We start from the raw sequence: 144,179 nt of genomic DNA, 5'->3' as shown, positions 1-144,179 counted from the left end.
AAGCCTGCTTGGCCTAGGCCCAGACTTTGGGAGACTCTCAAGGGCCAATAGGCAGCACAGGCTGCCAGCAAGTCTGGGGGCCGACAAGCCAGAGAGATTTACAGATGGTGTCCAGTAGCCTCACTGGAGAATCCTCTTTATATTCCTCCTCACTGAGTCCATCCTCTTCTCTATATGAGAGATACTGCACTGCCTGGCAGCGGCTAGGTCCTCAGCTCCCACCATCACCCCATATAGAGGATCTGACTCTGGGAAGTACCTGAGTACAGCCCAGCCTCCTCAAGTCTCTTCCAGGTCTAGCCCATTGGTCAGTGGATGTTATGCATCCTTCCTTCCCACCCCCTGTGCCCTGTCCACCAAGGATCTGAGGGTTACAGCCTCTACTGTGGTGCCTGGCTCTTCAGTTCAAGTCTTTAGGACTCACATTCCCAGCTCTGGAGGGCCCCACTTCAACCCCCGTGTCATTTATGATGGAAGCCCTACTGCTGCCAACTCAGGCTGTTTAGGGCTTCCTGTGTTTCCACAGACTGCACTTGCCTCCTGCTTCTCCAGCCACCGGCTGAAGCCCCCAGAGAAGAGGAGGAAGAAAGGGAATACATGAAAACGCCAGGCATCATTTCCACGGGAATCTGCAATGCAGATGGGCTTGGGGAAGCTGGTTCTGTAGGAATATCCCCTGCTCTAGGCTCTGAGGCTGCAGATCCAGATGGTGACATCTCTATTCCCACCAGGGCAGCTGGGGAGGAGCTTCTGAGGCTGGGAAGAAAGAGGATAGAAGGATGCCAGAGGCACAGGCTGGTGCACGGCTTTCCTCCTGCACTGGAACAAAGGGAGAGTGGTTTCTCTGGGCCAAGGAAGAGGGAGGACTCAGGTCCTCCGAACTCACCCTTGGCCCACCTCTCTGCAGGGACTTCTCTGCCATGATCAGCATGATGTCTTCACTGGCGGTCAGCAAAAGAGATGAGACTTGGCTGTAATGAACATAAAGGGCCCTATTCCCGTTTCATCTAGGGTCCTTTACGCTGCCAGAGCAATATAAAGGGGGCCTGGGAACAAAGGAATATAAGGCCCAGAGGGGTTCCTTGGCTGAGGTTGCTGGACTTGGGACAGACCCTATGGTTCGCTAGCATGCCAACTCCTGCACTGGGGGTGTCTCTCCACTGCAAAGCCACACCAGAGTTATAGGGTGCTCGCTGATGCTGCGCTCGCCCATACATGTCTCTAGCGCACTTGGAGCACGTCCCATCCTTCCTTACACTGCAGTGAGCTTAGACGCTCTAGGACTTGTCCCTAGCGAGTTCAGAGAGAACTCATCTGTCCTTCTGAGCACCCGGGACTGTGGGGCACTGTGGGAAGGTAATGGAGGATTGGCAGCTGTCGGGTGGGTGCGCCTGCATCCTCACTGCCAGGTGGGCGGGTTCCAAGCAGTGTGAAAGCAGCACCCCCGTTCTAAGCCACAACCCCAGCCGGGCCAGCTAGGATGGGTTTAAAGCACCAACCTCAGTGGAGAGGCGTGGGAATGGAAAGGATAGCTGGGGTACCACCAAGATCAGAGCCCGAGTTAATTCTACAGTGAAGACATTCCCTGACCGATCACATTAGGGGAGATCTACAAGATCTGCACTATGCCCTCACAATGGGGGTTACTGTTGGCACTGCTGACAGGACTACTCTTTGTGGTGCACGGGATTTGAAGAAATATACAAGAAGAGGTGTTGTTACCATGTCATCAAGCCACAGGGGTGTAGTACAACTTGGCCTCAGTTCACAAGCTAGAGCCCATGAGCAATTTACAGATTTCTTGACTATTTATGTGCTGAATTTTTACAAATAATTGTTGTCCATAGCTAGTGAGTTCACAACCTATCCTGAAGGATGATCCCTCACTCTCACAGACCTTGGGAGACAGGCCAGTCCTCTCTTACAGACAGCCCCGGATTCTGAAGCAAATACTCAAACCACACAACAAAAACACTAACCCAGGAACCAAACCCTGCAACAAACCCCAGTGCCAACTCTGTCCACATATCTATTCAAGGGACACAATCACAGGACCTAACCGCATCAGCCACGCCATTAGGGGTCATTCACCAGCGCATCTACCAATGTGATATATGCCAGCAATGCCCCTCTGCCAGGTACATTGGCCAAATGGGACAGTATCTAAGCAAAAAAATAAATGGTCATAAATCTGACATCAAGAATTATAACATTAAAAAAACAGTAAGAGAACACTTCAATCTCCCTGGACACTCAATAACAGACTTAAAAGTGACAATTCTTCAACAACAGAAAAACTTCAAAAACAGACTCCAATGAGAAACTGCAGAACTGGAATTAATTTGCAAACTGGACATCATCAAATTAGGCCTGAATAAAGACTGGGAGTGGATGGGTCACTACAAAAACTAATTCCCTCTGCTGATACTCACACCTTCTTGTTAAGTGTTTGAAATGGGCCACCTTGTTTACATTGGCCTCATTAGCACTACAAAAGTGATTTCTATTGCTTCTTGTCAACGGTCGAGACTAGCCCACTTCCATCTTAATTGAATTGGCTAGTTAGCACTGATCTCCCAACTTGGTAAGGCAAATCCCATCTTTTCATATGCTGCATATTTATACCTCTCTACTGTATTTTCCACTTCATGCATCTGATGAAGTGGATTTTAGCCCGTGAAAGCTTAAGCCCAAATGCATTTGTTAGTCTCTAAGGTGCTACAAGGACGCCTCATTGTTTTTACTGCTTGGGGTGTTTTTATCAGATGCATTGATTACATGGCATCATACCTGCTCTTCGATTGGATGGGAATAAAAAGCAAGTTTCCTCCATGATCATTCTGTTCAAAGTTCACTGTTCAGCAAATAGGGCACTGAATTGGGAGTCAGGACTCTCAGGTTCCATTTCCAGCTCTGCCACTGACTCAGCTGCATAAGATTGGGCAAGTCACTTCACCTCTATGCCTGTTTCCCCATTGGCAATGTGGGGATAACAACATCCACCCCTGCAAAGCACCTGGATTTTTTCTGGCTTGAGAGCACTGTACAAAAGCATTACAGCTGTAATGCTCAGTGGGATTGGCTGAGATTTTCAGTGCTCTCCTTGGGATATTTAACCACACAGCTCCCATTAATTTCAGTGGGAACAGGGGGTTTAAATCCCCCAATTGACTTTGAAAAAATGTCAATCATTATTTTGATGCAATTGAATTTGGCTGTTTCTGTGAGTCTTCCTTAAAGTGACCTGGCTTGCTAGAATTACAGGTAAGGGCACCAGTTCAACTACAGCTAGTTAGCTTCAGCATTTCAGATAGCAGGAAATGTTTGGCTGAATTCCTCTAGCTCTAACATTAAACCTACCTACTGCTCATTGGGCCATTCAGGCCCAGAAAATGCTCCATTGCGGATGTGAGGCTGAGGGGCGTGGAGATGCAGCATTAAGCCACTTATCAGAACATTAAAGTTCCCCCAAGCTCCTGAGTTAATCCCTCAAACGCCCTTTCAAAGCGCAAGATAAACACAATCGAGGGCATCTCTGCTCCCCTGACTCCCACGTCTTTAGCCAGGCAAAGAGATAACATTTAATACAGATGGAGACAGTTTAAGCAAAGGTTGCAGACTAACCGTTCAGCAAGGGCTGTTCTTCGGCAGCACAGCATCATGCTCCCACTTCATTCCCTGTGCCTGTTGGAAGGAAACAGGATGATAACCACGAGGATACCTGATAGGCAAACACACTGCCAACCCAGGAAATGCACATAGGCTCCCTGAAGATTGTTACATGAAGATACACTACAAAACCTGTGCGCAGGGAGGTGAAAGACATCTGTTGTCATTTGCCCACCACTGTCAGCTGAAGCTGTTGGTCTGGGTCCAGAGCAAAAATATTGTTTGTGTATTTACAGTACTGAGGGCTCCCAGCCGGGAGGATGTTTATCGGCACCAAGAAAGAGGCAGAGGAAAACTAGTCCTGACACTTGGAGATGTTCTTATTATCACTGTATGATCCCTACAAGGCTCATATGACGACAGGATCTTAGTGTGCTACCTCGACTTAGTCAGAGCGCCACTGTTCTGAATGGACAAGAAGGACGGAGAGTGGGAGGCTGGCAGTATTGCTACCCCCGTTTTACAGCGGGGAACCAACGCATAGAGAGATGAAGGGAGTTGCCCAAGGTCAGGAGGTCAGGACTTGCCGAAGGTCAGGATCCACTCTCAGCTCATTCAGCACCTCCGGGGCCAACACTTCCCCTCCCAACCTTAGTCTGGGTTGTCTGCTAAGAAGAGGGGCTGTGTCTTGCTCTCTGTATGTACAGCACCAAGCACTGATCTCCGTGGAGCCCTCTAGGCACTGCTGTAATATAAGTGACAGAGAAGCTGTGGCTCAGCCAAAGTTGAATCCAGCTCTCTCGAATCACAGCCCACTGCCATAACCACAAGACCAATCCCCCCTTGTGGTTTGTAGGCCAGTCCCATAGCTGGGCCCACCCATGGTGCGTCTCTCTCAAGGAGACTTGACTTTTGTTTTTTCCCTTAATCTAGGCTGAGTGCTCGGATGCCTTTTGAACCAAAGTGTTATAGCTGCCCTGTATCAGGGACCCATCCTGGCTGCCTTCAGGCCCATCTGCTGCCTCAGTGACCTCTCTCTCAGAAGGGTCCGCAACTCCAGTGCTGTCAGGTTACTGTGGGGACTCAGCTCTCCAGCCAAGTCAAAGAAATCCACCTCTTTGAGAATCCAAAGGAAAACACCAACCCCTTGTTGGTTCCAGACCTTCCCCCATGTGCCTATCCTGGTTCCCAGTAGCCTTTAGCTTGTCTGTTAGGTCCAACTTCCAGCTCTTCTAGGCTCCAATCAGTTCCTTCCTCACTACCACCCTCAGGCTAGCCAGAAACTCACACCCACCGTCTGCTATGGGTTCCAGCCCTGGGAGCCTATCAGTTGGCACCCACACCTTTTTAACAGGGCACTGGCTCCACATCCGGTCTCCCTGGAGACTTGCCCCGAACTGATCACACCTGCCCTTTATCTCTCCTCACTCCAGCACTCATTGCCTCTACCTGAGGAGGTGAGCCAGACCTGGCTTCCACCCACCCCTTGGAACCAGCTTCGATGAACCAGCTCCACCCTTTACCCCAGGGCACAAGACTCCTGTTCCACTGACAGGGACCCACTGCTGTCCTCACCCCATCAGGAGTCTGAGGCTCATGAGGACAATGTCCAAGCTGCTTCCCATGCCCTGAACTTCCCTAGATGTTCTTGGTGCCCTGAACATATCTGCCGTCAGTCTCGGCCCAACCTGCTGCTGGGAAATTTGCAAACCCCTCCAGTCGAGCAGCCCAGTGTGTGGTGTCTCATGTCACGGTGCATGCATGGCAGGATCACTGTAGAGAGGCGGCCTGGTTCTTAGCCGCCCCAGAGTGGGATGAGCTGCTCCGAACGCCAAAGTGGGCAGAGACAGTGGAGCTTGCACTCGCCCCCAGAGGTCAGGATGCAGAACAAGAAGTATAAAAGCTCAACCTCAGAGCTCACTAGAGCCCTGGCCACCGGAGAAGCCAGACGCCTGTGGCCTAGTTCCCAATGGAGAAACCCCTGCAGTCTGCAATCGACCTGAGGACTGGCTAGACCAGCCGAGGCCTGATGCTGACCAGACCCCGAAGGAGCGGTTAAGCCTGCTGGCGGCAAGCTACTCAGAGGAGCTGCCAAGCCTGCCGCTCACCAGGTACCCCAAGGAGCCCACGGTGCTTGATTCCATGGAGGACACCATCACAACGCAGGTACCTCTAGAGGGGGAGGTAGGAAGTAGCCCGGGGGCAGCCAGCCCAAGTCTGGCAGCAGCACACCCCGAGCCCATGTCAGTGTGTTGCGGTCAGGGGAAATCCCCACTGACACAGCAGCAGGTTGTCTACCGCTGCTAGGGCCCCGGGCTGGGACGCAGTGAAGTGGGAGGGCCTGCGTCCCTCCTGCCACCCACCCCGAGGGTGTCCATCTCCCCCTGTCCCAGGTCCTTCGGAGCCAGGACCTGGGCCTCCTAAACCTATTTGTTTGCTCAGCCCTTGCTTGAGGGCCTGAGCCCTTGACTGCTGCCCTGCCCTGACGCAGGGCCTGGGCTTGTTACTGAACTGTTTGCTCTGCCCCTGCTTGGGGGGTTGAGCTCCTGACTCTTTGCTGCCCTGCCAGGCTAATTCCCTAATTCACCAGACTTAAGCAGTGAGGTGGCCTGGATCCCAGCCACCCCGGAGGGGGATGAGCCCCAGCCAAGACTTCTACAATCTCCCATACGGCAGAACAGCACCTTTGAGAGGAAATATTGTTCATATGTTAAAGTCTAGGCCGGAAGGCCTGGACGCTAGGCTCCATCTCCAGCTCTGCTGCTGATTCGCTGTCTGACCCTGAGCAAGTCACTTTGCCTCAACTGACAATAATACCCATCCACCTTCCAGGAGGTCATGTCGGGAGGTTTTCAGGATAGGAAGGATGGAATTTTTTCAAAAGAGCATGAGAGAACCAGGCATTCAGCTCCTACTGGAAATTGATGGGAGTTGAGTGCTGAGCTCCCTTCAGCCTTGTCTTCACCAGGAGAAAAGGGCATCTGCTCAACCGTCTCCACACAGGTTAGCTAACTTGGGGTGAGAAGTGAATGACGACAAGACAGCTTGTAATTTTAACATGAGTGTGTGTAGTGGGAGCAGGGGATGCTCAGGCAACATTCCGTATAACAATCCACTCCCCTTCCTCCTGCACCTCAGCTTAACCCCTTGCTGAAGCCAGAGTTCAGTCTTTTCAGGACTGTTCAGAAAACATTACACAGAGTTAAACCTTAGGGCTCTTGTACGTAAACCCCTGACAAACAGATGTTAAGAGCCTCCAGACAATTTCAAAGAGAGACGCCAAGCACTTCCTCAGTAAAACAAACATGTTGTGCACCCAAAAGACACTGTAAATAGGATAAAATATTGTAAACAGCATTTGGAATACTATGAATAACTTTTCAACAAAAGCAGCAAAACCAGTAAATCTCTGATGTTCCTCATGCAGATGTTCCCCTTTTTGTTTCTGTTACAAACATTCAAATAGAAGGTTTCAGCACACACATCCAAACATGTCCCCTCTGATCTTTTCTCAGAAGTGACTGCTCAGTCTTTATGGCCAGACCATAGTACCTAGGGTGTGTCACGTGGACCCTGCAGTGCTTGAAGCAGCGTCTCAGTCCTTTCATACCCCCGAAAATCCCATCAGCAAACAAACAGGCTGGGGATCCCCTCAGCTAGCAGCATTCCAGCTTGTGGTTTAACAGTGCACCGTCCGTTGATAGTGAAACAAAAATCTGCAGCCTGTATCCAAAGTGGTACAGAGATTGGGACCCAGCTCTCACAGCAGGCACCATGTGGATCAGCTGCCGAGTCCTCGGGGCTGCCTATCTTTAGCTCCTGTGTTTAGAACCTTTCCCCTGCTAGTGCTCAGTTCGGCTCAGTTCTCAGAGCGTGACAAGAGTATCTCCTGCCAGATGGGTTGCCCACAGTGAAAACTTCCCATAGGGCCTCAGAGCAGATCAGATAATGGGCACCCCCTGTTCTGGAAGCTTCTGGGTCTTTCAAAGGTACCCTGCCCTGCTCTTTGCAGATCTTTGCAAGCTAACCAAACCCGACAAGACCCAACTACAAGTGTTGGGTCCAGGTCAGGTGTAATTTGCCCCATGTTCCCTGCTCTTCCCTGTGCAGCTGGAGCTGGCCGTGGATAGGTCTACTGGTGCTGCAGGAGCATGCTGCTTCTCTGTACACTGAGTGGCTGGTTCTAGCAGGGAGGGGGCCTGGGAGTAGAGTGGCCATGGCACAAGGCTGGGGCAGAGTGGACGGATCGGAGAAAGCACTAGGGAACAGGGGCTCCCAGCACCCAGGCCATGAGAACAGGCTGAGCCCTAGGCAGGGCCAGTAGCGGGTAGCAAATCGCATGGGCACAAGCTCTGTGCACTGGGGAGAGGTGGCTCGCAACCCAACCCAAACCTGACAGGACACACTACAAGCGGCGGGTTTTGATTGTCTGTGGTGGAGTCAGGTTCACGTCAGGCTTTACAATTAGGCCTGAGCAGACCTCTAGCTTTCTGCACGTGGGCAGAGTATCCAGCTAAGCTCCAAGTCTCCTCCCTTCTGCTTCCCTCTGGCTGGAGAAAAAGTCAATTGCTGCACGATAAAACATGGAGTTACATTAGCAGGGCGAGGTCCATCCTAGGCTCCCCCATAGACTTTACCTGAACCTGCTAAGACTTAGGAAAACAACAAACTGATCCTCTTCACTAGGGCTTTCCTCCCTCCCCGCCCCCCCCCCATGTTAGTTGCTGTGTGTTAGCTAGTATGAGGAAGGACACATCTGTTTGCCCATAGTGAAGACAAAGTCCAAGGCTCTTCTGAACTCCCCAGCTTGCTCTCCGGCCTCGTTGGAAGTGATCAATAAAGATGGCTGCTCATTCTTCACCTCAGGACCAGAAATGGGCCCCAGTTGCAAATTGTCAAACCTAGATCAATCAATCCCCAGTGGATCTGTATGCTGGGATTTGGTCTGGTCCAATATGGGAAAAAGGGCCCACTGGAGCGAGGCACCTAAATACTTTGAGGATCTGGGCTTAGCAGCCAACAGTGACGTTTGGATCCTTATCTGACCCTGGAGGGTTTGTCTGTGGAGGATTGTCTCAGGCCTCTCTCTACTTCAGTGGTTCCCAACCTATTTACCATTACAGGTCACATCCAATACTACCTGTATGGCCCTGAGGATGTCACATGGGCCACAGCTGTCTGCTGACTGGGCCACAAGCAGCCCACGGGCGCAGGCTGAAAACCATTGCTCTACTTAATAGTGAACTTCTACAATAGAATCCAACGCTGTCCAGCATAGGAGAAGGCTCATGTTGCATCAATATCAGAACTAGATCGAGCCCTGATCTGCACAGTTCAGATCCAGATTTCAAGCCTTCCAAAGCTCAGAGCAGTTTAGGACAATGGCTGACAGGTCCCCTCCATTGACTGGTGAAAGAGCAATCTGCAGCTCATATCCAAAGTGGTGCAGGGATTGGGACCCCACAGTGGACATATCTCTTGGTCCTGTGTAGATCAGCTGCTGAGTCCACAATCCCATTAGAGATGTCACTGAGCCCCCTCTCTAATGTTCACCTTTCGTTTTCGTCTGAGGATAGCAGAAAGTGCAAGGCACCAATTTCCTACAGTGCCGACCCCACAAACACCCTTCTTTCCTTGGCCTCTCAATCCTCAAAGGCAGCGTCAGCTCATCAATGAAGTGAGGAATGGCTCAGAACCCATAGTTGCCAAAGGGATGTGTGTTGGGGGAATGCTGGCAAATGACAAGGCCCTTATCTTAATTACAGGCTTATTTGCATTTAAATGAAGGCTATTCTTTAATTACCATCAAATGTTTTGTGCTGGAGTTGAAATACCTCTCCATGGGCTGTCAGTTTCTTTCCATTTTCATTTTCTCTCACCATTCTTCTGCTTTGTAATCGGCAGGCACACACAGAGAAAGGCATTCACACTCCATTCCTCCACCGCAGACAGAGCCAACTAATGGCTTTTCTTTATGGATGGAGGGCCCCATGGTGCCGGCATGGCTGTAGCGTCTCTCCTGGTGAAGAAGAGAAAGGACTTGGCTGTGACCAATATCAGTAAGATTCTTTCTCGAGGCTGCTGGGCATGGACGGAGGACCCAAAAGGGCCCTCTCTGGCTCTCCAGCTACTGGACTAACACAGTCTTGGCTGCCTTGCATTTCATTAAGTCCTGTTTGTACTCTGGATGTGAACGCAGCTGATCAAAAGAGGATTGGGCTAAAGCCAGGACAACCATGGTACTTGCACTGAATGAAGCAGAGGTCCCATGGCGAAAAATAGTATGTGATCATAGAATCATAGAATATCAGGGTTGCAAGGGACCTCAGGAGGTCATCTAGTCCAACGCCGTGCTCAAAGCAGGAAAAGCAGTGATTGCATAATTCATTAAAGACAGTCATAAAGCAAACGCACCAGGGGGATGAACTGCTGTGATTCTTCATCCCTGCCCTGCCCCAGAATCTATAATAGCTATCAGTTTGCAATGCACTTCGAGCCCCATGTCCAGACAGACATTTAGCAAGGTGCTATTCATGCCTCCTGATTGGCCAAGTAGCTTTGGAACATGCCCAGAACTTAGGGACCCGTTTTCCCTTCATACAACAGAGTAAAAATAAAACATCTGCTAAACACTGGTAGCATGAGACTGGACTGGTGAGACTGTGCCATTTAAAGTCCTTCTGCTCTTACAACCCACGTGGACAATCCAGCAATTTGTGCAAGGCTCAGCCAAGGTAGTTTAGAGATAGCAGAAGAGATCCAGCCAGTGACAATCCCCAAGACAGCGTAGTGGCAAATCCAGACCCAGGCAGGGAATAAGCAGCAGGCAGGCCAGCCTCAAAAGACTCAGATTCAGATGCTTCTCCTAGCCAACCCAGAATGCTTTGGCCTGCACAGATTCTTCAATAGCCTTAAGTCTATGCTACCCGCATCGCTGCACAAAGCCAAGTTATTCCGGGGGCCTCACAGCTGCACACCACACTCACCAGCCACGGGCCAAGTTGTAGGTGGAGAAGCCACACGGAGCCTGCATTGTCTCAGGCCCTGAACAGCTAGCAGGAGCAGGCTTCCTGGCATGGATCCCATGCTCCCACTCCTGGTGGGGAATCCAGAAGACCAGCCTTCTTGTGTAGTATTTGGGCATCTCAGCTGGGACTCAGAGCCCAGGGGCACTTGCTCCCTCAGCCTCTTACTCTCTCCTCCTTAGAGTTGCCATTTTCCCAGGATTGTGCCATTATTAAGGACAACTGTAAGCCTTCCTGGGAGATTAAAAGTCCTGGGTTTTGTCAGTCACATCCATGCTGGCCCCCCAGCTCCTAATGTCTGCAGTGGGTGGAGCCGTGGGGCACTACTGTCTCCACAGAGGGAACAGGTCACAGGAGCACCACTATACAGATCCTAGCTGCGGAGGTCATTGCCAGGTGGGAGCTGGATGGATGTGGCCAGTGCCGCGTCCTGGTTTGGTAAGGTTGGTGGCTGGAACAACCCTGGGAGCCCACCGGGCTGGTGTCTTCTCCCACAGTCGGATGGGGAGACAGTGTCCTGGGGGCAGGTCATACCCAGGGGTGCATGTGGTAGGGTCTGGGGGGCAAGCAGATGTCCCACTATTTTGTACTTCAGAAGTAGCAACCCTAACTTTCCTCCTTCCTTCCTGCTCTCCCTCACTGTTCTCCAGTACTCTCCTCTGCCTATCTGTGTGTCTCTGTCTCGCTCTCGCTGCATCTCCAGTTCTGTCATTCTCTCTCATTATAGTCCTCCTTTGGGATGGCGTGTTGAGCAAGAATGAGTCAGTATCACTGGGCTGGGGGAAGCAGGGCCATGCAAAACTGCAGAGATGTTTGTGTGAACTTGCGGCCGTTCTATCCCCATGAGATGCTGCAGCGTTTGTTATTTATTTATTATTATTATTTATTTATTGCAAAATCTGCAAATGGAAACAAGCAAAAACAGAGAATCTGAGGGAGTCTGGAGAAGGTAAACACTGAAAGAGATCCATCACCCCACCTCCAGCAGCAAGCTGCATGTTATTAACTTGCACTGATTTCCTTGTCCTTGCTGCACTGGGAGAAGGTAGCCCTATGGACTTCCTTATCTTCCTGGGAGAAGCAAGTCCACTCTCCTCACCCCACACACACACACATACACACACCTTGCCAGCGAAGCTGGAGGGGGATTCCACACAAATGTCGGGGAAGTTTCATTTAATGACTGCCTTGGATGCAGCCACAGGGCACAGGGCTCAGAGACTTAATTAAGAAATAACATCCCTCTAGTGCAGCATGGACTCGGGAAGCTGGGGCACCAGTGACCTGGAATTAAATGGAGAGCATTAATGGAGCAATTTGAGGGAGACAGGGCCTTCAGACACTGGAAAGCATAATGCTATTGAAACAAGATTTGTCTGTGACCTCTCACTGTGCCACGTTTGAGTGCAGTCCTTGGGCATGTGCCGAGGAGCAAGTCCGAGAGCCCAGTATTGGCTCCCTGACTAATTATTGCTAATTGAAAAGCAAGTACCAAAGAGGAGCAGAACAACCAGAGAAAGCAGCAGATTTCTCATCTCCAGAGCCGGGATGGGTTCCCATCTCTCTCCCTTCCCATTCCCCTAAGCCTTCATCTCTCCTTTTCCGAATCCTGCCCTCCCCGCACTCTTGTTTCAGGATCCCCTCCGAGCATTTTCCGTACACATGTGCCTGAGATGCACATTTCAAACCAGGGCTGGTTGGGTGTGAAAAAGGGCAGCCAGCCAGCTGGGAAATCTGCATTCTGGCTCAGATTCCCAACTGGCCCCAAAGTTTGGAGGTGAAGTGAGACTGGTGAATTCCACATGGCTGAAGTAGCAACTGATTTAATACTGGAGAGGAGAGAACAGAAGACCCCTTTTCTGCCACACTCTTTCACTGGCCAATTCCTAGAGAACCCAAAACATAATTCTAGACCCTAAGCTGGCTTTAGAGAAGTGTTTGTGCCAGATTTATTACTCATTTGTAGCCTCTTCCATGGTGTTCCTCCGCACACTCTCAGAGCGCCTCAAATACACAAACAGTATAATTCTCATTTCACAGATGGCAAAACTGAGGCCAAGGGATGCAAAGCGACCTGCAGCCAGTCCATACTCTGGGGAACATTCACAGCATTCATTTCAATGGAACTATGACAATTCACACCAGCAGAGGATCTGTCCCTCCAGGTGTAAATCAGGAGCATTCCATAGTGTAAATGGGAGGAGAACTGATTACCAAGAGTCTATGGCACAGCTTGAGCTCTAGATTTGAACCTTAGTTGCAAGACCATGCTTCTTCCCTGAGTTGGGTCCGGTCTTGCATTCAGACCACCATAGAGATATGGGGTATTTACAGATTTCGGCGCCAGGTTCCCTTCCTTCCAATGGCCAGAGATGTTCTGACTCATCTTTACAATTTGCCATTCCTCCATCCAGACCAACTTTGTATTCCAGTGGCTGTCTTTGAGCTCCGACACCTGGGTTTAGAGCGCTCTAGGACTGGCTCAATGTTTTGAGTTTGGAGATTTTCACTGTTGTGTTCTCCTGTTTTCTGGCAACGGATTTAAACACAAAATGAAACTCTCTGCTGAGTTTCTAATATAGTTAAAAATCTTTTCTGACTCTTCCCCACGGCTCCCCTCCCATCCACTCCTTCAAGTATTCCTTGGAGTGTTACAGCAGAATAATGTTTCTCTGCAGAGAGTGCCGTTTTTAGTTAATAACGTCAAGATCATTGAGCATCCCTAATGAAAGAGACACAACATAAACTGTCACTTTAAACAAATATGCAATCAGGATATCAGCAGCTCTGAAAATATTATCTTCCCAATTTTACGGGATTCATGCAGAAAATAGGCAGCTTTCATGGAGATTCCGATGCAGAACTCAAATTCACAGAATTTGGAGCGGGGGGAAATGGGGGCTCAGTAGAGCCAAGGAACTGGCAGGTTTAGGAAGAAGGAATTGTTTTAAGAGCTGGAGCCAAGGAGGACAAATAATGGGGTGCTTATATCTTCATTGCTTGTCGTAACCAATGCACTAGGCAGGTTGTAATTATACTGTGAAGTTTTGAAAGTGAAGACTTTCCACATGGGATTAGACACAGTACAATCACATTTGTTGCAAAGCTCTGGAGTGCTCTAGCCAATCCCGAGGCTTTCAAGTACAGAAAACAAAACTCAGGCCAATCCCATCCAAGCAAGGAGGCCAACGTTCTGGCCAATCTGCTCTAAACACATAAACCTATGGATTTGCAAGGATGCCATGGGAAACTCGGGTTCTTTCCATTCCAAACTCTTTTGAATTTCCAGGCCTGCAAACCCATGTGAACTGAAATGGGCATCACTCCTTTGAAGTCCTTCATGTTCAAGTTAAGCCAACCCTTTGGTTTCCCTCAGAAGAGGCAGACATCTGTTCTTATACTGAGCCCATCACCGCAATATCTGAGCTTACCATAGGGGAGTGGGGTACAATCATTAGCACGCAGGGAACCTGCCTAGTGATTGCTAATGAAATTCCCTCTCCCTGACACAATCGAAGTGTCCCTCTGTCTGTTCATATGCCAGGAACCTGCATAGGTTTTCTGTGCCTATCTGAAAGGAACTTCACATACAGATCCTTGGGAGAGGAAAAACCTGGACTGTATCTCTATGCTTGCTAGAATGGACTTTGTGTGGAGCCTTTGGGATCACTAGGTCTATCTGGAATGGACTTTAGTTACCATCACTGGAAGAAAAACAGAATGGATTTGGCTTACAGCCCTGAGGGACTGTAGAGAAGGTGCTGTATTTACATACCTGTCTGGAACGCAGGGCAGAAAACATGTTCCTCCCTGACCCCCACCCAGTGGCCAAGCACAGCTGCCAATCAGAACAGATGGGAAGAAAAAAGCAGAATGGTGCAGCAACAGGACTGACCTGTTCACCTGCCTCTAGAACTGACTCTGCTGCAATGCCTTAATTCCCAAAGAGTAGGAAATCATTTAATCCCCTTAGCTTGGGCAGCATGAATTCCTGCAAAGAGAATGGGGCAATGGGTGGAGATGGAGCTCAGACTGCTTCTATCTGCTCTGACTCTGCCCTTTTTTGGTGCATCATTAGTGATCGTTCTAGGGAGTGCCACTTTGAAAACAAACCTGCCTTCTGTTCCACACCATGGAGTCAGCGATACGGGAAATGGAGCAGGGCGCAGACTGGAAATGAAGACAGTCCCCATGGTTAAATTAGTTTCATGTTGTTCGCAAGGAGAGGGCTGGAGGGATTAGAAGGAAAGGAAGTTTCCCTTATGAAATAATTATTACTATAAGCCTTGAGTTGAAATGAGGCCATCAAGAACAAACCCAGAGGTCCTTGCACCATCTTGAATGCTAACACCTTTCAAAACATACAGCAGGTCAGGTCACCTGTGCATCCCACACCCTCTCAGCACTGGCAGACCTTGTACTATTCAAAGATTTCTACCAGTGTCTCCTCTGCAAAGGGAACTAAGTGGCTTGGGGGATTGACACTGCCATGGAGTTGGTCATATTATTCCTTGTGAATAATAATAGTTGGGAATTCAGACCACGATTTGGCCTTGCACTGTTCTTGGTCCCTACAAACACAGCTGCCATATAGTTCTTGCACACAGATTTTGGCCTATGAGGTGTTCTCCCGGAGAGAAGTTCCTTCTGACTCCAGTTGGTGATTTATTCATACCCTCAACTGATTCAGTGCATGCAAGTCTCAAAGACAGAAGTTGTTCTGGACTGGCCATGGAAACAGAATCCTCCAATCGCCATCAAAGGGTTGGTCCCTGCAGGCTGAGTTTGAGGCACATTGACAGGTCATTAGGGGAGGCTTGTACCCCTGCCTCCCACACTGCCCTTATCCTCCATTCTCTTCAGAACTATTCACTAGCATTAGGGAGGAAACTTCCTCCCCTGAGCCCAGCGCAAGTAGCTCAGCCAGGTGCTGGGAAGCAGCAAAGAGAGAATTAGTACAGGACTCAGGATTCAGAGCAGCTCCAGAAGGGTGCTGTGGAAACCACTCCAGCCACCCCCAGAGTGGTGTTCCACCTCATTCCCTCCTTGAACTCCCCTAATAAACCCCGCTGATCCTCTCGTGCAGCCAAATCCCAGCAGTCCTGTGCAAGGCAGCCCAATGCACCTGCAGAAGTGAGGTGAGGATTTGCCTTTAAATGGTTATATTATTTAACTAGAGAGAGACACATTATTTGTATTACAGTAGCAGGTAGACACCCCAACCAACATCAGGGCCCGGCTGTGCTAGGCACTGTACATATGTTTAGTGGGAGGCAGCCCCTGCCCCAAAGAGCTTACAGTGCAAATAGGTACGACTAAGAAGGGAAACAGAGGCACATAGGGGATAAGTGACTTGCCCAAGGTCACATAGAAAATCAGTGGCACAGCTAGGAATACAGTGCAGGTGTCCTAATTCCCAGCCCAGCTGTCTATCCACTGGATCATACCTATTCTCCCATGTGTGCATTCAGGCCCACAGACACACACCCTCAGCACTTTTTTGACAACCAGTCCCTTGTAAGGCACCTCAATTCAAGCATCTGAAAAAAAAATCAGGATTCCTCTCCTCACTGGTCCCTTCTGAAAAGCGTGGCCATCACCGCAGTAAAGTGACAAGTGCTAAGGCAAGTCCCTCGCCAAACCTGAACTGAGCCATCCAGAACAGGAGCGCTGCTTTTAGGGAAGGGAAATCACAAAGACAAAAACTCCCTTGTAAATAAAACATAAAACAGAGGGATGATTCACTCCCCCTTTTTAATAGACTAGTGAGTGTCAACAGACAGATCTCATTGGAAAGGAGGGGAAGAGGTGACAGAGCTGTAAGGGGAGGCTTGGTAGGAGAATTCAAATGAAGTTTAAAAACTCTTTTGACATTTAAGAAAAATCAACAGCATCTAAAGTGATGAGGGCCACAGGAATATAACTGGCTGAATGTCACATTTAAAGCTAGACAGATAGCAGCTGCTTTATCTCCTGGAGCAGGTGGTTTTTGAGCAGTAAATACGGCACCGTGGGCCAGATTCTGATCTGATTTAAACCTGTGTCACTTCACTGACTCTAATAGAGTTAGCCCTGTTTTACACCAGTGTGCCAGAGAAGCAAAATCAGGCCTGCAGAATCTATTAAACTTTAATACTTAGGAGAACAACAAAAAGAATGAGACCTGTACCTCTCCCATGAACCTAAATATAGCTCAGGCAGATCCTCAGCTGATGTAAATTGGTGTAGCTTCATTGATTTCAGTGGGGCTATCCCAGCTGGGGATCTGGCCCATACATAGATATAAACAAACATCATTTTAAATGCTTACACTTTTGTTCTCCGTTCTTTGTGTTCTGACTTCATTACATTATCTTTCCCCATTATCTTGGCGTTATGAAAATGACTTACAGTAACAAGTGGAAGAATCTAATGTAATTAATGACCTGGAAACTCTGTAACAATCATTTCTACACACAGACGGTCTTCCCCATCATATGAATACACTAGAAATAAGCAATTTATTTCAACTTATATAAGGGTGAGACCAGTTTGACCCTTTGAGATTTTCCTTTATATTTTTAAATGTTTTTTTGAGGGGAGGATTGGTTTTCTTTACAATCATAATTACAAAAGATTAGGTTGTTTTTTTTTAAATAACAGAAGTTTAGGGAGGATCTCTTTAAATGTGCTGTAGGAAATTAAAAAGCATAATGAAAAGCTCTGGAAGAGACTGTTAACAAATGTACAGCTTGAGCCAATTAGGGGATAGAATTGAGGATTCCCAATAAGTCTCTTTCATCTCTTATGACCACAGCCCCAATTCTCCAAACACATGTAACTTTACTTATGTGAGTAGCCCCTTTGAAGTTCTGCCTGTGCTTAAATGTTGGCTGGATTGGGGTCAGAGGTTCTAAATTAGAATGATCACAAACGATCAGGGTGAACCCTTTACACTGACTTCCCTGAACTACTCATGGGAGTAAATGCTCTCTGTTGCGAGTAAGGAGTTCATAATGTGGCCTAAAATAATACATTGCAATACTGCACCTTTCATCTAAGGATGTCAATGCACCCTGCAAAATGCCTTTAATTAAGCCTCCTTGCACCAATTTCACAGATGGCGGAATGGAGACTCTGAGGGTCTGTTTACACTGCAAGGAAAAACCCATGGCACTTAGTCCCAGAGCCCAGGTCATTTGATTCAGGCTTATGGAGCCCAAGCCGCCAGTGCTAGAACTAGGGATGCTGGGGGTGCTGCCAAACCCCTGGCATGAAGTAGTTTCCATCATATGCAGGATTTACAGTTTGGTTCAATGGCTCTTTGTTCCAGCACCCCTGACTCAAGCTCCAGGACTAAAAATACCAGTGTAGACTTTTGAGCTGGAGCCCCATGCTCTGAGAGCCTCTCTCCTCACCAGGTTTTAGACCCTGGGCTCCAGCCCGAGGCCAAGCATCTATCCTGCATTTTCAGCCCACAGCCCAAGCCCAGCGAGCCCAAGTCAATTCACTGAGGCTTTGAGACTCACTGCCACTGTTTTTATTTTGCAGTGTCAACATATCCTGAGAGAGGTTAATCTCTTGGGCATTTGTTTGATGTCTGGGGCGCATTGTCTGGGGTACAGTGGAAAGCTGCTGAAAAATGCCAATAATTTTTCATGGGAAATTTCATTTAATTTTCTTTTTAACTTTTAACTAAAAAAGAAAAAAAATCAGAATTTTAGATGAAAAATTGTGGATAAATGTGGTTTTGTAAAAAATATATTTAGTAAAAATGTTCCTTTTTTTACTTTAAAAAATCAGCTTTCACAATCTGAGAAACCAAAAATATTTACCCAATCTGAATATTTTTACTGAAATATTTTTGGATTTTTAGTCTCTCTTTTATATTTTGGTCTAAAAGCCATTCCTTGTCAAAAATGTTTCAGCGAAGTATTTTGACTGGCTGTAGTACAGATGGTAGAGGACCAGATTCTGATACTCCTGCGGGCACTTAGCAGGCTTTTCAGTGGGCTATTTGTGGTGTGAAGTACCTATCCACAATTATTGCCATCAAGATCAGGGCCACTTTGTGCTAGGCACTGTACATACACATAGCAAGTGACAATTCCTATCCCAAATAGCTTACAGTCTAAATGGCAAGAGAGAGACCAAGGTCACCCAGCAAATCAATGGCAGAGCTGGGAATAGAAGCCAGATCTCTTGAGTTCCAGTCCAGTGCTCTACCCACTAGACCACACTGCCTCTCCAATGAATAGGTATCAGAATCTGGCCCTTCATTTTTGTAGACCCTACTGAAATCGTTAGCCTCTACTGCCATGATTCAAGCTTTCAATGGACAGGGAAGTCATTAACACACTGTCACCCAGCTGCCTCTGATTTTGTCCTTGCTAGTTTGAACACATCCCTTTATCTCTGCTCCTCAGCCAAGGTGAACCTGCCTAGACCCTTATATCAATGTGGCTCATATTCAGATTCAGGTAAAGAGTGATTGACTGCCAAGAGGCTATTGGTAAATTGTTAGTTTTATTTCACTGTGATAGTTTCATATTTGCTTTTATTGTTTGCAGTAAAACCTTTATTCTTTCTATTTTCTGAGCTCATCTAGCCTGCCTCTGCATTCCTAGCTAGCCCGTCATTTGTCATTTCTCATTTGAACTGGCCCATGCTTCCCCATCAATATCTGTCAGTTCCCTGACTCAGCAACCAGGGGAATCAAATGGGAATCAGATTTAAGCTGCAGCTGGGTTCAAATTGATGGGGTTCTTTTCAAAGGCTTTAGAATGCTCAGGACAGGTCTGGAATGGGATCAAGTTGTTTCGTGTTGGCTTAGAAGTCACAAGGGTGCCTTCAGATTATGTAGCCCAGTGATAACCAGGCTTTGAAACAGCACAGCCTGTGTTGATATCTTTCCAAGAGCTTCTGTGATGCCCCTATGCAATGAAATGTGTCAAGTAAGTAAAGGGATCATCTGGCCCAGAAAGATAAAGCTGATCAGAAAAACTTTGATGGCACCATTTTCCACTGGAGAATACAGATCCATCCAAATCAGGATGCTTTGCAAAACTGCAATGATTTCATCAAAATTTTACGTAGGGGAAAAACTGGGAGGAAATAGTTCTGACAATGTTGAAATGTTTTGACATTTCCAGAATGAAATATATTGATTTTTTCTTCATTTTGAAATGACTTTTCACTTTGAAATTGTTCACATTTTGTATTATGAGTGGTAACATATAGCAGAACAGAATCATTTAAATAAAAAGTTGAAATGGAAACAAAATGAAGTCATCTGCAAAAAGCAATTAATAAAAAAGTTTGGGATCAAACAAAATATTTTATTTAGACAAAATAAAGATAAAACATTGATAAAAACAATATATAGTTTTGGCTCTATTTTCCTGCAGAAAAAAAAATCAAAATGGAAAGAGGAGTATTCTGATAATGAACATCAAATTTTGAAATATTTAATTAAATGGAATTTCCATCCTCCATGCAGTTCTGCTTAAATGAATTGACCAATGCTGCACACTCAATGAGTGGCAAAACTCAGAGTGGAATTTGGTAGTTCCTAGTTCATCCTGGCTCCATTAGATCAAAGGCACTCAACCTTTCCAGATGACTGTACCCCTTCCAGGAGTCTGATTTGTCTTGCATACTAAAGTTTCCCCCCACTTAAAAAAACTACTTGCTTACAAAATGAGATATAAAAATACAAAAAAAGTGTCCCAGAGCACCATTACTGAAAAAATTGCTTTCTTTCTCATTTTTACAATCTAACTATAAAATAAATCAATTGGAATATAAATATTGTACTTGCATTTCAGCGTATGATATATAGAGCAGTATAAACAAGTCATTGTCTGTATGAAATTTTAGTTTGTACTGACTTCGCTAGAGCTTTTTATGTAGCCTGCTGTAAAAATAGGTAAATATCTAGATGAGTTGACATATTCCCTGGAAGACCTCTGAGTATTGCCAGGGGTACACCTACCCCTGGCTGAGAACCACTGTTAGATCACGAGGCCTCTCAGTTTTACATTTTACATTTACACGAGGCCTCTCAGATTCCATTTTTAATCAAAAATAAATGTGTTCAGCCATAATATTTTCTTGACCTTGTATCTTAATTGATAGATGACACAAGCATCTGTGAATTTGAAGTCCACTGGCAAAGAAAAATCCAGCCATAATTCTTGCATTTCATCAGCTCTTCCTTCTCTCTCCAATATCCCTGTGCGGGTCAGATGCATTAGGCTGGGTTTGTAGAGGGGGGAAACTGAGAAACAGAAATCTCGTCTACGCAGAGCTCTGAAATTCTCTGACCAGTGCTCTACTATTGAGGCAGCCTGGCTGGCAATAGAAACAGCGGCAGTGTAAGCACAGAATGGGCTTGGCTTTTTATCACCTTATTGTCTAGTCTTGCTCACTGGCAGTGAAACCAGAGAGGTCAAGTGATGTGTCCAAGGTCACCCAGCCACGGTTGGATCCCGGAAGAATCAGTCCTGTAATTTAACCCCAAGACTAGCCATTGTGGGAGAAGCCTTTCACTTTGTTAGCAGTAACATGTGGGGAGGAGTTTGGAAACTCTCCATCTCTCTCTGGCTTGCTGCTGCCAGCGGGTCCCCCAAACTGTCCCCCCCAAACTCTCTGAAAGTATGACTGGCTTGGCACACATTACACTCGGTTTCTATTGCTCAGGTGCCACATCTAGCATCTGTTCGTCAAGCTGCCACAGTGAAAGCTGTGATACTAATGTTAAACTTTGAGACTAACACAAGGTACAGTAGGATGGGCCAACCTGGCTGATCCAAAGAAATGCCTTGGAGATACAGATGAGAGGAACTCAGGTCATGGGGAATCAGTGCAAACCTGTCTCCTCCTTCCAGGAATTCACTCCACCAGGGCTGTGCTTGGAGCTCCATGGGGAAACTGCAAGGGGACATCAGGTGGAACAAGTTCTTCTTCCTTTTCATAGGTTACTCTACATCCTTCTTCCAATCCATGTGGAGCATCATCCTGTGTAATTGATAGATTTGCACGGAAAGACCTCAATCCTTGGGTCTGGCTAAACTATGCTTGGCACAGGACATGTAAGGAGACCTAATCCCACTTTTGCTGTGCCTTCCCCTTCTAGACATGTGTCAGGCACAGCTCTACCAGACCGGGCAATCTGGGCCATTGCATATAATAATATTTTCCTAGAGGGCTGGCCTCCCAACTTCTTACTCTCTGGAGAATCTTTCAGTTTTCTGGAGCCACTTCAGCCATTCCTGGAATGTATTTGCGCCTTCACATTTGGGCCAATTTTAAAACTGCTGGTGACTGAGATAAAAGTTGACTAAGAGCCTTCGGAGTAGCAGCCATGTTAGTCCGTATCCACAAAAAGAATAGGAGTACTTGTGGCACGTTAGAGACTAACAAATTTGAGCATAAGGTTTCGTGGGCTACAGCCCACTTCATCAAATGCATAGAATGGAACATACAGTGAGAAGATATATACACATACAGAGAACATGAAAAGGTGGAAGTTGCCATACCAACTCTAAGAGGCTAATTAATTAAGATGCGCTACTATCAGCAGGAGAAAAAAAAAATTTGTAGTGATAATCAAGATGGCCCATTTCAGACAGTTGACAAAAAGGTGTGAGGATACTTAACATGGGGAAATAGATTCAATTTGTATAATAACAGCAGCTCTTAGGTCCAGCTCTGATGCTGAACACTGCCGCGGCTATCCAAACACTAACTTGTCGGGTGCCTGGCAGGGAGGTGGAGTGGGGAAGAGAGTAGCTGGGCCCTAGCCCCTGTTCCATCCATTGGCAAATGTAGCTGTTCAGGCGTGAAGGAAGCTGCCCCCTTTCAACTGCTGCAGTAAGTTATGCCCACCCTTCCTGTCCCCACAGAACCAGGGAGCAGCTGTGCTCTCCCTCCCTGAGTCATCACACATCTTAGGTGCTCCTGGGAGAGTGCAATTTACACACAGCCCCTTGGCCCTTGCTGTGCCTAGAGACACCATCCACCCCTAAGGGTAGAGCCAAATCCATCCTTGAAGGCCTGGGTCTCTCATTCCATTTTGCTGCATGGCAGCATCCCTGTCTTCCCTCTTCCCATGGGAGCTGGAGCTGAACCCCCAGCTCATTGACATCCGCAGCATCTGAGCGTCCAAGTCAAACACATGCCTTTCTGCAGCCGCAGGAGAGAATCACCAAGTCAGGTTCTCCTGCAGCATGTAGCTGGCAGCACGTCCGGGAAAGAAGAGGGTTGTCTCGCCAGCCCTTAACATGGTGACCCAGAGCTGTGGCATAAACTAGGCATAGGTGATAGAGGTACTGGGCATCTGCAGTCACATGCATGGGCAGTACCACGTATTTCTTTATATCCTCCACTGCTGAACATTGCTACAGGCACTGCCAGCTCTTTCTTATGAGCATCTGGGCTTTTGCTGCACCTGGCTAAACGACAGATGTGAAGACTAAAAGAACCACAGAAATGCAAGGCATCTTGTGGAAAGCAGGCTAAACCAGAACACACCATTAAATCTGGCAGTAGCCAAGCTCTTAATGTTCAGAGGAAGACAGAAGAATTTGACAGTGTCCATAGTGCTCCTGGCTATTAGTGCAATGCTGTAGATGGGATACCATATCATTTCTGGCAGTATATTGTGTCTGGCCACATCATTCCAAATCCTTACATAGCACCCATAGCCCTAGCATGTGTGACTCCTCAATGTCTTAATAAGACCAGTTGTCTGTTAAGTGCAGAAGGGGCTACACTTTGTTTGCACCAATATATTTTCATTGGGTTATTCTATGGTTCAGTACTTTCTTCTTCTTATCTATTTCTATTGCAGTAGAGCCTAGGAACCCCAGTCATTTATGCTGTTCCAACACAGAATAAAAAACCTTGTAAGATATGTTTTGACATCAGCCTTATCACATATAAAGTGCATATAAGCAGGCACAGCACTACCTAATGCTTTAATGCTCATGGGTATTCAGTGGAGCTAGCTAGAAAATGGAATATCCAACCTCTGGGAAATGCCAGCCATTCAAAATTAGTTTTCTCTCTGAATCAGGACAAAAAGTCAAAATTGTTCACGACATAGAAATTGCAAAAAAACCTTGATGTGGAAACATCAAAACAATCTTAGTGAATCAAAACATTTTTTTCAATGACGCTAAATGCTATACTATAATGTAAAATGTTAAATATAATGTTTATACATTCTAAATATCTATAAATGTAATACAATATGGACCGTCATTTTATTCTGTTGGTACAGCAGCTAGCACAATGGGGTACCGGTCCAGGAGAGGGGCTCCTACATGCTATCACTGTACAAAAGAAACAGCAGCAGCAAGGTACTAAAGCAGAGGCTAACATTGTGAAAACATATTAGTGAAAACAAGATGTGACAGATATTGCAACTGCATACAGTACCTTCGGGGGAACATTCGTGTATTATGTATCGCTGCGGGCCAGGGATTGTATGAGTGATTGTGTTCTACATCATGGGGGAAGAGTTATTCCAACTACTCCAGGAACCAGAAACAGTGAGGGGTGAGTAAGGTGAATCGCTCAGGTTTTAAACACCTCCAGAGATGTACCACCCCCTGGGAAGGATCAGATATACTAGTTCAAACAGTTTCCAGAGACTACGAAAACAAAGAAAGGGCTTTTGGCTTAAAGAGGCTATGTTTAAACTGACTCCGGGCCTTCTTTCTGTTCCAGCAAATGGACAGGACCTTCTGTCCAAGAGCTACAGCCCTTGCAGAAAGCTTGGACAGAGTTCGGCTTATCGGAGACTGAGGGGTGACCTCAGGTAAGCTTTTAACACATGCATAGGGACTTTTATTGGTTTTTGTTTTCTCGCTAATGTTTTTGCCTTAAGAATAAAGGAGCATGCCTAGAAAGAGGTAACTTGTAACTGCTGGCAATACACCCGTCTTAGCCCTGGGAGAGAAAGCAAAGCACAGGCATTGGCCTTCAGGTGGGGATATTGCAGCCTTAAAACCCTGGTAAGGGGAAAGTGAGATATCTAGGAGAAGGGATGGCTGGGAGCAGGGCTGGCTCCAGGGTTTTGGCCGCCCCAAGCAGCAAAAAGAAAAAAAAAAAAAAAAGCCGTGATCGCGATCTGCAGCTCTACTGCCACTGCTTCAGTGGCAATTCAGCGGCAGGTCCTTCGCTCCTAGAATGAGTGACGGACCTGCTGCCGAATTGCCGCCGAAGACCCGGACGTGCCACCCCTAGCACCTGCTTGCTGGGCTGGGTGCCCTTGAGGGATCATGGAGGGGAAAATACAGGCGCAGTAACCTTGAAATCATGACTCAGGGTGCTATGATAACACATACAAATAAATCTCTAAAGAAACAAACAAACAGCAGCAACACAGACTGTAATAGGGGAAGCTGAAACCAAAGAATCCACTTTCAATTTTGAATCATTTCCACTTTTGACAATTGAAAACATTGTCCAAACACTTCACTTTCAGCTTTGACAAAACAGCATTTGCCGACAGAAGACTATCAACATTTTTCGACCAGTTCTAGTCTCCAGTGACTCCCTGACCACCTCAGTAACTATTACCATTATAGCCTGCATTAAAAATTAAGCCTGTCGAGCAATGACGAAATATCCAGCCATTTGTTTTATAGCTTCTTGTCAGAGCTAGCTATATATGCCCATTATCGCAGCACTATCAATGGCACACAATGGATCTGAGCTTGCATCATAAATAACACTTTCATTCAGCACCGTCATTCTCAGAGGAATGGGCATAAATTAACGCTTGGCTACATAACTCTAAATAATACATTCTCTCTTTCCACAGAACAATTATGCAAAATATTGTGCTTGCAAAAATGGGCTCATGATGCCGCAAAGTGTTATCTAGTTTCAACAAAAGTGAAGTGAATAATATCTCATTTTCGTACAGTGCCTTTTAGGCATAGCTAAAAGTACTTTACAAAGTACTTTACAAAGGATCATTGTCGCCATTTTTCTGGTGGGTCAACTGAGGAACAGGAAAAGCCCATGATTTGTCCACGGTCACAGCCAGGAATAAAACCCTGACTTCCAGGCTAGTAGCCAGTATTCTAGCCACTGGGCCACACTAGCATAGTAAGAAAACTGAGTAGAACTGACTTTACCCAGGAGGTGCTCAGCACCTTGCAGGATCAGACCCTCTAAGGCCATCCCACGTCTCCCACCTGAAAGAAAGTACCCAGTCAAATGATTTTTATTCTTGTTTCTAGCCAAAAGGCTTTAGCCCAGATCAGGGCCTTTCTTTTTTGCTGGCAAGAGATAGTCACTTCCCTAAAGAATATACACTCTAAACAGACAAGACAGACTATTATCCCTATCTGGGAGCTGAGGCATAGGGAGATTAAGTGACTTGGCTAAGGTCACAGGGGGAGTTGGTGGCAGAGCTAGGAAATGAACCTAGATCTCTAGTCCAGTGTCTTAACCCACAGACCATCAACATGAAGTGTCCCCAGTACAATCCCAAGTATAACAAGGCCAATAGCAAACAGCATGATACAGTACTGTGCGGGGAGTCAGGATACATGGGTTTTAGCCCCAGCTCTGCCACTGATCTGCTCTGTGACCTTGAGTTAATGACACTGCGACACTATTCGAGGTACTGGAGGTGTGCGGGGTGAATCACTACCACCTGCTTATAGTATGAGTGAGCCTTGTCTGTGTCCACCAGGGGATATCTTCCCTGGCTGCTGGCCCAGCCTGCAAACTATATGAGCATTGCCTGCTATTTAGAGAAGTTTCATCCTGTTAGCCCTAAAGTGTTAGCTGCCAGAAGAGCCTTTCGGGGTCCAAAATACAATGGGTGCCCTTGGCCCCCATGGGTGTGCATCTGCTCCACTCCATGATCACTCAGGACTTCACAAGAGCAACAGGGATTGAATTCAATGGCACATAAGCGTGCCATTTGGGCTAAAGGAGAATGAGCGTTAGTTATTAGCAGTACTGGGCCTATGACACACAGTTAAGCAATTCTAATTCTTTCTTAGGTACTTACATGGTCCCCATTACCATCATACCTGAGCATCTTACAATCTTTAAGGTATTTATCCTCACAACAAACAACCCTATGAAGTGCTGTTATCCCCATTTTGCAGACGGGGAGCTGAGGCACAACTAGACACTAAGTGACAAGCCCAAGGTCACACAGGAAGCTTGTGGTAGAGCAAGTCTTTGAACTCAGGTCTCTGAAATCCTCGACTACTCCCTTAACCACTAGACCACTGTTCCTTTCACCTCCATTCACTACAAGGGCAGCAACAAAGATATACACCAGGCCATTAAAATGCCCAGAAATTCTGCCTCTGGCTGATGTCAGAACAGGATGCCCTGCCCCATGCCTTCCCCCGCCCCCCCATTTGGCTTTGCGGAACTCACCAAGGAGAGTTGGCCTGAGAATTTCTAACTATTTCCTCCATCCCTAACGTGCTGTAGCAACAAACGCTCATTGAGGCGCATCCAGCTTCCTGGTGGCAGCTGACGATTTAATACTGTGTAAGGCCAGAAGGGAACATTGTGATCATCTAGTCTGATCTCCTGCATAACACACACCACAGACTTCCCTGAACTAACTCCTGTTTGAACACAGCACCTTGCAGGATTGGGCCCAGAGTGAAGTGATTACCTTGCATTCCAATGATAATCAGGATTGTCGGGCTGCCAATATTCTATTGGATTTTTTTAAGATGATGTGGGCAAGACTCACAGGAATATGGATCTGGCAGACTAATGGCTTTACAGGGTCAGGAAAGGAAAGTAGGCCCACAAAAACTTTTCCAAACTCTCAAACAACATTTATAAAACTTTTTGGTACAGTATGTGGCCTCTGCTGAGTACAGGATGTGATCGTATAAAGAGTCTATTGGCATTTCCTAGGGTTGACCTGGGTAATTAATTTGTTGTCTTGCCACATGAGTAATATCAACATTCCAAGCACATCCTTTACACCAAATCACACCTTCATTTGTTCCATAGCCATCTATTAACACACACACAGAGTTTGGGATTTCTAAATCTACCTCAGGGATTTAGACACATTGTGGCAAAGAATTTAAAAAAATGACTAGTGATTTTGGATATCTCAATTTTTCAGGCCTAACCTGAGACACATTAAAAGTGCCTGATTTTCATAAAGGGATGAGCACCTGTCCATGCAGATTAGGAATTTAAAAAATAAAATCACTCAAAATCACCAGTCACTTGTGAATATCTTGGCCATACCTTCTATTAATTTTAAACGGGAGATGGATGTGCAAATTCCCTGGGCTCCTTTGAAAAGCTCAGCCTAATCCTCTGGTGACTAAGACTTCTATCATTCCTAGGATTCAGACCATAAGAATTCAACAGAGTCTGATGTCCTTTGTCTCTCAGGTAATATGTTCCAATCTCACCTAACATTTACTTTGAGAAAGACAATAAAATCCAAAAGGTTCCCCCTTTGACTCCAATCCCTGCATGACTGCTTTGCAAAACTGCATTTTCTGAGTTGGGGCAAGTCTATTTATTACTTCTGAACATGCAAGTGAAATATCCTCATATTGTTTTATCTTTATCATGCTAACGAGAGGAGCTGGAGTAGATTTGCGGCCTGGGTTGGGGAATTTCCTTGTCAGCTTTGGAAGGCTTATTTGCAACCACCTATGTCAAAACTACAGGGCTTAAAAGACAAACGCAGTTGGTCTGCAAGTACTTCCTCTAGCCAACTGATGTCATTTCCTTTTGTAGCTATCAGTTCCCCACAGTGCTTGTGCTTCATTCGACTTGCAAGAGTTTGCTGCAAGTCTGAGAACAGATGTGAGTTCCAGCTGTGTATTTATACCAACCACAGAGGGTACATTAATAACAATTATTCAGTGCTTTATGTTACAAATTAAGCTGTAGCAACAGCAAAAATATCTAGCTGGTTTGTTTATGGTCTCTTGTCAGAGCAAGCCATAAATTCCCATTATCACAACACTATCACCATTGCAAAACAGGTCTAAGCACTCATCATAAATAATGTTTTAAAACAGTGAAATCATCTTTGGACACAGGAGCATAGATTAGTGCATGGTTGTAATGCCATGTATGCCTTCACTCTTAAATAATAGTTTCAGCCCATCAGCCAGCTATAGATTGTGATTTTTGAAAGCTGCATTCAGAACTTCTTCCACTGCTTATCTCAGACACTTATATTACATTCATATCTAGAGGCCTCTCTCCAAAATTATGGCCCCATTATACACTGTACAGATACAGTATAAATGACAGCCTGGGCCCCAAAGCACTGACAAGCTAAATAGTCAGGCCAGACAAACAGTGGGAGAGGTGACTTGCCCAAAATAGGTTAGTGGCCATGTTGAGAATAAAACTCAGGTCTTCTCATCCTCAAGGCGGTAGTCCATCTTCTTGCCCACGCTGCCAGTGCCGAAGATAAACTGGCTTAGAGGGCTGGCTGTCTATCAACATGCACTTCTTGAGCACGTGAGGAATGGAGAGTACCAGGGAAAGTGAGACTGTGGTCTAGTCTGCTTTGGAAGAACAATAAGAATGCAGCCTCCCTTGGTTTTTCAGATTCATGCCTATAAACCTTGCTGAGACACCTTGAGAGCATTCACACCCAAGTGTTACATGGAAACTGCTTTGAGGCTCTGACAGAGCTGGAGAAGATCAAAGGTGTACACATGTCCCACCCCTACCCTCACAAAGCAAACTAATGACTTGGGTTCTCCAGCACAGTACATGGCATGTTGGCACAAAGGAAGATGGTGAAACCCACAGTACCTCACATACCTCAGACCTGGTTTTGAAGATATTTGTGTGGATATTTTTGCTGCTGAGTTTTCAGTTTGATAGCTGTGGAGTGAAAAACTCTAGTCACAAAACAGGCAGAGCAAGGTCAGTGGCGTTGCAAGCTTTCCCTTCTGCTCTGCCCTGGAGGGAATGTCTCTTCTCCATGGAGCTCTTTGCCTCTCTGTCGAGAATGCCAACAAAGTTTCATCTGGTTGATGAAATAGACACCTGTGCACCAAAAACCGGGCTGAGATCATGAACTAATTCCATATAGGCCACCAAAGAATCCTTAGATGTCACCTTCCAGCTTCTACCATCTTGGACTGGATGCCGGCTGGAGATAGAAGAGGGAAATTCTTGACTCCATTACTTTGTTGTCTTCCCCGTGATGAAGATTTTAATAAAGATGATGAATCAACTTTAAATTAGAGGGCTTTTAAACAGTTCATTTTCACCTATTTGTTTCACAGGAGCACAGATCCTCAGGGGACAACAGCCCCTTTTTAGACTCTCTGCAAACAAAGAGAACATTAATTGAAACCACCTTCAATTAGTGCTTTGGATTTTTTCATGACATGTTCATCACTGCAGCTATTCTGATTCTAGTACGTTCAGGCCTTCACTATCTGCACATCATATTAGCTCTCAGCATTACTCTGAAAAGAACAAATTTATTTGCTAATGAGTTGCTAGCTGGGTTAGAGGAACCAACAGCTGCAGTAACAGACTATAGTATTGAAGTCCAGAGATTGCAAAGGGAGCAATTCTGGCCCCTTCCCTCATTTCTGTCCTCACGCCGAGGATGGGGAGATGTTAAGCAGTTCTCTGCATATTTCTTCCTGACAGATCAGTCTCTCTGGAGAGTGAATCCCCCCTTAAAATCACAAAGCATATGCAGGCTTCCCTCATGCCAGTATGACCCCTGGCATAAGAGTTCAGTCTCCATGGCTCATTCAGCCAGCCCTCAACCTCCTTGTTAAGAGATGAGTAAGTGTCAGCCTCTGTGGTAGGTTTTGAAACAGGGACACCTGGCTCCAGAATTTGGACAGAGAACATCTTCCCCATAAAGGACTGTGACATTGCACCCCATATTTTCATAGTTGTATTATTAGAATATGACTATGGCATAATTATGATGCATTTTGTATTAGATGTGTCATGTAAGGTGTAATTGAAAAAGTTATCATTCGCTGAATATGATTATCCTAATTGTATGCATGGATCATTGTTGTATATGAAGTTATGAATATTGACTATGTATCTGTATTTCAAATGTGGTTACCCCTGAGTGATACCCAGTAGGCAAAAGGGTTCCAGCCTAGGCAGCTGGTTGTGAAGGGCCTATTCATGGTAATGGGTAATTAGGGAAAACAATAGGCCTTAGGAAAAGCTTATCCCCCACCTGGTGAGCCTTCCTGAGAATGCTCCAGACAGCCTATGAATAGGACTGGGTTCTATTTCTGGCTCAGTCACAGGCCCGGTGGTGACCTTGGGCAAGGCACATCACTCCTCTGTGCCTCAGTTTGCCCATGTGTAAAATGGTGATAATGACACTGACCTCCTTTGCAAAGTCCTTTCACATCTACTGCTGAAAAGCTCTATATAAGAGCTGTTGCCTTTCCCACCACTGATTTCAGACAATAAAGTACTTTAAAGGTCTGATTTTTTTTAAGTGGGTGTGCACCTAATTTTTAATGTGAAATTAACATAAGAACAATGGCCATATTGGATCAGACCAAAGATCCATCTAGCCCAGTATCCTGTCACCCAACAGTGACCAATGCCAGGTGCCCCAGAGGGAATGAACAGAACATGAAATCATCAAGTGACCCATCCCCTGTTGCCCATTCCCTGCTTCTGGCAAACAGAGGCCAGGGACACCATCTCTCCCCATCCTGGCTAATAGCCATTGATGGACCTGTCCTCCATGAATTTATCTAGTTCTTTTTTGAACCCTGTTATAGTATTGGCCTTCACAACATCCTCTGGCAAGGAATTCCACAGGTTGACTGTGTGTTGTGAGAAGAAACACTTCCTTCTGTTTGTTTTAAACCTGTTGCCTATTAATTTCATTTGGTGACCCCTAGTTCTAGTGTTATGAGACGTAAACAACACTTCCTTATTTCCTTTCTTCACATCAGTCATGATTTTATGTCATATCCCCCCTTAGTCATCTCTTTTCCAAGCTGCAACAGCCCAGTCTCATTAATCTCACCTCATATGGAAGCTCTTGCACGCTCCAATCATTTTTGTTGCCCTTTTCTGTACTTTTTCCAATTCCAATAGATCTTTTTTGATATGGGGCAACCATATCTGCACACAGTATTCAAGGTGTGGGTGTATTTATATAGTGGCAATATGATATTTTCTCTCTGATTATATATCCCTTTCCTAATGATTCGCAACATTGTTAGCTTTTTGACTGCCGCTGCACATTGAGTGTCATTACCACAATTATGCTGGTAAACTATATAACATGCACAAATGAACATCATTAGGAGTTTTCCTGAACAGTTACCAAGCTATGCCCACAACTGAAGTAATTGCTCACACAAATTAGGCTCACACTCAGTTATGTGACCATGGCATGAAATTCATCCCGAAGCACAGAACCAACACAAAGATATTTAAGTCCTGATTATATCTTGAGGATTTTGTGATGCAAAAGCACTGTGCTGGCCCCCTGCAAAGGAATGAGTTCCACTCATGCATAAACAATTGTGGACAGGGCTTTCTGAAGTGCTTAGAGTTGGTCTAATGAATTCCTCTGAAGTCAATGGTAAAAATCTCACTGACTTCAATAGGAGAAGAGTTAAGATAACTGCAAGAGTGCTTTTGAAAATCCCATCTTAAAATAATAAAAATATCAGTCCTTAACTTTGTATCTCCAGATCTGCAATGCACTCTAATATAATCAGCACCTCTGTAAATGGGATTAGTAGTATGATAGCCTGTGGATCCAATCAGAAAGATCTATCAGCAAGACGGTCTAATGTTGATACAGCAATTAAAATCTGCATAATTCTGCTTAGTTCACAGAGTTAATGGATAACAAGCAGTCATTGCTGGCAAACTTGCATCCTTCAGTTCTCTATGAACCATTCACTGCAGTGCTTTTTATTATTCATCATTTTAGTTATTGATTTGGAGGAGGGAAAAGATACCTGCATTTAAGCACCATAAAAGCAATGAAGGAAAACAAATTGCTTCATTCCAAGATTAATACACTAGTCATAATTAAAGAATGACTGTCATATTGCACAGGATTTAGCTGATGTAGTCCTAATAAACTCTGTGCAAAATGGCTGGGTTTCTTAAAAAAAAAGTTAAATGATTTAGAGGTAAATTTTGCCAAAGAAAGGAAAATTCTCTCTCAATTCCACTGTGCTAGATTTATGTGCTAGGAATGCGATAATAAACCATTGTGCAAAAATTTATCTGGGATATTTTCTTCTGGCTAGACATGGTACTCCTTAGGGGAACAATTAACAGCATGCCTTAATAGACAAGTGTGGATCAGAGCTTGGAGTAAGAGAATATAAACTGGGATTCCTGGGTTCTGCTTTGTGATAAGCCCCTTGCCTTTAGAGTGGGTCAGTTTACACATTCGTAAAATGGGCACAACGCTTGCTGCAGTTCTGTGAGTCTTCATCAACAAATACCTGTAAAGCACTAGGAATGCCCAAAGGAAACTTACTGCATCAATACAGAGGGTTATGACTGATAAGAATTTAGCTGAATGGGGGCCTAAAGAAATAAGTTAAGTATATACTTAACTGTAGTCATATGTAATTCCATTCCTCTTCAGCCATATATTTAGCTATCAGCACATGGTTAAGAGTCACTGTCTCCAGCAGGACTGGACATGTGCTTAAAGTTAAGCAGGTGCAAATGCTTGGCTGCTTTGGTGCCTCCTTGCAAACCTGGTGAAGAACTATTTCAGCACCAAGGGGAGCTCCCGTGCTACCGTGGGTTATGCCAGGATGATGCACCCAGATGTAGTGGCATGGTAATTCAGAACTACTGTATCTGTCTGCCTGCACGGCAATAGAGGAGATGGAGCACTGGCCTCACCTGGCTGACACCTTGAGGTGACTCAGTGAGGAGCTGCCCACATGGATTTTAATGAAGAGAGCTGGTCTCCAGTTTCACTCTTTAAATCCCACTCTGGCCTGTCAGGGAGCCATGCTGTTCTTCCTACTGCAATGACCACAGCAACCGCCCAGTTTGCATCACCAAAGACCCCTGGACTGCTTGCCAGGGACATGGCAGAACTCTTCAATCAGCTTCAGCCCATGTCCTGATGGAATCAACAGGAGGCACCAGTGTAGCAAGGCAAAGCCTCCCCAGTGGATAGAAGCATAACCCTTGACGCTCCTGATCCCTTCCACTGGGTAGTAAAGACCCAGGCCTGGGAGGGGCTGAGCAACAATGGCCATTGGAACCCTTGAGAATTGAAGGTCCTCAGCACCATACAGGTCCAAGACCTCATGGGCTACAAGCCTTAGACTTTAACTCCCCTGGATGGCCATGCATTTTGCTAACATTAGTCCAGATGAGCACAACCCTGATCTGCAGAGCCTGGTGCCCCACCCCAGGCAGGAAGAAGCCACGGCTCTGGCTGAGTGGATATTAAAGTGCCCAAGTGTCTATTTATTATAAAACATGATGCTGAGCAGAGTGGAACAAGAAATCCTCAAACCCATGCACAGGGACCCCTCATCGGCCGTGCTACAACACCATTTACTCACCACACAGTTCAGATGGGGCCTGGGCTGATCACTACCACCCAGGCGACTAGCTCCCTTCTTATTAATAGTGTTTTTGTGGCCCCTAGAGGCTCCATCTGGAAGAGAGCCACACTGCACTTGATGCTGTACAGCCAGAGACAGCCCCTGCACTGATGAGTTTACCATCTAAAAAAGCCCAGGAGAAAATTGGTACTGTAACACTTTGCCCCTTTAATAGAGGGGGAAATGAGGCCCAGAGAGACTAAGGGCCAGATCTTTAAGATATTTAGATTCCTTAGTCTGTACAGCAGAGCCTAACTGGATTTACCTGGGCACCTAACGTCTCTTGAGATCTGTGGGAGTTAGGCGCTTGGGTGCCCAGTGGTATTCTCATATCAGCATCTTTAGGTGCTTAAATGCCTTTACAAATCTGTCCCGCAGTGAGTCACTCAAGGGAACCTGTGGCAATGCAGGGACTTGAACCCAGCTCAGTGCCTTAGCCACACTATCATCCTGCCTCAGCAGTGCCAACATCCCTGCTCTGCAGCCACCGAGTCCAAGGGAAAGCACTGGGGAATCCTGGAAGTCTGGCAGCCGAACATCTCCCATCATTCCCTCTTGGGAAGGAGCTGACCTATGATACTAACATGGCCCCATTACCATAGTATCTGAGCTCCTCAAAACCATCCATATATTTATTTCCACCAGGCGCTTATGAGGTAGGCATTGGTCCCTTTTTACAGATGGGGAATTGAGGCACAGCAAGACTAAGTGACTTGCCACAGGTCACTCAGGGAGTCTATGGCAGAGCAGGGAACTGAAGCCAGGTCTCTGCTATCCCAGGTTAGTGCCCTAACCATTAGACTATCTTTCCTCTCTGCCAGGAAAGACTGTGGCATATAAGTCATTGCCAAAATGAGGGGTGATGAGGCAAAGTTTTACTGCTCAGTAGTGGGAGCTCCTGCAGATAGAACATGAGAGTCAGTTCAGTCACCTATATTCCACCACCACAAAGCTTCCAGTCCACTGCACGTCCCAAAATATTTCCCAAAACCTTTGCAGAGATGAGCACCCTTCGCAAAGAAAACCCCGCAGCCCTCCAAACAAAGCAGTGTTTAGCTAAGACAGGTGCAAGCACTTAAGAACCCTGGTAATTCCCCCAACAGAGGCAGATTATCTGATCCAAGTCACCATCGAGCAAGCCGGGGGAGTCATCAGGTTGCTTTTTATCTCATACTGAATTGATGCATCTTAGCTTTGGATTCCCACTAGCTGCTTTCAGCAGTCCCCACAATGTTACATCAAGGAGCTTCTGTTTTCATTCATACTCAAACTTATTGCCTCATTTCAAAAGCATAGTTCCTGCTGAGGAAAAATTCTTTATGTCGGTGATCCAAAGGCTTCAGGAAGGGGCCTGTCATCTCAATTTATAAGACAGCTTCAGAAATCAAATCAACCCTAATTTGGAAGTGCCCAGGATCTAAATAGCAGTAAGTAGACAGTTCATACACACACTCCCTCCTGCTCAGATCAACATGATGCTTTGTTCCTAACATGCTTACGCTCTTCCAAACAGCCTGCATTTATACAGCTGTCAGATTCACCTTTTGTACTGGTTATAAATTAATCCCTTTTAATTGGCCTGCTTTCCAGGACAACAATTGCAATGTAAGAACAATGGCTCCCAGTAGGTCTTTTACACCACTCTGCTATAGAATATTGAAGAGTTACAGTCTGATAAAACACGCCGCCCCTTTCCCCCTGCACACCCTCTGCCCATCTAGCAATAAAAATTCCATTCTCCACATGGGCATGAAGTCATTTGTCAGGTCTAGTGTCAAGATCAAAATACATTTCCAACTCTCCAGCCATTTACTTCAACAGCTCTTCATTCTTCAACTGAAATAACTTAACATAAGAAATGGCTGCTCACTCAATGTAAAACTTGCAGGAACTCCAGTCTCTGCAAGATTTATTTTTTTAAACAAAATAATAATAATGGATCTGGAGGGGTTTATGCCTCAGACAGTCAATCCATCTCAAGTCTCTGGTGGGATGCTAATCCACTTGAGCAGTTTCTGACACAGTCAGAATCTCTCTGCAAGATGGATAACTCCAGCACCACAGCCCCCTTATTCCCCCTCAGGTCTATCCATTATCATTACTCTAATCACTGTAGTTTCTCTGTAAACAACCTCAGATTCTTCTCTCACTCACATCATCCTTCCACCCCAGACAACTCCACTGGATTTTGAGGAGTTACTCCCAATTAACATGGGTAAAAGCTAGATCATCATTGGGCTCCAAAGCTTCATCATCTTTCCATCTTAAGTCTGAAGCTTTAGAGGCAGCAGTAGCCTTGCATTTAAATCCCTTTACAGGATGAGACATCAGGAGAAATTAAGACTAATGACAGGATTTCTACCCCAGAAGGAAAAAATTCGGATTAGAGACAGCTGCACCTGCAATTCTTGTTCTTAGAGGACAGGTGTCCACATCAAGACTCACTCCCATTAACGGTTCAGTGCTTTGGAGTTATTTTGCTGGATTTTGGGGGGGGAGGGGTAGGGGGGAGAAGAGATGTTCTTAAGTATGTTCACAAAGTACCTGCCTAGTCAGGGACTGTTATAGCCCCAGTCTCACACCATGAAGAATTTGTTCTGACAACACCCCTGTGTGAGGTACTTAAGGATTATCTTCCCCATTTTATATATGGGGAAACTGAGACGTGGAGAGATTGAGAGACAGATTTGCAAAATTGCTTCAAATGCAATGACTCCCAGGCTTTCAGAAGAGCAGTGGGAATTGTTGGGGCCTAGCCACTTCTTTTAGACACCAAAATGGGAGCTGAACCGGCTCCCACGCTGACTGCTGAGCGCTTGCAAGAACCCAGTCCCAACTTGGCCAAGGTCACACACAAAGTCTCTGGCAAAGCCAGGAACTGAATATGCATCTCTCGAGTCCCTGTCACAAAGGCATCCTTCCTCTGACTCCTGGCCAGCCAATCTGACCACTGCAGGGATCACACCTCTGTCTGTTCTGGAGGCACATAACCCATGAGATCCCAAATTATCACTGTTAGAATGGTTACAAAGAGGAAGCTGTCACATGAGACCTCTTGCCTGGATCATGGTAAATCGGCAGAAGAGCTGGCCATAAAAACATTCACTGAATAATTCAGCTGACAAATTTCATAGTCAGTTTTTATATGTTATTCAACAACTTTTTATGATGTTTGACCAGCACAGTAACCCCCACTAACATTATTTCAGGTTTATAGTGATGTGATCAAGCCCAGAATCAGGCACTAAGCACTGCTAGACTTAATGAAGTTAACTCTGGTTTACTTTATTGTAAGTGAGTACAATCTGTTTGTCCCTATAGACAGGATTCAGGCATCTTCCTCTGAAAAGCAGCCAATTCTGGGGTAGAACTCGATCACCATTTTGTGCCAATAAAAACAGATTTCAGGCCTGATTGTCCTCACCCTTACAATGATGTAGCACTGTCTGCTACAGTACAGTTACACCTCATTTATACCATGTAACTCGGGAGCAGAACCAGGACTGCAGCTAGGTAAAATATTTCATGAAAAAAATAAATTTAATTGAAAAAAGAGACAGATTTGGGATCACCCAAAACAATTTGAGAATTCGCATCAATTTTGGCCAGTTTTTTTCATTGAATAATAAATATTTCCAAAGTGTTGAAGCGGTTCATTTTGGCATTCCCAAACCAAAGCTTTGACTTTTCATTTCAGAAAGGTGTTTGATTTCAGAATTTCCACTAGATTTTCTTTAAATATATATAGAGAGAGGACCCAAGGTGCAGACTGTGCAGAGAGGCCTCAGAGACAGTCCAACACATAGTGGCAGGATGTAAGATGCAGGTAGGAACAGCATACACTGAACGGCACAACCAAGTGGCTGGCATTGTGTACAGGAACATCTGCACAGCGTATGGGCTAGACCCTCCCAAGACCAGATGGGAGATTCCACAGAAGGTTGTGGAGAATAGCAGGGCTAAGATTCTGTGGGACTTCCAGATCCAGACGGACAGGCAGGTACTGGCCAATCAACCAGACATCGTGGTAATAGACAAGGAACAGAAGACAGCGGTGGTGATAGATATAGCAGTGCCAAGTGACAGCAACATCAGGAAGAAGGAATATGAGAAGCTGGAGAAGTACCAGGGCCTGAAAGAGGAACTAGAGAGGATGTGGAAAGTGAAGGCCAAAGTGGTCCCAGTGGTGGTAGGAGCACTCGGGGCTGTGACTCCTAAGCTGGGTGAGTGGCTCCAACAGATCCCAGGAACAACATCAGAGCTCTCTGTCCAGAAGAGTGCAGTGCTAGGAACAGCCAAGATACTGCGCAGAACCCTCAAACTCCCAGGCCTCTGGTAGAGGACCCGAGATTGAGGAAGACACATACCACCCATATGGGTGAGAGGGGAATTTTTATAAACCTTCAAAACAAAACCACTCAAAACAAAGTATTTTTGGCATCTTCATTTGGAAAAATGTAAAAAAAAAGTTTTGTTTTGGGTCAATCCAAACCAATTTTGGGTTTCCCCCCACCCCAATTGTTCAGTCTGTTGTCCGAATGGAAGAAAAAAAAAGTTATTAACCCTGTTCTAATCAGGACTTTCACCTCATGTCCTAATAGACATACTCCATAAGCACATCAAGCAGTATCAACCACATGATGTACCCTAGATACAGCTGCAGACAGATGTTTCCATGCTTAACAAGCTATAGTCCCAACTCTGTTCTCACTTACACTAGTGTAAATCAGGAGTGACTTACTGAAGTCACTGGGATTATATGGATGTAGAATTGGTGTGAAATTAGCATCAGGACCAATGGGTTTGTCACTGCACTCCTGAGCTTACCTTTGTGGGGTTACTCTGGATTTACACCTGCATAAATGCAAAAAGTATTAGGTCCATGTTCTGAAAATCCGTTGGGATCTATCCAAATAAAAGGTGCTCTCTATGCGGTGGTTGTTGTAGAATTATAAATGGCAAATCTTACCAGGATATTTTGCTAGTTTGTGGGGCTGCATCTCTGTCTGGTGCTATTAGGACTGGTCAAAATTTCTCTCCTGAATGTGTTTGATAGAATGGTGGATTTCTTTCTAGATAAAAAGTTTAATGAAGGGTCTATTTTCTATGGAAATTTTTTACTTTTTTGTCAAACCTGCCCCCTCCCCACAAAATCCCCCAGACTGTTTTCAGCCTAATACCAAAAACTTTGAGTAAAAGCGGAAATTTTTGTTTTTTTTCATGAAGAATCAAAATTTTGCACAGAAGAGGGAAGAAACCCCCCAAACATTTTCCAACCAGATTTAGTGATTACCCGGGGGACTATGTTCAAAAAGAACTAAATGCAAATTTTAATAAGGCTTCTCCCAGCTGCTAATTCCTCAGCAAAGACACAGATATACATATCTAGAAACACACAAATAAAAATAGGCCTACACAATCACAGTCTACACCTATGCAAATACAAATATACGTTCATCTGTAATCCACTGTCGAGAAGGCAGATTCCCCTGTGCCCCCTTTTCACAAAACATGAATCTCTTACAGTCCCAGCTATAGAAAATTGGAACTGGAGTTCCAGCTGCAGCTACTCATGCTTTTAGCTCTAAAGGTCCCCAGTTCAGACCTAGGTTTGCCAGCCTGGGTGGCAGCCATCACACCTACACACAAACTTACACCCACATGTGTTTCTTACCTTTTATTTTCCCCTCAGCTGCACAGGTCTCCTGCAGGTTGCAGTGACTGGTCAGAATGAGAACAACGGGGCTTGTTTCTCAGTAAGGGCCAATGCTACCAGGCAAGGAGCTACTTCATTTCACACCCCTAACATGAGTAGCATTAACACTTTCTGGCAAGAGGAGAGAATCTTCGGCATGTCTGGCCCAGATAGAGCTAACAGAGGCAGGTTTGTGAAGGTTTTTTATTCCTAAAGCTGTAAGAGAGATTGAAGCTTGAGACAGTAGATCCCCTTCTCCCACCCTGCCCTGTACCACATCCCCTCACTGGCCTTTTCCAACTCACTTCACAAGAGAAGCAGTGACCTCAAGTACAGCATATGTTGAGAATGAAAAAAGCATTGTCTTCTTATCTAAGTGTGATATCTGGATTGCTACAGGTCCACTGCAGTTCAGATCCTCACCTAATGCAAATCAGCCTGGCTCTATTCCCAGAGCCAGGTGGATTTACACCAGCTAGGGATCTGGCTCTCTGACTTCAGGGATTTTAAATCCACAGCTCAAATTTTGCACCAATGCAGGTTTTTGCATATTTAAAGTTAATGGTAAAGGGCAGGGGGTCCCCAACCCGTAACCTGAAGTTCTGCTGCTTAGTGGGTTTACTTTTCCTCCCCATGTCACCCCCTGCTTCACAGTCACTCCTCTGGCAGTTTCTATTCAGTTCTGATAGGCTCTTCAGGCCTGACAACCATATTAAGAGATCGTTTTGCAGCCATGATCGTGTCAATGGAGTTACACCAGCTTTACACCTCTGGCTCTAGGGCTCTGTCTAGCATATAAACATTAGTGGGTCAGATCCCCTGGCCTACTCTATGGCCCAAGGAGAAGGGAACCCTCATGGCTTCCACATGCCACCGCTACAGGGTATGGTTTAGGGGTCACATCAGGATGAGCTGGGGAGGAAATATGGACAAAACACACCGTGCTCCAGCAATTCTCAAGAGGTGAATGCTCTCAAGGCGGGGTGGGGGGAGGAATAATCAGCTAGCATAAATTAGAGTCACCCCCAGTTTGAGGCAGTGTCTACTCTCACACTAGTTTCTGCGAGGCTGCTGAGCATAAGAAACGTTAGTAATACAAAGATGTCTTTTGTGCAGTGCTCCTACGGGAGAGAGCATTTAATGCTTGCATGTCACTACTGCAATTCATGTAAAACAAAGGACCACAGAGAATACTGCAATGGCCTTGCCTGTCACTCTGCCATATGATCAGCAGCCCTTGTGTAGCTCAGCTGTCATCTAGAAGAAGACTTGACACAGAGCAAATAACGTGGGGTTAGTAAATTTAATCCTTTTGTGGGGCCTGCAGCCTGACCCCCAAGCCTCCCTCACTACTCTGATTTCTAAGTCTCAGAGCAACAGGCTGCATGACTGGAAGTCTCTAGGTGAAGACTTTGTTATGTGGACAAATCCAACCCTCAATCACAGACCAAAGCAGGGCATGAGCCCAGCACTGACCTCGGCTAACTCCATTAGTCAGGAGCAACAGCTCTGTGGATCACAGTAGATTATACTACCTTGCACAGACTGATCCTCCCATGCAACCTAACAGAATCTAGACAGGGCTGTGTGGGACCCATGGCACTGAGCACCACGCAGAAATGCGCACCTCTGTCAGTGTCCCTTTAAAAGCCCACATTACCTTGCAACTGAGGGAATGACCTCTCCTTGTTTCCTTCTGCTCCCCATGAATCCCGTTGGACACATTTGCCCTTGCTGGAAGTTGTTGCTTTGAGTGAGAGTCTCAGCAGCTCATTTAAGAGCATTCTCTTCTGAGGTGGGGATCTGGGAACCTCAAGAGAGGTTTATTCGGAAAAAAACCAATTAAAAAAAAATCCCATGGAAAGTCCTTTCATTTCCCTGAGCAGCAAAAGTCCCTTATGGTTTCCCCCACTCTGTGGGAGGTGGCTGTCTCTGGAGATGTCATATCAGAGACTATAGATCCTGAAGGGGGATTTGGCCATCCTCTGGGGGATACAGTTGCCCTTTTGATCTGTCATGTTTTCTGACCTTTGCTTTCAGTCTGATGCCCCCCTCAGAAAGCACAGGTGGGGACTAAGACAAGCGGGGTTCCACATTATATCACATAGAACATTCTACTTGGGGTTACTCAGGAAACCTACTGGGGCAGGCTGCCGCAAGCTTGGCACAGCATAAGCACTTCACGCTGCTCCATGTACCACTTGGGCTACCTATCTATGCCTAGTTGCCATCACAATGGTGGGTTTTAGTCTTTTGGTGCGGTCAAGCCATCCTGAGTGCTGAATAAATGAGGCTTTGACATGGTCAGGATCTCTCTCTCACCCCCATTCACCCTCACAGTAACTAAGCTCATTCAAGACACCTTTGCTAATCGCTCACACTCTGCACTGCTGTCCTGAGGCCCTGCGGTCTGCTCTCAGCTGTGGAGCTCCACCATTCTCCTCATGCACAGAAACTCCTGCAGACCTGTGGCTGCTGATGCTTGTCTGCAGCATACTAGAGCCATTCCTGAGCTAACTGGCCTCTGATGAACTCCTCAGGCCTGCTGTGCAGCCTGGCTCATTGCTTACAGCTGTGCAAGGCAGGGGGGAATCAAGTTTTTTGCCCTGCTATGGCAACTTGTATCTAGTACTTCCTTATTCCTCTCCAACCTGAGGAGGGGATGTAAAACTGTGGGGCTCTGTGTACTGCAGGGAACATGCTGTACAGCAGTGGTTATCAACCAGGGGTCTGGGGTCCACGAGCAGATTTCAGGGGGTCTACCAAGCAGTGTCAGCTTTAGACTTGTTGAGACTCAGGGCAGAAAACCACAGCCTCACTGCCTGGGGTTGAAGCTGAAGCCTGAGCAACTTAGCTTCACAGAGCCCCCTGTAGAGTGAAGCCCCTGATAACTGCCCTGCTTGCTACTCCCTAATGCTGGCCTTGGCTTCTAAATGCAGAAAAATAGCTTTTGTGGCACACATGGGCTGTGGAATTTTTAAAGCCTGTTGTGGGGGCTCAGAAAGAAAAAGGTTGAGAACCCCTGCAGTCTAGCACTCCTTATGCTTGCTGGGGAAAGCAACAACCCTGCTCTAGGACCTGCTTTATTAAAGGCCTAACCCCTCAGACTTGAGAGCAGGAACTGCCATTAGCTATCTGGAGCCCTGCTAGCAGAAGTGTGCCTATCCCACGCTGGGAAGCTTGCTCCCAGCTGCAGTGTAGACACACACAGAGAAAACCTGTGGGAAAGAGAGGCACTGATCCCAGAGGAAGTATGGGGGTAGTGGTTAGAGTGCTAATCTAGGCTCAGGAGATCTTGGTTTCATTACCTGCTCTGCTACAGACTTTCAGTGTAATCTTGGGAAAGTCACCTAAGCCCACAGCCTCAAAGATGCTTAGGCTTCTAAATACCAGGTACAATAGAAATGGGAATTAAGTACTTAAATACTTTCAAGATCTGACCCTGAGATTCTCTGTACCACAGGAATGGAGGTGATATAAGTACCTAAGGCTATGTAAGAACCTAACTGCACATCAAGTTGTTCTTGATTAACTCCATGTGTGGATCTTTTATGCCAGAATAAGTGGAGAGGATTAAGCTAAATAGGAACACTGCACTCTTATTCTGAAGTAAGAGCGTCCACACATGGAGTAAATCAGGAATAACGCCATATGAAGTCAGGCCCTAAGACAGGTAGATCTCCTGAGTCATAGCCCAGTACTTTTCACCACAAGATCAAGTGAGAGGCAAGGGCTACAAGGTAGAGATGGTCTATTTGTGTATTTTCTCAGTCTTTGAGCACTTAACAAGTGATACCTAAAAATAATAACGGCTAATGAAGCTTGGTTGTTTAATACTAGAGTTTGGCCCTCACCTGGATCCAAATCTGAATTTCCCAAAGCTCAGCAGTGTTTGGATCTGATGCTTTGGTTCAAGCAGATCACAGACCAGATATGCTTCCATTTATGAGCTTTGCTAAACCTGGGGAATGCCAGGACTGGGAAATCCCATTCACTCATCTCCATGTCAGTCGGGTTTCACTGTAATTACCTGGGTCAACCATGATAGTTACGTGGTTAGGTAATTGTAGCCAGATGCTTTTGTAACATTGCATTTCTAATATCTCGTTCCTGCCTTGTTGATCTGGGATGCAAGTTCTCATGAGCACCAGCCTCCTCCAAGATGGTATAGAATCAGAAAGAGAGAAATTTCATGTTTAGAATAAGGGATTGTGCGCTAGGTAACACCTCGGTTCTATTACTGATGCTCTATGGGAAGTCACTTCTCTGTGCCTCAGTTTCTCCATCTGCCAGCAGTGAGGTGAGGTGTAATTCACTAATGTACTTTAGGCTGTAAATTGAAAACACTGGAATGGGTTTCTGGGTTGCAGGTGGGCTTGGTTTGAGAGAGATCTGGTAGGGGCATGGGAATTGAAAGAAAGGGTGCTTGTGAGGTGTGTGGTCAGCTCTAGCTGGGTGGGCAGATGCTGCTCTAGCTATTTAGTGTTTGTGGGATTTTTACACCACGTGGGCTCGTGTCTTTCCTTTGGCTGCCCCAGATGTTACACTGTTGATTATTATTTGCTAGTAAAATCCACCTCCGGTCCCCAGGATGTGCTGTATGAGCAGAGAACGTGTTTTGAATTGCAGCAGTATTTTCTGTGCTGCTGCTTCCCTTTCACTAGGTGGCACTGAGAAAGGCCTCTCTGTGCTGCTCTGGGTCTTTCCCTTTCCCCTTTTGCTCGTATCTCCTTTGTAGAGGCAGATCCGGCAGCTCTCAGACAACAGTCCTGAGCCACGAGCCCCAGATCCATTTCTTGGCAGGAGAGGGGCCAGCAGCTGGCAGGGGAGCAGCTGCTGAGCCAGCCACAGATGCCAAGCAGAGCTGGGAGAGAGCAAAGGAGCCAAGCACCAGCAATGCCTGGCAATGCAGCACTCAGAGAAACCCGTGACGTATTCCAGCGAGCACCCACTTAAGGCCCTGTGGGTGGCAGCAGGATTTGAGAGCCCACTGGCTTGGCAGGGGGGTTATAGGGAAAGTTGGGATGCAGATGTGGGGGAGGAGGGGCTAGGGTCACTCTCCCCCTGTGATCTGAAAAGCAGGAAGCTTTTCACGTAGCTGTAGTTTTTAAAGCAATTCATGTTGTTCCAGGAGCCAGTGGTTTTAAAGGGGGCTGGTTGGCCTGGCTGGTTTAGTCTTATCGGGGGCTGTGACAAAGAGAGAGGCAAAGGTGCCTTTGCAAAGCGCCTTCTCGCTTGCAGTGCTGCACGGCTATCTGGGTGTTGGGGTTTGGCAGTCAGCAGAGAGTAGTTTGTGTTTGCCTTTCCTGTGTCCCAGCTGGTTGGATGTGATGTTTACAAGGTGCTGATCTGCCTGTGCTGGGGAAATACGCTTTCAGCCTTGCAAGCCCAGCACCGAGCTCCCTGGCTCTTTCGATGGAAAACCAGAGGATGCTAAAGACGCAGGAGTCCTGTGCTAGTCTAGGCAGCGGGCTGAGCGAGCTGGTAGGGAACAGGAAGCTGATGGTTTTGGGGGCTCTGTTAGCCTGGTTATTAGTTGTGCACTTGCTGGTTAATATCTGGCTGCTTTGCCTCCTCTCGGGCTTGCTGGCGGTGTTGGGGGGATGGCTGGGGTCCCAGGCCGTCATCGGCACCCGCAGCCGGCTCCACTTGGAACGGTTCATTCTGCTGGAGAACTGCCCACAGAGCCCCAAGGCGGAGAGGCAGCTGGACGAGGAGATTGACCGCATGATCCAGAAAATCATCCGAGACTTTGTGTCCTCGTGGTACCGGACGGTCAGCAGCGAGCAGGGCTTTGAGGAAGAGGTGAGGAAGGCCATGATAGGCCTGGCCCTAGAGCTCAAAAGGAGGATGGCTCTGGTGGACAAGCAAGCCTTGACCCATAAGATTCTCTTGCTTTGTGGTTGCCACCTGCAAAGCTACATGAAAGCAAGGGAGAGCATGAAGGCTGCAAGGAGCCCGGCAGGACCAGCTCAGCCGGCAGACCAACTCTGGCGAGCGTATGGCGAGCTCTCTGCCCCACACCCAGCCGTCCAGAGCCCAGCCATGGAAGTGAACTATGCCCGGAGCATTGTGGACCTGTTGCTCCGGGTGCTGGTGCCCAAGCCTCACCTGGAAACTAGGACAGGGCGCTTCGTGGTGGTGGAGCTGGTCACCTGCAATGTTCTTCTGCCTATGATCAAGAAAATGTCTGATCCTGACTGGATCAACTTGTTGCTAATTGAGATTTTCTCCAAGATGGGCAGCAAAGGGGTGAGAAGGGGAATGCAGGAGGAGCCTCCGTTGGCTGCCTCCCCCTGCCAGCCCACAGTGCCGAATTCTTTGCCACTGAAAGTTGTGGCACCATCTCCAAGGCCTTCGGAGCTCCCCAGTTACGATGTGGTGGACAGCCTGGACTGCAATCCCCAGGAAGCGGAAGAGGGGAAGGACCTGATGAGCGGAAAACCTGGTGCTGACATTGACGGTAGGAAAGCTGGGAGCACGCCTGTGCGCTACTCCCAGCCAGATACTCTGGGCTCCCTCTTCCTGTGTGAGGACTCAGAGCTCGAGTCCCCTATGTCTGACCTCGGCAAGGACTCTGATTCCGTGGTGTTCTTGTCCACGGAGGAATTCCTCACTGACACATTCCAGGATTCCTTTGCGGTGCTGGAGGGGTCGGATGGCCTGGACCAAGAGGATGGTGTAGTTGCCAAGGATGGGTATCTGGAGGAAAGCACCACTTCTAGGTCTGAAAGGAGCGTCCTCCCCTCTGCACTGAGCCAGTGCCCTGACATACAAATCGACCCCGCAGTGGAGAAGGAAGAAAGCTTGGCCTCTGTCACCGCCCTGCTGGCCGATCCAGAGAAACCTTTCTCGAGGCAACCGTCCTTTCTGGAGAACCCAGCGAAGAGTCCCCTGGACCCTAGCCAGCCGCCTCTCCCACTTTACTCCTCCCATACCTTCAGCTTTGAGCCGCTCAGTAGCCCTGACAGCCCAGTCATCATCCAGAACCTGCGGATAACTGGAACCATCACTGCCCGGGAGCACAGCGGGACAGGGTTCCATCCCTACACACTCTACACAGTCAAGGTGATACAGTCACTCTGTTGTTGTTGGAGGGTGGGCATGCAGGAAAGCCAATGCTCTGGAGAGAGGATCAGCAAGCTGTTTTAGGCCAAGCTAATTGTCCCCTCCTCTGGGAACTTTGCCCATAGCAGGGCAGGTTGATATAAATCTGTAATTTCAATGACCAAGTGGAAAGCCTTGATTTGAAATTCTCAATTTCAATCAACTTTTCCATTTGTACTTCAGTTCTTTTCTAAAGAAAGATGTATTCTCCTTGGCTAAGATAATCATAAAAACACATTGATTTACAACTAAATAGAGCCTTCACATGAGATTTGGTACCTAGGAAGGTATACTATAAATAGCTATGTTTATTTAAGCAACTGTATAGCTTAATATTTTCAGACGTTTATTAATTGTACATTATTTTTTTTTAGTATGGAAGAAAATGGTGAATGATCTATTGCTTATTTACTACTATGGTGCCATATTAAGCTTCACCTCACAAGATAGATGTTTTCCCACTGATTCTTTCTTTTTATAGAAAAGCAGCCTTTAATGCAAAGGTTTTGATAGAGGCTCATGGATTCAGCGTATTTATTGTTTGTTCAAATGTTTTAAGAGAGTATAATAAGTTTAGGCCTTAACATATTTTGTATTAAATTCAGATTTCATTTTAAATAGGTTTATTTTTAAAAACAAAAATGCATTCTAATTTTAAATAACAAAATGAAATCCCATTTAAATTATTTAAAAAAAAAAAATCCTCCACTGTTATCCACCCCAGGAGGTAATGTGGGTCCGGTGGTTAGAGTGAGAGATTGAGAGTGGGGATTCCTGGGTCCCATCCCCTGGCCCATGGAGGGATCTTTATCTCTGAGTTGTGTCTGGTCTCCACAAGTTAACGACTGACTAATGGTCTGCCCTCTTCCTCCCCAGTATGAGACAGCGCTAGAGAGTGAGAATGCCAACAACCTTCAACAAGTGGCCTACCATACGGTGAACCGGCGCTATCGTGAGTTCCTGAACCTGCAGACCAGGCTGGAGGAGAAACCCGAGCTGCGGAAATTCGTTAAAAGTCAGCACTCAAGCAGGGTCCCTGTAAAAGCCCTAGCTGCCTTCCCCACCTCCCTGCCCCTCCTTGCCATCCCTGCATGGCACTGCTTGGCTAAATCTAGTGGGTGCCCCATTCAGAAGGCCTGGTGAGCATCCATAGGCCAGCACATGGTGGGTTAACAGGAGGCGAGGATGACCTCAGTGTTCTCCCTGCCTTTCTCTGAACTTCATCTGAGTTCCCAAGTGCCCCCTTCTGACCGCAAAGAGAGAGATCCTGCCCCTCACCTTCCCCCAATGTATATCAACCATTCTCCCTGCTGTAGGAGCCTCTGCAGCATTGCCCAGTCCATCCTCTTCCTGATATTCCTGCCTGCTGTGCACTGTGATCCACAGCAGCAGAGAGGGGTGTGGGTCAGCCAGCAGCGCTGGGCTAGCTCCCCCAGGATGGAAATGGGGCTCTCAGAATAGTGGGCGGGAGCTGGTCTCCCCATCCTGATTGTTGATGGGCGGGTGTTTCAAGGAGCATTACTGTAGGTTCCAGGAGCAAGCCCTGTGGTAGAGCTGACCAACATGCAGCACAACCACCAAATATGCCTCAATTGAGTGTAGCTCCTGACTTCCCTAATCCAAATAACTGCAGGGATTAACTGCTGGGGGACTCAAACCACAAGCAATTCCTGTTCCTCTGCCAAGCTAGTTAGAAGAGAGTACACCAGGGAGGAGTGTCCATGTCTGGTAACAGGTGCACATCAAAGTGCGGAGTAGGGTTGGCTGCTAGATTCCTCCTAAGATCTTAACATAGCCCTTGCTGCAGCCCAGGTTGTGATGTCCCTTTCCTAACATAATGGGGGGCCCTTGGCTAAGCAGTGGAGAGCTGGTCAGACAACAAAATTTCTATACCATAGGAACCTTTGGTGTTGTGAATTATTTTCATTGTGATTTTGGAATGAAAAGTTCGGGTTTTGAAATCTCCTGTACACTGGAAAGTCCATTGTTTGGATAATGTTGAAACATTGTGATGTAATAACTTAGTACAGATAATAAATTCTCTCGGGTTGTCTATTGTCTTTTAACCAACACCTCCAGTCCTTTGGCATGGCAGAGTCCTGTGTCTTAAAACACTTGGGATGAAAGCTCTGTATATATTTGAGGCCGATCCTTTCACTCTAGTTCATGCAGAGCATTAACTTACTTTGCCATTGGCCTATGGGTTTAATAAGTTACTCCTCAGTCAAGATTTAGCCCTTTATTAACATTACTGATGTGTCTTATTTTTACTTATGCATGTGTTTTATTTTGAAGATGTCAAAGGTCCAAAGAAACTTTTTCCTGATCTTCCGTTCGGAAACATGGACAGTGACAAGGTGGAAGCCAGAAAAAGTCTCCTGGAATCGTTCTTGAAGGTGAGATGTTCTCTCAGGTCCCTATCATTAAACAGACTCAGCAGCCTCTTCTTTATTACTGTGATCTGTTTGTGCAGGATCCATCTGTGTGGATGAACAGAGCAAAGCAGTGATGGGCTGGTTAGAGCAGAGGACGAGGAGGCAAACTTCCTGAGCTTTTATCCTGACTTTGCCACATGTATATGTGACTTTGGGAAAGTCAAACTTTCAGAAATGGCCTCTAATTTTTATTTTTTTTTTGGATGGGGTGGAGGGGAGAGGCAACAAGAGAAGCCTTGACCTGCTTTTTCCCCTTACTGACTCCAAATAATCCATACATGGCATGACTTTGCCCTCTTGCATTTTATGGAAGAGGGAAGAAATTCAGAGTGGATAGCTCAACAAATACCCTGTCGGAGTGTGGGAGAATTTTACCTGGGGAGTGGTGGTCGTCCTGTCTCTTGGAACATCTGGAGACTATAGCATAAAAGACAATCTGGTACTGATCACCAGGAGAGATGGACAACAGGCTTTACCAGCACTCATCTGTCTCTGAGGATCCAACCCTGTGTTTTCCTTTGCAGCAACTGTGCAGCATTCCCGAGATTGCCAATAGTGAGCAGGTGCAGGAGTTCCTCGCCCTGAACACGGACGCCAGGATTGCGTTTGTCAAGAAACCCTTTGTGGTCTCCAGAATAGACAAGGTACCTTCATGCGCCTGCGTAGCTGCCATGTGTTGAGCTCCATTTGTGTGAACACTCTCGTCCTAATGCATTAAAATACTTTCTTCTCCTAGGCTTTTGTCTCCCTGTTGTTATTTATTTGCATCTAGAGGACCCAGCTGAGCTCTGGGACACCACTATGATAGGTGCTGTACATACCCCTAGTTAGAGACAGTCCCTGCCCCATAGAGCTTACAATCTCCATGGCCACAGAAGTGGAGAAATGAAGTATTATAATCCCCTTGTCACAGCTGGGAAAACCAAGGCATAGAAATATCGAACGACTTGCCTTGGGAGTCTGGGTCACTGGAATCACAGTCCTTGGCTTTAACCATAAGACCACCCTTGCTTGCTTTGTGCAAATGGCGTCTGTGACCCAAATTGCTACCCTTCCCACCATAAGCATAGGATGTTGTACATAACAGAAGAGGGGAGAAGAGGAGACAAAGGGATGGTTCATTCATTTCAATGACCACCTTTCCCACCCCATCTTGCAAGTGCCCAGCTCAGTTGATGAGCTCAAGTGTTGGTGATTTGGAAAGGTACTAACTCTTATGGGATCCTTGTGGACCCACATGTGCCTGGTGCACCTTTGGGTACTTTTCCCCAGATCTCCTCCTGGATTGTGAGCTCTCTGAACAAATCTCCTGAGTGGTAACGTGTTACCTGATCTCAGGTTATAGGAGGGGTGTAAGATAAGTACATGTCCCCCCCACCCTCCCTTGGAAACCTTGCTGCATAGATATTTTAATAATTAGATAAAGATTCATAGTCTAGTAAGAGTGGGGGATTGGTACTCATGGGTTCTCCATATTTACATCAGCTGGCCAATCCCTGATTGTTAATGGGCAGGGTTTTTTTACTTTATTTAATGAGAGCAATAGAAAGCTTTCCAATCTGTCCTTTACAGATTGGTGTCTGCTTGGGCACTTGGGTACATGACTGCTTGTTAAAACCACTTGGGTTGAGGCTTAGCTGAATGCCTGGATGCACAGTGTATTTGGCTCTGAATGAATGAATGTGATGCTTTTTATAGCTTCCCCTTCTTCCAGTTTCCAGAGTGCTGAAATATACATAGCCCAGCACAACAGCCATCCCCTCAGACAGGGTCCTGTCCTTCCTTCCTCTGCAATAGTCACACTGAAAGTTCCCTTGATTTATCCAAAGTCTCAATTTTCCTCTGTCTCCTGTGATGTTCACACGATCCAGGCTGCCCTGCCCTTGGGAAAACGGTTCAGACAGAGTCCCTGCATTGAAGATATCACAGTCTAATTTAAACACACTTGACATGCTGGCCAACACTTCCTGTCATGATGCACCTGGTGCCCATAAACAAAATCAAAGTGAAATCAGTCTCTCTTCCTTTTGCTGTTCCATTAAAATCCTAGCACGTGCCTCTCCCAGATGGAATCTTGCCAGAGCAGTGGCTGCTCCCATGCCCTGAACACCCCAAGCGAGGGCTCTATCCGCAGATGGATCAATTTCAGCACCTGTCACTCCACTGAACCCCCGGCAGCCCCAGTAGGGGCACTTTAAGAAGTGTCCTGTACGAGCATACGTGCAGTTCAGAAGGTTTAACAGGCCTCTGTCTAAAACGTTACCTGGAGAGGCCCTGTGACTCTCAGGATAAGTCTACCCTGACTGCAGCGTGTGTAGACATCCCTGAGCTAGCTTTGATTTAGCTAGCTCGAATAATGATTGCTAGCATCATCACGGACTGTACAAGTCTGCCCAGCACCCTGGGTACATACTTGCCACGGCTTCACTGCTATTGTTACTCCAGCTAGCAAGATCAATCATAGCGTTGAGTCCGTCTACAAAAGCTGTGATCACCCACTCGCGAATGCAGTGTAGGCCTGGCCTAAAGGGGAGCACCTGTGAGCCATGGGAGCAGAGACGGGAAAGAGAGACTGAAGCCGAGTGGAGGTTTGAGCTGCCCATCAGTTCTAGTCCGTTTCTCCGGGCACCTTGGCTACCCCTTTGCTGGGGATAGCTCAGTGATTTGAGCATTGACGTGCTAAACCTCAGCTTGTGAGTTCAGTCTTTAAGGGGGCATTTAGGGAGCTGAGTAAAAAAAAAAAAAAAAATCTGTTGATGGTACTTGGTCCTGCTGTGAAGGCAGGGGACTGGACTTAGATGACTTTTCAAGGTCCCTTCCAGTTCTGTGAGATAGGTGTATGTGTGTGTATATATATAATATGCATTTTATTAAAAAAAAAAAAAAACTGTTAAGGGACATTGAGTCCATGCCTTGTCCCAGTTAACTTCTGCTGACAGCAGGACCTGACCCTAAAGGAGCATGGATGAGATCTTTTAATCCCAAAGTGAAGGTTGTTCTGGCCGTGCCACGTTCTTCTTTCTCCTTAGTAGTGGTCGATAGGCAGTTACCGGCTGAGTTGGGAGCCAGAGGACACCCCTTTCTGGAGCATGGTACCTTCCTCCTTCACAAGGAGCTAACCACCTTGCTTTTCCCACCCCTGGCAGATTGTGCTCAATGCCATTGTGGACACTCTGAAGACAGCGTTCCCCAGGTCAGAACCTCAGAGCCCAACGGAAGAGCTCAGCGAGACAGAGGTGGATGGGAAATCCCAGATGGATGGGAAGAAGGCTAATAAGTAAGGACTCTTTTTTTCGGGTTATGCACAGCATGTTGACAGTATCAGTGGCCTGAACATAGGATAATTAGTGCTACAAGGTAGCACCAAATGCCAGGCTTGATGCTGGGTGCTTTGAAATGGTGAGTAACATGCAGCCATCCTACCCTGTGCTGTGACTCCATTACATTTTACAAATTAAGCAGAGTCAATTTGGGTCAGTATGTGAGGAGGAGACCCCAAGGGGAACACTCAGATATTCCAGGAGTTGGTTCTGGCTGATGATAGGTGGCTCTCTTCCCATGGGGTCCGCACTGAAACATTGTGTGTTGTGCTGTTGGAGGTGCAGTGCATTGGAGGACATGCTTATGTTATTAAAGGATTGCATTATGATCTTTAAACCAATGCACAAGCAGAACCAGTGAAATGTGGCTTCCTCTGGGGTGAAGCGCAGCTGATGTTTAAACAGCAATTGTGGCAACCATCCACAATACTTTAGGACACAATCCCAAATCCAACTGAAACTGGAAGGGAGTTTGGGGAAGGAAGAATGTAATTCCAATACCTGAGTTCTGATTTGGTCCAGACTTGGGGGTTAATCCTCGCTCCCTTTACCAAAAGTTCTGCAGACTCCTTGCGGTGGCCAAAGGCGTGGCCAATGAATACTGGAGTGTTTATCCTGTGGCATAAGCTGAGAATGCTGCATGAACTTTGCGACCTAAGTGTTTACTATCTGCTGTTGCTAAAGTCAACAGAAGCTGCTGGTCAACGTGGCTGGAATGCATGTGTGTGTATGCATATGTATTTTCCTGAAAGGGGATGTTTTGCTTCAAAAAGTTGCTCTGAACAGTTTTTTTTAAATCAGATTTGGAGCAATCTTGGCTGGAAAGAACATTCCTTAGCAATAAACAGACTTTTTAATTTATCCAAAAAGCAAACAGCCCTTCCAGATCCTTCAGACCTCTCTGTGTCTGCACATTTAATAGCTGGGTTACACAATCCTACTTAGGGCGTTTGATAGCAAAAGGTTTTATGAACATGTTATGTTACTGTATATGCTTGTGTATAAGTGACTGCCACTCACTGAATAGAAATCTCTATTTAGAAAAGAAAAATTGACCTGTATAGGAGGGCCTGTGTGTGTGTCAGCCAGTGGATAGGAAAAGAGCTATGCACATGGATCTGTACGGCAGGAATTCCATTCTATTTACTGTATTGTTAATCACAGAAATCTGGGGCTAGAAGGGACCTCGAGAAGTCAAGTCCAGCCCCCTACTGTGGTAGGACCAAGTAACCCTAGACCAACAACCTCCCTTGGAAGCCTGTTCCAGAGCTTAACTACCCTTATCGTTAGACAGTTTTTCTTAATATCTAACCTAAATCTCCCTTGCTGCAGATTAAGTCCATTCTTCTTGTCTTGCCTTCAGAGAACAATTGATCACCACCCTTTTTATAACAGCCCTTAACACATTTAAATTCTGTTATCAGGTCCCCCCTCAGTCTTCTTTTCTCAAGACTTAACCATGCTCAGTTCTTTTAACTTTCCTCAGAGGTCACGTTTTCTAAACCTTTTATCCTTTGTATTGGTCTTCTCTGAACTCGTTCCAATTTGTCCACATCTTTCCTAAATTGTGGTGCCCACAATTTGACACAGGGCTCCTGCTGGAGCCTCAGGAGTGCTAAGTAGAAAGGGACAATTGCCTCCAGTGTCTTACATACAACACATCCCAAAATTATATTGGTCTTGTTTTTGCAGCTGCATCACTTTGTTGGCTTATATTCAGTTCATGATCCACCGTAATCCCTAACTTCTTTTCAGCACTACTACTGCCTAGCCTAATCACCTCATTTTGTAGTTTTACATTTGATTTTTCATCCTTCCTAAGCGTAAGACTTTGCACTTGTCTTTATTGAATTTCATCTTGTTGGATTCAGAGAAATTCTCCAATTTGTCAAGGTCGCTTTGAATTCTAATCCTGCCCTCCAAAATGCTTGTAATCCCTCCCATCTTGGTGTCATCCACCCATTTTATAAGCATCATCTCCACTCCATTATCCAAGTCATAGTGGTTGGTTAGGGCACCCAGAGCTCTGAATAGGCATGTTGCGTTCTTTTTATTATTATTTTAAATCTACATTTAGAAAAATGGTAACCAGTGTATAAGAAGTGGGCGTATACATGTATATGTATAGAACCACAGTAATATAAGGCTGGGATGGACCTTAACAGGTCATCTAGTCCATGCTCTCCATGCAAAGGAGAGATTAAGTCAACTCTAGACCATATGTGGGTCTCTGTGTGTGTGTGTGTTAGCCAGAGCTGCACTGTCACTGTTGCAACATCCTGTCAGTGCTTCCCTGGGCCCAATTCACCAGCCAGAGCTGCAGTCTCCTCAGGAGGTGGGCGAGGCAGCATGGTGCTTGCAGGTCCCATGGCTGTCACCGACACCTGCATGCTGCGCTCACCCTGAAATCTCCCTGTTCTGGGTCAGAAGTTCCAGCCTCAGAAGCTGAGCTCCTACATCAATCTCTATGGCAACCCATCCCAAACACTTGGCATGGGGAAACAGAGGCACAGAAAAGCGAAGTGAGTTGTCCTTTGTTGCACATAGGTCAATGGAATTGCTGGGAATAGAACCCAGGAGCCCTGGCTGCTGCTGTTAACCACTAGACCATGACTGCATTGCAATCACCTGGAGTGTGTATTCTGGGTACCCACGTAGTCTGTAAGCCCTTATGGAGACTTCCTTTGCTGGAGACCCCCCACCCCCCTTTTATAGCATGATACAAGCGCTTCTTTGGCAGGGTTTTTCACTGCATCTACAGGGCCATTCATAGTATGTATCCCATGCTGCTATGCATTCAAAAATTGCATAGGTCTTTTGGAAATTATACTACTGGGTGGTCTGCCTAGGGCCACTGGGGGTTGTAGGCAGGGCCGGCCCGAGACCAAATGGCGTCCCAGGCGAGGAGCATCTTTGGCGCCCCTCTCTCTCCCATTTGTTAAGCTTTTGAATACCTTATTTTTTTATTGCATTTTAATTTATTCATTTTTCACTAACCTCCTAAAATGTTCTGGACCTTGGTAGAATCTCGTGGAACCTTCCAGACTTTCTGAGAACGGCATTTCCCAGAATGTTGTCAGCCATGTGAACAAGGTTCGCAATATCGTAGCTGGGCTCTTACTTCACTCCACTTCACTCCGTTCTTATACCTCCCTGACTGACTTGCGACGGACGTCCTACCCAGCGAGGGCCTGGCTGGCAACATTCTAGAAGGTTTGAGGGAAATATAGTTCTCAGAAAGTCTGGAAGGTTCCACGAGATTCTACAAAGGCCAGAATGTTCGAGGAGGCTAGTGAAAAATGCATCTGTATACGGAATGCCTGAAACATGTCACTTCAGACGTTCTACTTTCCCTTTTGTCGCTAACAACAGAAACAGCACCCCAATCCCGGTGCCTCCCAAGCTTGGCACCCTAGGCAGTCGCCTGCCCCTTAATCTGGCCCTGGTTACAGGACAGATCAGAGCTGGTTTCCTTTCACAGCAGGGTGGCTTTCTGTGTTCTTAGCTGAAGTTTTAGCAACTCCTCACATCAGATTAAGGACAAGGCATTAAACTCCACTCTGTCTCTCTTCCCCAGGCCCAGGCTGAGGTTCTCGTCCAGTAAAATTGCTCCAGTGCTGAGCGCGGCCGAAGCACATGAGAGGATCCTGTATGGTCTGAGGGAGGGCAGCACTGTGAGTGCAGATCCTGCCCGAGGATGCTGGTCAGGTGGCCAGGACCAAGGGTCTTTGGGAGACTGTTTGAGGGCTGAACTGGAAAAAGATCTAGGTGTACAAGGGATATGGTGCAGTGGGGACCCCATATAGCGTATTCACTGCTGCTGCTGCTGGAGATGGTCACCAGTGCAATGAGTTTGGTAGTCTGAGCCAAACATGAAGCTGTTTGCATGGTTAGTTCAAGAGGGGCCCAGTGCCTAGCAGGATTCTTGCCAGCCAAGCAGGAAGAGCATTCACAGAGCTACTGGGGAGACCAAGGCTGCAGTAGTAAGGGGGGGCTACAGGTGAGGAAAGGCCTTGGTGGCAGGAACCATCACTTTGTTGTATCTTTGTGCAGCACCTTGTACACAGGGCCCTGGTCTCTGGGCACTACCACAGTCCAAATAATAAACGGGCAGAGCTGGTTGGGGTAGGAGGACTGTTAGAGATGAAGGCAGATGTGTTGGGCATCTAAGGCTGGAATAACAAAGGGTGTTACAAGACAAGAATGAGATGTATTGGCACAGCTGGGGCATGGTTCCGGAGCCCAGAAGCAGGAACTGGTGTTGGGGTTGAAATAGAAAATGAATAGCAGCAACAGTGACTCCCTGCAGCCTAATTTTTATGCTTGTGATTCTAATGGACAAGCCATAGTGTGCCCTGGTGGGAGCCACTGGATTCAACAGGACTACACAGGGCAGGACCAGGAGAGGTTATGTTTCAGGGCAGTGGCTAGCTGTTCGTATGATGCAGAGTAGTTGGGTGGGGTGGGTTGCCAGTTATAGCCACCTGCTTCCCAGTGCTGTGGCCCTGACACATGGCTGTTTCCTCAGGTCTCTGATGCCTTGTCCCTGGCTGGGATGGAGTCCTTCATTCAGAAGCAGGAGAAGTTGCTGGAGGTGATGTCCAGCAAGGCCCCGGAAACCGAGGGGGTGGGCCCCACGCACGTTCCACAGCAGCCAGTGTACCAGAAGGATGACCCTGGTAAGCTCCTGCCTGCCAATGCCCCTCCACTGCACCCCATCACTTGGCTTTTATGTTACATGCCTCTCCCATCTTCGTCAGTCTGCTTATCTCATAAGGCCTTTGGGGTCTCCCTGCCTGTCATGCTTTTGGCACTCTGATTAATGATTGAAAAAACCAGACCTCTCTGGCGCCATGCTGGGAAGCAGCTGTGTGCTGGATTGTCGCTGGAAGCAAAGGGAAGAATCAGAGCCATATGGGTAGGGAGTGCATGGCTCAGGCATCCCTTTGACGCTGTCCTGTGGCATGAGAGCAAGGCTCTCTCAAAACTCCTTGCTTGCTCCAAGCTACTTAGATGTAACCTCTTTGGGTTTCTGAGCATGTCCAGCACCCATCACAATGTGGCCTCACTCCCAGGCTGAGGTCTCAAGGCACCACTGTGATACCAGTAATAATTAATAGCTAGTGGTCAACAGTCTGCAAACCAATGAAAACACACACTGCTCCAGCCAGCATAGAAGAGGCTTGAGGAATTTGCTACCCAGGAGCTGGAGAGAGAAAGCCATTGGATGGTATGAAAAGGGCCTGAACAGTCTTGCACACAGTAATATTTTTCGTTGTACATGCTGAAAGGGAGTGATCCAGTCTCATGCTTAGTCCCCCCACTATGCCCAACATTGTCCCATTTGCCTTTCTCTAAAATAACCTGTTGGAGGTACGGTGCAGGAGCCAATGGCTAACCTGTTTGTGTATCTGCATCTCTTTTACACCCCGTCTGTAATAAAAAATCTGAACGACTCTCAACATTAGCACCACAATGGTCTTTATGAGGCCACACCCTTGAAAATTCTCACCTGGGCAGATACATGTTGCTTCTCTGTATGACAGAATGGATCTAAGAGAAAGTAACAAAGGCAGTTTGCAGAGAGCAGAGTTGTCTAATACTTTGGGAGTGTGAGTCTGGACTCCCGTTTGCTTGGTTTTTGCCTGATGGACCCTGGGCAAATTATTCCACCTGTGTGGCCCTTGATCCCTGTTTTCCAGGCAAGCAGGGAGGGAATGACACTTCCATATCCTACAGGTTGAGATGTGAAAAATGTTTATGAAGAGCTTGGAGTTCCTCTACTGAACGTTACTACAGAGATGCATTTCCTAGAAGCAGGAGAAGGAAACGTTTAATGCATTTTAGTTTCAATATTGTATTTAAAAAAAAAAAACCTCCATTAAAAGAGCATTAAAGTTGCAAAGTCAAGAACTCAAAAGTTAGGAAATGCCAGAATTAAGGCTGCCCGTGTAGCTGACATTCAGTCCCCTTGCGTTTATGTGATATAATACACAGTCTTTCAGAGGTTTGTAACTTGGCCAAATTTGGATGGCTTTAATGGGAGCAGCAAAAGGCACATCTGTGACACTAGGATGACCTCTGCCAAGTTTCAAGTCTCTGCTCCAAGCATGGGGACACTAGAGCTTCTCAACAAAACAGTTGCAAGAATATTTTTAACATGGGCAAAACAATGTGTTTTTCCCTAGTCTGTTCTTGGATGAGGCTGAACTGTTTAAGCTGAAACTTTCCAAAAAAATTCATCTTGAGGCAGACACCCAGCTTGGAAGATCACAGACCAAATGGTTCAAGTCTGCTTAAGTTATAATCAACTGCAAACGTGGTCTCATAATAGGAACTGTGGGGCATCCTTATGTATAGGTAGAGGTGCCTGCCCTGCCTCTAATGAATGTAAATATGTAGCGCTGCAGGGCTGTCAGGTCTGAGGTCACTGGTCTGTACAGAACAAATGAGACGCGAAGGGGTCGTGTTTAGCTGAACTCTCGTGGAAGTCTTGTGTAAATGATGCTGACTTATCTGAGCCATCACCAGACCTGGAAGCAGCGAACAGATGGAATGGTCTGGGAGGAGAGGGGGAATGTCTGTGAAATGGCTTGCCAAGGACAACCAGAGTCCTTATCTGTTGAGTAAGTGATCTGTCAGAAGAGGGCGGTGCAGTGAGGTTGGCCAGCCAGTGACTTGGGGGGATGGACGTGAAGGGAGTAAACAAGGTTAATTCATGATCATCTGTCCTGTAGCGCTGCCTGGGTTTTTGCACGTGGTGACAGCCTACTTTGGCCCTTCTAGTGTAAATCCAAGCCCCAGAGGAATGTAATGCACAAGAGGAAATGATTCCCAGAAGGACTAGGTGGCCAAATGTGAGCTACTGATCTTCCTAGACCGTCATGTGAAAACAATTAGCATCCAGTCTGATGGGACAAAGAGGTCAGCTCACTGACAGCAAGGAATGGAAGGAAAAACCCTGTCCGCTCTCCTTTTTATGCCGTAATTTGAGCAGGAGCAGGAGGACTCTGAAAGACGCTCCACCTTCAGGAGAAGATGAAGAGTCTGTGACTGGGACAGTGAGGGGAACAGGAGGTCAGACATGGAACCTGTGTTTCATTTTGGCCACCCATAATATGGGGAAAGTAAAGCCTCCCACTTGTGGCACGTACCCTGAGATCTAGGGGTGGGAAAGTTCTCTGGACGGGCTAACTGCAGTTAAGATCTGAAGCTTGCACAGTTTGGTTAGAGAGTCCAAGGACCCTGAGGAACAGAACCGGTTACCCTGTCGAGGTCTGACAGCGGCACATCCCTGCTGACATGTTGGTTTTTTGAACTGTTCCATTCTGTGCTGGGATACTGTTCGCACATTTCGGTGCTGGGACCAGAGCCTGCCACAAGATGGCACCCCAGCAATGCGAAACCGCTGGGAAACCTCAGGTTGGGAGCAGTGAAGAGCATGCCTCAGAAAAGCCCAGCTATTCCCTCCTCCCCCAGCCCCCTCAACCACCTTTTATCCACACTCAATGAGTCCAAACTCTGGCTGCTGACATTGGCTTCCTCCTCACCTGTTCCAACCATGCTGCCATCCCTGAACTCCCCGCATTGATTCCTACCTCTCACCTGTAACCCCACCAGTACCCATCCGGTGGTATCCCCCACCTATGTCTTTCTTCTCGTTTCCTCTCCTGATCCCCATACCTCTCCTTCTGCCTCCCTTTCCCATTCTCATCTTCATGCTTTTTTGTCCTATTGGCTGTCTCCGAGTTTGAAATGCTTCCAGTCCCTCCTTCAGCACCCACCCCTCCAAGTGATCTCTTCTCCTTGTCCCAGGTTCCCTCCCCCGTGAACCTCTGCCCCATGTCTTGTCTCCCCTTTGATCTTGCCTTATTCTGCTTGCAAGCTCTTTACAGGGTCCATGTCTCCTCTGCGTTTGTAAAGCGCCGTGTCCGCTTAGGGGCTGTACAGAAACGGGCAATGAGGGCAGGGACTGGGAGCCTTAATCCTAGCATACGTTCATGTCTGCCACTCTCCTCACTGGAGAGGAAATGGGGATGCCCAGCCACTTTGCCTATGCCTCCTCACACTCGGAATGGGAATGTGTGACTAAGGAACTGGCCATGTGCACAATACGATGTGGCTTTATTTGTCACCAGGCCTTTCCTACACACCACACGGATTGTGCCTGGTGCTATATTGTAAACGACACCCCCAGCCCCACACCCGCAGCTGGGGGTGAAGTCGATGGGGCTCGCAGCAAGTGACAGTAGCTGGGGATCTGGTCTACTCTGTATCATGGGGAATGCGGGAAGGAGAAGGGGGCTGGCTGGATTGGAGGTGAGAGAGGCCAAAGAGTATTTTGGAAGGCAGGTGCTGCAGAGGAGAGAGCTCTTGTGTCCGGGCTGGAGCTAGGACTAAATGCAGATGTCAGGGGAACTAGCTGTGGATGGGGGTGTTGTGGCATGGCCCTAGGCAAGGAGCAGCATTCTGCTAGAGAGCTGGTAATTGGGGTTGTGTAAGGAAGGGAGTCTGTGCCTCAGCAGTGCAGTGTTCCTGCTGTGACTGCAGAGCTGTGGTCTCACTCTGATGCAGCAAGTGGCGTGGATGCGAACCAGCTTTCTCACATGCCCCCCTACCTCCTGGCAGATTCTGAGACGCCCTTGGCAGACACGGCTCTGGACCTGCTGCATCTGCTACTGATGGATCGCTGGAGCTGGCTCTGCACTGAGAACATGCAGAAGGTGCTGCACCTCCTCTTTGGGTCCCTGATCCAAAGGTAAGATCTCTGCAGCACTCCACATCCCCAGGGAGGAGAGAGCTGAGTGGGTCTCCCTTGGCACAGGCAGCCCTGGGTCGTTTCCCTTCAGAGACAGGAGGGACTGATCCATAGCACCAGGTGCCCGGCTCTTGGCACGGGAGGTTTTGTCCCTGGTGAGAAGAGCAGCATGCCCAGTGAAGGCTGCTTCTTGGCACTCCAGTGGGTGCTCTCAAAAGGACATGGATCTATTTGGGTTGGTAAGAGCAGCAGCCACCACAGTAGGAATACAAGGGAAGTTACGTTAGTGGAGGATAATCGCTACCAATCTCCCCAAGCATTAATGGATTTAGTCTCCCAGCACCCCAGGGAAGTAGGACTCCCAGCTTCCACTGACACCCAGCTCCCTCTCAGTGAGGGGCAGGTCACAGCTCTGCCTTGTCTGATGTTCCAAAAAGAAATGCACGCACTGTCCCTGAGCAGGATGTGTTTGTAAACCTCCTTCCTGCAATGCCGCATGTGCGTGGCAGGTTCAGGATGTGCCAAACCTTCCCTAGTCTGGCTGGCTTAGAGCCCCGTCCTCGGCTGGCGTACACATTGAGTGAGTGCTCACTTTTCTTGTGAGCTTAAAACATGGCTTCTGCTGTGTGAGCTGGGAAAAGGAGGGTCATTTGCTTGGCTATTAGCTTGGTTATGTGGAGTATCTCTTCTCGTACCATCTTCCTTTCCCAGGAGGGGATGCCTAGGGCCAAATCCTCAGCTGATGTCAATCAGTTAATGCAGCTGCACTGATTTACACCAGCTGAGGATCTGATCTTTGGAGGTAAACGGCAAAGCTTTTCTAAAGAGCCAAAGCTCAGAGCCTGGAAGCATTTCCTCTTGTGCAACAGATGTTCCTCAAGGACCATGTCAGGTAAGTTTGTCAAAGCCCTTTCAGGCTGGAGATTCTAACAGCCACTGGAAAGTTGGCTCCTTTTCGGGGAAAGGGGAGAAATGCTACAGCTTCTCCACAGTGGGCTTTTCTAGCTGAGCAATGAGCTGGAACCTGATCCCTGTGTGTATGAGCACAGAGGCACCAGGTCCTGACACTGCACATTATCACCTCCTACTACGCTGCGTCCCAGTTACCCACGGAGCCTGCAGTGCCTACTCCTTTTCTACTAGAGAAGTGTTCACACGCTAAGCACCCGACTGGCTCTGTGACTCGTGCCTAAACTGGGGATCTCTGGAAATACCCTGAGCAGAGCTGTGTTAGGAGGGCTGCGTGTGCAGCCCCTCCATGCAGTCTGTGTTAGAGATTCGGGGTCAGACAAACCTAATGTCTCCATGGGCCTTTGCCTAGTGCCAACGGCCTGTTTTAGTGCCCAGATTAGAGTGTTCTGTGATGTTTTCCCCTGGAAACAGAACTAAAGCAGAGCTTCCAGTCCAAAGCTCGGCACCCTTTAATTGTAGGGTGAAGAAGGAGGGTTTTGAGTTAGAACCCACAGATCTGAACCCCTATCCTCTGCAGTTTGTATCTGGATCAGATCCAAAACTAGGAGGGGCCTATACTTCCCATCCATGTCTGATGCGACCCAGAAGGCTGGCGTGGGTTGGAGTTTTGCAAGGTCAGCTGATCTGTTACCAGGATACTGATGCTATCGATTAATTGCTCGGGCTTCTCTCTCCTTTGCTGTTCTGGTTGACATAATGGGCACCACGAGCAATTGAACGGGGCCTTTTGGCACTGTTCAGCTCTGGTGTGGGATGAGAGCTGGGGTAGAGTCAGAGGAGGAGTGTGGATGCTCTGCTGTGGGAGGTCAGCTCTGGGGTTTCTGCGGGAGCAGCGCTAGTTGCTTGGTGGCTTTGGCTGTGATGGAGTGCTGTGGTGGGGATCTCCATTTCTCTGCGTTCTTGGCATTGCTACCTGCCGCAGAGCTGACAGCAGCCTCCTGTGGACGGTAGTGTGATATGCCCAGGTATACCTGCATTAGCTCTCAGCTAGCTAGCACAGCTCAAAATAGTGGTGAAGACGTGATGGTGCAGACCCTGGCATGGCCTGTACAAGCCCGCCCAGAAGCCTGGGTATGTATGGATGTTGCTGACCCGCATCGGTGTCCATGTGGTTGCATCTTCACTGCTATTTTTATCCACATTCACTAGAGCAAAGCTAGTGTGGGTATGCAGACACGAGCTGCATCGCTAAATTGCAGTGTAGGTGTGCTAGCCACGCCTACTCATTATGGCACTCTGTCCCCCTCTGGTGGCTGGACCACATGTAGAGCTTCGACTAACCAACGTGGGTCTTGTCTCTCGGGCTGTAGAAGCTCAGGGTTTAAGACCCAGGTTGGGTCCCTGATGACAACGATTCAGTAGTTTTGTGTTACATGGACTCGAGTTGGAAGCATTTCACCAGTCTTGTACCCCTAACTTGATTGAACAGGTCAAACCTAAATACAACTGCAGCCTTGACATCCTGACTCTGGTGCAGACTGCTGCTGGGTAGCCCTAAGTGGGAGGAGAAGATGCTAGATGCTGTTTCTGTGGCATGAACATTTCGATCCTTGGCAGCCCCTTTCTCTGCTAGTGTAGACCAAGCACAGGGATACTCTTAGCAGATTAATGCTCCATATAGTCTGGCATCCTGTTTCCAACAGTGACCAGTATGAGCTACTCGAGAGGAAGGTGCATGTACCTTTTTCTAGGCAGTTATGGAATAACCTCTCCATGGGGGTGAGGGGGGATAACTTCCTTCCTGACCCTTATTAGTTGGTTTATGCCCTGAAGCATGAAGATTTATATAGAGTCAGATGTACAGCCTGTTCTGCTGCTTCTGATGCCCCCAGAGGGTTCCTTTCCTGCTTCACAAGATTCCCCATTGGGATGTTAGCGCTTGAGAGGGTGTTGGTGGGCGCTGCTGCTTCAGAATTGCCTCCACTGCTGTACACTCCTCTTGCAGCTCTTGTATGGTGAGGAACATGCTGTTCCTGGTGTCTTGATGCAAATACCCACATGGGCATTCCAGCTTCTCTCCAGCAAGTACTAGAATTCCTCCTTTGCAGAAGCCATGCAGCTGAATGATCCAGATGCAACAGGTCAGATCCCCCTGCCTGGTGCAATAGTATTGAAATCAATGGAATTGCACTAGGGATGCCTTTAACCCCCTCTTTACACCCACATTCTTCTATCCTTTGTTGACTTGCAGCAGTTTCTCATTCCTCCCCGGTTCCCTCTCTCTCTCTTGGTCTGTTCCCTGGCACCAATCCTCCAGTTTACACCTGAAATTTCAACAAGTGTCCTCTGCCAGATGCTGTTGCTAACTAGTAATGATTCCCCTCCTTCCCCCCAGCAAAATATCCCACCCCACTCTTCGTTCCCTCCTCTCCCTGGCTGGAATAGTTGTAGCTGGAGCCAGGGACCATAAATCTCCCCTGATTGTCAGTTTCATGGCAACAGGAGGCTGGAGGAGAAAAGCTGGATGACCGAAAAAGGTATTGTTAAGTAAAAGGGATCACAGGCGTGCATGTCTGCAGCGGTGCTGAGTGCATCCAATTGTGTAACATGGAGTGGTCCTTTTTTGGAGCCGCAGGGAGAAGCAGGGTGGGGGTGGGGGGCAGCTGGGAGTTGAGACAACCCTGAGCCAAGAAAAGATTCCAGTTTGTACAGCCCTCTCGGCTTGCGTCTGTAAACAAACCCTCAGCCCCACTCCAAATCCGTGCCCCTCATTTATTAAACTGTCTCTTTTCTCCCTTGGATCAGCAAAAAATGTTACTAGCCCTAGGGGAGGAAACAGGGCGGTGGTCCTCCCTATCGAGGTGAATTCAGAGTCTGCATAGGGGCCTGTCTGCAAACGGAGATGGGGCTATTCTTGGCTTCTGAGGTATCGCTACAGGAACTAGAAACGTTTAGACAGTCCAAGTCCCTTTTTGAGTGGGTGAGTCAGTGCAGCAATATAAATACAGGCCGAACACACAGTGGCTGCCTCTCCTCGTTCTGCCCTCAAGCTGTCCCCTTTGGCAGCAGTTGCCACTGTATCAAAGGGACAGCCGCAACAGTGATGGGCACAGTGAGACAGCCTAGATCTAGGGCACTCTCAGGGCTCCATCTTACGTTCTTAGCCAGTGAGAGAAGAGATGGGAGAGCCTGGCTTCAGGTCTCTCAGAACCAAGTGCCCATACATGTGCCCTGAGCTCGAGAGCCAGCTCCACTGGGCATCCAGGAACAGAGCCACCTTTGGGTGGCAGAAGATTAAAACAAATGAATCAAACAGGCAAAGTGTGTGTGGGAGGGAGGTGTTTGTGGAACCTTTTGAAGACCAGGGCGTGGTGGAAGCTTGGCTTGGCCTGGCCTGATCTGGCCACCATCAAGGCCTAACCTGGTACAAGCCCCTTGCTGAGGCAATGGTGGTTCCTGCAAATGAGCCACTTAAATAGATTTCCTGGTTCATTTATACTTAGGCTTCAATGAGGGGCACTTCATGCTAGTAGTGATCGGTTCTGGGCTGTGGGCATCTGCCTCAGGGCGCTGGCTAGTGGCCATGAATGTTTGAGACTCACCATCTCACGTCCTACAGAACAGCCACTGGGAGTGAGCTCCAGTCATCTCCAACCTGACTCTCTTCACCTCCCTCTGATAAAGTCTCTGCTTCGCCTCTAAAAATGCCCCTGCTCTCTGCCTGTGGAGTTTGCTGGCATTACCTCTTGTGTTTCCCTGGCTCCGCAGTGCTGTGATGATCAGGGGAGGCTGAAAGATTCTCTGTGGCGGTGAAGGTGGCCCAGGTATAAAACGTGTTGCGATTAGCCATAACAAGAGCCTGGTGCTCACGTGAAAGAGGTGTGGCATGTGGCTGTACAAGAGATCATGCAGTGTGGGTGTGGCAGGGGCTGCCGGCGTGGGTGCAACAAGCATGTGTGGTCAGAGCAGTGGGTTTCAGATGCAAGAGTAATGGGCTCCTAGCATGGGTGCCACAGGACCAATAAAGGGTGCGGTAGGCCTGTGGTCCAGGACAAATAGGGCTGCAGCGTGGTTATTGGGGTGGATGTGATTGGTGCAGCAGGCCTGTGCCGTGTGCTCCCAGCGTGCAGAGTTCATGTGTGCTGATTGTACCGCTGTATCTGTAGTGTGCAGACTGTTTGTGTGTGACTGCAATGGCAAAAAGGATATGGGTGGAGGGAGCAGAAACCCTAGAGCAGTGCCCTTTAACCCTGCTGATGAAGCTAGAGAATCCTGAAAGCTGGTGGCCACCTACGATAGGTTCTAATGGAGCCAAGACTGCCTGAATTCTGATGGCCCATGAGCTATGTCCCATTGCCAGTAGCGCAGGTATCAGGAAGCCCCGATGACTAGGTCAATAAGTCAGTACTCGCTGGCTGTTCTGTGTCGTGTCCCATGGCCAGTTCCTTGGTCAGTTTGCTCAGCTCCTCACCAGCCACCACTGCAGCCCCTTGTATTGGGTCAGTGAGATTCCTGCCGTCTCTCTTGATACTACCACAGGGTGTCGGGTGGCCACAAGCACTCCTGCTGCTGTGATAATTTTAACCATCTGGGAATTTTTTGCTCAGATTTTTCCCTCTCTGGTGGGTTTGCTCCTTTCAGCCCGAGCGGGAGAAGTGCTCGCTTTCTCTTGCAGAGCATGTCTACTTCCAAGTAGATGACTCTGGGTGAGGATGGGGATCTAGACATGAAGTGAAATCTGGACAGATTCAACTCCATTCTCAAGGCGAGCCTAAACCTCTGACTGCCACAAGCTGGGAGGGGAAGACGGGTCAATCTCTCTGTAATTGCCCTCTTCTGCACACTCCACCTGAAGCTCTGGTCCTCGCCACTGTCTGAAGACAGGATGCTGGGCTAGATGGACCATTGGTCTGACCCAGTCTGGCCATTCTTATGTTCCAAGACTCTGGATCTAAACACCCCCAGTTTTGGGAGAACTCTGGATCCAGATCTGAACATTCTCCACTGCCCTGTATCTCTAGCACGTTTTTTGTTTTTGCAATAAGCTGTTCTAGTAAGTCGTTCCCCACCCCTTCCTGAACATCAAGAGAGGCGTGCATTTTATACGACCCACTAATCCAAAGATAAGAGATTGTGTCTCATCACATCCTGGCTGTCTGCACTTGGTAACAGGAGCAGAGCTGCCATGCTGAGGCTCGGAAGTGCATGTGTATATAAGGGAAGCGTGGGCATATGCTGTCAGCTTTGATGGTGTCAGGTTCCACGTGGCTTTATAGGGGGCATGGAGCAGGAGTTAAAATAAATGAAAAGCATCCCTGGCTTGGATCAGCATCTCCTGTCCTGATTCTCCCTTGGTCATATGCTCGCATGGCTCTTCCAGATCTCTCCCCTGGCCTTTGTTCCCCTCCTTCAGCACCTTTATAGTGTGTGCTGGATGCAAAGGGACCACCTTGCCATCGCTGGGGATCAACATCCCCTGTTTGTCCATAGCGGAGGAGCAGAGCAAGTGAAAAATGAGCTGTGCTAGGAGCTAGCCTAGCTAGATCGTTGACGAGTGGGACCAGCCAGATGGTCTTTAAACCTCATGCAGACCTGCACTGGAAATCAAGGTTCAAGCAAGAGGCTGACTCAGGGAAAGGGTCTGGGTTCACCAGCACTGAAATCTTCCGAGCTGCCCCAGTGATGTTTAGGCTCTGAGTGGCAGGAATCTCATGAGATCGCTGCCCTTGCCAACTTTCCACCATTTTGAATGTTGGCAGCCTCGTGGGCTCGGTTATTCTGTTGTGGATTCTATCCATCGCTGGTTCTTCCAAAATTCCAGCTGGCCTCTGAGCCAGGATTGGGAAACAGGGTCCTTGTGGGGTTGGATCCATCCTAGAACCAGACCTTAAGGGAGACTGCAAACCATCTGTTTGAGTCCAGGCCAGGTGGATGGTGACAAAAAGCTGTTGCCATCTGATGGCTTTTTGGATAAACTTCTATGAAACGAGTTTGACAGGTATCAGTTTGGATCTCAGCCATCTCTGTAGAGGGGTGAGAGAGTTGAATGGCCCCTCTTATCCCGGGAGGTGGTGGGAGCCAAGGGGCATTGGTGATGGATGGAGGAAGACTGTTTTGCTACTGTCTGGGTGGTCCCTGTTGTATGGATAGATGGAGGGCATTGACACACAACTTTTTTTTTTTTTTGCTATTGAAAAGTGCAAGAGAGAAACCCCCAGGACATGCACACACATGTGTGAGCTGTAATCCTGTCACAATATATATCCCTATTCTTTTTCTGAGTGGGGGTGACATAATTTCTAGCTAGTAGTGAGTTTGCCCAGTTATAGGTTTGTTTCTTGGCTTCAGGTTTGTTCTTTAGATGCCACCTCTCTTGCTTTGGCAGGGTGAAGAGGGGTCACTGGCTGTGCATTTCTCACTCTGGGCATAAGGGGGAGCTGCCAGCCAACCTGTGATTCTCTCCGGGTGGTTAAAATTTGGAAGGACCTGGCAGCTGTGCAGCTGAGGGTCTCTTGTCGCTAGAAGGGGCTGTAGCTGGGATGGTGCTGAAGGAGCATGCCCCATGCTGATCAAGGCTGGGTGGGTACATAGAGGTGACAGCTGAGAATGAATGGAATAAGAAGAGAACCAGGCTGCGTGGACGCTGAGCAAAGGGATGGTTAGATTCACTCTAATGGGGTCCCAGATCCCAACACCCTAGACTTTCTGCAGGAGTTTGGGTCCAAACTTTGTAATTTGGGCCAGCTCCCTGTTGATATAATGGATTCCTGGAAGTACACTGCTTCAGGGTCAAAAGAGCCACACAACACTCGCTCAGAAAAACATTCTCTTGATCCAGATGTACGATGCCAACTGGCACCAATGGGTATTAAACAAGACCTACCTAGAGAGTTAGTAGCCCAGGGGTGGAGGGGAAGCATTGCCCACTTCTTACGGCTGAGGCCTGTGCCCTCCCCCTTCTCTGTGTAATGCAGCTCAGTTGTATCAGAGCCTTGCCCTTGTCTCACTGGCCTGCTGCTTTCTGTCTCTGATGTGGCCTGGGATATGATGAGTGACCAGTGATTTAAAGTCACCATCCTCGCCTATAATTGTCCAGGTTGAGGGGTGGGGGCTGAATCAGTGTATGGGGTCAGATGTTGATTTGTGGAAGGTAGGAGAAGAATTAAATAAAGAGCTGGAGTGAGAGAAAAACACACACTTGGATTGCTGATCTTTGGAGTGACAGATCTGTTAGAGATACCTGGGCTATTGAATGTAGCACCAAGATGAGGCCTGTGGTTGTTTGAGGGTGGATGAACAGTCTGAGGCCATGTGGCTGGTAACAGGTGAAGCGCTGCTTTGATGATGCTGTCGTGTCTCTATCTCTACCCTCCTGTGAGCTGGAGGAAGTTTAACTTAACACCATTCTACCCTTAAATCTCCTTATTTCACCCATGGAAGTTAGAGAGGGAATCCAGCCTATTGCTGTCGGCCGTCTTAGCCATTCTCTTTAGCCAGATCGATATTATACCTTATACTCTATTCTCTAGTATTTTGTCCAGTGCTAAATCTCCCAAATAATGGGATGGATCCTGCTTTCTGTCGGGGAAACTAATCAGAGTCTTCCTCCATCCCCATGTCCAGATGCTGTTCACTGGTTGAGTCTCCCCTTATTACTCCTAATTTTACCCCGTTGGGTCACCCTAGACCAGTCCCCTCTCTCCTTAGTGCTAGTGACACCCACAAACGTGCATGGTGTGTCCTCCCCAATCCAGAGATGCGATAGGGGTACCCAGACACAAAGCCTGGCCCTTTAGCTCAAGCTGTAGAGACTCATGCTTTGAGTCCAAGATCTTTCTTGTGTTATGCACCCTGGGCCAAATTCTGCCCTTCCTCCTGCTGATCTCAGTAGGGTGTAAGTGCCGGGAACCAGGCCCCACCTGTGTGTCACCACTGCCCTCTGCTGGCTAGAAAGCCTGCATGTGCACATAGCCACATTCCCTTCCAATGGTGTGAGGTCTGGAGAGGTTAAAAACTTGGCCTTTAGTGCTGCTCATGAAAACGCTGCCTTAGGTTGGACAGTGAAGGCATGTGGCTCTGGAGCGGGGGGTCCTGAGCTCTGTCCCTGCAGATGGCCATGAAGCTATAACAGTTGATGTAACCAAGGATGAAGCTTCTGTCCTTCAGTTGTTTTTCTTCCTAGCAGTGCCCTTAAAATAATTTGCTTTGGGGAAATCTTCCTCCCTGTCACAAAGCTTCCTATGTTCTAGCACTCCATTGCTGCCCTCCCCAACTTAAATATTAACCCTTCCCACCCCCAAACCCACACGCACCCAAGTAACCTGCCTCACATGGCTTTTCCTTCTCACTGAGCAGGGTTTCTCTGGGCCACCAGTGGTAGCTGTAGCGTCTTGGGACCCTGCCCAGTTCCAGGTTATTCCAGCTTTTATTATTATTCTTTCAAATGGTGACCTGAGGGCTCATTGTACCTGCAGCCTGGGATGAACATGTGGCTGGGGGGAGTAGGAATTCCCCGCCTCGCCCCTGCAACCTGCGTAGAGGCCTTGCCCTTGGGCTGTCCATTCCCACCCAGGCTCTGTTCCATTCCCTTCCTGGCCCTCCGACCAGCCTTGGAGCTGACCACAATGGAGGTCGCTCCCCACTGAGGTAAAGTCACCACGAAGAATGAGGCCCCTGGTTGCCAAGACAACCATTAAATTGCCATCACCTCCCTGGCCCGTCTACCCCATCAGGTTTCACCTCTGTGCCTCATCTCAGATTGGGTTTTTAGCTCAGCTGGGTGGCCAGTTTAATTAGCCCTCCCCTCGGGGGCTCTGCATTGGGAAAGCCGGCACCCCAGTACTGCTCGAATGAGAACGGGGCCAGGCAGCTGTTCACACGAGAGCGGGTAAAACTGGTGGGAGGGGAGGAGAGGATGCACCACTAAAATAGGCCAGGCAAAGCAGCAGGGAGTTGTATCCACACAGCACCTTTGTTCCTATCATAACCAGGTGCCTGTCAAGCTTGCATATCCACACCTCCCTCTGTACTGGTACTTTCTGGGAAAATCTGGACAGCTGTCCCACAGTGCCTCAGCAGGGGATAGAGCCTGGAGGGCCACACTGAGTGCCCCAGGGGGGCAGTGAGTCCTGGGATGTCCCACTACCCAAGGGGAGCCCGTTGACACTGCAAATCATCCCATGTGTGTTACTGGACGACAGCCCTGTGCCAGGGTGGGCCACTGATGAGGGTGAGCGTCCACCCTGCGAAATAGAGCTGTGCAGAACACCAGCCATAGCAGCTGCTGAGTTGTGCTAACTCCAGCTGTGCCGTTCCCTTCCCCAGGCCAGCCAACATGAGCCTCTTCCTCATCCCATTCCCTCATGGTGGTCTTCTCATCTTGGTAACCAACAGGGGGCAGTGGTTAGTGCACTGACCTGGGACTTCAATTCCCTGCTCCCTCCACCCCCCCGCCCCCCGACAAGACTCCCTGCATGACCTTGGGCAAGGTACTTAGCCTCTCTGTGCCACAGCTCCCCAGCTGTACGACGGGGATAATAGCACTGAGCTGTCTCCCTGGGGGGTTGTGAGGATAGGTACATTAAAGATGGAGAGGCACTCAGATACTGTGGTGATGGAGGAGTGGTGGGGATTATGTAAGTAATCTATCTAGATAGAGGAGAGCAGTGCTGGATGGTCTGTACTGGTCCCTGGATGGGAGAGGAGGTGCTGCAGTATGTGGGCTCAGTGGGAAGCTTTCTTTTCTCCTGTGTGGGCTGGTGATGAGCCTTCTGACACCGGGGGCCATGTGAGGGCTTTTTGTGAGCAACTCAGGCTGTTCTGGGTTGGCTCAGTGACTGTCCACACCCATCCCTCTGCATCTGGGATAGGACCCAGCCTCAGTCCGTCTAAATCAAAGCGCTATCCAGCTCCCCTGTGCCATGTTTGAGCTTCAGTCAGACTCCAGCCTGGTTTTGAGCCAACCTGGGATCAGCCTGTGGTCTTGTGCTAAAATCTTGGGACTTTCCCAGTTTCCTGCTGTAACCACTAGAAACTCTGCCTCCTTCTACATGACCCACTGAGAGCTCGGACATCACTATGGCTACATAACGTCTTAAGCATGGTATTATAATAGCTCTTCTGGCTTAGGGACATAGGTGGGTATAAGGTGTGAGATCTCCCAAACCATTAGGGCCAGGAAGCATTGCTGCATGCCGCTGGCAATGAAAATCTCAGCCCCAACTTGTCTCAGTGGAGAATGCTGCAGGTCAGGAATGAGGTGCATCAGCAGAGCCGTGAGTGGGTTCAGGGCTGGACCCGCAAAGGGTGCCACTGGTAAGAATTGAGGCTAGTGGCCAGAGCTGTGAGGTGGCCTGCAGAACTAGAGCCATTAAACTTCAAGTCGCTGCAATCAAAAGGACCTCATCGCTTATTCTGATATCAAAGCCTCTTTGCTGATAGTCCTCCCCTCGTTCGGTGGGGAACATGGCATGCAGCTGTGGTGATCTCCTGAGGTGATTAGGGACTGGCTGTCCCTTGGACGGCCGCTTGGGCTCTCTCGACTTGGTGTGCTCACCGGGGTTGCTGTATCTTCTCCCTGCCCCCTTGGCTTTGGGAACTGGGGCTGGAGTGGGTTGATGTCAGTATAGCCATCCTGGGCACCTCTGAAAATATGAGTGTGATTCAAGGAGCTCATAACTTTGGGGGTTTGTTTTGTTTTTCAGTCTCTCTCGCTAGCTCTTTCTGCCAGCACAGCTGATGAAAACAAATCACTTGGCAGCCTCCTTGCTCCACTTGACTTTATACAGGACCACAGATGCACAGCATTGCTTGACCATCTCAAACACCTGGCACAAACCTGCTTGCTCACACTGCCAGGCTTTTTGGATGGGCCTAAATTCTTGGAGCACCTGCACTTTGTAGCTCCTTGAAGGCTGGGAACAGATGGCCTGAGGCAGGTGATTCAGCAGCTTGTCTGCCAGAGCCATCTGGAACACAGGGAAAGAGAGCAGAAGGGAATATCCAGTTGTGGAGACTGCAGCGTAGGCCTCTGCAAGGATCCCTGCCTGCCCTCCTCAGATGAGACGCAAAACCAAGGTGCTTCCCCGTTATGACCATTTAAGACCCTGCGGCATTTTTAGAGGGTTTTGTCCTGGCTTCTGTCCTGCCCATATTGCTAGATGGGTAAGTAACATTCCTCCCGCCTTTGAAGCGACTGGAGACGTTTGTCACTGCCTGACCTAAAAGCTGATGATGTTTGCTCTGATGGCACAGAACAGCTTCCGTGTCCCACCGCAGAGAGGCCTGTGTGATAGAGGGCAAGTGATTTCCCCCACTTCCCTTGCACCACACCCAAGAGCTGCTAGGGGAAGGCATTGCCTCTATTATAATTGTCTCCCTTCTGGTGAGGAGAATGGGAACACAGGCTCTTGGGTTCTCTTCCTGCTTCTCTTCTGCAGCCTGAGACAAGACACTGTCATGAGTCAGAAAAAAAGATGCAACTCGCATTTCCCCCCCTCCCTCCCAAGGTGAATGCTACTGATGGCTAGTGGCTGAAACCCATGAAAACTGATCAGGTGAAAGCCTTGATTCAGACTGATGCCATTCCTGCAAAGCCAAGCCACTGGGAAACCTGAATTGAGGTTGGAACTGGTGGGACTGAGGCACTGAGCAGTGCCACTAGCAGGCTGCTGGCTATGGCATCTCTTCCCAACACCAGAGACCGGGGTGAACCTGAGTCTTGCTGCCTTTAGGATGTAACGCAAGCGATCCAAGTGACTGCACAATTCTTTTCACAATAAAGACACTTTCAGCCACTCTTTCCCCGTGAAAGAAGCAAGAACTTCCCTGCTTCAAAAGCTGCACAACTACTTGCGCCTGTGTTGCTTTTCCTAACTCGTGTGTGTGGCCCCAGGATGCACAGCGCTGGGTGCCCTGAATAGATTCAGTTGGCTACTCCCTGTTCTGAGAGGAACCATCTCCCTAAGACAGCGCTGGCTCTGTAATTGTTTTGGGAGGACTTAACAGGACACTAGCTCCCAGTCAGCTGCAGTTCCTTGGACCATGGCTGGTTATCACAGCCAGGCTCTCATCACTGCTAAACTAGAGGTAACACTTTGGATTTAGTTGGGGATTGGTCCTGCTTTGAGCAGGGGATTGGACTAAATGACCTCCTGAGGGGACTTCCAACCCTGATATTCTATGATTCTACTTAGCATGAAAACAGCTCCCTCGCTATCCTTCCCCAGCCAGCAGGGATGCAAATAGAGCCCAGTTTACTGGTGTTACAGTCTGACTTGGTTACTCCCACTGGCCATTCCGCAGTGAGTAGGAGCTAGAGGCATTTATCCATGCTCACATAAGCAATCGATGCTACTGCAACCTGTTTGTGGAAGGATGGTGTCGCGTGGAGAGGAGAGTGCTGAGGAGGACTCCAGACAACAGCTCCGCAGAGGCCTGTCTCCTAGTTTTGTGTCTCGCTCCGTACAGCGTGTTGAAATCCCATCAAATTGAATTCGAGGAGGCAGGGAGAGGTTTTGTGCTGGTCTTGACTAGCTCTGGATGGGAAATGTGACTGTTTGTTTCACATCCTTCTTGTTCCACAAAACAGGGAGGGAAAACAACTAAGCCATGCAGCGGTCCCAACATGTGAACCTTATACCCTAGCTGGTGCCAAGCTTCATTTCCAGTTGACTTTAACTTCTGGGAAAGGCTCTGCGGTAACAGCCCAGAGGCCATCTGCTCATCAGGATGCTGGAGTTTTCATTGGGTCACAAAGACCTAAACTGAGAACCCGCCAACCTTTCCCTCCTGCCCAAATTCCAAGGAATTTGGATGTGGAACTCCATCACTGAACCCTCTCTCATGTAAAATCACTTGCTGTGCATGAATGGTGCAGAAAGGCCTGTGTTTTGACTGGATGGAGACTGGGTTCTGGGCCTGAAGTCTCTTGTTCTTGCACATTAACCCAATGAGTCCAGGATTCTGAATTCAGAGAGGAGTCTGAGAAAGTCTGGAAGGAGTCTAGATTGCTTATACCAGTGCAGATGTGCTGCGCCAATGTAATATCGGGCTTACACTGGTTTGAAACTGGGATCAGCCACACTGGTACAGTGCATCTGCACAGGAGCGGAAACACAGACACAGCTACATTGGTATGGCTTGTAAATTACACAATCTTAGACTCTTGTGCAGACTGGAGGCTTGTGGTGGAATTTTGTGTAATGGAATCTACCTTACACCATCTTCCCACTCAATTTGGCCCAGGTACCTATTTCTGTTTCCCAGGATGAGCTCTGTATGACAACATGAGAGAGAGAGAGAGAGAGAGAGAGAGAGAGAGAGAGTGTGTGTGTGTGTGTGTGTGTGTGTGTGTGTGTGTGTGTGTGAGAGAGAGAGAGAGAGAAAGATAAACACAGAAATCACATTGGATATTGACATAATCCAGTCCTCCCCAAAACCTGGAATTTTGGATCCACTCTTTGTCTCCGTCTCAAACAACTTTTTCTTCAGAAACTGTTCTTCCAAACTGAGCTGCTAGAAACAAGCAAACTCTGTGCGTTGATAGTAGTTACTGCATTGTTTTAACCATATCCTTTGTCCTTGGTTTGACTCTTCAAGAGTCATCACCTTAGTAAGGGCTGATTTATCTCTTCTGCATGGGGTGGGAGATCAGCTATCATTTGGGAAGATAGAGGAGAAAAGGGTTTGGGAGGAACAATGCTTCTCTCTTGTGGAAAAGAGTATTTAATTTCTTTTTTTTCTTTACTGGCTTGCAAAGGGTTAACAGTGCTTTTCCGTAGTTTATTTCTGAACTAGGCTAATGAAGCAATCTATTGCTCACAGAGACTGGCCTCTCCCTGGGGCTCTGTTAAGAGCTTCATTGGCTCAATAAACACTTGATGAAGACCTTATCGAAAGCAGGGGAACTTTTTGACTTCATTAAAAATGAAGGGCCTGGGCCTTTTTTTTTTAATCCTCTGTTTCTTTCCCCTTCTCCCGCCTTCCATGGCTTGGGGAGTGATTCAGTTGCAGCTTTGGTGCTTTTATTCCTGGGGAAAGATTGAGAGCCCTAGAGGAGTGAATCCTTCTGGCTGCATATCGAATGCACCCCAGAGAGCAGCAGGGCAGTATTGCCCCTTCATACACACACTGCACCCAGTGTCTCAAACCTGCGATCAAAGGCTGTTCCTGGTGGAGTCAGAGGGGAGAAAGAAAAGGCCTCATGCCCCATTGCCCTGCAATGTGTAGAGTCATTTACACCAGCGTGTGTAAAGCCTCACCATTCTGACTCTCTTGGTGTAAAGGAGACTGTTGTATTCGGATAAACTCACAAGGCTCAATTCACACTGGGCATAGCTCTACTCTGCCGCCTTCCGCAGAGCTGCTTCAGGTTTGCACCACAGCATGTGTGCGCTGTGGGTTTAGCAGGTGTGAAATTGGCAAGACAGTCTGTTCAACAGAAAAGCGCTGAGCCCTGAAGGATGGAGGCTGCTGCACTGCTGAACAAACACTTCATCATATTGTCCTCGGGCTGCGGGTACAGAACACATTGTTCGCAGTTTAAACCACTGTAAACTTTTTACGGGGCAGCAAGAGACGAACGTTTCCAGTAATTCAAGGAGATGGTTTACTTCTTTTACTCTATTCTTGGCCAGCTCTTTAAAAGGGCTCAGGGTGCTTCATGTTGTTTGATTTATGGAGGGCTCTTTTTTTCTGTCTCTTCTCTGCAAACAATTCAGCAAACTGGACGAAGGCTGGTTTGCTCTGCAGGCATCGGATCCAAGTTTTCCAGCTCTGAGCTCCGTGCGTTTCTTTTGACAGCATGAGGGAGAAGCAAACACATAAATTCTGGTGATTGCAGCATCAGCAGGTGCTGAAAGTGGAGGCTGGAGGGAGAGGGGAGGTGGGATATCTTCTTTCTTTCTTTTCCATTCCTCTAACTGTTCCTGAAGCAATTGTTTCCTTGGCCATGTATCCTCATTTCTTTCTTCAGCTCCCGCCTCCAGTGGCTTTGGGAGTGATTCAGTTGCAGCTTTGGTGACTTTAGTCATTTTTTTAAAAATCATTTTTATTGTGAGTGAACTTATTCCTGGGGAAGGATTGAGAACCCTGGAGGAATGAATCCTCCTGGCTGCATATCAGGTGCACTCCAGAGAGCAGCAAGGCAGGATTACCTCTCCCCTTCCCACCCCCAGCCCCCAAACCAAAAAATTGCATTTAAAAAATTCTACAAAGTCATGAATGCAACAATGTTCTGTAGCTTTGTGCTTATGTTTTGGGCCATTGTTCCATTTGGATACCTTGAGTTAAGGATGGGCTTGTGGTTTAAGGCACTGGACTGGCATTTAGGAGATAGGCATTGAGAGAGGAAGGATTGTCCCGTGCTTATGGCACTAGCCTAGTACTCGGGAGACCTGGCATCAGTTTCCTGTCCTCCACAGGCTTCCTGCATGACCTTGGGCAAGTCACTTAATCTCTCTCTGTGTCTCAGTTCCCCACCTGTGAAATGGGAGTAACAGCCCTGCTCAGCCTCACAGGACTGATGTTAGGATTAACATGTTAAAGATTGTGAGATGCTCAGATCCTAGGGGCTATGGTATACAAATAACAATAATACTACCATAAGATGCTTATCTAAATGAACAAGTTCAATAGAGCCGTCTGCTGTGGCCTTGGGTGAAGTGTCAGGTTGGGAGACACTCGCATATACTATGGTGAAGTATGTAGACACAGGTGTTCCCTCCTGACTAGGAAATTGTGTCAATAAAGGAAGACTCTTCTCCAAAGAGGCTTTCTGAGGCTTTCCTTTGAGCTAGGGCAAGGTCAGGCAAGAATTGGGGTGAGAGGCAGGTAGTGAGGGCTGTTAAGGTATCCATGAGGCACAGGTGTGATCAATCAAGCTCATATGTCCCTCGCTGTCATGGCTGGCACAGGGATTTAAATAACCTGCAGCATATAGACGAAGAATACTGTTGTAGGTACTGAGACCCAACAGTAGTGCACCTGGTGTAAGAAATAGAATTGTTCATGTGCCTCTCTCTTACTGAGGAGGAGTGTGTATGTTTTTAAAAAAGGAATCTACGTACTTAGTGTTACAAAGGAAGAGAGAATGCTAGATAAAACATGAGACAGAGAGGGCTAATACCATAAGAATGCCCATACTGGGTCAGACCAAAGGTCCATCTAGCCTAGTATCTTGTCTTTTGACAGTGGCCAATACCAGATGCTCCAGAGGGATTGAACAGAGCAGGTAATCATCAAGTGATCCATGCCCTGTCGCCTGTTCCCAGCTTTTGGCAAACAGACGCTAGGGACACCATCCCTGCCCATCCTGGCTAATAGCCATTGATGGACCTCTCTTCCATGAACTTACCTAGTTCTTTTTTCAACCCAGCTATAGTCTTGACCTTCGCAACATCACAACCTGCTGCCTATTAATTTCATTTGGTAGCCCCTAGTTCTTGTGTTATGAGAAGGAGTAAATAAAACTTCCTTATTTACTTTCTCCACACCAGTCATGGTTTTATAGATCTCTGTCATATCCCCCCTTAGTCGTCTCTTTTCCAGGCTGAAAAGTCCCAGTCTCATTAATCTCTCCTCATATGGCAGCCGTTCCATACCCCTAATCATTTTTGTTGCCCTTTTCTGAACCTTTTCCAATTCCAATGTATCTTTTTGAGATGGGGCGACCACATCTGCACACAGTATCCAAGTTGTGGGCGTACCATGGATTTATATAGAGGCAATATGATATTTTCTGTCTTATTATTTATCCCTTTCTTAATTATTCCCAACATTCTGTTCTCTTTTTTGACTGCCGCTGCACATTGAGTGGTTGTTTTCAGAAAACTCTCCACAATGACTCCAAGATCTCTTTCTTGAGTGGTAACAGCTAATGTAGATCCCATAATTTTATATGTATAGTTGAGATTATGTTTTCCAATGTGCATTACTTTGCATTTATCAACACTGAATTTCATCTGCCATTTTGTTGCCCAGTCACCCAGTTTTGAGAGATCTTTTTGTATCTCTTTGCAGCCTGCCTGGAACTTAATTATCTTGAGTAGTTTTGTATCATCTGCAAATTTTGCCACCTCACTGTTTACCCCTTTTTCCAGATTATTTATGAATATGTTGAAAAGGACTGGGCCCAGTATAGACCTCTGGGGGACACCACTATTTACCTCTCTCCATTCTGAAAACTGACCATTTATTCCTACCCTTGGCTTCCTATCTTTTAACCAGTTACCAGTCCATGAGAGAAGATTCCCTCTTATCCCATAACTGCTTACTTTGCTTAAGAGCCTTTGGTGAGGGACTTTGTTAAAAGCTTTCTGAAATCTGAATACACTATATCCACTGGATCCCCCTTGTCCACATGCTTGTTGATGCCCCCAAAGAATTCTAGTAGATTGGTGAGACATGATTGTCCTTTACAAAAACCATGTTGACTATTCCCCAACAAATGATGTTCATCTATATGTCCTGACAATTTCATTCTTTACTATAGTTTCAACCAGTTTGCAAGGTATTCAGGTCAGACTTACTGGTCTGTAATTCCCGGGGTCACCTCTGGAGCCCTTTGTAAAAATTGGCATCACATTACCTATCTTCCAGACATTTTGGTACAGAAGCTGATTTAAATGATAGGTTACAGAGTAGTCCTGCAATTTCACATTTGAGTTCCTTCAGAACTCTTGGGTGAATACCATCTGGTCCTGGTGACTTATTACTGTTTAGTTTATCAGTTAGTTCCAAAACCTCCTCTAATGACACCTCAATCTGAGACAGTTCCTCAGATTTGTCACCTAAAAAAAGGGCTCAGATTTAGGAATCTCCCTCACATCCTCAACTGTGAAGACCGATGCAAAGAATTCATTTTTTGCCTAGTCAAAATAACCCTGGGAATACATTCATCATGCTGAGTTTGGAATAACAATGCACTCTCGTTTCCCTCTGGAGTTTCAGATGGAGGTGATCTCAGACACTATCCGGTGGTCCAGGGACATTTACACTGAACACATCACCGGCCACCGCCAATACCAGGAGTGAGCCGATGTGGCTTCACGCACCCACGGGGGGGAGGGGGAAACCCTTAAAACCCCCCTACTAAATTATATCCCCTGAGTCCTGAACCCACCGATCTGGATTCCACCATGTGAGGGTCATCTTGTCCCAATTACCCGGCCCGCTTACTCTAATCATAGCTATGTGTAACCCATTATATGAGCGATGTACCCTCACTGCTCCCCTACTGTATCTTGACCCCACCCACCGTACACCCCGCATTGGGGACATTACAGACTGTATATATTATATGCTAACCAATAACCAAATACCAGTGTCCCCCCATACTCTGTATGTTGCTCCCGATGACTAATGACTGACGCATCAAACTCTTTGTATCATCTTTATTTAAATATTCCTTCACTTCTTGTCTCGAGCTGTTGTAGAGTGTTAATGTTGAACACCTAAGGGCTCTTGCGGTGATGCTGTACATGAGACAGAGGGATTCCATCCTGGCCCTGCAGATGAGCTGTTTCTGTTCCTACAGAATTCTCAGAACCTTTTGCCAGGTGGCATGGATATATTTGCATCTCTCCTCGTGTGTCTCCATGTGTCACCATTCTCTTGGCATATTGTACTACCTTGGTCTTGCTTTTTACCTTCCTGTTGTCTTTATTGCATTAATTGGTGCATTAATTGGTCTCAAGGAATTCAAGTCTCTATTCCTGAGCGGCTGTTCAGTCACTGATCACGGGAGGAGGGGGCAAGGTGCTGCTCTGGGATTAATACGCTCTCCTTTCATCTCTTGCAAACATGCGTTTGAATCCTGCTGGAGATTGTGGTCTCAGGGCTTGTCGAGGTGTGGGGCTCCACTGGTTTAACTTAAGGGATATTGAACTGATTTAGCTAACTTAGTGCAAAAAAACGGTGCGGGCGCTTGATTTCAGTTTAAACCAGGCTTACTTCAGTTTAATTTACCTCCATTAGGAACAGGTTTAAGCCAAACTGTAATAAGCCACTTGTCAATTAAAATAAGTGTGTCCACACAAGGGTTTGCAGTGTGTTAGCTAAATTGTTTTAAAAACAGGTTTAAGTTAAACTGGTACAACTCCTGTGTGTAGACAAAGCCTGGGTGACTCCCCTTCGAGCCTGCAGGGAAGCTTGACTGATTCACCATACTCAGCCTTTTCCATCTGCAAGGAATCCAGCGGGTGGTCAGCCACGTTCCCTCTGAGGCACAGCAGCCCATCCTGCATTCAAGAGTCAAACGACGTTTCAGTCCACACACAGCTACTTACCCCCCTCTGCTGACTCCCAGGGCGGTACCTTCACCACAACACCTTCCTATCTCAGCAGCACCCATTGCCTTTTGCTGGGGAATAGGGTCAGTGTATGCTCATCCCCAAGCCCATGTTCCCCACCTATGGGGCTTTCATGTTTTATTCTGTCATGATGGGGCCCCTTCAGTTGACCTTGGAGTTCCATCCTAAGCCCTGGTATTAAACCAGCTCTTTTTTAGCAGCCACTTCATTCCTCCATCGGAAGCTATTTCAAACAGAGGATCCTTACAGCATGGGCAAGTTATGTGCCTCCAGACAAGAGGCCACGACCCATTGCCTCTGCATTCTGTCTCTTGACACTGGACATTTTCAGAGCTTTTTGGTATCTGATGCTCAAGGATCACTTGCTGTCTATTTCAGGTCCCCTCTGCGACACAAGGAAATGGTTCAGTGATGGGTTTGTTTTAATTTCTTTTGGGGCTCTATTTCTGTATAAAATACCAGAGTGGAAATAGCAACTTTTCAGCCATCCAAAATAAAGCCAGCTCTGTTTGTGTTTGTCAGCAGGTTTATTTCTACCTGATTTCCTCTGTGTGTGTCCCGTCTGGATGTCTACCTCAAAATATTAGTGCTTTAATAGCGCAAAAAAATTACTTGTGAATTTAGCGCTGGTGAAAGGTGCCAGATTGGCAGCTTTACACATTTAAGTTCATGCATGAGAAATATTAACCCTTAATTAGTGTGTGGCCGTGGTGTCTCTCTGAGGGCTGGATTTTAGCGCAATAGGTCTGCTTGATGGCAATGTCAGCTTGCCACAGCAGTTTGGGATTGAGTCATCTGGGGTTTTCTATTAATTGATGCAACCTGCCTCACGCAGCAAATAAAATTGCTAAAGCAGAGCCATTTTTGCTCATCCACCTTTAATGATCTAAGATATTGCTCCTGTCTGCCCATAAGAACAGCCATACTGGGTCAGACCAAAGGTCCATCTAGCCCAGTATCCTGTCTTCCGACAGTGGCTCATGCCAGGTGCCTCAGAGGGAATGAACAGAACAAGTAATCATCAAGTGATCCATCTCTTGTCACCCATTCCCAGCTTCTGGCAAACTGAGGCTAGGGATAGGGACAGCTTTAGGCCGATTCCCCCCGAATCGGGCCCCACGCCTAGCCAGAACATAGCAAGCCTGCGGCCCCACAGCCCTGGTCCAACTGCAGCAAGTCCCGCAGTCCCACTACCCCAGCCAGAGTGCCGGCCTGAGCACGGCAAGTCCTGCGGCCCTGCTCCCGCGGCCAGAGCCCAGCAACCCCGCGGCCCCGCTCCACCAGCCAGAGCCCAGCAACCCCGCGACTCTGGCCGGAGCCCAGCAAACCCATGAACCACTTCCCCAGCGAAGCGCTGCAAGTCCCACGGCCCCACTTCCCCTCTAGAGCTCAGCAAGCCCCGTCGCCCCCTTCCCCCAGCTGGAGAGCAGGCAGACAGGTCTAAGCATGCGGCCACACTCCCCCCGCTGAAGCGTGGCAATCCGAAGTGGCACCAAAGACTCAGAGCACTGCCCAGTGAGTACAAGTCGCACGAATTGGGCCCCACACTTGCTAAAGCCGGCCCTGGCTAGGGATACCATCCCTGCCCATCTTGTCTAATAGCCATTAACAGACTTATCATCCATGAACTTATCTAGTTCTTTTTAAAACCCTGTTATACTCTTGGTCTTCACAACGTCCTCTGGCAAGGAGTTCCACAGGTTGACTGTGCATTGTATGAAGAAATACTTCCTTTTGTTTAATATAATTTTGTGACTCCTAGTTCTTGTATTATGAGAAGGAGTAAATAACACTTCCTTATTTACTTTCTCCACACTAGTCATGATTTTATAGACCTCTGTGATATACCCTCTTAGTCATCACTTTTCCAAGGTGAAAAGTCTGTATTATTAATCTCTCTTCATACGGAATCTGTTCCATGCCCCTAATCATTTTTATTGCTCTTTTCCAATTCCAATATATATTTTTGAGATGAGGCAATTAGATCTGCACACAGTGTTCAAGTGTGGGCATACCATGGATTTATATAGAGGCAATATTATATTTTCTGACTTATCTATCCCTTTTCTAATGATTCCCAACATTCTGTTCTATTTTTTGACTGCTGCTGCACATTGAGTGGATGTTTTCAGAGAACTATCCACAATGACTCCAAGATCTCCTTCTTGAGTGGTAACAGCTAATTTAGACCCCATTTTATATGTATAGTTGGGATTATGTTTTCCAGGGTGCATTATTTTGCATTCATCAACAATGAATATCATCTGCCATTTTGTTGCCCAGTCACCCAGTTTTGAGAGATCCTTTTGTAACTCTTCACAGTCTGCTTTGGACTTAGTTATCTGGAGTAGTTTTGTATCATCTGCAAATGACGTCACCTCACCATTTACCCCTTTTCTCAGATCATTTATGAATATGTTGAATAGGACTGGGCCCAGTACAGACTACTATTTACCTCTCCCCATTCTGAAAACTGACTATTTATTCCTACTCTTTGTTTCCTATCTTGAACCAGTTACTGATCCATGAGAGCAACTTCCCTCTTATCCCATGACAGCCACTCTCAGGGAAGGAATGTGCTGAGTTAGATGGAACCCATGTCCGATTTTTGTCTAGCAATTCCTACCTTCCCAGCCTTTTTTTGGTAGATCCACCCTTTAATGGGATGGTAGAAGGGAGCCCCCATTGGCTGTGCCACAATTGTCCCTTCATTTTCTTTTTCTCCTCAACTTGTGTCTCCCCTTTCTTTCTTTTTCTCATCTCGCTTTCTAGTGTTGATTCTTTTTAGTTCTCTCTCTGTGGGGCTTGCCCATCTTTCTAGTCCCCAGCCCACGGGAGCCGACAGATTGTTTGGAACAGTGGAGCCCATTGGAGAGCAAAAGGAGCCAGGACATGTGTGCTCTTGCAGCTGAGCACAACTGGGACAGCAGGCTGCAGGCTGCATCCTTACCCATATGAGCTGCCCCTGAAACTGACTGCATTAGGGGCTGCCTTAGGAGCAGGGTGGAAACTTGGGCACCTTTTGAAGAGCTATCTGCTGCTTTGCCCACCGCAGCAGGAGCATAGGGGGAATGAATCTGGATCAGCCCTCTCCTCTGTTCCTGCACCCAGTCCCCAATTTGGGAAGCACAGAGCTAGACTGAAAATAGAAAATCAAGGAGCGTAATAAATAACCGCCTCCCCATCCTGGGCTTTATAATCACAAGATCTATGGCCTGTAACCATTTACACATCCTGTCCCCCAATGGGATGAGAGTAAGTCTTCAGAGTCAGGCTTACGCTGCTAATACTGACGATCTCACATTCAAAATTAACTTTCTGCAACATTTGCTTTAAAATTTCCCTTTCGGTGATGTTCCAGCGAGGAAACACGTTTGCTCTTCATAGGAAGCAAGCACATAAAAGTTATTGAATTTAGTGGAGATTAATCCAATGAAGAATTTGATCTAACATCCCTGGAAAGATCCTTGGCCTGAATCCTGAGCTTTAACCTGACATCCCCGATGTTCCGTGACCCTCTCAGACACTGGAAGTCTATTAATTAGTCTGATTTTAAGCATGGCATTGCCCCTAAAGTATGTGCAGTTCCACATCTGGAAAACTGTGTCTGTTGGTTGTGGTTGACCCTACCATTACCAACTGAGCGTGACTAGCAAGATTTTAAAGATGTTAAAGTGTGCTGATGCTGGGGGCAAAGTTGGGTTCAAGCCAACGCACTTTCAAACGTCACTGTTGCCCTAGTCGGTGCTCTTGTTACCTTGCGCTCTAAGTCTGGTGCAAACTAGCCTATTGATCCCAAGGGCATGCTCAGATAGCATAAGAAGGCTCTGCTCCTGGTTGGAATCACAGGGCACTGTGGCAATACGCAGAGAAGCACTGCTGATGGGGCAGTTGGGGAAAACGTACCAAGTCTCTGGGATAACCATCCAGCTGCCCCGGAGGAGAGCCAGGAACAGGCCTGTTTTGAGCGGGATTACAAAGACCTTAAAGCTCTGTGGAACCAAGACTGGTTTTATTTTCTTCTCTTCTTTACGTTTATTCGTAGTTATTAATCGGCGTGCACGTGCGCATATGTTTACATGTGCACATGTGTGCCTGAAAGCCTACTGGTAGGGAGATGTATTCCTTAGGGCATAAGGCAGGGGCACAAAAGGAATGATATCACTGTAGCCCTGCCCCTTGACAACCATTGGTACTATCCAGAGTTTTCTCCCTCAGTTACCTTCGAGTGTTTCTATTCTTAGTGCTGCTCTTGTTCTGTCCACTTGCATTTGGAAGCCAGGAAAGAAGCCCTTGGCCAGCATGCCCAGGCTGAGAAGAATGCAGACAGTCTGGCAGAGCGCAGGTTAAATAAAGTTTGTCTTGGCAGGGCCCGGCTCTTGGATGTGCTACAAGCCACTGGAGCATAGTGATGATGGAATTACAAACACCAGCACAGGCTGCCAAATGGGACAGGTCTCCCGACGCTGCTCGTGGGCTGCTATCTGCTCGGACTCTGTGGGTATGTCTACACAGCAACTAGACAGCCACGGCTTCCCATGCCAGTCAGCTCGGGCTTGCAAGGCTTGGGCTGCTCTGCTGTTTCATTGCTGTGTAGACTTCCAGGCTCGGGCTGAATCCCAGACTCTAGGACCACAGGAGGTGGGAAATGAAAGGCCTGGAGAAATTGCAAAGCTTTCCCCATAGTCAACACTCCACTGATTCCTGTAGAGCCCTCTGCTGGCACAGACTGAGGAGAGAGGGGCTGCAAGTTTCCCACCGCTGGCGGTATTGCACTGGTCTTTTCAGTGCCTTGGAGCTAAATCCTGGTTCTGCTCAAGTCAGTGGGAGTCTTGGCATTGACATGAGCCGCATCAGGATTAAGATCATGCTACTCCAGGAGGCCTGAAGGGTTCCACCCTGCATGGCTGATTTTTGCGGGCAGGGAGAGCTCTGAAGCTGATGGCTGGCTGACTGCAGAGGCATGTTTCTGGTACTTGGGAGAGTGCTGTAATGTCTTGGAGTCTGGGGATCCACACTTGATTTAGTAACATTTTCTGGCCAGCATGGGTGGTGTCAATGAACATTTCCTGCACTGGCTGTGCATGCCTCCCGGCTCCTATCCGGAATGACATTCCCGTGGCTGTAGCCTCAGGATTTGCAGGTTGTTACCATATAAAGGGCCCAGTCCTGTCCCAGCAGGAGGTCCAATGTGAAGTTTTTTTTGGAGGGTACATAACTTTCCTTTTAATAGATGTACGGCATAGATTTTTGGATGCAAGTTGCAATGATTTCACTGCCTTCCGTTGGTGGAGAGGAGCAGAACTGAGGAGGAGGGGAGGGAAAGCCAGCAAAGGAGATGAGTACAAAACACAAGGACAGCTTCACCTCCTGGCCCTAGGAAGTTATAGCTTTGGTCTTAAGAACTAGCATTACTAAAGACCTTCAGTTGTCTCCTTAGAATCCTCCGGCCCCTTCTATTCCCAAGCATTTCCCCTTAGCCTTTACTCACTCTCCCCCAACCCAAATGGGGCTGGCTTTTGGCACAAGCAATGGCAAAGCACCACATGAAGTCCTGCATTGACTTTCTCTACTAGCAGTGGGACAGGACGAGGAAGGCACACAACAGCAAACCAGATTCCCTCACCAGGCTGTGCTGGCAATGGGATCAGGTTGGGGAAGAAAACTGGTAATACAACATACTCCCCTCTGCTACCACAGCTTAGGGGATGTTGCTGCTTGCGGGCTTCCAGATCCCCACGGAGCTGTCTTCTCTTTACAGTGAAACATCAAGGATGTCTGTTTTTGGCTTCGGCTGAGGGGGATAAGGCTGATCTCTGAGCCGGGTTGATTCTGAAATCAAAAACGTTAAAGATACTCTTGGTGATAAGGCACCAGACGTAGAGCAAGGAGCCCTAGGCTCTACTCCCATCTGTGCCATAATCTGCCCTCAAGCCATTTGTTCAGGGCTAGAGCAATCCACAGGCTTCAAGGGCTAGTCTGACCTGTACAGCACAGGCCTGGGTCCCATCGGGGGCCAGCTTCATGAGTAGCTGTATTGATGTCATGTGAGTAACTCCTCCCCAGTGCAAGCAAGAGCATCCCTAATCTGGCCCTTGTGCTCTGTGCCTGCGTTTTCCCATCTGTAGAATGGGGGTATCCATCTCTGCCTGCCCCACAGGTGGGTGAGGAGCAGCAGCTAATTATTGGCTGTGAAGTAGCTGTGATACCCTGTGGGCTGTTGATGTGAAAGGGGTAGCGTTTTATAAAGCCCATCAACCCTTCTTCAGGAGACCCGGATCAGCAGGTGGTTCAAGAGCTAATTCCCACTGTAGCCGTCTTTCACCTTTCTCTCTCTCTCCCTTGCCTGCCTGCAGATGGCTGGAAGTGCAGGTGACTAACCTGACCTGCACTCAGCGCTGGGTCCAGTACCTCCGATTGCTGCAGGAATCCATATGGCCCGGGGGAGCCTTACCAGCGATGCCTAAACCTTTCAGGACGCAGGAGCAGAAGGAGGCAACGGCACAGCAGGCCTTGCAGAGCCTGATGGGACTCCTTCCTGGTGAGTTTGCCGTGCGATAAAGACCCAAGGGCCTCTAGCTATGGTATCTGGATAACGGGCCTTGGCCCTTTAGGGATCAGGCTCTGAAAACCATTCCACCACTTCGCTATGTCAGAGAGCAGGTGTGATAGTGACTCCTGGAGCCAATGCTTAATGTGCCGCAGGTGCTGAGCACCATGGGCTGTGAGCACTGCAAATGAATGGGAGTTTGTCATAGGCTCATTGGCCACCCCTGAGAACAGGGCAAGGCAGAGGGCTGGGGAGCCCCACAAAGGAATGCATTGCATTGTTACCTCTAGAGATCTGGTTTCAGAGCATGAGAGAGCCTGCTTGCGTTTACCCATATGTGCTATCGGAGGCATGGATTTGAAGACATCCCTTCTTTGCCCCCCTTTGGTGTGTTTAGTGTGAAACACTTTGGAAAATAGCAATTCTTACTCTCTAAATTCCATGCAGTTTTAACACCATTGTCAGCCGCAGCAAGATCCAAGACCTGGCAAATTCACATCACCTCAGGAGTTAAATGACCCATCAATAAGGCTCCCACTACTTCCAAGTGAACAGCCACTGTGCTGCCCCAGAGTTACTTGAGATAATTCACACAGTTGTCTCAACAAAGTCCAGGACTCTGAGGGAGAGAGGGCCTGCCATTTGGTGACTTCTAAATACAGGCCTCTTCATCTCTCGCCTTTACTACTGGCCACTCAGTAGGAGATGCTCTTCCATCAGAGCCACTCACTAGGGAGCCAGCACCCCAGCAGAGCAAGAAGGTGCTGTTCCACTGAAGGTACTATCTTTCAGAGGAGGTATAGAACAGAATTATTTCTGCTATCGTTAAAAAAAAAATTGGGGTGCTTTTCCACACGACTACAATCATTAGCCCTGATATGCTGGCCAGATGGTGTTCATTTACATTTCCCTCTGTTTTAGAACAGTTGCTGTGTGGTCCACCCCAGAGGTGGCTGCATTTCAGAAGTGGGTGAAGTAATTCATCTGTGGATAATCTGTAAAGCATGTTAAGATTCGTCTCCATCTGCTGTTTATTATAATTAGCAGGAGATTGTCTCTTTGGTCCAGAAGCTCTCTTCTGCATTTGATTCTAGAGCTGTACGATATGTCTGGTATTAAGATTGAGCTTTAAGATGTGTGTTTTCCTGGTATTTTTCCAAGTCGGGGGAGGGGGAGGGGGAGCATCACTTTTTGGGACATCTAATCAGATAGAAAAGCCCTTTAACATCCACTGAGTTCCTAAATAAGTGCAAAGTGCCCTGTATTGTAATTTAGGTAGGGGTTTTTAAAGACAAAGTGTCTCTCTGATGTTAACAGACTTAATTCTGGAAATCCTTGGGACAAGCAGATGTCAACTGAGCTGGAACCTGGTCCTTGAGTCACTACGTCAACCCATCATAAACAGGTAGCCTTGACAACGGGGCCGCCTTAGCCTCCATAAGCCACGGTCATTGCTATGCATAAACCAAGTATTGCATTGCGCGGTGGACTCCCTTGAAAAAACCCACTGGTTAGGAAGTTTCCGATGATGAAGAATCACACTGGAATGAGTAGACTCTTTCAGACCAAAGGGGATCACTGTAAAAGTTCATCTCCTGAGGCTTTGACATGAGGTAAAGATTAGAAATATCAGCCTAAACATGCTGTGAATTAGCTCAGCCAATCTGCTGATTTCATTGATACAAATAGTGCAGCAGGAGACGAAGCCGGACCCAATCCGGGATTGTCCCATTGTTGAAAAGGCTTTAAGTTTGGTTGTGACTACACTACAGGTGTGATTTCCCCTGCTTACGTACACATGCTCACACTAGCTCCCATCAAGCTAGCATGAATATAAATAAATGTGTGGCCGCAGTAGCATGGGTCATAGTAGCGGAGGCATGGCTGAGCTGTGCTGGCTACGTACCCACCAGTTTCTGGCAGGTTTACACTCTGGATGGCTCAGAATACCTCTGCTGCCGCTGGCTATGTTGCCACAGCTACACTGCTCTTTATACTTTATAGCTCAGAATCAAAATCGTCCCTGTGGGCAGAGCCGGGCAGGAAGTCATATTCAGGGCTTTTGTGGGCATGCAGTAGATGTGTTGCATACACAGATGGCACGCTACTGAGCATTACGTAAAAATATATTATGCATCTCTGAGCTACTCTGGTGCATTCTGCGTACTAATCCTTCTTTCTGGGACTGATTCTAACCTTCCAAACTTCTCAGCAGCATCAGGCAACTACTATTCGGGGGGAAAAAGTCACCAACCCATTGAAGCATATCCTCCTCTTCTTCTAGTGTGTGGGATTTTTCCCCCTCCCTTACCCTAGCCTGGGGCTCTACAGTGAATTTGCCCTCTAATGGCTGCCTTGTACACAGGTGCACAGCATGCTTGAGTGAGCGCGGACTTCCCTCTGTTAGCAGACATTTCAGTCAGACTTCTTTTCTCTTTGCATTGACGAGCCTATGTTTTCTCCTCCGTCTCTTTCAGGCACTTGGTTTACCGCCTCTTGGACATCCTGCTGGAGTTTTTGATACTTAATACCTCCAGTGATGATCCCAAAACAACAGCTGTAACTTCATCTGTCTCTAACAGCCCCGAGTCAGCAAGCATTTCCCCACATTAACCAGGGCTGCTGCTGCCAGCGACAAAGAAGAATGGGCAGCAGAGAAAAGAATTCATAGGCATCAGGCAACTGGCATTCAGTGTTTGCTGGACAGAGCTGGAAGTTTCTTAATTAACTACCCCAGCCGGTCCAACATGAGGCTTCTTTCAGGCTTCTCTTTGTTGGTGGGGTGACTGACTATGCCTAGTGTGAGCAGATGGAGATGTTTGTGTGTAACATTCGTTTCCATTCCATAACTCACGTGATGGAGAGCAAGGAGCTCACAGCGGAAAAGCACCTGATCTCTCTTGGGGCAAGCAGGCTGCTAAGTGAGGCCAGGCCAGCCACAAATCCTGCTTGGATGTAATTTCATGCCCTTACCTTTTATCTCTTGAATCTGAGTAGTCCTGACCCAGAATGGTCGGTGGCAAAACAGGGTTGGTTCAAGACCTTTGGGCCCTGGCACTGATGTGCAGAGACATGACCCCAGGACCTCCCATCATCTGAACTCCCATTGACTCGCATGCCATATAAGGCAAAGAGAAGAAAGATTGCAGCTCTTATCCCTAGTGAATAAATTTACCACTTAGCTCCTCATTGAGCGAAGGCTGCAGGGTGCTGAGTTTCCTGCCTGACCTTTTCCCATTCAGGATGGATGTCTGCATGGAGAAATCCTCATGTCATACCTGTTCCTTCCTGGAAAGATGAGATAGAGACAAGAAGACATCCTCAGAGGGAGTTCATGCCTTTGGTGCTTTCCATCCAAATCTGTGGGAACTCCAGAGTGATGAGTAACAAGCGGAAAGCTCCTGCCTTGCCTTAGGGGCAGGGGAAAGTGCCTCACACCATTGCAACTCCAAGATCATCTTGTTTCAAGATCCCTCATTGCCCAGGCTAAGGAGAGGGATCTGGTGTGAAACAGAACTGGAGGGCACCACATCCATCCCCAAGTTATTTGCCTGTGCAGGGAAAATTGAAGATTATGGGGCAATGGCTCCCCCACCTCATGTTGTCTTGTAAGTGGGGATTGTTAAGGGTCCCGGGGTTATGATGGAGGCACCACACCACAGATGCGCAGCAGCTTCTTTAGCATGAAGGCCAGGTACTGTTTGGAAACTGAGACCGTCCCTGATCTCAGCTTCCCCAGAGGATCTCTACCATTGATTCGTGGCCGGGCTACTCTGTGGAAGAAAGGAACTGACTCATATGAGGCACACGGGCAATAAATTAGTTTCTATAACCATAGACTGCCTCTTACAGCAAATTCTTGGAGATCCGTCACTTCACTGGTGCTCAAAGGCGTTTATCATACAGCTCTCATTGGTAGCTAAGTGGGAGGGTGGTTAAAGCAGACAGTGGGTGTCCAGACTTCAGGGTTCCATCCCCAGCTCTGCCTTGACTTGCTGCGTGACCATGAGCAAATCACTTTAACCTTGTTGTGCCTCAGTTTCCCTAGCTGTAAAATTGGGAGGGATATTGTTAGGGTTGATCTATTGTTTGCATAGTGCTTTAGAGACCGACGATGCCTCAGGGTGACAATCTCTACAGCATACCAAAGGCATCATGGGCTTATGGTGCCCTGCTGTTGAATTAATGTTAAAGCAGGTGAACAGGGCATATGAGCATCAACAAAAGTATTTGCATTTCATCCAGCTCGTGGGCCAGATTTCACCAGGTCCCAAGCAACAGTCTAACTGGCATTGGACTTTTTCATCCACGAGGATCCTGCCTCCTGTGATTCTCGACAGTTTAAAATAGATAATGGGGGAGAGCTGGCATGAGAGAGGCCTGCAAGGTCATGGCGATCATTTCCATTCTACACTACATCCCAATGTGCTTGTCCTCTCTTACAAGTGTTACACTCAATTACCCACTAACTGAAAGGGAAGAGCATTAGCCTGTCACACGAGCCCACTAGTCCCCAATCATTGTGCTGGATTTGTGTGTGCATCATTTTCACTGTAGTGGACATTTAGCTGGAGGAGTGAGTAACACTAGTGCAGGTAGCTGTGAAGACACAGACCCTGCTCTTTCCAGAGGGAGACAGCTGCAGTCTCCTGTGTGGGTATCTACCCTTGGGTGTGTGTACTTCCTACAAGTATGTGAAAGGTATAAACACTAAGGGAGTGGGATCATTTAGGATGGTCTGGGGGAGCCCAAAAGCTAAGGACTCAGATGAAATTGAGCAAAAGGAAGTTTTAGTCTGTCTATGAACGAAAACTTCCTAACCGATGCCATGACCTCTTAGGGGAAGGAATAGCCTCCCACGTGGAAAGGGCTAAAGTCCATTGTTTGAGTCATTTAAGACTCAATTTTGGTAAAGAATTGGAGAACATACCATAGAGGACAATCCATCCCACAGTGGCAGAAAGTGTGGAGTAGAAGGTGGGATCCAATAGGTTTTTCCGTCTCCAATTTCTCTTTGTTATTCTTAGGCCACAGGTTGCTCTTCAGCATCCCATTTCACTTCTTCCTCCTCACTCCCTGGCTTGCTATTTTGTTCTTCTGTCCCATAATTTTGGTTTACAGCATATCCTGACCTGCTTTTCCCTAAAGGAGTCTAGGAGAGGCCCTAAGAGAAGAGGCCATCAGCCACAATCTGATGTAACATTATTGAGCCCTGCTGCAGGTCTGGCTAGAGGCTTCCCTGTTTGTTTGTTTTTTGGTCTTCTGCATGGATGTAATCTCATGTCTTGGATGTCTCAATTGTACCCAATGTAAACCTGAGAGGACAAAATAAAGAGACTGGTTGATGGGTTAATTACTCACCTATAAATCAGATCCTGCAGTGTCAGAGGGGAGAAAGGGGGAGATATTTGCAATCCTAAAACCATGGAATATAGGATTGGACAGGAGAGAGGGTGAGCCTAGGGTTCTCACCTGTCGAGAGGGTTTAAATATTCTATCTTGAACTCTGAGGTTACTTGAGGGCAGCTTTTCATGAATATATAGAATATGAGGGTTGGAAGGGACTGTATCTAGTCCAGCTCCTGCTCAAAGCAGAACCAATCCCCAGGCAGATTTTTGCCCCAGATTCCTAAATGGCCCCCTTCAGGGATTGAGCTCGCAACCCTGGGTTTAGGAGGCCTATATGTAAACCACTGAGCTATCCCACCCCTGAAAATCTGTTGCCATTCATCATATGAGGCATATGGAGTGAGTTCCTCTTGCAGACTGTGAAGGACATAGCCAGAGACCCGGCACTTCGGTAGGAGACTAGTGTCAGTGAGTTGCAGTTGTAATGTGCTACTGCTTTGTGCTTGCGCTGTGCTACCCCTTTGTCCATGGATCTCCAAGCCTCTTGCCACACCTACCATTTGCCTTTGGGGCGGGGACTGTCTCACTATGTGTATGTACAGTACCTAGCGCAACAGCGCCCTAATCTTTGTTTGGGCTTCTAGACTATAGAAGCCCATAATATAAATTATAACTATTATACCTAGAAAGGTAACCCCCTCTCATTTATATACAGCAAAAATAACAGCTGCGTACTTAATCAAGAATTGTAATTCTGCACCAAATCCCCATGTCTTCACCTGAGTACAAAAACTAACCACCAACTATAAGTGGACTTACTAGTGTATGATAATATTGCAACGCATACTTGTGTATAACTAGTGTCCCAAATACCTGTATATATCAATGTAGACAAAGATTGTACCATGTGACTTGTGCTCTTATTGTAATCTGTATATAATAATACCCTACCTAAAAATGCATACCTGCTTGTGGATTTAAAACGTGTATTTCCTGGGAAATATCCCTATAAACCACACACTGTGAAGAAAGAAGAGAATAAAGCAGAGAGGATGACAAGCAAAGGCTGATGAGAGATGGGGGAGTGGGTTAATAGTGCATCCCAGAATGTAGGCGGCAAATCCTTGCATAGAGGAAACTGCAGTAGTTTGGAATTGTAAAGAGCCACCAGCTTTTGCTGTGCAAATATTGGCCAGTTTGACTAGAGAGAAGAATGCTGCTGTTTTCACCAGCTCACATGCCTTTATGTGATGGTGACTGATAATTAAAAGCAAAAAGGAGGAGAGAGCTAGCAAAGAAAAATTCCAACTAAGAATTAAAATATTAGATTGAAAAAAAAGGGGAGAAATTGTATACAACTAAGCGCTTGGGTCATATATTATTGCAGATTAGCTTTGCCACAGAAAGATCCCATATGCTCTATGAAATCCCATTACCTATGAGTAAGAGAACATTTGCACAGCACATGTGGCAGGGAGAGCTGCTGGAGCCAAGTTCCCTTCCATAATATCCACCCTAGGGTAGATTGGTCTATTTCCAGTGTCAACAGCTTGAGGATTAAGTACTTATCTCTCTGCAGAACACTGGATAATTAATACCAGATCTAACTGGGGGCTACACTGCACAGAACTTGCTTTGAGCTATATCCCTGGCTGAATGTTAATCTAACGCACCCGAAGGGCTATGCACAATGGGGCATGGTTTCTCACTGCACCAGATGTGCAGGTATGGCTTGCTGGAATAGACAAGTGATGTACCTGCCTTCTAGGGTGAATAACCAGCAGCTGCACCACTTTGTGCTGGGATAGTGTCAGAGCACTGCAGTCGTCACCTAGGGCTGCAGGACATGGGGATGATGATGACTTCTTAAGAGGCCTTTCCCTCCCACCTGAGTACTGGAATGATGGTGCTCATGGGTGCGGGGACTGATTTGCCATCTGTGGGGTGAGATGTGAAACCCAGGGCTTTACCACTTCTGGCCAGGGATGAGTTCATAGTTTATTTAGTTATTTATCTTATTTAATAATACATATCCTGGACAAAATCCAACTCAGGTCGTTATATTCTTCTTACCTTAATGCCACCCCATCTTCCAATCTCAGCTGGATATGTTGGTTCATGTCTGAACTTTTCCCATAACTGATACATTTTAGTACAACTTCTCTAGCCTCTCTACCACCACCAGCACCTACTTACACCATTCTGCCGTATTGGATCAGACAGAAACTTCTGCCTACATGACTTTCTGCAGCCCTCTGGAGTTTCCTTAGGAGTCTCCCACAATTATCAACCCTGCTTAACTAAGGAAAGTTGGTGAGATCATAGCTCCAGGGATGGGGGTGGCAGCAGGCTATAGATAAGGAAGTTGTCTCATTCAAAGCTGAGCAGAAAACATGTCAGCCATAACTGTGCACTGTGATTAGCTCTTTAAACAGAATCTGATCTGTACTATCTTGTATTAACCCACTTCTGCTTCTACAATCAGCAGAAGGGCATAGGAAAGCTGCTTGCTGAGAGGTAGTGTTGTCTAGTGGATGGGACAATACACGGGGAGTCTCTTTCCACCTGTGATCTGCCGTGTGCTGTCACTTCACCTTGCTGTGCCTCCATTTCCTCTTTGAAGACTTGAGTGCATGCTTCACTTGCAGTGTGAATAGTCCCCTTGCCTTTAATGGGATGGCTGACAGTGCCTACAATAAGCCTCTGCAAGATCTGGAATAGACTGTGTGCCTTTGGCGGCAAGGACTGTCCCTTACTATGTGTTTCCAGCACCTAGAATAAAGGGGTCTCCTTGTAGGAATACAAGTCAGTAAACTGGAGTGCAAATAATAAGGTGAGTTTTGTGGCCAGCTCTGAGCATCCATGCTCCCTTTTAGACGCTGCTTGCTTACAGTCTTTGTGACCCATGCTGCCCTGCATCTCAGGCCTTTACATCTTCATCAAGGAACTGTTTTTTTCAAATGTATTTAAAGTCTTCTTCCTTCCTTTAACCTTTTCTTTCCACTCGCTTCACCTCACTGAGCCGCTCAAAAGGCTGCTCAAGCATCCTTTGACCGAATCCTCCCAGAATTCAGCGAGTTCCCTTCCTGTTCCCAGACCCCTTTCTTCCCCTAATGTCCTCAAGTGTGGGGCGCACTTGACTGCCATTCCCGAGGAGGGACAAAAGTGGTGGGGATCAAAGACCATAATTCAATCTTTAAAAATAATACCCACCAATTCTCTCCAGTGCTGAGTCTGGCAGAAACTCATTACCAATCTGTTTCCCCCTCCCACTCCTTTGCCATTGGAAATCAACAGAGCCAAACAAAACAGGCTGTCTTGATTGAAGACAGCTGAAGTGCGTGTGCTTAGTGTGAAAACCAAAAGCAAAGCCATTTGCTAAGGCCCCTTTTCCATGCAGGCCACTTCACATTTATTATGCCAGGGGACCGAGCTCCTTAAATCCTGATGCTCTTTATTTCTGAGTTTTTAACCTGCCCCTTACCTCCCCCTCCTCTTCCGCTTCTGGTCCTTTCTTTTCTTTCTGCTCCTGTGAGAATGGGCTTTTTAATCCCCTTGTACTGCAGATTAAGGCTATTATAGCCTCCCCAACCTGACATTTTCTCAGAGAGGCTCACAGCCAGAACCTTGTGAGCACTCTCTGTCTTTCTTCTCAGAACACTAAAACGCCATGGCTGACCTTTCCCTGAAGAGGAAAAGACTATAATGTGCGATCACACGTAGGCAGAGACCAGTCAGTGCAGGTCTCAGAGTGAGGGAAATTAAGACCCAGATGGAAATTAACCAGTAAAAAGGGGAAGGAGAAAAGATGATGGGAATTAGATTGATCCAAAGCAAAACCCTGGGAGCCAGCCTCCTGTGTGTTCGAAAACTGAACCCAGAGCTGGAGCAAACTTGATAAATGGTTCTCTCTTTACAGAGAACCAACCCAAAAGCCTGGCCCTGAATGTATAGGTGGTAGATGAGGGAACAATAGACTCTCAAACCAGGACCTGGATCCAACCTTTATAGCTATATTGTGAGTCACAGAACAGTGAATACAAAGACCCTGGAAATATGCAGGGTTCTGTTTAGATTTTGAGCTCTTACAGGAAGGGACTGGATCGAGCACAACGGGCTCTGATCCTGTTTGGGGTCTGTAGTTACTATTAGCATACACTTTCCTGACACTTTTAATCTGGATCTCGATGCACTCTACAGAGGTGGGTAAATATTTTTGTCCCACTTCTACCGCTGGTGATTTGGAAATACAAATAAGCAAAGTGGTCCAAGGTCACACAATTTACCAGTGACAGAACCAGGATTAAGACCAAGGTCTCCTGGCTCTAACCACTAGATATACTGGCTCACATGTGAACTTTTCTGCAGATGACCCTGTGTTTGCATAGCATGCTTGCTGATCTAGAGCGTGTAGCCAAGGGCAATGGGATGAAACTACTAAAAGCAGGGGACTTGCTTCCTACCTAGTACACCCAAGAACGAAGCGGAGAATGGGACAGAAGTCATGAAGACTGATCCAGTGGTTAAAGTATTAGCCTGTTCTGTCAATGAATCAGAAATGTAGAGCTGGAAGAGACCTTGAGATATCATCAATCCAGCCCCCTGGAGAGAGGCAGGATCAAGTAAACCTAAGACTATTGCTGACAGGTGTTTGTTTAACCTGCTCTTAAAAGCCTCCAGTGATGCAGATTCCACAACCTTCCTGGGAAACCTATTCTAGTGCCTAACTGTCCTTAGAGTTACAAAGATTTTTGTAATATCTAAACTAAATCTCCCTTGCTGCAGATGAAGTCCGTTAAGTCCAGTATTTTGTCCTTTTTAATGTTCCACATTAGTCTGTCTGGTGTCAATGGGTCTTCCCTAATGGCCAGGATGTAACACCTTCTGTTGGAGATCAGCACTTTTCACTAGTTAATCGCTCTCTCCTGTCTAGTGATTTAAAATGTCACAGAAGCTTACAATATAAATGCTTAAATATTACCTTACAATGCATGATACAGAGGCTATAAGTGAGATTAATGCAGGCAGCAACTCACAAGTATTCAATACAATCTAAATATTAAACACATAATAATTCAAATACCTATTTAACTATACTAATGCACAGGGGAGCCAGACTGATTCCAGCTGTGTATTTGTCAGTGTTCAGTTGAGACATGAGGACGTTGGCATCAACTGGCACCTGGTCTGCCAACATCACAGGCACTGTGTTTTCCCTTCTCAGTCCTCTGGGACCTCACCCGTCCTCCATGAGTTCTCAAAGATAATTGTCCATATTCTCCTGCTCTCCCACACTTCCTGTGTGCTGTTGGACAAATCAGTCAGCCTCGGTGCCTCGGTGTCTCCATCTCTAAAATGGGAGTTGTGGTGTAAAGTATATTAAAGATTGTGAGGTGTTCAGTTATAATGGTAATGGGGCAATGTAAGTACTAAAATTGATGGATTTAAGAAACTCATGCAATGCATACACAACTGGGTGTAGCTAAGAGGTGACATTCTACTTCCACTCAGAGTTTGGCCCAAAGCATTTAATTCAGATACAGCTATGTATTCATTATAATTGTTATGGTAGCAGGTCGGATGGAAACTTCTTATAATGAAGCAGTGTGTTTGCTTTAGCAGATGATACGCTGGAGTGGGCAGATCTTACAAGCTTCGGAGGTTTGATTCAGCACCCATTTGGCAATTACTGGAAGCTCTTGGGCTTTCTAGAATGGGCTGGAAATGCCTCCAGCAAGAGAACAAGAACTCTGTTGAGTTTTCAGGCACTTACTGCTTCCATCTTGGCTACAGGAATAATACCCTGTCTTGTTGTATTTTAGCCCTTCCATCATGGAACCAGAGAGCACAGAGGCTGTTAGGAGAGGGAGGGATCAAAGCTAGTCAAGCTTTTGTTAAAATTAAAAAAAAAAATCCCCCAAACCACTTGTGAGCTCCGTGTTTTGGGGGCCAAAGTTCTCTTGCATCCCAGCCGCCAGTAATGAGATAACAAGCAGCGCTCACTCTCCGAGTGGCTATGCATGTGAAACACTGCCATGTCCAATTCGTAGGAATCCCTTCAGCTCTTTGCAAGGCAAGTCAGAGCCTCTGTAATTATTGGTTCTATAACGAGTGGCCTTTTCCTTCTCTTTGTGTGGCCCATTCACCTCTCCTCACCTCTCCCCACGCACACACTATAAGCGGATATTTGTAATGAAAATCACTCAGCAAAAGTGGAGAACAAAAGCGGGTGAGGAGTGAGCTCTCCGGTAGGGATATTAGAAGCATTAGACTCCCACCTCCATCAGATCTGGGCTCCGCTGTGAGTCCACTGCCAGCATAGAAGATAGGGGGAGGCTGTTATTAACTTTAATCTGAAGAAAAGCAGCCATTGAAGCCAACTGAGACCTGGTTTCATAGATACAGCAGCTCTCCTTCAAACTTGCAACCTGATGAAGGGCCTGTCTCCCCAGCAACCATTTAGGCCTCGGCTCTAATGCATTTGGAGACGTACTGTCTAATCTGAGGTAAAAATGTCACCACAAGCAGGCCCCAGGCTGGCAGCTCCCAGCTATAGCCTATCTAGTAAGCACATATCCAGCTTGAACCTTCTGGTTGCTGGGGTGAAAGGGCCTCTTTATCTCCACGGGGAGAGGCAGATGAATCCTGGACTCAAACAAGGGACCTGCTTTTCTCTCCTACCCGACGCTCCCCCTCCTGTTAAAGGGTCCTTTATTGTGTCTCTAATTCTAAACTTGAAGTGGGAGGGAGCAATAACGCTGGAGAAATTGGAAAAAGCCTCTCCCCATGGGGAAAAGCCTCAGGCACTGGTGTGTGAAAAGAGAAGGCAATGAGCAGATTAGAAATGTCAGCTTCATGGGAAGTACTTGATATTTAATAGCTGTAATTGATTACTGGGAATCACTCACTCACAAAGCCACAGGAATTTCCCCCACACCTTTACCTATTATACCAACAGATCCTACAGAGCTAAAGAGGCAGGGGCCAAGTCAATATTCACTTGGGGCAGCAGCAGTGGTTGCCACCGTAGCGCCAACATTTTCTAAGGGCTCATCCACAGTTGGAATTAAATTCATGCTTTAAATTCACATCCTGCCTTAATCCAAATTAACTTTCAAGTCTAGGCAAACCCTAAATATTACCCCACCACAGAATCAAAGTGTTGCAGTTGCTGCCTGGTCTGGAATCACTGGGGTGTCTCAGATATCGCACCGTGGTCATGTCATATTGTTGATGGCAACCACTTTAGGTGCTGCAGGAAGGGGCATGGATTGGTCACTTGGCTTCCGAGTCAGTCCTGAGCCAGCCTTGCTGTTGAAGGTGCTGTCCTTCGGATGAGATATAAAGTACTGCCCAATTCGCTATTAAACGTCCCATGGTACTTTTTGAAAAAACAGATGCCAATTTCTGACTTGACTAATTTCATTCTCTCCAGCTTGCATTTCCTTTTCAGTGAGATAAATAACTTGTCCTAATCTGCTGGGCCTGCTGTTTATGTTTGTTCACTAGCAGCATTACACCCCGGGTGAGTGTCCGGTGCCATATGTGGTTGTGAAGCAATTCTACTTCAGGCTGTTATGCATTTTGGATCTGTTAACCCTCTGTCATTGCACTTAGCAAAAAATAAATTAAATAAAAAATCAGTCAGTCAACGATGGACGGGGTTGCACATTTTAGGGGAGTGCTGATGTTGATATCAATAACTAATTGTACAGGATTAAAAATAACGCCTTCCCGCCCGTTTTTGTTACACTCATATATCTCAAATTAGACCGTGTACCCGCCAATATGTGTAGTTCTTAAAGCAATGGGGATCTGATCTTGAACCTGATCCCCACCTGATCCTGCAGGGAGCCTTTGGTTGCTACCCCAACACAAATAATAATAAATGAAAGGCTGTATATAAGGGTGAATTACTGTTACATAGGGTCAGGTAAATGGCCCAGCCTGTGTAGTACTCAGTCTCTCATAAGGGCCACAAAGCCTCATAGAAAACCACAAACCACTGAGTGTGAATTTCAACCTGATCCTAGCTGGTGCCCAATTATTGCCTTGAAGCCTGGAGATCAATAGTCCTTGTAATTTTCCTCTAGCCAGTGTCACAACCGATGCTATTGTACTGTAGATCTGCCATCTATTCTCACAAGCATGGGGCCATTAGAGAAGTGGAAGTTTTCCCCCTCCAACCCGGATGCCTATATGCTGTATCTCATACAACGAGTTAAGCTTTATTTAAAGAATGTCTTTGTGCTAACAGAGTGTGCTTCTCTAGAGAGTCTCTGAATCTTTAGAGGTCTTGCCAGCATTTTTGTCTTATGGGGCCAGTAAAAGTTGGTAGATTCTTCCCTCCATGAACATGTGTGCAAGCGTGCACACACACACACAAGGCCACCAAGAAGAAATGGAAACACCCTGCGCTGTGTCTGAACCAACTCACACTACTTTGCCTCTGTTGATGTGGTCTTGAAAGAGAACATTCCTCATTTAAAGAAGGGGATTTTAGAACAATTGAATAATATGGTTTTTGCCTACCATGCAGCAAAATGCTGAACACTAAGATGAGCAATGCTTCCCGTTGTCTGACTAACAAGTGAAGGCATCCCAAACTCCCCAGCTCATCCCTAAACCAAAAGATAATATCCTCTTGAGATGGCCTTTCTGCTTTATCCAATGAGTTTGATCTTGAACCAAATCTTCCACATGCCCCAGACCATTCAAGCAATGGATTTTTTTTTTCTTGCAAATGAGCTCTCAGAAACTTTCTTATCATGGGTACTTCTCTTGCAACAAACTCCACCCACAAATATACACCATTGCCTATTTCAGGAAAAGATCTCCATCTCTGATTTGTGTGCAGCCACAGTAATGCACAGAATGGTCATTCTCTCCAAGGACACCGATTCATACAATGTCCTTTGGCAGTGCTTTTGGTCTCTTCCTCCCACTACCTGTGTTGGGAAGATTCAAAGCCTCACCATCAGGTGACTATCCTATCTTGTGGGAAATTGTGTGCAGATTATATATAGGCATGAAGCTTTGTGATCCTTTTATGGGCTGTATACAACATGATACATTTCACCAACAAAAATAACTTACTGGTGTTCCATCTGCAAGGTTCACCTGAAGCTGGAAAGCTGAAACAGACAAGGGTGTATTAAAGTGTATCACACATCAGGGACTTTAAAATAAACATCAAGGGTGTCTCTTTCTAATCACATTCCTTTCCAGGAAGGGCTTGATGATTGAATGTCACGAACCTCTCACATTTCTCTCTGGTCATTTCTGTCCTGAAGTTGGAATGTAGGCACGGGCAAAACAAGGTTGAATGTTATTATGTCACAGACCCAGAATGAAGAGACATTATCTCACAGACAGTGACAACAAGGCTGGCAAGACATCAGAGGTGATATTCCCTGGAAAGCTCAACTCGGTGGTGAGGTAAGTGAAAAGACGGATTTAACTAGCAATACTAACTTGCACAAGCTAAGTGTGGTTAGGTCCTTGCTAGAACGCTCAGCAAAATACATATATCAGCCCCACAGTGATCTGAGAATGTTGATATTGACTGATAGTAGGAGTTTGGGAATGGAATTTGCAACTCAGTGGTTGAGAACTGAAAACAGTGGTGGATGGATAGAGAGTAGTAGTACTGAAAACAGTATTTCCCTGCCATGGTCTGAGAATACCTGATGGAATGCAATGGGGTAGAACCCAGCTCAGCTCCCTTCTGGAAGGATTTCTAGTCTACACCTAGAACGAGGGAGTAGGTCTTCTGTCATTGTCTTTATTGGATGGCAAGGATTGAAATAAAACCTAGAAAATGTCTTTGCCTTTATAACAGCTCTCTAGCTCTGGTTGCACGTGAAAAGAGCTGAAATGAAAGCTCATATTCAGTCCTGCTTATCACATGGCATGACTTTTGGCTGTGGCATAAGCATTGAAAGGTGATGCAGTGCTAAGAGGGTTTCGCCATGGACAGGCTTAGAGCTGGCAGACTTGTCCATATGAAGAATGTTCTAATTTAACAACATACTCAATAAGTATGAAAATGCAGAAACATGGATAGGCTTGGGAGTGGTGAGGGTCACAGTTAAGTGCACTTTACACCCACAATGTGTAACCTGGCATAGGTCACTTGTGAACTGTCTTTGGCAGTTTCAGTATGGTGCAGTGGACATTTGTGCACATCAGGATGAACTGCACAGGTAGATCTTAGAGCAGGATAAGAATGGAACTGGAGTAGCAGGATCTGTTGTAGATTGGGATTAAGGTGCATTGACATAGTGGGAACACAGAACTGGGATAGCAGGGGTGCCCTCTATCTAAGCCATATGTGGCCCCCTTTCACCACAGTATTTGAGCACCTCACAATCTTTCATGTATTTACCCTGACAACACGCCAGTGAGGTAGGACAGTGCTATTATCCTCATTTTACCAATGGGAAGTGAGGCACAGAGAGATTAAATTAATTGCTTAAGGTCACACAGGAAATCTGTGCCAGAGAAAAGACGTAAACCCAGTTCTACAGGTTCTAGGCGAGTGCACTAACCACTAGACAATACTGCTGCTCTGCAATTCAGGAATGCATCGGCAGAGCTTCTGTGGATCCTAAGTCTGGAACAGCACAGCTGTGTGAGGAAGTTTGCAAGAAATATATTCCTGAACTGACCTTACCATTTCTACAGTGGCCCCAGTGACATGGCAAAATATTACCTCAGGGGAAAGTTTTTAAAAATGAGGTGGCACTTTGCCCATAAGAGCATTTAGATGCCACTTGCACATATAGGGTGAAAACACCTTTAAACTCTCACAACAAAGAGTGATGTTTTCATCCAGCAATTACAGTCAGGGTGGTAGGGGGAAACAGAGATATCTGCCTGGTTAGGTGGGGAGACAACATAAATGATGTCAAGTATCAGAGGGGTAGCCATGTTAGTCTATAAAAGCAGCAAAGAGCCCTGAGGCACCTTAGAGACTAACAGATGTATTGGAGCATGAGCTTTCATGGGTGAATACCCACTTCGTCGGATGCATAATCACCCACGAAAGCTCATGCTCCAATACGTCTGTTAGTCTATAAGGTGCCAAAATAAGTGATGTCAATGACTCCACAGTTCCTGAAATGAGACAGACCCACAGACCCTGCTGAACATTCCATACTGGCCATGCCAGAGATGGACTGGACCTTGCTGTGATCTGCAGTGATGCACTTGCTACATCACTGGGCTACCAAATACTGTATCTTGCACTGGAGCTGGTGATGTTGCTATTCTGAAAACTGCTTTCCTCACACCTGTTCTCCCACTCCGGTTATCCACAAGAGGGAGCCTTCAGTTTTTCTTTAGGGCTTCAACAGGCCGTCACTGAAAGCACTAGATGGTGCTGTTGTCTTAGCCATTGCAAAAGCCGGAGCCGGAATGAATGGCCCTAATGACAAGGGGTGCAGAAGTGACAACTGCAGCTTGTGTGCTGAGCAGGCGTGCACTCCAATGTCTTCTGCAGCACCAAAAGCCTGGGAACGAACACAAAATCCCCAGTGAAATAAAAAATGAATTAGTGTTATAGTCGGTGGCTATTTAATGCCGTGTGATATTGGTTACCTTTCTGGCCCAGGGTGCCACTTGTATGGAGATTTTCATAGATGCCAAAGAAAGATTGAGTGCAATCAGTATCAGTCCTGGCCAGAATGTGAGCTGTGAAGACTGGGATACTGGACTAGCTAAGTTTCGATCCGTAGAGTTTCTAGCCCACTCTCTTACCACGGTCTTCTCATTGCCCAGCATTGTCAAAGTTGCCATTGCAGTCAGCACAGGCAGAGGGTGCAGGTTGCAAATGTTACAGGCTACAGGTAGCAACGATATCTTTAGACACAGCAGGGCTTGTTTGGGAGGTGGAGGAGTCAGACATGAGAGTAACAGGGCCTGAGATCTGAAGCTGTGAAGTCTGACACAGCTCTAGGTAAGAGTCATGAGCTGGGGAGAGGAGATGTGGCTTGAGTCAGGATGAGAGGTCAGGAAGTCAGATGCAGATATAATACAACTCTGGGAGCCATGGAGCTGTAAAATAATCATCCTAATGATTAGCAATTCTCCCTGCCCTCCGGGTTGCAGATCTGGTTCTGGCCTCGCCCTGTGCACAGTTTCACTTCCACACATAGGGCACCCTGCAGGAGACCTGTGCCACCATAAAAAGGGAATTTTGCCCTTTGAGTTCCAAGTGTAACATCTCCTGTAATGAGATGCTGGCTTTACAGCCTTGATTCGCCCTGTAAGACACTGAGCTGCCCCGATATTCCTAAAGGCCCAATCTGGTACCTGTTCGTACAACCATGGCAGCTGTAAATCAGGGGTAGAGTAAACACAACTCCACATTCATTCCTGGCTGTTCATCTCTCCATCTACCCCTTGTGCAAAAGCAAAGCAAGCCAGCTGTGCAGGGGAGAATAGGGACTGGGCCAAGGTGCAAACTGGACACATCCTGGCCTCTGCCACATTATGTCTCATACTGTCCCTAGCTAGATTTCTTAAGTAGATCTAGGACACCCAGGTGAACAAAGGAACATTCTGGGGAAGCAGCAAGCCATGTTGGACACTCCAGTGACTGATGAGTTGCAGTATTGATGTGGGTCTTTATGTAACCTTAACATGATGGCCTGTTTCCTTTGCATGTGAACCTTCTTCTGTACCACAGAACATTGTTGCTAGGATGGTCTCTGACTTGGGGCTTGGTTGGAATGTTTCTTGGTGGGAGTGTATCTTGAGACTGTGGGAATATTATCTATGTGACTGAAAGCACTTTACCTACAAAATTGATACAGGATTGATGTGGCAACAACTATAAAATGTGGATTGGAGAGATGACAGCTGTCTTTGCTGCTGGCGTTGTATAGCAGGGGCAGGAAAGTGTCAAGCACTGAGCAGCTATCTGTCTCTTTCCACTGTAGCCCTATTATCGCACTTTACCAGTACGTTCGCTACACATTGCTCCAGAAAAGCACTGTGGACAGTGGGTATTGGTGAGATGCCACTAGATCCTGGGATGCTGCAAAGGGGTTACATCTGGGTCCCATGTAGGGGGAGTTATCCACTCACACATGAAAAGCAAGTATCTTTGGACTGCTCCTTTTCTCCTCTGCATCTAGACATGCACATATATGGTGTCTGGCAGAGGTGATGCCGTATTTACAACGTTGCAAACCTGAGGCCAGATTTTGTCCAGATTTACCCCAACGTGCAACCCCCTGGAATTGGTGCCTGGTGCTTATCTTCCCTATTTAATCATTGTTGCCAACTGGGGCACTAAAACTGTGTCAGGCACTGCAAGTATACCCACCCACATGCACACAGCAGGCAGTGCCCACCATCTCAGAGGCAATGCGGGTTGATTTTGGTAGGAGCGCAAACATGGGTTTTGCTAGTCACCTCTTGCTTTTGGCAATGTTATCAAATCACTGGTTGTTCCCCCTGGCTTGTCTAATGAGGCTGTTGGGGACAAGGTGCACACTTCAGATCTCAGCACCAGACCTCACACATTGTTTATCCTTGGTGGATGAGAATCAACTGTGCTGCTCAAATTAGAGACTGAAAACACATATTAATCAATCTTGCTCTGCTCCAGGCTACCCTTCCCTACAGTGAGCAAAATTCTTCTGTTGCACATTGACTTCAATAGGATTGCACTGGGATGGCTGAGAACAGATTCTGGTGCAATGACTTCTCCAGGGTGTTTTCCAGTCTGGTTTGAAATTACTCCAATGATAGGACTTCCACCCATCTCCATGGGAGGCAGTTCCACATGCTATTAGATCTCACCAATAAAATGTGTGCATCCCCCCTGGGTGAGGTTTTTCATTTTGGCTTGACGGCCTCCTTCATTCTGAATATTTTCCTAGTCCGTTGTCTCTCCATCAGAGGTTAGTGAGTCCCTCTGTGAGGCTTTTTCTCTCAGGTGTTATGGCTGGAAGCTTGCTCTGGGTTTTTGGCTTGGGGATCCCGGGTCTGGAAATGGAGAGGCTTTTATGGGAACCTGCATCCTTTTTGACATTACTTCCTCATGCTTAAATTACAGGTTGAGTTGCAGACTTGAAAATGTTCTGGTTGAATTTCTTTCTTTGTCAAAGTGGATTAGGGCAGTGATTATTTATGTGCACCCCTATTACCCGGAGTCTGTTTCTTTTCTCTTCTATTCAATGTAGTTTTACATGAATGGTGAAACAAACATTCCCATTGGGTTGTTTTTTTTCCCATATTCCAGTCACACAGAATGAAATAGGTAACTCTAGATGCCTGTTGCTCTGTGAGAAGTTGGATCCTCTTAGCTCTCATGCTTCAGGGAACCAAGTGGCCATGGCAGCAAATCAAGAAAGAATTCTCCTCCTTCCTGTACAGCATAGCACGGTCGACCAGTTGCACTGTGGTGTGATGGGGCATATACCCATGCTGGTTGGGCCTCACAATTAACCCAGGTGACTACCCCTGGAGGGTGGTCCAGCCCCAATTAAAGATGAGTCCCAGCTGGGAAAGAAGATGAGTGGTTGCTGTAAAAGGCAAGAAGCCTGGAGCAGAAGGGGGCTGCAGGGAGAAACTCTGGTATTAGAGAGTGGAAAGACTGGATGGACAGTTGTTCTTGGCATCCTATACTGAGTGGAGAAGTCTGGCAGAAGGCCAGGAGAGACACAGAGCAGTCACTGAGGTAGAGCAAGCTGCAGTGATGAGCCCCAGTAAAAGAGCAGAAACTGGGCTTCAAGGATGAGAGTCCTGGGAGGTGTTTAACAGAGGAACAGGGTGAGGGAAACTTAAGAGGCAAAAGTTGGGTTAAGTTTATACTTTTGGTTTAAGATGATTGTGGGACTCCAGGGGAGAGTCCTGTGAGCCCCTGTCCTGAAAGAATGGGGAATCTAGGGAAGCCGTGGGAGAGGTCTGCTGACAGGCTATTGTACATATAAGTACAGGGAGGCAGCAGCAGCAAGAAGTTTGATGGATCAGCTTTGGCTGCTGGCTGTAGAGTCCCTGGACTGGAACCCAGAGTAGTGGGAGGCCCTGGGTCCCCTGTTAGCCACTGGGGAAGGTGGCCTGAGCCTCTGAGTAGGGGAGAAGAATATATGACAGTTCTGAGACTACAAGGCCCAGAGTTGCGGCTAAGACCTTTTATAAAGACATTGGACTGTTTGTTGTTTGCAGTGTTGTTGTAGCTGTGTTGGTCCCAGGATAGGAGAAATACAAGGTAGGTGAGATAATCTCTCTAACTGCACTAAGATGGATGCTTTCTAGCTACACAGAGCTCTTCTTCAGGTCTGGAAATGGAAGCAGAGGTCTGAGCTAAATGCATGTTGGGACAAATTGTTAAGCAGAAGCTGTAACTCATGTTGGAGGTTGTCCCTTGAAATGAAGTGGGCGATTGTGGGTTAGATTGGTATGCATAAATGGTTTGAAATGGGCAATTAAGGGTAGCAGGCACTGTGATGTGTTAAAAATTGTTGTAATGAGCCCTAAAAGCAGTGTCCCTCTTAAGTCTATGGTTTCTGGTACCTAGCAGAGTTATGAATTTAAGTTCCCAGGCTTGCCTTTTTAAGGTGTTGTTTCCTTTGAGGACAAGTATTGAAAGACTAGATATGGAGCACTGGATGAGGTACACCACATACCGTGATAAGAATATGTAGGATCCATGAATCTTGAAAGGTGTGTTGTAGGGGGCATTGATCATCATAGCAGTGGAGATATGCCTGCATATTTTGAATCTGTTGCTCTGCCAGAGTCTAGTGCCACTTTGAGTTGGTGTCAAGTATCAGAGGGGTAGCCGTGTTAGTCTGGATCTATAAAAGCAGCAACGAGTCCTGTGGCACCTTATAGACTAACAGACATATTGGAGCATGAGCTTTCATGGGTGAATACCCACTTCATCGGATGCATGGTTTTGAGTTGGTGTGTCCTGGTCTGTGGGGAGCGTGCTTCTGATGATGATCTTGAAGAAATTAGGGCAGAGACTGGCAACCTTTGGCACACAGCCCGTCAGGGAAATCTGCTGGCAGGCCTGGACAGTTTGTTTACCTGTAGTGTCCACGGATTCAGTTAACCGCAGCTCCCACTGGCTGCGGTTCACCATTCCAGGCCAATGGGGGATGTGGGGAAGTGGCGTGGGCCGAGGGATGTGCTGGCCGCCGCTTCCCGCAGCCCCCATTGGCCTGGAATGGTGAACCGTTCCATGATGTGATCTAGTTCTCTGGTGAACTGTCCTTTTTAGTGAAGTCAGTTTTAAATATATTTAGGTATGTATCCTGGACTTCCTTTTTGGAGCAAATTCCATTATATCTAAATGTTTGGCTATAGATAACAGATTTTTTGGTGTGTCTGGGGCGGTTGCTAGATTTGTGGAGGTAAGTGTGGTGATTCATGGGTTTCTTGTATATAATCATTTGCAAGGTTCCGTTGTTAAAGTTAATTGTGGTATCCAGGAAGTTGATGTTGGAGTGAGAGTGTTTTAGAGAAATGGGTCGGGGGTGGGTGCTGAAGTTGTGATGGGAATCTATGAGGGGGATTAGATCTTCCGTCCAGAGGATGAAAATACATTCAATGTATCTCAAGTACATAGTTGGTTTTCTGTTCCATTTTTCCAGAAATTCTTCCTCGAGGTGGCCCATGAAGAGGCTGGCATATTGGGGAGACATCCTAGTACTCACGGCTGTTCCCATGTTTTGGACATGTTTGTTGTTAAATAAGAGGTTGTCATGGGTGAGGGTGAAATGGATGAGTTTGGCAATGTATTTTGGATGGACTTCCAAATGTTGTACTCTATCTTACATGTATCTGAGTCAGGCAATGATGCCATCATGGCAAAGGATGTTGGTATATAGGAAGGTAACATCCATGATGGTAAGGATGATATTCTGGGGGAGGTTGTTAATGCTGCAAAGTTTCTGGAGGGATTCAGTAATGTCTTGGAGGAAGCTGTGCTTTGTGTGGTGAGTGGCTTAAGGTTGGTTTCTGTGAGTCGTGATATTCTTTCAGTAAGAGTGCCATGGCCAGAAATGATATATCTGCCTGCCTTCCCTTATTTGTGAATCCTGGAAAGCATGGTCCCGGGGTGGGTACATAGGAGATGAGGTGAGAGAGTTTTTCTTGGAGTTGTTTGGGAAAGGATTTGATGATATCCTTAAATTCCTGTGCGGTAGTATGGGGTCTCCTCTGAGTTCTTTATAGTAGGTGGTGTCACAGTTGTCAATTGTCCTTGTTGATGTAGTCATCATGATTAATGACTATGATAGCGTGCCCTTTGTTCACTACCTGGGGGACTGGATTTCAGGGATGTGTCACTTTCCTCTCGGTCAGTGTTTCCCAAACTTGGGACGCTGCTTATGTAGGGAAAGCCCCTGGTGGGCTGGGCCGGCTTGTTTACCTGCCCTGTCCGCAGGTTCAGCCAATCGCGGCTCCCACTGGCCGTGGTTCGCTGCTCCAGGCCAATGGGGGCTGCGGGAAGCGGCGCGGACCGAGGGATGTACTGGTCCCAAGATTGGGAAACACTGCTCTCAGTGATAGAGAGATTCCAGTGCGTTATTTGTTGGACTTTGTGTTACTACAGAGGGGGTGGCACTAAAACACCACCTGCCAGATACCTGAGTTAAAAGAAGAGGCAGACCACTTCAGGACCTGAGCAACTATTGGCAGCGGGTGCTAGAGAAGCAGAACCAGCTATTCCAAGCCCAGCGTCAAGAGGGTGCATCAGCACTGAGTCAACTCATTAGCATATGGGGATTCACTTTCCTTTAATGCATCGGGTGTTAGCCACTGCAGGAAACAGAATAGTTGTCTGGGTGGGACAATGATTTGCTCATCAGTGGTGCCTGCTAATGGGTTTTGACTGTTTCCCAAGAAGTAAGGGGTTTTTTACAACCCAGTACTCATGACTTTTTTAAAGAAAATATAGTTGATAGAAGTCCCATTCACCCCTTTATTTGGCTTGAGAGGCTGCACTGCAAAAGATTTCTATAGGTATCCCCAAGTGTTATTTGATTAAGGTTATGACTGCTAATAGACACAATGGGCTTGATTCGTCTACCCTACACCTCACTAGTCTTATATCAGTATAATTCTGTTGACTGCAATGGGGTAACTCCTTTTTTGCCTGGTGCAAGGCAATACAAGTCAGATTCTTCTCCCCTTTCACAGGTCTATATTGGCATGACTCCATTCTCTTCAGCGGAGTCACTCCTGATTTATGCCAATATAAGAGGAGAAGAATGGGGCCAAGTGCTAATAAATGTCTTTAGTGTAGTTATGCCAGAAATGATTTTAGCCCAATAACTTCTTTACTTGCCTCTCAATCACTTTGCTTTTTACAATCACAAGCTAAGATCTATGTGGATCTGGAGAGGTGGCACAATGACACCCAGAAGAGAAGAGCAGATATTGGTCAGGCACAAGAGGCTGGAAAGAACCATTTGGAAAGGAGAGGTTGAAAAGATCAGAGACACGGGTTGTGTTTAGAAACAGGAGAGAGGTAAAAAGCTCAGATAAGAGGAAAATAGGATGGGCCAAATAAGGAAGAGTAGGAGATGGACAGGACAAGAAAGCAAAGATTTAAATATGGGATTTTTTTAAAAGGATCCTAAATGAGTTAGACACCCAATTCCTACTGATTTCCAGTAAGAGTTGAGTACCTAACGCCTCTCAGGCCCCCTTGAAAATGCCAGAGATCAGAGATTAACCCTCTGGGACACGGGGAGAGAAAGCAGACTCCAAAAGAAAAGGAAAGTCTTCACATCTTCCACATATACACACAGACTTAGACCATACACACTCTTACACACAGAGAGTACACAGACACATATATGCCTGCAAATGCTTTCCTCCTTCTCTTTCATATGCCCATATACCTACACACACAGTATATATACACACACAGAGTACACATCCTCTCAGACACAGGCACATGTGTATATTTACTCTATACATATCCCCCTCCCCAGTAGCTCATCATTACAGTAATGGAACATGTAATATACTGTGCTTCCTGGCCATGAAGAAACCATCAGACTGGCAAAAGGCTCCCAATCAGTTATCGATATTGTATATAGCCGCTACGTATTTCTGAGGCCTTTGCCACTGCATATTGTGAGCCTTTGTGTTCCTAAGCATGTCATTTTCCCTTACGTGAACTCCAGCCCTTGGCCTCTCTTGCCATGCCACAATGGGACCTATGTTGTGCCGTAGGCTTATTGGCAGCCATGTGGACCAGTTTCTAATTGCAGCCATCAGTTTAGCTGTCAGAGGGTGCTCCCAGCCTCAATCATTTCATTATCAGATGTCAGCCTTTAATGGGCTGAAGTTAGGCCTGAAAGTGTGACCTGCTCCGAGCCTTCAGCATGCGTGGGGGTGGACTGTACTTCCACAGAAAGCTCCCGACAGCTTTAGTGCTGTGGCAGAACACGGCTCGTCAGACCCTGGCATTTAACCTTTCACACTTCAGGGACGGAAAGGGGAAGCAAGCAGACTGAAGGAATGTGCCCTGCTGCATATCTCTGCTAGCACAGCACCCGCTCCCTGAAACATGATTGCCTGGTATTTGCCTACAGATATGATTGCTGGCTATCCAGAGTTTGTAGGTTCATCAATCTCAAGGCCAGAAGAGATCAATCCAACAGCATAATTTGACCTTCTGCATAATACATAGAGGCATCAAATGTTCAGCCATATATGATTGATTGAGTCTTTCACAAAGATGGGTCCAAGTCACAAAATCTCAGAGCCACATCTGGATTTCAAAGATCTCCCCTCCCCCCTGCCTCCAGAAAATGACGAAGCTTTGGAATCCGTGCCGTGGTCCCTCTAAAGTTCAGATTGCGGCCGGTGGAAAACAGACTTGCAGCTGGCAGAATTTAACAACAACAGCAGCCACACAATTTATTTGAAATAGTTCCTTTTGAGGTTAATGTGTTTGTTTTCTCAGGCCACAGATTATTAACTAATCCTTAAGACTTAGTTTTTATGATAGCACTGTGAGCAACTTCCTATTCTCCCCCCAACTCCCTTGGTCAAAACAGCTTTAGACCCAAAGCTATGGGTGGATAGCTGTGTATACATGTGTATAGATGTGACTGCAGGAATCTAAGAAGGATTTAGAGTCCACAGCTCTGCCAGTCTCTCATATCCTGATTTTCCAGAAGGAAAATTACTGAGAGGAAAAATATTCTGCGTTAAGGCTCTGAACGGGGACCCAGGGAATTTCAGTGGGAGTTGGGTGCTTAACTCCCATGGGCTTCTTGAAAATCCCACCCTAAATAACTTATCCTAGGTCTGTGTCAGACTCAGGAGTCAAACCCAGATCTCATAAGGACCAGGTATGAAACGATTTTTAGGCACTTAACGCTCATTGATTTCAATTGCCGTTAGGCACCTAAATACCTTTACAAATTTGGCCCCAATTTTCTTAGGCCCCTTTGAAATGATCATTCCTAATCTCTCTGTGCTTTTGATCCCCATGGGAATAACAATACTTCCTTTCTCTGGCTTCTCTATTTAGACAATAGGCTCTCTGGGACAGGGATATTCTCTTACTGTGCGTCTGTATAGTGTGGAACACAATGGGGGTCTGATCTCTGGTGGTCCCTAAGTAATATACCTAACACCATAGTACTGAAAGTACAGTACAGTGGGGACTTAAGTCAGTAGAATGAAATATAGTTAAGGGTGAGCTTCAAAGGGGTCAGGCGTTTGGTCAGTACCCTGTAGTTCAAAAGCCTATGAGAGCTTATCTGAACTATCCAAACCTGTTTCTGATATTTCCTGCTTCTTCGTGGGCCCAAAATACCTTGAGATAAAGTCATCTCATTTTAACATTCTTGGCCCTAAGGTTGTAAAATAAGCACTCCAAGAAGCTGCCAGGCACCATATTTTCCCTCAGCAGAAAGGGATTTGAGCAGCTTGGTTCTTCCACTCATGTGTCACACCTGTGGCTTTTAGAAAGAATCTCCTCTTCTTGCCCCCAGTCTTTGCCCAAGAAGTAGACATCTGAAAAGAAACAGCCTGTTCTAGGGGGGATTGAGGGTGGGGGTCGTAGGGTCTCTGTTGCATAGCCCCACACAGCTGTAAATCACAAAATTATCTCTGGCTCCCAGCAACTGTCTGGTGTTTATCTTAGTCCAGATATCTATTGGCTGAGTCACAGAGGGCATGCTGTTCAGCCAAGCCAAATACAAAGGGAAGATGGATAATTTGCACAGAAGGGTATGTGCATAGTCTGTGTGTGGGTGTGTGTATGGGTTTTTGTTAGTGTGGGTGTGGGTATGAGTAGTGTATTTGAATTTGTGGTTGTTTGCCAGTTTGTGTGCATCTATTGTCAGGTGTATATGTTTCTAAGTGTGTCTGCTGGTGTTTCCAGGTGTATAGGGGTGTGAGTGAAAGTAAGAATCCTTGTTTAGTCAGTCTAAACCCTTTATGAGATTCTATGATTTAAGATAAAAATAGAGGGTCTTTTGATTGTCCCAATACGAGGGTCAGCCTCAAGACATCAGGACATAACCAAAAGACACTCAGAGCCCTGCTCGGACAATTTCCCTCTGACCTCACCATTCTGGGGATGAGAGGAGGAAAAGAGTGTATGGGGAAAAGGAGGTTGCTTGGACTTCAGCCACTGGAATAGGTCATAAAATGCAATATGGGCTCAGAGATGCCAGAATCTTTGAGAGATAGCACTTCTTATGTTGACTAGCGTGAAGGCAGCAAATCTAGGTATCAAGGAGCTGGGATATCTCTCTGGATTTGAGAGATCACCTGGCCAAACTCAACACTTCTCCTTTGAATTTTCATGGTTCATTCCCACCTGAAACTAAAAGCAAAATTCAAAGTGTTGGGTGCAAAAATCTCCCCTTCCTGGGCCCCTGCATGCCAATCTGGCAGTGTACTAGAGCTGTAAAGATGTCACAAGTGGTGGGGGGAGAATTCTCCCAGTGCAGAAGTAGCAGTCACTGCAATCAGTCCTATGCTGCCCCCATTTCAGGTCCTGGTGCAGAGAACTAGGTGGAGTTGGGCCTGGGACATGCACTACGGAGATTCTGCAATGAGGAGCTGCCTTTGGTAAGCTGCCATGAATTAAAGCATCCCCACAGCACTCCTGAATCTAGGAGGCACAAAGAGGGCTGAAAGCCCCCCACCAGCTGGGCCGCTCATTCTCTGCTGCACCTCCCGAAGGCACAACACTGAATCTGACCCCCTGTGTGCAGAACTTTGTGGATGGAAAGGGCTCTTGCTCCCTTGCTCACCTCTCCGTCACCCCATGGACACAACCAGCATCTTCTGAGGAGATCTAGAAGGGCCATATGACAAAACACAGCTCTTCCTCCCTTCAGCATTCCTTCTAATCACAGACAAGCTGGGCTCATGCATTCGCGCACACTCTAGGATGTGTTGACAGGATTCTTCTGAATCACGTGAGCCACCACAGCTGTACTTCCCATCAGCGTGGAGCAGCATCCATTTCCTTCTGACTTACATTGTCCAGTAATCAGAGTCCGCTGGGGCGTGCTGTACTATACACCTGCCCCGAGTCTCTCTCACACACTGTAGAGATGGAGAGAGGACAAAGGAATGAAAGAATAGGAAAATATAGTTACCAAGGAGGAAGCCTCGATTAATACAGGGTTGTTCGGGTCACTCTACATTATTGCATTCTTCTGATCACACAGCAAGGCCGCTTATGCACCAGGAGACAGCCTGCAAGGGGCCTAAGCAATCTCTCTGTGTTACTTGTATAGCACCAATTACTGTAGTATCTGAGCACTACTTTTAAAGTATTCCCTTGCTCACAGAAGTGTTATGAGAAGTGCTGTTATGTGACACACAGAGACTAAGGCTCAGAACCTTAAAGGTCTTTAGGCTCCCAACTCCCATTGATTTCATTTGGAGCCTGAATCCATCTGAGTATCTGGACCTAAGAAACTTGCCCAGTGTCACCCGAGAAATCTGTGTCACAGCAGGAATTTGAATCAGGGTCTCCTATGCCATAGGCTAGTGCCTTAAGCGCTCGACCATCCTGCCTCTCCTCTTCAGCCTCCCTCCTTCTCTTCCTGAAAAAACAGCAAGTTGTGTAGGACAGGGGACAAAATAAATGATGGAAGAAAGGTTGAGTCAAATCATAATGAATATCTTTGCCTTTCCTTTTTATTTAAGAATCTCAAATAGCTCTGTGTTAGTTTTGAATTTAACTCCTTTTTTTTTTTCACCTGTAAATTATCCATGAACCAATCGGGTTTCTTTTTAATATATACATAATTACACTGTAGACCTCACTGCCACAAAGTATCATTGAGGCCAAGAGTTTAATAAGACTCAGAAAAAGGTCTGGATATTTAATGGCTCATTAGAACATTCCCAGATCATTAGATAAAATTATATCTTATTTTCAGAAGGGTTGTGTAGCAGGGTGCTGGTGCAAAAGCACTTAATTACCCCTCCTCCGCCAGCTCCAATCAAGAGAAACAGGTTGGGGCTGTGAAAGCAGCAGAGAATCCTGTGGCACCTTATAGACTAACAGAGGTTTTGGAGCATGAGCTTTCGTGGGTGAATACCCTGACAAAGTGGGTATTCACCCACGAAAGCTCACGCTCTAAAACCTCTGTTAGTCTATAAGGTGCCACAGGATTCTCTGCTGCTTTCACAGATCCAGACTAACACGGCTACCCCTCTGATACTTGACAGGTTGGGGCTGGTGAAACAGACCTGATGCCTGGCCTGTGGATTGGCTCCACCTGCGGGCCTGACAAGCGAGCAGTCATAAGGGCTGGGAGCCAGCAGAAAAGCCAGCCAGGGGAAGGTCAGTCTCCTAGCTGTGGACTGACTGCAGGAAAAATGGGAACTAACCCTGCACACCTTATATATAATGCAACAGTGATGGTGGGAGAACTGATGGTGGGACAGCTAGTGAGCCCAGGAAGAGGGATGGGACAGTGGACTCATCACCGGTTGCATGTCTTCACAAGATGAGACAGTCGCTGAAATGATGAGGTGAAGATACTGGACTGGATGGACTGCTGGTTTGATCCAACCAGGTGAGGCTTCTGTTCAGTACATATGGATTGTTCAAATGTATAGTAGTGTGGGATGATTTTAGTATCAATTTGCTTTTATTTTGTTTCATTTCTATGCCTCACTGGTGCCATCTGATATAAATATTGTTACATGAGATGTTCTGTTACAACTTGCAAAAGAAGAAAGTGCACAGATGGTGAAGCACACTGTGAGGGCTTCTGGTAAAGTTTAATAAATACAATAATGACTAAACCTCGTGCTCCTTGACATGGGCCACAGGTAACCTTAGGAAAGCATTTCTCTCTTCCAGCATGGGAAGGAGCTGAGCTAACTGTCAAAGGGAAGAGAAGAAAGAGAAACTAGTCAAGAAGCAGGGACTGAGGAGACTGAGAGACCAGTGGAGGACAGGTCTGTGGGGACTGGACGTGCAGTTCAGCAGTGGGGAAGGGGCCTGCAGGTTCAGGGTGTGCAGTTCAATGGGGGTTGGGCACAATGTCACTAGTCACCCCTGATGCGACACCTCACTCACCCTTAGACACCCCCAGTTTGTTTCTGTTGAGATCTTTCAGCATGACTTTAAGGTGGGCGAGTGGGGAGCAGAGTAGGGTTACCATGGAAATGGGCCTTGCAAGAAACCACCGCCAGCAAGAAAATTGAAAGAAATAGAGAGTGCACGAGCAAATGGAACAATAATACTACCCTCCAATGATGAGTTTAAATTGAAATCAGCAGCAGGCTCAGCTCTGCTCTAGGCAGCCTGCTGAAGATGGAGGGGCTGTGAGAATGGGAGGGCCCAGCAGTAACAGTATGAGACAGCCGTAAGGTGATATGCTGAGAAGAAATTAACTTCTTACCCTGCAGAGCTCTGCTGCCATTCTCTGCTTCCCACACCATTTTCATCAGCTTTTAAGGCACTTTCAGGACCTACTCCTAACACAATACACATGGACAGGCCTTGCCGTCTCCTGGGACTTGTATTCTGCTCCGAATCAAGGATCTGAGTCTCCTTTCTTATGTCACTTCTTCTACACTGATATAATTGCTGAGCTCAGTGGCATTCCTCCTGATTTACAGCAGGGCAGGAGGAGAGTGGAGCCCTGAGAGTCAAATCCCAATTGCTGAAATGGACAGAAGTGGGAAGGGTGTAAACATTCCTTTCTCCAAATCCAGGGTTCCCCAAATGGCCACTTTGCAGTGATACGAGAGACTGAGGGATCCTTGTCATCTTCCAATGCACAGTGTGATCTAGGCTGCAACTGAGCCAAGTAGGGATGGCGTGGGCTTTGCAAACCCTTTCTTAGGATATTTTGTTTTGCAAAACAAACCAAGGATTGGGTCAGAGGCAGGTTTCATCTTACCCAAAGACCAAAGGGTCAGAGACAAAGTTAGATAAATGGTTCAGATTTTGATTCACCTGTAATTACTTCCATAATTCTGGTTAATAAGTCTTTTCCTGCTTGTGCTTCTCATATTGTAGATGGGAGGGGGAGAAGGCTAAAGAACTGAACATTAACTACATAGGTTCTGTCTAGAATGCCTGGTACATTGGGCGAGATGTACCACCCCTGCTGCCCAGAAGCACAGGGAAATCAATATAAGGAAGGCTGCCGTGTCCTATCGCAATGCATAGAACAGAAAAAGGGGAAATTCTATCTCTGCTCCATCAGATTTGCCCATGAATCTCAAAAGATTGTGATTGATTAACTTGATTTCCCCTGCCCCCCGACTCTTGGTGTGCTTGGCACTAGCATTCCAACTGGCTCCAACATAAAGCTAGAGCAAGGGGATGAGTATTAGAGGTTTTTTTTGGTTCTATTCCTGTCTCTGACACTGCTGCATTGAATGTGTGTGTATAGAGAGGTAGCTGGGAGACTTTGCAAATAGCTAGTGAAGCACTCTGAGACAGGCAATGCTACTGGAGTTCAAAACAAAGGGAAGCTAACATTTGACTTTGACTGAATAATATTTTTCCAGTGCCTCAGAGTCTAAAAGTCACTATCAACTTTTTTTTTCTTTTTATATTTTGGTGTAACCTTAACTCTGGTGACAGGCATCACAACTGACATCCCTGGAGAATTAAGATCTCTTTTCATCCACAGAATTTTGCCAGTACAGGATGTACAGTACTTGCACTCTGTATGCCTGAATAGATCACTTGTAGGGCTGGGGTGAGTGGACATCAGTCTACAAGGTCCTTGCAACTTTGTCCCTTTTGCAGAGACAGTCAACAAGGTAATAAGACTAAATAACTAGGTAGCGGCAGATGCTTAGAAATTTGTCCACAAGGAAAGTGACCCGAGAATACAGCAACTCATTTTACATAAGTCAATAAGTAGCCTTCAGCTGCCAGCAGTCTTTTCTCTCTGCTGGGGCTGTGCAGAAAAGGGAGGGGAAAACATTTTTTGTGAACATTCTTTAATATATTTGTGAGTTTGTTTAGGGCCATTTGGCACCTCAGAGATTTGGTTGCGCAAGAACTATTGCCAGGGCCGGCTCCAGGTTTTTTGCCACCTCAAGCAAAAAAAAAAGCCGGAGTGCTGCTCCTGAAGGGAAAAAAAAAAATCGGAGTGCCACCCTTTGAGAAGTGTCCCCCAATCACATGCTTGGAATGCTGGTTCCTAGAGCCAGCCCTGACTATTGCAACACTGCCGGCTTTGCATGGATACCCAGAGAATTCACCATCACATGTGGTGTGCAAATAGGGTGACCAGATAGCAAGTGTGAAAAATCAGGACAGAGGTGTGTGGGGGGGGGGGGGTAATAGGTGTCTATATAAGAAAAAGACCCAAAAATTGGGACTATCCCTATAAAATCGGGACATTTGGTCACCCTATGTGCAAATGTACCCTAGTCTGAATGAAATGGTGTGCTTACAGATTAAGGATTTGTGCATTTTGCTGCTGGGGGGGAGTAACTTTTTGAGTCCAAAATGAGCATTTTTTTCACCTAGAAATGATTCACCTTTTGAGTTAAAAGCTTGCAAAATTTCACAGGTTATTTACTGAATTGGATCACTTTCATGCATTTGCAATGAAACACAGAAACCTCCCATCCTGACCCCAGGTTACAATCCTGAAATGGGACCTTCACAAGCACCCTCTTCACCATCACAGTGTACTCTGGACTTCAGAGAGAGATCACTGGAGCCATGGGATCCCATGCAGAATCAAGGTCATTGCTGTTGACCTGAGTTACATTCAAAATAGCCTAGGGTAAAAAATAATAATAATCTGTCTCCATCCTAAACCATTTACAAAAATTCCTTTTAATGATCTGCAATGTTTGCGTGGCGATTGGAGTAGTGTTGTAATGGGGAAACCGCAATGGACAGGCAAGGAAAAGGAGCAAAGGGCTTTCTGTTATTTATACCTCTGCTTCACTTTAATTGTTTTCGGTACTGAAATGATTTCTAACAGCTGGCCCAGTTATCATCCCGATCGTGTTGCTCCGTGCTTCGGCGTGGAGTGAGCCGGGGGGACTTGGCAACCAGGCAGCTGTTCGGGAGCCTGAGCCATGTATGAGCTCAGATGAGGGGTGGAGGGGAGGAGAGAGTGAGAGATACTTGGATGGAATAAACTTAATATGTTTTTTTTTTAAGTGTGAGACTGACAGTGCTGACTAGAGCCAGGCATAGTGTGAGCAGGTGCTTTGAGAGCTTGCCGCACCTCCACCCCAGTTTTGATGATGCTTAGAGAAGCTCTCCCCTCTCATTGCAGCACTCACCTCCCACACTGCTGTGCCAACGCACCTCAGACTTGAGTAGCAGTTTTCCCATTACTGCATCACTAGAGCTCTGCGAATAGATCTCACATCTGACCTGGAAACTCTTTCGTGTTCCAGCATTAGCCGCCTCCCACCCCAGCTCTGTCAATGGACTCCACTGTTGACTTGTAGCAAGTCTTTGCTGTTCCACACATAGGCCTCACACACAGCTTTGCAAATGTATCTGTCTTGACCGACAGCACCCTCTGTTCCAGCTCTGGGCCCCTCCACCATAGCTCTGTCAATGCCCCTCAATCCTGATGTGGAAGCTCCAGGCTGCTCCAGCCCTGGACACATCCCTAGAGCTCAGCTCATGAGCCTCAATTCTGGGCTTTACACAACTTGGGAAAAGTTTTTAACAGCAACTAAGAGATTTAGGTGCTTAACTCCTATTTTCAAAAGCACTTAAGGCACAGTTCCTCTGTAATTTCCACTGAAATCAAGGAGCCCAAATACCTTTGAGATTTTCATTTAAGTCACTTAGGCACTTTTGAAAATGTTTCTGTTGTGCCCAAACCCACAACACCTCCAGCTGGTCCTGTCATCAGATGTTTACAGGAAGTTATCAGCTCACCTCAATCCAGTTCTGAGACACCCTTGGCAGTAGAAATACCCTAAGCTGTTGGGCTATGTTGTGAGCATCTTAGACATAAGCTGTTGGAGGTAGGAACTGTATGTTGCTACAGAACCTAGCACATTTTGGGCACTGCTGAAACATACATAATGATAAATAATGAATGGCTGTATTGTGAACCAGACAAATACCCACTAGGCCCTACAAGTGGCACCACCAAGCTCACTGCACACTTGTGATGGAAGCCAAATCTGAGCCGCAAACAGTGATAAACAAAGTACCCACAGATAATGCTTTCAAACAGGTCACTTTCTAAGTTTCAAAGCGCTAGCTGAGTATCTCATCCTGAAGGTTTTTCTAGATGGTACTGGGAGTTTCATTTTAACTGTAATTTTGGGATTCTTCAGCGAGCCTGCTGATGTCACAGGATGGTCCACATTATACAGTGCACAAACCTGAAACTGAAACTCCTGAGGAATTTTGAATGTTGTGAGTTTTGATGCTCATGAAGAAGGACTTGTCCGCTCGTCTCTCTATCTATATCTAGTTTATTCACACTTCTATATCTATATATAAATGTCAGTACACCCATATTTTGTAAATGTAGGCAGAGCACAGCCAGGCACTGTCCAAGTATCTTCCATATTGCTCTACCAATGCCTTTCAATCCCAATCTTCACTGCCTCCTCATACTGCAGGCCCAGGCACCATGCAGCTGTGCCAACCTGCAGTATCCTCTATTGTTCAAATCCTGGGCTTACTTACAGTTTGGTTCATATACCTAAGTCATGGCCATCAGCAGCACTCCCTTGATATTCCAGCCCTGGGCTCTCGGACAGAGGCTATGGCTACGGCTACACTAGAAAGTTTACAGCTGCACCGCTCTAAACTGATCTCTTCTGTCGGCTTAATTACTCCAGTCCCCATGAGTGATTGGTAGCTACATCTGTGGAAGAAGCTCTCCCACCAACATAGCGCTGACCCCACCCACCGGCGCTTAAGTAGGCATAATTTATGTTGCTCAGAGGGTGGCTAAATCACACCTCTGAGTGACGTAACTTATGTCAACTTAAACTATAGTGTAGTCATAAGCCAGAATGTGGTCAGCCTAGGGCTGAATCACTCCTCCATGAAGAGACTGACAAACCCAAAGGAGTTGGGAAGACTAGGATGTATGGAAATGGGTGAGGGAAAGGCAACAAGATGCAGGGCATGGACCTTAGCTGCTATGTAGTGGGTCCCTGTGCTGGAACCTGGAGCAGATGGTGGGCCCGGGTTCCCCTGCTAGTCATTTCAGGAGTGGCATTATGAGGCAGTGAAGCAGTCGACTGCCCGAGACAGCTGGAGAGCAGGAACCGTGATACATTCCCGCCCAGAAGGGGAAACCACAATAATGACCTGGCCAGAGGGCTGAGTCACAAAGAGGACAGCTCTGACTCCTGAGAGTGAGAGAGTGGCTGCAGAGAAGAAACTGATGGGGTGTAACCACACAAAAGAGCATCAGACTGACCAAGAAATCCCCAGAACCACCAGGAGGAGGCACTGTCCAGTGGCGAATAGATTAACGTGTCACTGGAACAAACACTTGTTGACCATTTTGTAAATAAAGCACAGAGTGGTGACCTTGCCATGGAGTAGCCTGTGAGGACTGTTTGCAATGGGAAGGGTAGGGTGAGGGAACCTTACACTGGTCACCTATACAGTTCTTTCCAACACACCTCAGTCCTGACCTGCAGCACTGCCTGTTTCCCAGGCCTGTCTCCCCACAGCTGTACTGATGCATGTCAGTCCTGACCTACTGCACCCCCTGTTTATAGTGTTCCCATGCAATGATTACAAAATTATGCTAGGACACACTCATTGTTTTGGCTGGAGAACAGACTTCCTTGTTCTGGAGGTTCAGTGGTGGGGATGTAAAAAGTCCTTGTCCACAAGAAGAGACGTACAAAGGGGTGAGGTGGGAGGAGATATTTCTGGTTGAATTGTGCATCTCCCTGTTTTCATCTGGGAGATCTCGCCTCCTCCTCCACCCCACTGGGCAGCCTCTGGGAACCAGAGAGAACTTGGGCAAACCTCACACTGGGTTAGCTGCAAATGCCAGGATATGGTAGCCTTAAGCAGTGTGGTTTGAACAAATGCTGCACCATTCTCCAACCAACTTTAATAGCTATCACAGATGCCAGCTCCCACTCACTTCTTTCCAGACGGCTGCCCGGACCACATATGGTTTAAGTTGCTCTGAAGGGAAAGGAAATAGATCTATAAGGTAACAAAATGTGTAGAGAAGGTCAGAAGGGTGATGCTACCTAGCCTTCCTCTTCACAAGACAAGCAGGATGTCCTATAGAATTAAGAAAGGCAACACATTTAAAACTGATAAAAGGAAATACCTTTTCTTACATAATTATGCCACATAATTATTTAGGGAACTCATTGCTATAAGGTATTACCAAGGCAGATATGATAGAAGGAGGGTTCGAAAAGGATTAATAGATGTGTGTTCGTGCAGTGCCTAATACTAAGGCTCAAAGACAGCACTGCTCTAGAAATAATAAACAATAATATGAGTAATAAGAATATTATCTGCATTTGTACCAGCTAATATAAAAAATTTTAAGCAATATCAACCTTAACCTAAGAACACTGGACTCAGAATCTTGGTCCTTGACTCTGCAGTTAACTTGCTGAGCAACCACAGGCAACTCATTTCACCGATCCGTGCCTCAGTTTCCCCATCTGTGATCTGGTGGACATAATGCTTTGAGATCCATGGAAGAAAAGCACTGTATAAATACTACGGATTGTTATTTATTCTTCTTCTCAAGTATCTGGCCATGGTAGGAGACAGGATATTACACTAGATGATATGAGCCAGGATGAATATTCTTGTAATCCTGTCTCTGTCTTTTGTGTTTTCCTCTTATATTATTTTTAAATGAATCATGAATCTGTCCTACGTGCAGCTGTTGTTGGGTTTTTTCAGTATAATTAATGTTTAGAAAGTGCTTTTAAGATGCACAGTATCATTTAAATGCTAAGTATTGTTACTTTATTTTTATCATTATTTATTATTTAATGTATTTACGTAGCTGAACTACTGTCAAATATCCACACTTAATAGCCCATTTGGTGTCTGGATCTTTTCTGTCCAGGGCATATTTTGGCAGAAAAGCTGGGAGAATGATGTAATAATGTAATATACTTCACATTTATACAGCACCTGTCAACCACCTCTCTCAATGCACTTGATAACACTAGTTATTTCTCACCACTCTGCTAGGATAATATCACCATCCCCTGTTTATAGATGGAGAAACTGAGGCACAGAATGGAGTGACTTATCCAAGATCACACATCAAATCACTAGAAGAGATTTCCCTGCTCCAATCATTCTTCATTACACTGTCTTCATTATGACACCCTTATCAATCTAATCTGTCTCAAATCACTCACAGAGGCAGACCACTCAGGGTGCTACCTTTTGTACAATTGTTTTTTGTATTACAGTAGCACAAAATTGTTCCCCTGTTGTGATAGGCCCTGTAAAAACACATAATAAGAGACAATCCCTGCACTGAAGAGGTTTACAGTCTACATAGAAAAGATGGGATGTCAGACAGAAGTGAATTACTTGCCTGTCACACCACAGAGCCAGGAACAGAACACAGGTCTCTTGTTTCTAACTCTGATAGCCTGTCTTCTGGACCATCCCACCACAGCCTATAACTTAGCCAATACACACTTTCTGATATAGCGATGCTGGCTAGGGAGCAGGCAATAAATTCCTTCACTTCCAGGTCAACCAGTTCAAATCCTGCCACGGTGATCACTCATGGTGGTTATAATTTGGTAGCTTGTGTGAAATGAGTCAAGGATCTCAATCTGGCCATATCTCAAAGTACATCATACTGTCTGCTTGCAAGTGGGCAGAGAGGTCATGGAGACCAAAGGGGTCCCTTTAAGTCAGGATTTGAGGCACACTAGCATGATGGGAAGGATGGGGTTTTGCATGTGAGTTGATGGCTGTCAGTGCATAAGTGTCTCCAGCTGGCAGTCTAACATGTATCAGCCCCTGAAGCTGCAGGATCTATTCATGCTTGGAAAATAGTTCCCCAAACCTACCCGTGAGACAAAGTATAATATGAAAAAAAACCTAACTGGCTCTGCTACTCTGACAGATAAAGAGCAACTTTTTGTAAAGGACTTTGGTGTTATCTTCCTGCCAAAACCCATTTCAACTGTTGTCATTAGTGACTTATCTTTCCTAAAACACTAGCAAAAGCTGACATCTCAGTGAGAGGATCCATCAGTCAATGTGCTCTGAAGGAGAGCAGCTGCCTAGAGCTAACAGCTGTTTGCATCATATATCCAGGAAATCCTCCCCTTGCTGTTTACACGCACCCTCGTGCACGGTGCTTAAATCTTGATTTAGAGTCATGCTCTAGTTGTGCCAAACTCGATTTATCCTAGGTCCTTAGCATAGCCTATCTATCTAAAGTACTTAGATGGTGCCAATCTATTATAACCAATCTGTGCTCCTAAGGTGTGGGTCGCCAGGGTGGCTGAAGAAATACCTGGAGGTCATGGATACAGCCTTCCGATAAATGACTGACACAAGCAATGTTCTTTCCAAAACAAGGAACCCTTTTATTGGTGCAAACAACAACAATCTAAAACACAAATCTCCTATAACAAGTTAAAGAGTGCCCCAAACCGTATTGCCTTACAATTTGAAGTGATGCTAAGTGATGTGCCTCACTTCAGATGGCCAATCTTAGATGTTCTTTAGGTCTTGTATATAAATTCCTCTCCCACTCAACACAACAGACACATTCATCTTTATTAACCCCCACTCGCCTATACACACTAGCACTATACTGTGCTATAGCTATAGCCATAACTTTGTCTGACAGACTCTCTCTGGTGACTTCTCAGTACTGACTCTCTCGGAATCTTCCTTCTTCTCTCGTCTCCTCAGCTCTGTCCCCTCAGCCAACAGGCTGACCTTTATACCATTTTTCAGTTCTATTTTTGGACATATCACAAAATCATCTTGCTTGTTTATCTCCTTTTTGCCAACTGCCAGTTCTATTTTTAGACTTGTGACCGTTATTTACCTCATGTTATGCTGTGCTGAATAATTATTGTTTGCCACCTTTTTCCTGCCAGTTTGGTTTTCCCGCCAATTCTATATTTAGTGGTATGTGGCTTGCAGCTTCCATTTAATAGTGGAGTGACTCTTTCTTATTCAATATGGAAGCTAGGGATACAAAATGGAGTCTGGGGATTTCAAAATGGAGTTTCTCTGGTATCAACACAGGATGTCTGTGACAGCACAGGGACTTGAGCCCAGGTCTCCCAAATCTCAGGCTAGTGCCTTAACTCCTGGAGAACCCTTTCTCCGAGGTGACTGACAGACCAGACAATTTTAAATGAAAAGAAAGTGAGAGGAAGAATTTCTCCTAGCCAGTTCCAGCTGCATGTTTGTTGGTGAGAGTTTAGCTTCAGATGACACAGTCCTGGAATTTCAAGAGCTGTTCTATGAAAGTTCAGCTCCAAATGGTGGCAAATTGGCAAGATGACATAAACTGTCCATCAGCACAAACTTCTACCATCTTAGGATGAAATCTAACGTGAACAGATACTGGTTCTATTGAGATTTGGGTCACATTTATTTCAGGTTCCTATATGGCCCCTATTGAAAACCTCACAATTATTAATACATTTATTCTCACAACACCAGTATGAGGTAAGAAAATGCCATTGTCCCCATTTTACAGATGGGGAACTGAAAAACTAAGGTTATGTCTGGAATGGCAAAAAAAAAAAATGGCAGTGCGGGACTAAAAACATTACTGCAGATATTTGGGCTCAGGCTGGAACATGGGCTCCAAGGCCCTCACACCTTGCCATATTTCAGAGCCTGGGCTTAGTCTGGGCCTGAACAACTATGCTGCTAATTTTAGCATCACAACATGAGCCTGAGTCACTTGACCTGGACTCTAAGACTCACTGCCACGGGTCTTTTGTTGCTGTGTAGACGTATTCTAGCTGAGTTGCTCAAAGTCACATAGGAAGGTTCTGTCAAAAGCAGGAGGGATTTGAGTTCAGGAATTTAGATCTGAATGTTTACAAAATTTGGTGTAACTAGTGAAGATAGACCCCAGGTGGAGATATAGTTATGACTTTGATTAGCTACACTGAAGTAAAAGCTACTGGTGCTTTGTCTCCACTAGGTTTTTGCACGGAGATAACCATCATGAGTTAGCTATCTTGATATTGAAACATACCTCTTTTAGCAGTGAAAACATAATTTAGGGCTGTCAACTCCAATGACTTTCACTGCTTGTGCTGTATTTCTCAGGCATCAACCTAACACTAAATTCCCTTTTGTTAGCTTTAAAGAAAGTCCTATTTAGGATGGTTTAACCAGAAATGGAGCAGACTGGCAACTACTTTTCTCTCTTACAATTTCCCATTTTGCACATGCAGCTGTTGGGATTTGGGCCAGTTTTCTAAATGAAGTCACTTTTCAAGATGGCTGCCCTCCACAGCATGAGACTGAGAAAATACCCATTATACTTAAAACATTGATTTTTCAAATAAATTTCACACCCTTCGCCCCCCAAATTGGTTCTTCCCAGCTGTCCTTGACCAAAGAATGTCACAGACACTGCAAGACTCTTCTGTTTTCATTTTATGACACGTTTTATTGCTCAGGATTCAGCTCATTAACCAACAATAAAAGTTGGGTTTATTGAAAACAGATATGGCATGTCACTGGCTCGACCAATGCCACAGGTTGGAATGCAACCTCAGTGTTCCAGGTAATGTGTTTTTCTGATACTTTTCTACACTGTTATTATTTGTGTCATTATGGGGAAGAGTATCAAAGGTCAGTATCTAAGTTCAACCAACAAAATTAGCACCATTAGGTATCCTGTTCCCACATTATTTTCACATGCAATTTGGACAATTGTGCTCATTGAGTTATATTGACCCCTGTGCAGAGAGTCAATACAAGACCCGTGCGCACTTTAACTTCCCCTTAAGTCATGTGAAAATCTATCTAAAGCCCCAAATCCCTCAAAGACTTACACAAATGCTTAATGTTAAGTACATGAGTAGTGCCACTGAGTTTTATAGTGAGTTCAGTGGGACTAACTCTAGATGATGATTTTGAAAGAAATTTTTTGTGTGTGCAAAAAATGCAGAGCTGGTGACACGAAAAATGTTTTGCAAATTCAAGTCAATTTTGCCAGATTGTTTCAGCCAAAAAAAACTGCTCAGAAAGTCCACAAAACCCTAAATGTTTCATTTTGACATTTTCTAAAGGGAACATTTTGATTTCTTTCACTTCAAAATGACTTTCAATATATTTTGTTTTGCTTCAAAATATGTTTTGTTTGACCTATGTAATTTTTATTTTTATTTTATTTTAACTTTTCAGTTGGCCCCCAAATGTTGAAAAATATTCATTTTTTGGTTCAGCCCCAAATGAATATTTTTCCCCAGTTTTTTTTTAATTGCCAGTGAACTGGAAAATCTGTTGTTCACACAGCTGTAAATGGGACTTTGCACATGCTGGAAGTTAAATTCATGTGTAAATCTTTGCAGAGTGAAGATCTAAAATAGGAGCATTAATACAGAATAGACATATCAATGGATAATGAGAAAATCCACAGTTACAACAGACACACACGCACAAATCATCAGGGAAAGAGACCCCTGTTTAAGGGCATAAACCAACTCAGTCTGAGGGTGAGATGGATGGTCTATGGATAGTTCACTAGGCTGGGACTAAAGAGACCTGTTCTGCCATGAACTTCCTCTGTAACATCAAGCAAGTCTCTCCAGGCCCCATGAATAATAGCATTTTCCTACTCTGCGCATTGTGAAGTGCTCAGATACTTTAGTAATGGGGAGGCATTTAAGTAATTTGGACAGACTGGAATCTCCTTGGGCAGGTTTTTCCCTAATTGTCCCTTATATGGATTCAAACATGTGATACTGGCCACTGTCAAAAAAACAGGCTAGCAATGGTCTAATGGTACGTCTACATTGCGCAAAAAAAAAAAAAAAAAAAGCCTGTGACAATGAGTCTCAGAGTTTGGCTCAACTGATGTTCCTGCTTGGGTTCTGAGACCCAGCCCTCTCACCAGGTTTCAGAGCCTTAGCTCCAGCCCAAGTGGGAAAGTCTACACTGCTATTTTTAGCCCCATAGCACGAATCCCATCTGAGTTTTGAATCTCACTTCCGTGGCTTTTTTTGCACAATGTAGAGGTATCCTAATCTAATATGGCAAATACCAGTGCTCTAAAAGGAGCACTGCTATAGCTTTAGGTGATGAAGCTTAGCCCTGCTATGCACTAATTGCAACTGGGAAGATGCCACCCATTAGTTCATGAGATGACTGAGCCCATAATACTCATGAATACTTTCAAGGCCTCTAACATGTTTTCTTTGCTGCTCACCCAATTCCTCATCAGCACTAATCTGAGCAAACAGAAGGAAGCTTATGCATATGCAGGAGGCTGTTTACATAGGTGCATGTACAAGCAGTACCCAGTCCTGCAGCAGCCTGCAAGGGGCTCAGCGCCGAGGTGACACAAGAAGAACGCCGTCAGAACTCATGTTACTATGGTAAACTCAAGATGACATCAGCCAACAGTCCTCAGATGTTACAGGCTAGGGAAAGGTTTTGTGGGGTTGTTTTTAATGGTCTGCCTTAGCAGCCACCATCATCTTTCAATAGCCAAACGTTTTTTTAAAATCTCTGTTTTTAATGTTTTCAGGGTACGTCAGTTGTTTAAAGAGCTGTTTGTAAGCAGAAGGCACCTTACTCTGTAAGTTTATTCAACTCAGGAGGGGGGCTTTTCCAATGAAAATTGATCATTGCTTCTAGGGAGTTGGTTAGGGGATTATTCATCTCTGCTGAAAGCATCTACCCCCGTTTGCCAAGATAGAGAAAACTAGGCTTTGTAGGTATGTAGCTATCACAAGCTGAACAAGTCAGTGATTGGAAGAGAGTTTTCAGACGAAATCTTAGGGGACTGCTGTGATGTGTGGGTGCTTCTCTCACTGAGTCTTTGTACCCCAGCATGGTATTAGTAGGGGTCAAATTGAGGAGGAGGAAATGATGCTTTTCAAATGTCCACCAAAAATAAGCCCCACCCATACAGAAGGGTGGGATTGTGTGGATCTTCGTATTATGGTCATCCCTCTCCTTTCTTCCAGGCTTAAATAAGATGTGAAATAATTAAGCACCTAATTATAATTATAATTACCAAGCACCAGCATGAACACCTCATTGAGGTGAGTGGGGCATTCACAACTCTCAGAGCTGTTGTTCCAGGCTCCTTGTAGATGTAACCAATGCAGTCATACTTGATTCAGGTTTCAAAGGTTTACTCTACGGTCATAAGAGCTAAATCTTTGTCTTTTGTTTTTAATGAAATCTGAAAGTTACAGCTATAGATGTTAACTGAGTGTTTTTATCCTTTTCCTTAAAAAAAGAAAAAAAGAAATCTAGGAAGCTGAAGTTACATTTTAAAGAAATATGTTTAAAAATGTTGCTTATCAAAATCAAATGTTTAGATATAAGGAAATGTCACATTTATGGTTTTCCATAAGAACATTCATTCTTCCCCCTTGTGCATATGTCATTAATTGTGATCACATATTGTTTTTTTCCATAGAGTCCCTCCCTCATTCAGTTTGGACAGACAGGGGGGCAGAATTAAGGTTACCTGAGCAACTGTAAATATGGCATTTCCTAATTTGTGAATGCTTGACTTTGCAACTTAAATAACTTTCTTTTGACATAGTGGGTTTTGTTTTATTTTGTTGTTTTGTTTATGTAATGTATATTTAGCATGTGAGAGGGCTGCATGGCTTGGGGAATTGGGAATAGACGATGATACCTTTTATCCCACGGCCATTGGTTTGAATCTGGCCTAAGTTATTAGCTGAACAAGCGGTTACCAATTAGCAAGCTGTTCAGTAGCCTATGTGAACATGAGGCCTCGGTCCAGTTCATAGTCAATAATGTCCCTAGCACAACAGCGCCAACAAGAACTGGTAATAAGGGGTACCTTTCTTCTCAGTTCCAGAAGAAATAACAGTGTGAGCTTACTTCATGCCATTACCATCCTAAGTATCACCACAGGCTTTAGAAAGTCATCTGCACAAACAGTAAAGGAGTTCCATAACCAGGATACATGTGGTCCTTAGTTTCTCTGCCTACTGGCCAAACTCAGTCCATTGACAATAGTGGACCTCATTACACCAGGAGTGAATTTGACCATGACAGTAGAAACAACATTTTGCAAGTACTTTGGCAAGGTGGACCCAGAAGGAAGGTGATTGACACCCATTCCTATCACTTATGGGGCCATGTAGTCAGTCCTCACAAACCCATGAATTTCCACCACTATAGACTGTTGATTCAACTGTGACCCCCCAGGCAAACCTCCCAGCCAGACCGTCCCATGCCAATCTGGAAAACGTTGTCAGTAAACATTGGTGGTGAAGTAGCATTAGATAAGGATACTGTTTCTGTATCCATAACAGTGTTGGATCAAGGCTGCTGTGTGTCATTTCACCACCACAGCAAATTACAAGCTAAGGACTTGGAGAATGGAACCTTATTTTTAATAAAGGAAAAATCTTTGCACTTCTATTCTGCATCTGTCAGCGATCTCACTCAGCCGAGCCCTGGAGGAGTTCATCTGGCCTTTATGTGAAGGAAAACCAACAAATTAGTACAGATGTTTTCCTGAGAGCTGCAGGGATCAGGGATCAGTGATTTAATACTGCCTGATATTTGATAGGGGACGCCCAGGGAATATGAGCTGGAAACCAGGAAGTAATATTACATGAAATCAAAATATAAATATGTTCCTAAAGGTTTAGGTAACTTTTTTGCAATTTCCCCTTGTATAATCTTAAATCAGGTCTCTCTGCCCCCTGTCCCATTTTTCATACACTTGTTCCTGTAGGTGGCTGCTGCTTTTGCGCCTGATCCAAAGTCCATTGGAGGCCTTCCACTGATTTCAATGGGGCTTAGAACAAACCGTTTGTCAAGTGAGCCATGAAACCAAAGGCAATCTTCTGGGCCCCTTCTTGAGAAAGGCAAGATAGGAGTTGTTTAAGGATAGGGATAAGCCTACCCTAACAGATTCGGAGATCAGCTTTGATTCTGAGAAGCACTCAGACTTCAGGGTTCTTATCCAAAGTGTCTGTTCAAACCATGTGGGTCTGGAAATATCATAAGAATTAGAGATTTGCAGACTGTTGCGTAACTAAGGGAATGTCTACATTTGCAATCAGAGGTATGACTGCAGCATGTATAGACATACCCAAGCTAGCTATTATCTATCTTGAGTAACAATACCAGTGAAGCTAGTTGAATGTGTTCTCAGGATCCTAGGCCACAGTGGGACTAGTTCAAAACTAGCTAGGATATGTCTACCTGTGCTCTAATCACCCCTCCAACAGCAGTGTCAACATACCTTTACATCCAAAATTAAGAGTGATTCCATGATGGGCTGAATGAAACCTGAAGCCAAAACCAAACTGCAGGCCAGGGTCACTAACAAGCCATACACTGAGGTTTGCAAGCCTTCTGGTTAGCTAAATACACCTGGGACAATATACAGCACTGGGTTTTGACCATTTTATAGTTTAATCAGAGAGGCAGTTAAGCACATGTTTAACTTTTAGCAACATTTGGACAAAAATGAAATTTCAATTGAAGAAAAGGAAACAATATATTTTGGATTTTATTGCAAATTCTTGCAGTTTTGAATTGCAGTTTTCCAATCATCTCCGCTTAGGTCCATTTGAGTGGCATTAGCACACTAGGTCTCAAACCAAATGTGGAGCAGGATCATGGCATTGCAATGGAAGAACCTCCAAAAATTTGGTGGAGTTTGGAGAAGAAGCTCAAATGTATCCCAGGATGGTCTGAATATTATTAATTTCCAAATTATAAAGGAAGGTGATATGAGAACAGAGCTCTTTCTCCAGGGAGTTTCTCAGGACATCCTGCTTCTGAGTGGGCAGGAAATAAGAGAAACTGGATTTAATTTTTTTTTTTAAATTTGCTCCTGATATGAAGCAAAATTTTAAAAGTTAAGGCGAAAAATTTATATTTCACAACTGGATTTGAATTTCGGGCAAAGGATCTGACTTGGTCACCTCTGTTCCTAACTAAAATACTGCTCAGTCTCTTTTCACTGGTGTTTGCATGACAATCTATTTGAGCTGCCTGTCCCTTGTATACTCCAGGACCTTTGGCCTCGGTGCTGTTATTCCAGTTCTAATTTACACTACTTTGCATTCCATAGCACCTTCCACCAAAGAGCAGTGTTTTACAAGCGTGAATGAATTAAGCCACAATAACTGCCTGTGGAGCAGAGAATTTATGTCCCCTTTTTACAGATGGACACTGAAAAGTTAGCTCACACATTGCAACTCAGCGGCAGAGTCACAAATGGAACCTACATCTTCTGTGCTTCACCATGAGCCATCCTCCTTCTCCATTAAGACAGGCATTCTGGGATCCTGCAAAACTGACCAAGAATAACAGGGTTTATGCCACCTCTCTGCTCTTTCCAAAGGCAGTGAGGCTGGGGGCAGCCCACCCATACTGCTGACTGCCATTGCCTGTTTCTGAGGACTACTAGTGCCTAGAACCTGCCGGCTTCCCTTCCGTCACAAGAGATAGTTCCATGAGATTATGGCTGGTGAATGCACGGGCCTGACTTCTCTGAACAGGGGCATTGAGAGGTGGTGATGAGAGACTGGCTGATGTCAGAGCAGGAAAGGAAATGGGGCAGTAATAATCTGAGAAACACAGCTCAGCTGCTGTGTTTATTTTGGAGTCATGTGGCCTCGAGGGGGAAAACAATTTCATACTTAATTTTTTGGGAGTTTGCTGAAGCTGCCTGAGTGGTAACAGGCAGAGCTGGCAAGCTTAGAGCCTATGGCCTTCCAATAGGTACTGCTACTAAGCAACAATGGATGAAAATGTTTCAGTGAGATAAGAACTAAACCTTTGCCCAAAATTTCAGACAATCCCAAACCCACACTCATCCCATGAGCTAACAGTCAGTTAATGAAACCCTGGAGATCTGAAAACATTAAATCATTTTTTATTACTTATTTTACAGTGTCACCTAGAGGACTCAAAGATAGGGCTGCATTGTACTAGGTGCCACAGTTGCCAACTTTCACATGGTAAACAAGCACCCCAACTTTCACATTAAGCCAAAAATCAAGATAATCCCATTTCAAAACAAGCCAGTCCCTAAGAACCCCAACACTCTATATGACTAGATCATCCCAGCGTGCAGTCTAGGACTGTGGTGGGCCCACTGTGCACACATGGATCTCTTCCCCCCCGCCTTGTCCCTGCTTGCCCCTTACCCCTGTTTGTTCCCTCTTACCCCTGCTTGCCGGGAACCAATCAAAAAAAAAGAAGCAACAAGCTATAAGCCAAAAACTAGCCAACAAGCAACTCATAAACCAATTAAGCCAAACCAAGGCCAATTTCTGTGGTTTTTTTTTTTTTCCATGGTTTTGGCATGTCTGCAAGGTGCTCTACAAATGCACAGCAAGAGATGAGCTCTGTCCTAAAGAAGTTACAGCTGAAGTAGACCAGACAGACAAAAGAAGGATCATTATCTCAGTTTTACAGATGGAAAACTGAAACACAGGAAGATTAAATGACTTGCCCAAGATCACTGTCACAGTGTGACTAGCCCATGAAGAGCAGATGAGTCTAGCTTTACTGGTGGCATACTTCACTTGCCTCCCGAGGTGGAGAATATTAGCAAAACCATATGGCAGTCAGGTCATGTGGCTAAACTAGGCCTTCTGTGGTGGAGATAGGAAGACAGAAGCCTGTGGCGTCGCAAAGGGAGACAGCCCTGGGAGCTGTTGTTTGATAGACTCAAAGGAGCTGCAGAGGGGCTGAAAAAAGAATACAGACCCTCAGGAAAGAGGGGTTTTGAGCTGATGGAGACTGGGGTGGATGGTTTTGTTTTGGACTTAGCTAGAGGGCGTAGGCACTGCAGCAGCCAAACCAGCCTGGGAGAGCCAGGCTGAGGAAGGAGAAATTGAGTCAGCATTTAATCTGAAGCCAGAGGAGGTAGGTCATGGAGGTGCAACAGGAATCTATAGCAAAGCTGAGAATCAAACCTAGCTATTTTGAGCTCTAGGCTAGTGCCTTAACCATAACATCATCTTTCCACCCTCCTTGTCCCCTGCCAAGTCTGCCTTTCAGGTAATGATACTCAAAGAGCTGAAATGCCACCCCAAACACTATTCTTGCCAGATTTGCTAGTTTCAGGCAGCTCAGAGAAAAATCTGATTCTTTAGATGCCTCCTAACCCTCAAAATGAGCTTCACTTGTCCACCCTTATTACACGCTTAAACCCGGGCCACGGAAACATCGGGGCCCTTTCCCAAACTTTTATAGTTCATCTAGGTGAGCTAAAAGAAAAGTGCAGTCAGCAAGTGCTGTGCATGCTGATTCCTGGCTGGAATACACTCTAGCATATTCTGGTATTTTCCTCCTCTTCCCTTGAAATCTGCATATTCTGGCTGATCCCATTTCTTCAACAAATGCTACAAGTGCCATCTGGGATGCAAATAACTCTTGGAGGGAGAAGATATGATCAATTAATGGTGCCTCTGCCTCGTATTCACACTCACTCTGAGTATGTGTCTTCTACAAAAATGAGACTTGGCTGGTGTGTGTGTGTGTGTGTGTTGCTCTGGTCAGCCTACTGAGTTCCAGGAATGCCTTCTGTTGGTTTGCTGCTCCTTTGCTTGCATCACACTGATGAATCTCAATATGTCACATCCCCAGAGCAGGTCTTCTTTCTCCAGAATTGCTCAATGTCTTCACTGCTGGCTTGGTTTTACAGATACGTAAGTAAGTCATAGCAGGGGAATTTTCTCACACCCTCCAGAAAGCCACAAGATATGGAAAGTCCGTGTTTTTCCTTACTCTAGAAAAATAACATTAACAGAGATGAAGTCATGTGGGCCTGGCAATGCCCGCCAAGGGAATTGTGAAACTCAGCACAGTCCCTCCATCCATCCATCCTGGAGATGCCCGGGGAAGCCCAGCTGTTCGGCGGGGCAGGGGTGAAATCAGAGCTCTGTTCATTACATACTCTAATAGTTTTATGATGAATAATGGTTCCTCCCACCTGACTCCATTCCCTTAGACTGCCCCATCTGGAGCTGGCAGGCACTCACCAATAACAACCATAAATCCAGAGGAAGATGACAGGGCTGTGGCAAAAATCTTTCAGCTCAGGTGTTGTGGAATTGCCCTTTATTGGCATTGCACCATGGCTGACCTTTCAGGAGGGCTTGGAGGGGGAATGGCTGAGGCTGCCATTTGGCCTTAGATGGGGGGTTAGATGTGACTGGGGATGAAGTGAGTTTTTTTATATGATCCAAAAGTGTTTTAAAACAAGCCTGGTTGCTGATAGCCCATTGTTTCATATCTGCCAATAAAACTGACTGCAACATTTAGCTCTGTCTTGTTTCTGTGTTTGGAGGGGATTTTTAAGTTTTGGGGCAAGGTTTCAAGGGCTTCATACTGGATATACTGTGTGTGTGTGCACCATGCTGTTAGCACTGGGACATCCTGTTACTATAGAACCATATAGTTCATCAGTAAAGGGTTCTAGTCTATTCTAGTTCTCATAGTAGAAGCATGGCATCTGAGCATCTGCTTTACATTTTCATGTGTATAGATAGAAAAATCCCCATTAATCACCTATTTAACCTAGTGAATTTGGATTCAAATAAAGTGTTTTATAAATGTTCATTACAGATGGAATTTTTTTACATCTAAAGACACAAATCATTCAAAACAAACACAAGTTTCATTTGCAGAACTGTTGGGCCAAGGAAATTCCATGCAGTGAGTAATCAGATATTCTGTACCTAACCCAGGAAAATTTCAAGTGATGGCTACTACTTTCCCTCTACTCATTCTGTTGGGCTTTCCCAGCAGCCAGGCAGTGAGTAAAGAGATCAACATTGTCAATCTTGCCCCAGGATTTCCCGGCTTTCATCAGGAAATGCTGTGTTTTGGTAGCCCTGAGATACGATGGTGGTGGGAGCTGTAGAAAGACCAAGGAAGGTATACAGATGAATAGTTTTTAAGGCCAGAAGAGGCCATTGTGATAACCGAGTCTGACCTCTTGTATAATGCAAGTGATAGAACTTCTCTGAATTAATTCCTGCTTCAAGTCCAATAGACTTAAAAATGTGCACCTTCTTTATAGTCTGAATTTGTCTAGCTTCAGCTTCCCGTCATTTGTCTGCTAGACTGAAGAGCCTTTCAGTATTGAATTTATGTTCCACATGTAGGTATGTACAGACTGTAATAAAATTGCCCCTTAACCTTCTCTTTGATAGACTAGGGAGCTCTATCTATTTAGTTTATCACTATAAAGCACATTTTCCAATCTTCTTATCATTCTCATGGCTCTTCTCTGAGCCCTCTCCAAATTTTTCAACATCCTTCTTGAAATGTGGGCACCAGAACTGGACAGTTTCCAATAGCAGTTGCATCAGTGCCAAATACAGAGTGACTGTCACCTCCCTACTTCTACTCAGTATTCCCGTGTTTACACATCCATTACACCTTTTGGCCACATCATCGCACTGGGAGTTCATGTTCAGCTAATTATCCACCATGATCCTCAAGCCTTTTTCAAAGTCAAACTGCTTCCCAGGATAGAGTCCTACAACTTGTAAATATGGCAGACATTATTTGTTCCTAGATGTATGACCCTACATTTGACCATATTGAAACATATTATTTGATTGTGTCCAGCTTCCCAAGTGATCTATTTTTTTTCATTGTTTACCACTCCACCAATCTTTGGGTCATCTGCAAACTTTATCAGTGATGATGCCATGATTTCTTCCAGGTTATTCATACAAATATTAAATCAACTAGGGCCAAAACTGTTCTTAGTTGGATCCCCCACTAGAATGATGAAATACATTTATAATTACATTTTTAAATCTATTAGTTTGCCAGATTTTAAAACATTTAATGTGTGCATTTTGGTTTTTTTTTTTATCATTCTAGCTTAAAATTTATGCCACCATTGCTATGCCACTGAGAGATGTGCTCACCCCCCACCTCCACCCCCGTAAAATAGCTATAGAAACAAAACTACCAGTTTAGACACAGCTATGCCAATAGACTAATGTTGCTGGTGACTTAGCTAACACTGATCAGGGAGGTGGTGTTCCCACAGTAGCAGAAGTCCTCTTTCTGTCTACGCTATGGGACTGTATGAGCTTAGCTATGCTGACCTAGTTACACTGGCATAGGAAGACATAGCTTTGGTGTCCGACAAATGTTTGCAAACATTTCTTTCACTCTTGCTAAGTGTTTGTTGTGTCCCTGGCACAATGGGGCTCTGATCTAGGTTGCTATGTGGCTGAACAGTATCTAGCATAGAGGGGCGCTGATCTTAATTGGGTCCTCTAGATGCTACTGTGGTACAGATATTTAACAACAGCATTTTGTGTCAGTTATTAAACACACTAATGATAACAATAACAAATGTGCCTTTCTTCCCGAAATATTATGAAACTGAGAAGGACAAACATAAACTATTCCTCAGAGTCTTTCCACTGTCATCAAAACCCTGGGGCCAAAGCGGAGACTGATTCTGAGCTCACTTACATCACACTGTAATCAGCAGGAACTCCACTGTAGTCAAGAGAATTACACTGGTGCAAGTGAAATCAGAATCAGGCCCAATGTCTTTCAATGGCAAAAGAGGGAGTGCCAATCTGTGAATTCACACTCATTTGACATCAGTGCAACTCCACTGACTGCCAGTAGAGTGACTCCAGATCTACACCAATGGGGCAGCGATCAGAATCTGGTTCAAAGAGTGTAACCCTTGCCCTCTTATCATCTTTCCTTTTGGTCTATGGCCCGTAGCCATATCTCTCCCTGATGGAGTAAGCAGCGCCAGCTGAGCACAGCCCCAGTCCCTTGGGACTGGGCTTCTCTGTAATGAGGACGAGTATCTACAGTCATCAGAGAGACTCTGAGAGGGGGTTTTAGGTTCCCTTGCTACACACTGAACAGCATCTCTGCACGCTGTCTTGCTTCAATATAAGTGTTTAGAGGGCATTATTCGTTGCACAATCTGTTCACAGGGATCAGTGCCCCTACAGGACTCAGATAAAAGTCTTTTGGAAAATAGAATGAAAACAGAGCCCAGTCCAGAGAGACTCATCCTCTGACCTTCTGAAAAATAACAACAAATAACAAGCACATGGCAGTATGATACCAGGACCATCCATCCTTGTGAGTCATGTGGTTTGTGATGACTCCAGAAGCCCTCTGTTGAATTGAATGCTTGTATTCCATGGTTGTTTGCCTAACTCCCACTTGTCGAGGGGACAAAGAATAAAAATGTTACAAAGTAAAACACGGTGAGCGAAGTTCCTCCCTGATCTAACTCCATTAGCTTTGATAGACAGGCATTTCTCTCTCATGGTCAGGTTAAAAACAAACAGACGAACATGATTGAATCCAGGTAGAGCATGAGTGTTTTCAGGCACATTTTAGAACAGTTCTTAATTTTTCATTTGATTGATGTGGCAGAACATCTGAGGAGGTTCTTCACCCCAGAGAGGTGAGTGGAAGTCAATGTATCTGCAAAAGAAGCAAAACATCTAGAAAGAAAGAAAAAGCAGAGCCAAAAGGCAACCAGCTATGCCCATTTACACTATAGTTACAAACTAGTCAGAGACTCCAGGTACAACTTGGCTCCAGTTTGTAGGGTGGTGGTTTGCAAAGCAGATGTGTATTTGCCTGGTATTGAGACAGGCCATGTCTACATTATAGGCACTATAGAGGCACAACTGTGCTGCTGTAGTGCCATAGATGCTTCCTACAATGACAGAAGGGGTTTTTCCATCGCTGTAGGTAATCCTGCATTGGCTAGGTCAATGGAAGAAGTCTTGTGTTGATCTAACTTCATTTACCCCAGGGAATTTTAGTGCTGTAGACCAGATCTAACTAGTCAGAGTGAGGAATAGACACAAGGGGTTTGATTTTGCTGCAGCATGTGTTGTCATGTGCAAAGTGGATGTAATAGTCTACTATTCTGACAGTGTAACATTTCACACTCACTTTGCAGTCACTTTGTACAGGCATAAGTGATGACACAAGATGCTAGGCAAGGGAAAATCAGGCCTCAAGACCTGATCTGTCCCAGAGTTATAGGGCTAGATTTGCAACTGGTGTAAATCAGCATAACTCATAGGTTCTTCATTGCACCGTGACCTCCTTCTGACAACAAAAATTACTACATGACTCCAGGAGAGTGGGGCCAAGTCTGAGCCTGCCCGAGCCCTGCTGCCTCGGGTGGGGGATCAGGGCCAAATCCTGAGCCCCACTGCCTTTGGCAAGGAGCCAAAGCTGAAGCCCTGGGAAGAGGGCCTGTAACCTGAGCCCTATGACTTATGGCTGAAGACCTCAGGCTTCAGCTTTGGCCCTAAGTGGTGGAGCTTGGCTTAGGCTTCGACCCCGGGCTCCAGGAAGTCTTAAGACAACCCTGGGTTGGTTAAAATAGGGTCACATGACCCACTTTGTGGTCTTGACCCACAGTTTGAGAACCCCTGGACTGTACTAATCAACCCCCCTGACTGACACCAACTAAGCACCTATCACAGGGTTTATAAACTAGATTATCTAGTGGTTGCACATTTACCATTAATTTTTAAATAAGAGCCACCTGCGTTTATTAGCCCTGCCTTTACCATTGCAAGCCCCAGGAGAAAGTAACACAATTTAATAGAGGTCAACCTCAACTGGAAGCCACCCTTGATTCAAGACCATGGGGAGGAAGCAATTCAGTTTAATAGCAGCCACAGCTTCTAAACAAAGCTGTATGGCTACGTTGAATTTGAGCTCATACCAGCCCCTCAGAGTAGAGCTACCCAAGATCGCCAGATACACTATGCCCTTGACGGGTTTCCTCCAGGCCTTGTTGGCAAGGTGGATTAACTTAAACCATCAGCCTCATTTCACAGATTGGACCCTACTCCACATCTCAAAATGCTAGTAGATGAAAGACTAGTGCATTTGATCCCTCTGTGCCATCTAGCTAATATTACTCATATGTAAAGAATTTGGCAATGTATCCACAGTGGGAATATAATACCAAAACATTGTGGAATAGGTCACTCAATATATTGCAAAGGATTTGCTGAGTATGTCTAAGGAAAACATCTTTAAGATTTCCTGGAAGGCATTAAAAGCCTTTCAATTTCAGTGTAATCATTTTAGGATTCTCGTGGGATTTTAATGATGTGTTACAGGACAATTTGCAGTATCCCGTGTGCAAATATTAGTAAAAGACTGAGCCGGGAATCGTAAACCATGTTTTGAATTAAATGATACTGAGTTTGCCTCAGGTATCTCTGAAATATTTCAGAGAGGATCTCTTTGCTGGATTTGAATGGGGAGTTTATTTTAACATGAGGAGCAGCAAAATTGTTTCTTGTAAGATAGTTTTAGTCTCCTAAACCATAAGGCCTCGGGTAGACACTGAAAAGGATAGGCAATTAATAGACACACGAACACAATGAAATGGAAGGACAGTCATCTTGTTATGGCATAGGAGTCAGAATTAAGAGATTGGGTTCAATGCCTGGCTTTGCAACAGAATCCCTGTGATAATTTGGGAAAGTATCTTAGACCCATATTGTTAAAGGTCTAGCTGATTGAAATCAGTAGCAGGTAGGCACTTAAATACTTTTGAGGATCTGGGTCTTAACCTCTGTATTGCAGTTGCTCATCTGTAAGCTGGGGATATTATTTCCTGTCTCCCCTCCTTTGTCTGTCCTGACTCTTTTGATTATAAATGCTTTTGAGCAGGGACATCTTATTTTATTTATTATTAATTATCATTATTATTATTATTATTATTAAAGCTTGCTTGCTTGCTTGCTTGCTTATTTATTTATTTATTTATTCATATTGCAGTAGACCCTAGGGTCATGTGTCAGGATCCCTTTGTGGCAGTCTTTGTGCAAACACAGAACAAAAAGATGGTCCCTGTCCCAAAAAGCTTACGATATGTATGTACAGCACCCAGCACGATGAAGTCTTGATCTCAGTAGAGGTCTCTAGGCACCATTGTGATATAAATAATAATAATATAGATACTCTGGTTTAAGGTCAACATTTAGCGTGAGACTTTTCAAAGAAGTGTAAGGGGTTTAGGAGCATAAATCCTACAGAATTATTTAAAACCGAATATGAATATTTAAATCAGGAATTAAACATGCTGCTGCAGCATTCAACACTCCCACAGAACTGCAGTGCAAATGCATGAGAACTAGGGAGTGGAACAGATTAGAATCTGGACTAGGTAGATTACTTTACCAAAGTGGAATGAAATCAGAAAGGTAAACATGTAGCAAACAAGGTGAAAAGCCAGATTTGTAAAAATGTTTCCACCTTTAATAACCTGGGGTGTTATTGTCAATTTGCAATGGGCCAGGAAATAGATCTATATTTCTAAATAATTGATTTTTTTTTTTATTTTAGTCAGACACTGCCTGTGATGCTTTTCAGGGCACCCACGGCTGTGAGTTACCTTGTCACTATCTGTCTCCAGTCTTGCCTGGGCTCACTGGCTGTTAGCTCCCTAACTAACCACTCTCCACTGGGCTACACCAGCCATGTCTTTGCCTTGCAGGTGGCTAAAAGACGCACTTGAAGTCCTTTCAAAGTATCTCCCTGTGGTGTCCAGCCCCGGATCACTGCACACCCACAGAAATCCCAGACGCTTTGTTCCTAGAGGAACAGTGCACCATAGTTTACCAGTTTTACCTTAGACCACCGCTCCTGTCTCACACACAGCAACCAAGTTCTATTACAAAGCAAAAGGAAATTTATTTAAGAAACAATAGTGATTCAAATACAAACCAGTGTGAGAGATGAAAACAAATCATAACACACTTTCTAGAGACTAAACTAACAAGGCATTCCCCTATCTCCTACAAGATAGCTTCTCTGCCCCTGCCCCCATTCTTTCCTCAGTGTTTTCAACCAGTTTGGCTGGGATTCCCTTTTCATGAAGCAAACTCA

General features: G+C 46.2%; 1 protein-coding gene across 4 annotated transcripts; it reads left to right on the top strand.

The window, feature by feature from the left end:
* Positions 1-44,650: 44,650 nt before the first annotated feature.
* Positions 44,651-99,651, top strand: SNX19 (sorting nexin 19). 4 transcript variants are annotated; one of them, XR_012657194.1, is made up of 12 exons: positions 44,651-46,982; positions 47,898-48,036; positions 49,317-49,417; positions 49,981-50,100; positions 52,603-52,733; positions 56,354-56,450; positions 57,305-57,455; positions 61,405-61,534; positions 88,113-88,297; positions 89,624-89,711; positions 90,784-91,689; positions 99,641-99,651. XR_012657194.1 is itself a non-coding variant. In XM_032802393.2 (11 exons), the coding sequence occupies exons 1-11, from the start codon at positions 45,330-45,332 to the stop codon at positions 90,917-90,919; spliced, it is 2,931 nt and encodes a 976-aa protein (XP_032658284.1). In that variant the 5' UTR covers positions 44,651-45,329; the 3' UTR covers positions 90,920-94,617. The 4 variants fall into 4 exon arrangements, 3 of the variants coding, with proteins under 3 accessions (XP_032658284.1, XP_032658285.1, XP_074929568.1); XM_032802393.2 differs by lacking the exon at positions 99,641-99,651 and having other exon boundaries at positions 90,784-94,617; XM_075073467.1 differs by lacking the exons at positions 44,651-46,982; positions 47,898-48,036; positions 99,641-99,651 and adding an exon at positions 48,047-48,160 and having other exon boundaries at positions 90,784-92,429.
* The last annotated feature ends 44,528 nt before the right edge of the window (positions 99,652-144,179 follow it).

This window comes from Chelonoidis abingdonii, chromosome 18 (assembly GCF_003597395.2).
Source record: "Chelonoidis abingdonii isolate Lonesome George chromosome 18, CheloAbing_2.0, whole genome shotgun sequence".
Classification (NCBI taxonomy): domain Eukaryota; kingdom Metazoa; phylum Chordata; order Testudines; family Testudinidae; genus Chelonoidis; species Chelonoidis abingdonii.
This window is presented reverse-complemented; position numbering and strand designations above follow the sequence as displayed.

Excerpts from the sequence above, each read along its gene's own strand:
- SNX19 (XM_032802393.2), top strand. The coding sequence starts at position 45,330 with ATGGAAAACCAGAGGATGCTAAAGACGCAGGAGTCCTGTGCTAGTCTA. Across the intron at positions 56,451-57,304 it reads GTCTGAGGGAGGGCAGCACT|GTCTCTGATGCCTTGTCCCT; the intron begins GTGAGTGCAGAT and ends CTGTTTCCTCAG. Across the intron at positions 88,298-89,623 it reads CCTGATGGGACTCCTTCCTG|ACTTAATTCTGGAAATCCTT; the intron begins GTGAGTTTGCCG and ends TGATGTTAACAG.